At 52.0% G+C, this 136,999-nt stretch overlaps 7 protein-coding genes across 15 annotated transcripts; 5 read left to right on the plus strand and 2 right to left on the minus strand.

Moving 5' to 3' along the window:
• Positions 1-585: 585 nt before the first annotated feature.
• ARPC2 (actin related protein 2/3 complex subunit 2) lies at positions 586-30,134 on the plus strand. 2 transcript variants are annotated; one of them, XM_064587042.1, is made up of 11 exons: positions 586-731; positions 949-1,030; positions 8,642-8,676; positions 10,653-10,765; positions 15,307-15,352; positions 18,468-18,654; positions 19,306-19,399; positions 24,758-24,884; positions 26,363-26,508; positions 26,962-27,062; positions 29,684-30,134. In XM_064587042.1, exons 2-11 carry the CDS (start codon positions 957-959, stop codon positions 29,706-29,708), a joined length of 948 nt encoding a protein of 315 aa, XP_064443112.1. In that variant the 5' UTR covers positions 586-731; positions 949-956; the 3' UTR covers positions 29,709-30,134. The 2 variants fall into 2 exon arrangements, with proteins under 2 accessions (XP_064443112.1, XP_045723971.1); XM_045868015.2 differs by having other exon boundaries at positions 587-731; positions 26,408-26,508.
• Positions 30,135-30,274: 140 nt separating this feature from the next.
• Positions 30,275-37,185, plus strand: GPBAR1 (G protein-coupled bile acid receptor 1). Its single transcript, XM_045868014.3, is given in 3 exon segments — positions 30,275-34,392; positions 36,013-36,995; positions 36,997-37,185. Coding segments are annotated over 3 exon segments (1,428 nt in total). The 5' UTR covers positions 30,275-34,098; the 3' UTR covers positions 37,148-37,185.
• A 245-nt stretch (positions 37,186-37,430) lies between these two features.
• On the minus strand, positions 37,431-42,403 carry AAMP (angio associated migratory cell protein). Of its 2 annotated transcripts, none has more exons than XM_045868012.2 (11): positions 42,192-42,403; positions 41,573-41,731; positions 40,757-40,876; positions 40,132-40,271; positions 39,737-39,881; positions 39,359-39,442; positions 39,139-39,254; positions 38,886-38,989; positions 38,644-38,734; positions 38,330-38,484; positions 37,431-37,906 (listed from the first exon to the last, which is right to left on the minus strand). In XM_045868012.2, the coding sequence occupies exons 1-11, from the start codon at positions 42,310-42,312 to the stop codon at positions 37,831-37,833; spliced, it is 1,311 nt and encodes a 436-aa protein (XP_045723968.1). In that variant the 5' UTR covers positions 42,313-42,403; the 3' UTR covers positions 37,431-37,830. The 2 variants fall into 2 exon arrangements, with proteins under 2 accessions (XP_045723968.1, XP_045723969.1); XM_045868013.3 differs by having other exon boundaries at positions 41,573-41,728; positions 42,192-42,402.
• On the plus strand, positions 40,249-102,437 carry PNKD (PNKD metallo-beta-lactamase domain containing). Of its 4 annotated transcripts, none has more exons than XM_064587041.1 (10): positions 40,249-40,386; positions 43,567-43,735; positions 95,943-96,058; positions 96,198-96,310; positions 96,982-97,040; positions 97,764-97,856; positions 98,279-98,442; positions 99,151-99,237; positions 100,161-100,276; positions 100,506-102,437. In XM_064587041.1, exons 2-10 carry the CDS (start codon positions 43,713-43,715, stop codon positions 100,677-100,679), a joined length of 945 nt encoding a protein of 314 aa, XP_064443111.1. In that variant the 5' UTR covers positions 40,249-40,386; positions 43,567-43,712; the 3' UTR covers positions 100,680-102,437. The 4 variants fall into 4 exon arrangements, with proteins under 4 accessions (XP_064443111.1, XP_064443110.1, XP_045723967.1 ...); XM_064587040.1 differs by lacking the exon at positions 40,249-40,386 and adding an exon at positions 42,673-42,827; XM_045868009.3 differs by lacking the exons at positions 40,249-40,386; positions 43,567-43,735 and adding an exon at positions 81,749-81,953.
• TMBIM1 (transmembrane BAX inhibitor motif containing 1) lies at positions 46,130-63,017 on the minus strand. The gene is made up of 12 exons (XM_045868010.3): positions 62,862-63,017; positions 53,742-53,974; positions 52,138-52,238; positions 51,297-51,361; positions 51,073-51,126; positions 50,532-50,582; positions 49,972-50,011; positions 49,698-49,735; positions 49,415-49,502; positions 48,989-49,084; positions 47,968-48,021; positions 46,130-47,543 (listed from the first exon to the last, which is right to left on the minus strand). The coding sequence occupies exons 2-12, from the start codon at positions 53,932-53,934 to the stop codon at positions 47,397-47,399; spliced, it is 927 nt and encodes a 308-aa protein (XP_045723966.1). The 5' UTR covers positions 53,935-53,974; positions 62,862-63,017; the 3' UTR covers positions 46,130-47,396.
• Positions 102,438-110,797: 8,360 nt separating the features above from the next.
• CATIP (ciliogenesis associated TTC17 interacting protein) lies at positions 110,798-117,227 on the plus strand. Its single transcript, XM_045867459.1, has 10 exons — positions 110,798-110,822; positions 110,986-111,078; positions 112,407-112,607; positions 112,927-112,982; positions 113,644-113,730; positions 113,923-114,090; positions 115,197-115,321; positions 116,335-116,411; positions 116,696-116,784; positions 116,997-117,227. The coding sequence occupies exons 1-10, from the start codon at positions 110,798-110,800 to the stop codon at positions 117,225-117,227; spliced, it is 1,152 nt and encodes a 383-aa protein (XP_045723415.1).
• Positions 117,228-126,645: 9,418 nt separating this feature from the next.
• Positions 126,646-135,432, plus strand: SLC11A1 (solute carrier family 11 member 1). Of its 4 annotated transcripts, XM_045868006.3 has the most exons (15): positions 126,665-126,863; positions 127,657-127,790; positions 128,645-128,767; positions 129,065-129,184; positions 129,963-130,069; positions 130,516-130,586; positions 130,919-130,986; positions 131,157-131,312; positions 131,968-132,126; positions 133,149-133,238; positions 133,369-133,488; positions 133,927-134,076; positions 134,510-134,583; positions 134,986-135,139; positions 135,283-135,432. In XM_045868006.3, the coding sequence occupies exons 1-15, from the start codon at positions 126,857-126,859 to the stop codon at positions 135,391-135,393; spliced, it is 1,644 nt and encodes a 547-aa protein (XP_045723962.1). In that variant the 5' UTR covers positions 126,665-126,856; the 3' UTR covers positions 135,394-135,432. The 4 variants fall into 4 exon arrangements, with proteins under 4 accessions (XP_045723963.1, XP_064443113.1, XP_045723964.1 ...); XM_045868007.3 differs by lacking the exon at positions 134,510-134,583 and having other exon boundaries at positions 126,646-126,863; XM_064587043.1 differs by lacking the exon at positions 128,645-128,767 and having other exon boundaries at positions 126,659-126,863.
• Positions 135,433-136,999: the final 1,567 nt, after the last annotated feature.

The raw sequence follows: 136,999 nt of genomic DNA on the forward strand, positions 1-136,999 counted from the left end.
CACAAAAACGGAGGCATGACAAACCCAGGGAGGCCTATTCACCTAGGTGACTTCTCATTGCTTTCCTTCATTGCTCGTTTAATTATTTGTAGTTATATAATTGAGACTTGGTTTCCTTTACCAGACTGTAAGCTCCATGAGGGCAAGATGTCGTATCATTCACCACTGTACCCCCAGCACAGAGCCATGAGCCCGCTAAATATTGGAGAAATGAATTCGTGATGGTGCTGCTAGAAGCCATTAGTGTGGCATAAGTAAGGGGCACGCCGACAAGCTGAGAGCAAAGGAGCTGGCTAGGAGAGGACAAGGGTGAGCTCCTCGCGGCGTCTCTGAAATGACACGACCGGAAGGGTAGAGCTGGACCTCTGGGACGAGCGGGAGGGAGGGGCTGGACAGTGAGGCAGGCATTGGAGAATGACAGCTGACGAGGAGACAAACTTGCAGGAGCTGGACGTGAAGGTGAGGCTGTGGGAAAGCGGAAGGAACCGGGGGATGGGGTGAGGGTCGCGCATGCGCCAGCCCAGCCTCCGCGGCGCCCCTGCGTGCGCGTGCACGAGGGGTCAAAGCGGAAATGGCGCCGCGGGGCCGCGCGTCCGGGCAGCGAGCGGAAGTGGGTGTGAGAGCGGAAGTGGCCGGCTGGAGCCGGGGGCTGGGCGGGGACCGGGCTCGTCGGTGAGGCGGCAGCGGTGGCGGCGGCGGCTCGGCAGGCGGGTTCAGGCTTCGGGGGCCAGGTCGGTCGGGTGGGTGGGCGTCTCCACAGTCAGTGCGTGCGAGGGCGAGCGCGCGCGTCTTCCCCTTCCCTCCCACCCCGGTCCCTCTTCTCCTTTCCCCTGACCTCCTACCCCACCCAACCCCCCTCCTCAGGGGGCAGCAGGGCCGCTCCCTCCGTCCTTTCCTCCCTTACCCACCCTCACCTTCCCTTGTTTTTCCTTCCCCTGCCCGGGGCAGCCGCCGCCATGATCCTGCTGGAGGTGAACAACCGCATCATCGAGGAGACGCTCGCGCTCAAGTTCGAGAACGCGGCCGCCGGGTGAGCGCGCGCCCGGGGCCGGTGGGTGGCGGGGGAGGCAGAGTTGACCCCTGCTAGTCCGCAGTGTCGTTCAGTTCCCCCAGACTTGGAGGGACGAGGTGGGAGACCTGGCCGGGTGTGGGGACGGCCCAGGCGGGGTAAACGTGGGAGGCGACTGGGCGCGGTGGGGTGAGGGGCAGAGATGCGTGGGGAGAGGCTTGGAGGAAGGATGCGGAAGCGGCGAGTGGACCGGAGCGCGCGTGCCAAAGGGCAGGAGACCTGTGGGACATGAGGGCAGCTGGGGCCGGAACTCTGGCCGGAGGATCCCATTGCCTTCTGGAGCGAGCAGGGGACCCCTTATCTCTGTATTCCCCGTCATTGTTCTGAACCCCAAGAAAGCCCGTTTGAGATTGGGTTGGAAGGAGTTTCCAGGAATCCCCAGGACTGGAGGAGGGAAGACGATGCAGGCCCACGTCCCCACCGGCCTTCTCGCTCCCCAGCCCCACCCCCACCCCCACCCCAACGTCTAAAGGAGCTGGAGGCAAGACTGAAAGACCCAGTCGTGCAGCCGGAAAAACGCGACTTGTGTAGTTTCCCTTCCCGAACCCTACTGTTAAGACACACTGGCCATTTTGTTACATATTTCTCAAGCAAAGCTGATAGTCTCCCCATTCACACCCCTCCCTTATCTCTCTTCTGAGGTTCTAATTCTCTCCCCACCCATTTATCTTTTAAACTCTTAATATAAAACCCCTGGTCTGTGATTTTTAATGTGGTAATCCTGGCCCAGGTACACACTTAGAAGCATCCAAAGTCTATAAAGTTCTCAGATAACCTTTATTTATCATTGGCCTTTTTAAAGGTAGGTTAGTACATATTTCTAAGGCAGCCTTCTCTGTGAAACACAAGAATCAGTAGAAAACAGCCTCCTTCCCCGAAGCTGCTTTGCTTTTCTAATATTTAAAACGTGAGCCAAGGATCTGGTTTTAGCTTCTAATTTTCGGTGGCCTGTAGCCAGCCCCTTTGCCTCGTTTCCCTGGGCTTCGCCTCTTGGTTACAGAGTTGAGGAAATAAGTGCAAACCTTCTGGTGAACTGGGAACTAGTCATAAGAAAGAAGTACTTGGAGATCTGCAGATGGGAAAGGGTTGGTGCAGGGGAAATTCTAAAGTGCTCATAATGAACTTGTGGCTTGGAGGCATTAAAAAAAATACTTCTAACCCACTGCTTAAATTGAACAGACTGTGTCTCTTGTCTCTTTTATAGGGTCACAGATTTTATCTGTAAAGTAAAGCATGGCTTTAGTTGAAGTAAGGCTTACAGTAAGCAGTAGCTGCTGTTTCCTGCCAGGGGCTGCAGTTACTTATATTTGAAGCTAACTTGCTTCTTGTCTTCAGTCTCACCAGTTCCTCTGCATTTTAAATGTTTGAGTGAATCAGCTCAGAGTCTTATTTTGGGTGATGGCTGGGTACTTCTTTTGAGCAGTGTAGCACATCGGAGGAAGTTAAATTAACTTCTGCATTTTCACAGCTGAATCTGTTAAGTGCATTCTCGAGTTCAGACTAGCAAAGAATGAGACCTGGGTGGTTATAAGCTGATCTACAAGATAAATGTCTGTTCATTTTCAAGTAGAAGCATGCCTTGTAGTGTAGAAGTACATTCACATCTATTTGTGTATTTGTGATTCCAAAATGAAGCCCATTATCCAGAACATCAGCTCTTTTCCTTTTAAAAAATTAACTCTTAACAAAGTACCGTTTCAGAGGAATTAAAATAGGCACTCAAGTCTGGAAGCATAAGTTAGAACTTCTAAGACATTTCTTAACGAAGTATATGTTATAGCAATGTTGGATATTGGGGCAGGGCAGCAAATTTTGGCTTTTACTGTGGCCTGTCTTCCCTTTGAGATGTGACTTTAAGTGGGCTCAAAACATACTCTGCAGAAAAGAGCTCTGAAGATCTTTGAAGAGACCCTGATAGCAGGCCTAGGAGGTAGGAGGTAGGTGGGATTGCAGATGTAACCGTGGCTTCCTCACACCAGCCACGGTTCTAGTGCTCAGTTGCCCCCACATGTGGCTAGTAGCGGCCATATTTGGACAGAACACATGTAGAACATTTCCACTATTTGCAGAAAGTTCTATTGAACAGCAGTAGCACTGTTGAAGCTACTGAACATGCGAGCATGAGATAGTCTGTGGTATATGCTTCAAAATACAGTTGCAGGAAAATTACTGAGGTTGATTTTTTTTTTTTTAAATGATGCCTCAGACCATCCTGCTGAATGTTGCCTATAACATCCTACTAAGAGTCTAAACTAACTTTGGGTAAAGCAATTGTTAATCTAAACTGTTGAACATTTAGGCATGATCACCTTTTAATTTGGAGGCAGTTCTGAAAAAGCCTAAGATTCATTCCTAACAAATTGCTTTTTATTTTTTCCTACCACACTCCTGGGGAAAATGGCTTATTGGAATGGTTCGTATATCGTCACAAAATGGTAATTATTGGTAAATTGTCTACTCGACATCATACACACTATGAGAATATGCTGATTAAGAAGCCATGCTCAACACTGCAAATAAGCTTGTGCAGGTCTTGTCAACAGCATTGCCTTTTCATTTAGGAATTCTTACCCAGATGCCCAGTTAAAACAGAAATAATCTGGCAAATTAATTTAATTTTTTGTTACTGTATACATACAAGAACCTTTCAGCCTCAGAAGCTAGGCCTGTCAACTTCAAGTCTGGAGTCCAGAATTGAGGAAATGCTGTCAGATGCGAATTGCTGTTGATTTTAAGTGCATGCTGGCTCCTTGCCACAGCTGTGCATATTGTGAGGCTCTGTGGTTGTGTGAGGGGGAGTGAAGCAAGCCGTGCCAGTTGGGGTGGGCAAGGACTGTGGGAGGAGAAATTTGAGAAAGGAATAAATTAAATCTTGCTGATACCTTGTTCTGATTCCTAAATACGCTGCATGTGTCCTCAGAGAGACAGACTGATTTGAAGTGATTTGGAATTGGGACATTGTTTAAACATCTAGAAGAAATGGAATGGTCTGGTTGGTCTTTGTTTTTTTTTTTTTAAGATTTTATTTATTTGAGAGAGAGTGAGAGAGACAAAGAGCACAGGAGGGGGGAGCGGGAGAGGGAGAAGCAGACTCCCTGCTGAGCAGGTAGCCCGATGCGGGACTCGATCCCAGGACTCCAGGATCATGACCTGAGCCGAAGGCAGCCGCTTAACCAACTGAGCCACCCAGGCGCCCGGTCTGGTTGGTCTTTTTACAGGTCATTATAGTTGCACATTGCTGCCTGGCTTCTGACCTCCTCCGCACCGCTTTGTGCATGAAGCTCCAGAGCTATACTCCAAGAAACTGATGACTCCTTAAGGGCAGGATCACTTTGGTCCTCTTTCTTTCCCAGCATCCTCACTGTATGTATAGTTAGCTCAGTAACTATTCTCTTGAAGGAATGGATGAGGCCAGGTGGAATGGATCTTAATTTCTTTAGGTGCTTAATTTATCACTATTCTGATACTGTGTGAATCAGCTTTTAGATCATCTTTGTTCTGCATATTTTGAGATCTGGCTTAGCAGAGAGTAAGGACCACATTTTTTAGTCTTGGCTCAAATAGGTTGATGGGAGCCTTATAGGGGAATTAACTGGAGAGTGATCGAAAACTTTACGGTGAGATAGCCGAATTCAATAATTTCTCTCATTCGGCTCATAGAAGGGGTAAGTAGAAGAGGCACATAAGTGCCCGGATGGGGAATTGGATGCATTCAGGAGTAGAAACTCCAAAATCCTTAATGAGAAAAGAGGAATGGAAAATACAGTTGTCAGGAGTTCTTTAAGGATTTTAAGAATAGCTTTTGAAACCCATCTGAATGAATTGAATGTATTTTAGTGTCTTGTGCTATCCAGTCAGTAACCCTGAGGACTTATCTAGCCGGTTTGCTCTAGGATTCTGGATATCACAACACTGTTCTGTTTCTCCTTACAGTGCTGACCAATTCCTGATTCTGGGAGTTAGCACAATCCCACAACTTCTCCCAACCATGGATGGCTTCAAAGTCTGGTCTCTTCTGACTTCACGTAGAAGAAAAACTAATTCATCGATCACCGTCTATGAATTAGACACTTTGCTCTAAGCTTTGAAATCATAACTTCATTTGATTTCAAAATGTGCCTGTGTGACAGCAGTTCCCATTTACAGCTGAGAAAACTGGGCCTCTTGGGAGTTGTGGAAGGAGTAGACTAATTCATTAAGCACTGTGCAGATACCCTTCACTGGGGACTTCTAACCTTATTTATGATCTGTCACACACACAACATGATATTTGTATGGCACGTTTGAGTAAATGGTCTAGCCTAGAGCTCCTGCTACTGGGTGGCCCTGAGGGCTGTGAGGATCATTATCTCAGCATGTCTGTAACTTAGTCACAAGACACTGGTTGGGAAACTTTCCTGTACGCATGTCATCTCAATTAGTCTTCACAACAACCTTTTAATTTTCATTTTCTAGAAAAGGAACCTGAGGCTCAGCAATATCTGAACAACATTGAGTGTGGTTTGTACAAAGCCAGTAAGTGACAGGACTTGAATTGAACTGTCAGCTCTTAAGGACTTGCTTTTATTGTGATTAAACTCATTCCCAGCATCTGAAACTTTAGCAGATGGTAAAACAAAAAAATAACTTAATCTATTTATCTTTTGGGCTTGTTAAAGTGGTGCCCTTTCCCCCCAGACCAGTCTTATTCCCCTCTAGCTCCATGGTTTTAAACCACAGAAGTAAATAACAAACACCTGGTCTTGGAATTGACACACCATCCTGTTTGGTATATTTCACTCTTGCTATGTTCTGTTTGTTGGGGCACATGACCCACATGACCTCTCAGGAAGACTCCTTTGGACAAATGCTCTCCTTTACAGCCTATCTTCTCTATAACCTATTGTGCAGCCACAAATAGTAAACTAAAATATTAATGGCGGTGATTTGACAAATATTCCCGAGTCAGGCAGCAAACCACTTGGTATAGCTCTTCCTAAGCAACTTCTCCCAGTGGGGATATGTGCTTAGGGAACTTTACAGCCTAGAGAAATTCAGAATTTCAGTTAAAATGTTTATAGGTTGGGGGGGCGCCTGAGTGGCTCAGTCAGTTAAGCTTCCAACCCTTGATCTCGGCTCAGTCGTGATCTCAGGGTCATGAGTTCAAGCCCTGCATTGGACTCCAAAAATTTTTAATGTTTATAGCTTGGAACCCTAAGGTTTTTTATTTATACCTAATTTTTCTCCATCTGTTGAAGTAGGAGAGTGAGGAACTCAGCCCTTCGTTGGCTGAGTTAAAACCTAAGGATTAAAAAAAAAAAAAAAAAAAAGAAAAACCCAGCCACCTACTAAGTGATGCAATATGGACTTTTACAAGCCTCCACCCTGACTTTTTGGCATAGCCACCCTTCCCCAGGAAAATATACTTTGGTGCTCCCTCCCATTGTGCAGCCTCTTCATAATTCATTCAGGTGAGCCCTAGATTAATGTTTGTGCTGCTTCTTCCTTTGCTCTTGGCTTTTTAGAGGTGAGGAATGGTGGTTGGCCATTCATTGTCTTTGTCTCCTGGCTGTAGTTTCAAATGAAAGATCAGAAGCAGTTTAAGTTTTCATCTCACTCTTTTCATCATATTCTGAACTCACTGCTTCTCTGTAAACCCACTCGGTGCTTTCATTCTTAGAGTCTCCCAGAGTGATTCTCCTAAACCACACATGGATGGCTATGATGAAAGAGTAGAGTAGAACTCTGTATGTGACTTATATTGGTTGATTTTTCAGCAGGGCTAACGTACACTTCATAGAAGCCAGTTTCCTGGAACGGTATTGTATAACATCTGCAGCAGCTTTTTAACACTCATAAACCCCCCTGTGTATTCCATTATTTCCCAGCAACCTAGAGGGCAGCTCAGTCATGGTGCCCTTTACAGGTAGGGGAGCGGAAGTAGTAAAAAGATGTACTTGATGTAAAAAGAAGTAAAAAAGATGTACTTCATGGTGAGGTCTTGAGCAAATTAGGCAAGGATAAATGTGGAAATGTGTGTGTCTTGTCTGCTGGTCCATAAAACAAAGTGGAATCATTAGAGTCCTAGGTAGTTAGAGATAAAACCGTGGAGCCTTGGGGCGCCTGGGTGGCTCAGTCATTAAGCATCTGCCTTGGCTCAGGTCATGATCCCAGGGTCCTGGAATCGAGTCCCACATAGGGCTCCCTGCTCAGCAGGAAGCCTGCTTCTCCCTCTCCCACTCCCCCTGCTTGTGTTCCCTCTCTCACTGTCTCTCTCTGTCAAATAAATAAAAAATCTCTAAAACAAAAAACGTGGAGTCTTCCTTTGTTTCCTACCATTGGGCTTTGAGAAGTGGGGAAATCACATAAGGTTGCTTTTCATGGGAGGTTAATTGACCATGATTGTTTATAGCTAGGATGTATGTCATGCCTTCTAGGTAATAACTCCGTAGCATTTATCAAGTAGAAGTTTCTCTTCGAGGCTGAGCAGGGTCTGCACAGAAAGTATCAGGCTGTTGTCATTGCCTTCCAGGATAAGTTTCATATCTGTTCTCTTGCTTTATCTTTAGCAGTTCTATGAGGTCGGTAGGATCACTTGTATTCTCCCATTTTATAGATGAATAAGAGAAAATAAAGGTGTGCAGGTGTTAATTTGTCTGAAAACATGGTCCTGATGAAAAACTAAAGCTGGAAAATTGGTGTCTTGACTGTTGCCAGTGATTTCACAGTGTTACTTTGTGCTATGCTTTCTATGCAGGTGCAGCACAGGAATTTCAAAACAAAACTAGGGTAGAACCAGGCAGAGGGCTTCGTGAAGTAGAGTGTTAAATACTTGGGTGACATTAAGGGAGAGGGAAAGACGTGTAGGAAGACTTAGAGATTGTCTTTGAAATGGTATAGAACTTCCTGTTTTGTTTTATGGCCTGGAATTATCCTTTCATCTTTAGTGAGTTAAAACCATTCTACGTTCTGGGGTGCCTGGGTGGCTCAGTCGTTAAGCGTCTGCCTTCAGCTCAGGTCATGATCCCAGGGTCCTGGGATCGAGTCCCACATCGGGCTCCCTGCTCTGCGGGAAGCCTGCTTCTCCCTCTCCCACCCCCCCTGCTTGTGTTCCTGCTCTCGCTATGTCTCTCTCTGTCAAATAAATAAATAAAATCTTAAAAAAAAAAAAAAAATTCTGCGTTCTGTTTAGCAGCTTTCCTCCTGCATGTACTACCTCCACGTCCATCACTACTGTCCTGTGGGGGAGACATTGATCAGAAGATAGCATTTTGTAGTTCACGTATGCAAATGTGCATATCATAGTCTTAAGGAATTCTGAACTGAAGCTAAGCACCAACCATGACAAAGATTCGACAGCAGCTGGAAAACAAAAACTATCTGTCCTGCTACAAAAAAGTATCCTCCACCTTAAGTGAGCCCAAAGGTTCAGGTACATGAGAAAATGAGTTGTGTTCTCACGTCAGCAGTAAGCATAAGATTGGTCCAGAATGCTTCTATCTGAAATAAAGCTCAGAAGTCTTTGCAAGTCCCCTTGAAGCCAAGCAGCAATACAACTATCTTAACTAAGGGACTTTTCTTTTTGTTTTGCAGTAACAAACCAGAAGCAGTAGAAGTAACATTTGCGGGTAAGTGTCCTTCCTTCAGCCCTGTTAAGAGAAGGCACAATATAAAAATAGAAAACAAAATCATTCCTAAAATAAGTTTTGAGATTTGGGGTACTATCCCTTGATTGTCAAGTCTTTTCGAGGTCTTTGTTTTAGATAATTATTTCATGGATTTATTGAACTGTGTAAAGTTACCTGCTGATATTTTAGAAGTTTGGGCTTACTGTTGTGGTATAAACTCAAGTTTTTTTAATTTGGAAATGCTAAATTACTGTTTTCAGGCAGTCTTCATCTCAGTTTGCCTAGCACTAGAGTAGCGAGAAAACATGGAAAATACTAGAGACCTGTTCAACAAGGCAGAGAGAGGTTACTGCTTTCTATTCCCTGTTAAGAATTAGATATCGAGGCGCCTGGGTGGCTCAGTTGGTTAAGCGACTGCCTTCGGCTCAGGTCATGATCCTGGAGTCCCTGGATCGAGTCCCGCATCGGGCTCCCTGCTTGGCGGGGAGCCTGCTTCTCCCTCTGATCCTCCCCCCTCTCATGTGCTCTCTCTCTCTCATTCTCTCTGTCTCAAATAAATAAAATCTTTAAAAAAAAAAAAAAAAGAATTAGATATCGAGGGGCGCCTGGGTGGCTCATTCGTTAAGCGTCTGCCTTTGGCTCAGGTCATGGTCCCAGGATCCTGGGATCAAGCCCCACATCGGGCTCCCTGCTCCACGGGAAGCCTGCTTCTCCCTCTCCCACTCCCTCTGCTTGTGTTCCCTCTCTCGCTGTGTCTCTCTCTGTCAAATAAATAAATAAAATCTTAAAAAAAAAAAAAAAGAATTAGATATTGATACTACTCACTTGCTGTGTGGACTTTGAGGAGTTAAACAATCACCCTCTATAAGGTGAGGATACTTGACTAGATCTTGGAAGACTTTTTGCAGCTCTGAAGTGCTGTGACTGGAGGCCAGGCACCATCCCTGTCCCCTCCCACTAACTAGCAATGCCATGTCTCCCTAAAGTGATGGCATTCAGCACCTGGCTTCAGGGACTACACAGGGTAAATCCTCTCCGTACTGTAGAAAGACAGAAGCCAAAGAGAGGGGAGGCCTGGATATAGATTAGAAGAAATTTAAGAAATAACCAAATGCAGTGTGGGGCCTTATTTGGATCTTAACTCAAATAAGACAACAGTATTTTAAAACCTTTTTTGGGGGGGGGTAGAATATTTGAACACTTGACTGGATATTTGATAGTAAGAGGTTGTTTTTAAAAATTTAGGCATAGCAATGGTATTGTAGCTGTGTTTTTTAAAAAATCCTTCTTTATCATTGGAGATACATTCTGAAATACTTATGGATGAAATGATGTGATGTCTCAGATTTGCTTTAGAATAAATCGTTGGGAGGGGACGTCTAAATGAAAGAAGGTTGGCCATGTGTTGATAATTGTTGAGGTCACATGGAGGAAACTAGGGGTCCGTTATACGTTATATTGTAGGTTTGTTTAAAATAACATCACAGCAGGGCGCCTGGGTGGCTCAGTTGGTTAAGCGACTGCCTTCGGCTCAGGTCATGATCTTGGAGTCCCGGGACTCTTGGAGTCCCTCATCAGGCTCCTGCTCAGCAGGGAGTCTGCTTCTCCCTCTGACCCTCCCCCCTCTCATGTGCTCTCTCTCTCATTCTCTCTCTTTCAAATAAATAAATAAAAAATCTTTAAAAAAAATAAAATACATCCCAGCAAAAGCTTTTTAAAAAAAATACTTTCAATACCAAGCTGTGATGAAGGTAAGAATAGTTTTGTAATTTTAGAAGAGAGCAAAGAGATAAGTACTTGATAGTTCTATCCCAGTGTTTTTGCTGACTTTCTGCATGGATTTAAAATAAATACCATTCTACTCATATGCCTGCTTCCAAGGAGGACCTCCTTGTGGCCTGTAACAAGGTAGGCAGGTGCTTTGAGATCTTATTTCCCATTCCCAAGTTAAGCAGTTTTATTTACTTTCCTCACAGATTTCGATGGAGTCCTCTATCATATTTCAAATCCTAATGGAGACAAAACAAAAGTGATGGTCAGTATTTCTTTGAAATTCTACAAGGAACTTCAGGCACATGGTGCTGATGAGGTATGTTCCACATCATTTTCCTTGGGACTCTTTATTTCCTCTTCACCTTATTGGCAGCTTGCCACTCCTAGAAGGTCTGTGGCACTGGTCACGCCTACTGGCACTGGCCACTCCGGACAGCTTGCTCACCTAACCAGGGGCTCTTGACCCATAATGATATAAAGAAGCGTGTTTTTCAGAAAAAGCTTTGGAGCTTTGCTTGTTGTTCATTACTCTAGAAAAATAAAGGTGTTCCCTAACCAATGAAAACAAAAACAACTTTAGTTCCCCAAAAATACACCAAAGAATACATTCTTTGACCACTATAAAAATAGCTATCACAGGGCACCTGAGTGGCTCAGTCAGTTAACATCCACCTCTTGATCTCAGCTCAGGTATTGATCTCAGGGTCGTGAGTTCAAGCCCTGCGTTGGGCTCCACATTGTGGAGCCTACTTAAGAAATAGCTATCTCAAGATAGATGGGTTTCATTCTATTTCTATAATATTGTGAAGCAGGTATACAGCTCTGGCCTTTAAAGTTTATGGTCTTAATTTCTCATTCTGGAAATTTAAGCGCAAATCTGCCCTTTAAATTTTTTGATTTAAACTTCTTTAGAGCTGGCCGCTTTAAGTTTCTCTTCGTCCCTATGACTACCTTTGGGGAAGTGAGAAAGGCTGTCCATGTATTTTGAAATTCTTGATGGCCATGCCTCATTCACGGGCTTCTTTCTAGAGCTAAAGTAGCAGGTTTGGTTCCTGTTGAACTGTATTTGCTCTGGGGAGAGCCATTTATGGAAGAAAGAAAATGCTGTTACACTAGTGTGCACACGTTGTGGTTGGGTCTCAAAGCAGGAAGTATGACTCAGTTCCTGAATCAGTTTTCAGCTATCTTTTAGTTTTAACAAGCTAGGTTCTCCTTAATGCGGTGAATGAAGATACGGCTATTTCTATTTTCTTTCTGATAAAGAGCAGTAGCTTTTGAAATATTTAAAATTTATGCAATGAAAAGGCTGTTTGCAATAAAAAAAAGATCAAAATCCATCTCAATGATATTTTGGTATTAAAACCAAAACTGATATTAAATACAGTCCCAAGAGCCATAGGCAGTCGTTTTTCTTAGTTATTCGTAAGCAGTTGATCTGTCCCAGCAATTCAAGGGAAGAGCCAAAACTTTTTCTCATTTGCCTCATAAGTTCAATGGAAGAAGAGATGTGTAGAGAATTTGTATTCGGGGTGATTTTATCTGAAAGAAAAGCTTCAGGAGGAAGACCTCGTCTCATAAAACATATGAAGGATCATTCTATAAAAGTTAGTGGCCGACTCCCTTTACCAGATTAACAAAAGGGAACAAGTGACCGTTAAAGTGGCCCCGCTTTTGATTAACCATAAAATGACTACCTGAAAAGAATTGTTAAAGCTTTGAACAGACAACTCAAAATTGTGTAATCATTCTCCCCAGACAGTCCTCTCTCTTTAAGATGCAGGCACAATGATAATAATAATCTTTGGAAGTGAAAGAAAGCGTTAAAGCTAGATTTCTTAAATCTTTCCAGTCTGTGCCTTCTGCACACTGGAACTCCACAACACAGTGCTATTCTTGTAGCTCCCACAGGGTCAACCACCCAACCCCACCCGCCCAAGTGGGTGGAGCAAGTAACACTCACAGTTTTGGAGCAGAGTACACAGTAAATGGCTCTCTGGGTTGGTTAAACAGTGACCAGCCTGTGATAACCAGAGGAAGCTTGCTACTTTGCCCAGGCCCTTTTTCAAGGCAGAAAGCCCCTGCTGCTAGGGTGGGAAAGTCTAATGGTGAGGACTGATGGGGTGCCTCCACCTATCTCCTGGTGTCAGGTTGGAAGAGGGGGGCACTCAGTAGAAAAGTGAATCGTGGTTAAACGTGCAAGTGATATCAACAGGGAAGCGTTGGCTGGTTTTGCCAAGTGGAAGGAGCAGAGGAGTTAAACAGGGTATGTTTGGCTCTAAGAACCTTTCAGATCTCAGAATATTAAGCTTGGAATTAAACTAAATCTTAGGAGCTATGTTTTTTTCTTCCACATCGAATTTCCCCTTCCTCCAAGTACCCACAGGACACACGGTGCAGTACTGCAGCTCAGAGATTCCATGCTAGTTAAAATTCTTCTGGGATATGCCTGTTACTCCCCCCACCGCAAGAGTCTTTAGGAGAAGTAGTATATGATGCACCTAAAGGTGAGCGCTCTCTGTGCCACCAACAAACTCTGTGACCTTAACCGCTCCCTTCAGTTCCTCTTCTGTAAACGAGATAACCTTACAGTGGCTGTATGGTCACCAGGTCGGAACTGCATGTGGCATTACTTGTCATTTGCCTATATACAGACGAGTGTGCTCACAGTCGGGCGTTGAGGTCTGTTCTGTTTTCATAGTTTGCAGATAGAGAATTTCTTCCAGCTATCGGAAAGTGGTAAAATAAATATGTGGAATATTAAAGAGTATTTAAGAACAGAAAGGAAAGAACCTCACCATGTGGTAATTTTTTCAAACAGGACGTAAAATACATGGTTTGCTGCTGCGCTTTTTTTTTTTTTTTTAATATCTAGAGGGTACATGGAAAGTAAGATTAGGAAAAAAACCTCAATATTCACTCAGCTCTATTTATTGCCAGCCCCCATATGCAGGCATGAGTGGGTGCAGAGACCAGAGCCTGCTCACATGGGAGCTCCCTTCTAGGACTACCTGCCTTTAGCACTGCTTTTCTCTGGCTGATGGAATCCTGTAAAACCTGCATGTGTAACTCTTACAATTAAAACAAAAGTTAATGCTTTTGTTCACTTTTAATTTGGTAACTTGTCATAGATTAAGTGTCCTTTTTTTTTTGATATCCTAGAAAATTCCAGAGGATCATTAGTGTGTTTGTGGTGAGATAGTGTTGAGAAATTGACTAAATGTCTAGAGACAAAACCCTGCAGCCTGTTGTACTAATCTTAAATATACTGTTACATACATGGACCTCCGTTTTCCCTTGTGGAATAGTGACGACACCTTCCCTCCCTAAGTATGTTTTTAATGAGGTTTGAGAATAAGCCATGTCTGGGACACCTGAGTGGCTCAGTTGTTGAGCGTCTGCCTTCAGCTCAGGTCATGATCCCAGCGTCCTGGGATCCAGCCCACATCAGGCTCTCCCCTCCGCAGGAGGCCTGCTTCTCCGTCTCCCACTCCCCCTGCTTGTGTTACCTTCTCTCCCTGTCTCTCTGTCAAATAAATAAAATCTTAAAAAAAAAAAAAAGAAGCCATGTCTGTTTTGCCTCTTAAACAAGACTACTAAATACCAAAAAGTTATTAAGTTCTGATGGCTCTAATGTTTATTTTTTTCTATCATCCGATAGCTGCTTTTTTCTACTGCTTAATGTAGCCTATATAACATGTAAGTCTGAACTAGTCCTTCCAAAAGGTTTGTTTCTTACAACTGTCAGCCTAGGAACAGTTTCCACCGGGTAAAGCAGTCGCTCTGACAGAGAAATAGGAAGGTGTATAAAGGGTTCTTGTTTTATCATTTACTCCCCAAAGCTGGAGAGTAGCCAGCAGTAAGTATTGGTTTGAGGGGAGGGACATTTAGAGAGTACAGCTTTCTGTGGACCCACCAGTATAAATAAATGGCTGTGGTTCAGTGATCTCTTGTCTTTTGTCATAAAACTGATGATGAGCTAAATAATTCTAAGGCTTGCAAGATAAGCAGGCTAACTAGAATCTGTTCCCAGCAATTCTGGCTTTATCTCTTCACTCACCTGGGTTACTGGTTCGGCCTGTACTTAGTTGGTAACTAACATAATCTACTCTCACTTGGGTTTAACATCCTTTTGCACTCTTGAAAACAAAAATGATTGTGTGCAAATATGCGATATACAGGAGGAGAACAGAGAACATACAAAGGGTGTGACCAGGTCCTAAAAGATGAGCTTGATTGAAAAACACATCCTAGATTAACCTTTTGGATTTTTTTTTTTAAGCAAGGTTTTGTGGGGTTTTTTAAAGATTTTATTTATTTATTTGAAAGCGAGAGACAGCATGAGTAGGAGGCAGAGGGAGAAACAGACCCCCTGCTGAACAGGGCTCGATCCTAGGACCCTGAGATCATGTACTGAGCCGAAGGTAGATGCTTAACTGAGCCACCGAGGTGCCCCTAACCTTTTGGATTTAATCTCAATTCCATGAGTGACTTGCTTGGGAACTCAGATATATCTGCTTCCCCTTGTGTATTCAGTGTCCCATCCACCAAATGAAAAATTCTGTCTTAGAAGAAGCGTGGCAAATACAGTGCTTTAAAAATAATGACATTATCGGCCGCGTGGGTGGCTCAGTTGGTTAAGCGACTGCCTTCGGCTCAGGTCATGATCCCAGGGCCCTGGGATCGAGTCCCATCCCCTGCTCAGCGGGGAGCCTGCTTCTCTCTCTGCCTCTGCCTGCCACTCCCCCTGCTTGTGCTCTTTCTCTCTGTCAAATAAATAAAATCTTTTAAAAAATAAAAATAAAAAAATAATGACATTATCATGACCTTTGGATTAACATTTGTTTTTGTATTTTCTAGTTATTAAAGAGGGTGTACGGGAGTTTCTTGGTAAATCCCGAATCAGGTATGTAGTAATATGAGCAACTGTGGAGTGACATGGAAAGAGACCTGTCATGTTTGTACTCTGCTATTTTTTAACCAAAGCATTTCGTTTAAATATTGTTCATTTTACAAATATTTCTGCCTGAGCCCAGTTCGCACTTCAACCCTCTCCATAAAAATAGTTTTTAAGGGGCTTTACTTTGTCCAGTAGTGGTACACGGTGTGGTTTGCAGAACTGATGTGTGTCATTTTTAACACTTACGTGGTGGAGCCAAGTAACTTGCAACCAGTGAGCCACTTTTGTTTGCTCGTGGTGATTAAAATGCCTTTTGAGACTGAGCAAACACTGGTTTTCACCCTAGCCCCTAGTAGTACCATTTTCTGTACTCTGCACTTTTGGAGAAGGAAACACAACTATTCTCACATATTCAAGGAACAAAAATTTCAGCCCCCCTTTTAACCCATTCTTGTAATAAAGAATAAATAGCCTCTTTGCAGCCAGAGGAATTGAAAAACACCATGGCCTTCCTTGATTACAACAGCTACGTTCCTACTGCTTTACAGGAAATTTAAAGCAGAAAAACTGAACACTGTTTTCATCTCTGTGAATAAGTGGTAGCCTCAAATTCTGAAGCATTTAGCTGGGCCCCCTGATGAGGACCAAGGGGTTAAGTTCCTTTGAACATAATATTACTAGCATTTGGTCCTGTGGTACTTTGATTAGCAAATTGTTCTAAGAAGGAAGTACATCTGTCTTTTCACAGCTGTTACTTTTGCTAGCTTATTTCCTCCCCCAACCCTTGTGTGGTTTTTGTGTGCTTATTTGTTTTCATTTTTATAAAGTGACATGCCTCACCAGTCCCAATAGAAGACCTTCCCCTGTCTTCTGTATGCTGTGGAAACAAAATACCAAATACAGAAAGAGGTCTTTGGGATGTAACTTGTTACTAGGAGTACTGTAGGTGGGAGCATTGACTGCAGTCCATAAAGAATACTAGAATGTGTTCATCCCCAAATTGATGGTAAAAGTATATCGAGAAATAAAAACCAAAAAATAAATAACACTAGGCTTTAAGGGGAATCAGGAATTTCAGAGAGAGAAGAAGGAAGAAAGAAACAGAACTAGAACAGAAAAAATTGTGTTGGAACTCTTGGGCATGCTTGACCCAGCTCATATCCTACAATCTATCAGAACCACTGGAGTGCTTATGTTTCTGTCCCTGGGCCTTTTCTTCCACTTCCTGCTAAAAGCACAGGCCATTGCCAGATTGCAGACCTTGTGTTCATACAAGTGCAAAGTATAAAAACATGTGAAAGTAGTGTGTCTCCTCCTGTTTTTCTGTGGCTTTGTCTGGGCAAGTTGTCCAGGCCATACTAGATTTTTACTTTTAATCTGTCCTCAGTATGTTTCTCTTTATCATATCAAAGCCTTACTTAGAGTCTGACTTTAGCTATAGTTTTACTTAGTTTTATTGGCTTCTTAAAACTAACAAACCTCAACTATATATTTTCGTTTTCTGTCTAATCTTTAATCCTGTAGTCTGTTTGCCTATCTGGTTTTCAGGTACCCAAAATGGAATGATGATTGGTATTACATAATATTGGAGTGCCAAAATTATGTTAGCACAATCTAGAACAGAGATTTAGATAGCCCATGTTCTCCGTGAAGATCAATCCAACAAAAAACAGACCTCAGGAATGCTCTTGGGGAAAAATTAAACAGTGACAAAGTATAAATGTTTAAGATATTCCATACAGGGGTGCCTGGGTGGCTCAGTCATTAGGCGTCTGCCTTCGGCTCAGGTCATGATTCCAGGTCCTGAGATCGAGCCCCACATCGGGCTCCCTGCTCGGCGGGAAGCCTGCTTCTCCCTCTCCCACTCCCCCTGCTTGTATTCCCTCTCTTGCTGTGTCTCTCTCTGTCAAATAAATAAATAAAATCTTTAAAAAATAATAATAAATAAATTTTTTAAAAAAAGATATTCCATACAATTCTGGTAAAATTATTCCCAGCAGTTACCTAGACTATGAAATGATCCTCAGTGATGTACAGATACTCTTGCAAAGCCACCTCTAGGCTTTTTGGCATGTATTAATTGTTTGATTAACTAATCAGTTGTCCTAACCGTGTTTGCTGGAACTCGTACTCGACATGCAGTGGTCAGCAGACTTGGCTTCGGGTCCCATTTATTGATGACCTACTGTGTTCCAGGCACTTTAAAATACTTAAACGCTCTCTAAATTTTCCCAAGGGCCTCCCCCATTTCACCACCCTTTTTAAATAAGATGCAGGAATTATAGAGGTTAGATAGTTTGTCCAAGGTCACAAAGTGGCAATGCCAGGATTTGGACCCAGTTCTATTCAACTCAGAATAGAGTTGCTTACACCTCTATATCATGCTGCATTTAGCATGGCACTCTGCTCCTTTGAACTTGTTTTCCCTCTAAAATGGGAATAACCATATCTGACTTGCCTACTTCAAAGAATTCTTACAGAGATCAAATGAAGTAAAATATTTTAAAACACTGTGAAATTTTTATAGCATTTACACGTAAAAGCTACTGGGGAAGTATACACACTATACACACACACGCGCGCACACATTTTTTAGATTTGTCCATACCTTGCCTCCTACCACAAAGGGTTTGTGATGGTATGTAAGGGGTTTTTGGGGGGTTTTTTTAATCAAAAAGCTACCCAGCTGCTGACTTATGTTAGCACTTGGCAGTTAAACCATCAGAGGAAAATCTGTAACTCCTATTATTATAGCTTGATAGCATACACAAGTGCCCCCTTCACTACTGTGTCTAGAACACTAAATTTCTACTTAAAGTTCCTGGATTATGGCTTCTTCCTATTCCTTATTTGTAATCAGTCATCTTTGATATTGATTCAAATTTTTGCATAGCATTTGTTAATTAGCTACATATATATTTACAGTGGTTTTATAAGAATTAAAGTTTTATCTTACCTCATTTGCCATTTGAGGCAGATGAGAATGGATAGCAATCTACCTCGGTTAAAAGTATGGACACTGACACAAAATAAAATGTCATTAGAACCTGCAAAGTTTTTTGGTTTTGTTGCTAATATAACCATTGTTTTTTTTGTTTTTTGATTTTTTTCCCCTCTCCAGGGTACAATGTCTCTTTGCTATATGACCTTGAAAATCTGCCGGCATCCAAGGATTCCATTGTGCATCAGGCTGGCATGTTGAAACGAAATTGTTTTGCCTCTGTCTTTGAGAAATATTTCCAATTCCAAGAAGAGGGCAAGGAAGGCGAGAACAGGGCAGTTATCCATTATAGGGATGATGAGACCATGTGAGTATAGAACTTGGTCCTAAAGCCTGGGTGTGGCTGTTAACATGCCCTTACTGAAAGATACACAGTTAAGTCAGACCTTAAGCTCTATTGTGTGAATCTCCCTAACATGTCTTTCTCATAAAATTCTTTAAGCCAGGATGTAGATGACAGAGGAGAAAAGGGGGCCCTTTCTGCTGGTCTCCAGATACCAGAAGTTGGCAAAAGATGAAAGGGGAATCCAGTGCTTTCCTTTAAGGCACCACTATTGAAGGTCCCCTTCAGTCATACAGCCTGGGTAACGAGGAGGGAGAGGGGACTGTGCATTCTGTGTGTTTGCAACTCTTGAATCCTCTACATAGTAGGACTCTCCTAGTATATAAAGAAATTTTTTAAAGTGAAGTTCTGAGAGTTAGTGACCCCAGATTCCATGTCCTACCACACAGACAAGTCAGTACCAGCTACTCAGGGTGATTTTCCTCTCCTGCCTCAGGGCATGCATGTGTTATACTGACTTTGTTGGTCATACATACTGAGTCTCCCTTGGCTGCCTTGTTTTATGAACTAAGAGATTTAGGACTTTACCCACCTACTTCACTTTGGAGATCGAGTTCTTGACAAAGTCTCATGCTGATTCTGTACTTCTTACCTCATGGGTTTTGTTCCCCTCAGGTACGTTGAATCTAAAAAGGACAGAGTCACAGTAGTCTTCAGCACAGTGTTCAAGGATGATGACGATGTGGTCATTGGAAAAGTGTTCATGCAGGTACGGATAGGACATCTTGTGGGGGGACACGATGGTGGTGGTTTATACCTTGGCACTGAAGCGCACCATGAGCGTAGAAGAGAGAACTGGCCACTCTGAGGGTGCCGGCACTTGTTGAAGATCTCATTAAACAGCTCCCGCCAGACTCACTGCGTGTAGTTTTTCCTTAGTGCCTTTAGCCTTTTGCAGGACTGGATTGGACTGGAGAGTGAATTGAGGATTAAACATACTAATGGTATGACTGAGTTTTAAGCACCCTTGCTGCCATAGGGTCTTCGATTTAAAGCTTAGTCATGTTTCCTACCCTTCCTGCAGTTTCTGGCAAGGTCCATTCTTGGCTTGATTTAGTACTGAAGTCTTCTCAGAACAGAATCTCTAGAAAATTCCTAAGTAGTAGATAATATATCAGTTAGGGTAGAGTCGTTGAGCGGACAGTGAGGCAGATTGGCCGGAGTTTGCCTGAGGTCATCATAGAGCGCCTCCTTCAGAAGCAGCTCACCTACCAAGAAGAGGAACGGGGCTTAGTGGGACATTTTGTCATTGGATTTTGGTACAGTTGGACTCCAGGTTGATACAATACCCCGTTGTGGTAGTGTCATGCTGTCTGCTAACCAGTTGCTGGCGCTAAGATGAGAGCTTGTCGTTGAAGTGATAACCAGGCTGATTTCTTCCCAGATGGCTCAGCATTCAATATCTAGTACAGTGGGTAAATTTTCCAACACCTTTTGTACGTTCATTGTGTTGCTTGGCAGGATGAAGAGATTTAAGAATTCCGGGACAGAATCTTTTTTGCTACATGGAGTTGAAAAATGGTTGTGCTTAATGTAGTGAGGATATTTTATGGGTATCCTCTCTCAGCGGCTAGGAAAATACTCAAAAGTGAGAGCCTCCATTTCATCCATCTCTAGTGGCTTTTTGTGTTTAGTCTAATTAATCAGAAACTCTAATTTTGGAGTCACAATGCAGAAAAATTAGGATATTGACACTTTGAGCATTTGAGAGTACTAAACTTTGAGAGAGAGAGAGTGTGTGTGTATACACACAGATCTATAGACCTATATCTTGGGTCCTAAATGTAAGCTTCCAGACAGGAATTTCATCTGTTTTTAGGCAGAAATGACAGGGGAATTAAATGCAGTAGCTTAGAAATTGGGCTGAATCCAGACTGACAAACTAATTTTAAAAGCTATGAAGTATATATTTAGATTTGGCTCGTTTTTTACCAGTCTTGTTCCATTTTATGCTTTAAACAGACCGTATCTTGGAAAGCTTACAGGAGATTTGTTCCTTAGGAGAGTATTGTGTATTTTTTTGCATATGAATTTAAACTCCTCCCTCAAAATACATGCAGTAGGGCACTGGTCTAAAAGGGAAAAGCAAGTCTCTGCATTTTTGCACTGACAGTGTCTCTAGTTAGTGACTGGACTGGCACCATGCAGCCCCAGCTGGTGTCCCGGGCTGTGAAAAGGCTGTGCTCGGGAAGCCATCTGCCTTGCCTCCTTCTCCACGGAGTCGAAGGCTGGGGCAATTTATTTGAAATGCCCTTAGAAACCTGGGCTTATTTTGTTAGATTTTACTCCAAAATAAATCATCTGACACTTTTCCTGGACTTCGTTATTTTAAATTCCTAGAACAGTGGATGCCTAGCACAGAATGCTGGGACCCAGGGACAGTTTGAAGTTCCTCCACGTCACGGACTTGCTTGCTGTGGGCCTTTATGGGTTTTCCCCTCCCGGCGTGGACCTCCAGTTTGGTCAGAACACGATTCCTGCTTTGGCAGTCAGCAGGCCAACTCTGAGGGATGCTTCCTGCCTTTGGGAAAAAGACGGAGTTTCCATTCCCCACTCACATGGATATTTTAGTGTTTGCCTTTGGTGCATTATCTTTGTCAGCATGCAAGCTGAGCACTAGAGAAAGTCTGGTAGATACCATGTCACTGCTCATTCTGTGAAAAGCCTTAGGAACAATACAATTTTGGAGATTATAGAGTATGGTGAACTAGAATATTTTTCATATTTTTAGATCTTAACGTCCGCCCCATAACCAAGAAAAGTTAAACAGAGACCACTGGTTTCTGTATGTTCAGGGACAAGACACAAGCAATCTGCCTTTCAGTCAGGTGTGAAGATAGGATGTTGAGAACCCTGTCTACCTGGTTGCCTGTGTGATTATAGCTGTAGGATGTTTTCCTGAAGTGGGAGCACTGAGTGAAAGTCAGGAGCTTTAGTAGATACTGCCAGACCCTCCTCCACGGAGGTTGTACCCTTTTGCCTCCCACCTACAATGCATGAAAGTGCCCGATTTCCCAGAGTATGTTGTCAGACTTTCGGATTTCTGCCAATCTGATAGATGAAAAATGGTATCTACATTCTCTTGGGAACAAGGTCCAACATCTTTTCTTAGGTTGAAGGCTATTTATTTTTCTTCCCTGTGGGAGGTCTCTATCCTTACCCATTTTTCTATTGGGTTGCTAATCTTCTCTATTTCTTATATACTAGAGAGATTAGCTTTTTATCTATGGTAGGAGTAGCAAATATTTTTTCCAGTTTGTCATTAGAGTTTGTGGAGTTTTTTTTTCCCTCAACTCAGAAGTTTATTTTCACATAGTTAAGTCAGTCTCTTCTGTGGCTCCTAGATTTTGAGTCATAGTTAGAAACTCCTTTCCTACTCTAAGATTGTAAAGAAATGTACCTGTATTATTTTTTAGTATTTTTAGTTTCATATTTTACACATAATCTTTGATTACCTGTTCAGAGTTTTCTCCTGGTATATGGTAGAAAGATGCATCCATCATTTTTTCTAAATGGCTACCCACTGGTCTCAGTAGCCATTGTTTCAAGGCCCATGTTTATACTACCAGTTTACGATGCTACCTTTATCATATACTCAGTTTCTGTGTATACTTGGATTTATTCTGAACTTGCTATCATAAATTGTGCTTTGATGGAAGAGAGAAATAGTATTGTGATACTCAAAAGACATCCTAGTTGGAGGAAGAAAAAAGAGGCATCATTGTTGACACGCACGACAAAGACCTTAATGAAAAAGGAGAACTGTTCGGGTGGGTTGGTTGATTTGTTTCTTAAGTATTATTTAAGAGAGTGTACCAAGAAGAAACAAAGACGTGACAGCGCCGAAAGGATAGACCCAAATCAGACGTGCATGTTTAACCAGATCCACGTGTCATTTTCCGTACACAGAACTGATGGAAGCCACGCTAATAGGTCACCATGGGTTTACATTCACACCATCTGGGTATGAATGCCAACAGGTACCAGTGATTTGGAGCCTTCGAGAAACTTACTAAACACAAGAAAAATCTGGCAGTTATTATCTGTTCTATTTTCTCTGCTCCCCCCCCCCGGGGGGGGTGCTAAAGAGTAAAAATAAAAAGTGAGAAAACCTCCCAACCCCTTTGCAGAATGAAAGGTAACGTTTTCTAGAGAAGGGTAATCTCAGAAGCTTTGCTTTAGGAATTTCCATTTTGAATGATCTTGACTCCTTCCATACCTCTGCGAATATTTTTCATTTGAGAAACAAAGGATAGGGAGCTAACCTAACCTGGCTATGTTAGTTTATCTTCCACCAAGCTTTAGAAGCCAAGCAGTGCCAGCTCAGGAGGCAGGGTGGTGGAACAGGTGAGATTCCAGACTGGGCGTTAGAATTCCTCAGATGTTATCCTTTTGCCACTAATTTGCTGAGGGCTTGCTGCCCTGTGCGCATTCTTCCTACCTACAAACGGAAGCATTGTTCCTGTCCCTTCCTTTACAGTGCCACAGCTGTAACTCAGCTAGGGTAGAAAGTGCTTACTTTCATTCAGCAAGCCATGTGCTAGCCAGCCTCTTTGAAGGAAGAGGAATGGATACAGAGTAATAAAGGAGGATCCTTGGCTTGCAGAGCTTACAACCTGGTAGAGAAGCCAGATGCTTTAGTGCATAGTAAATTGCCATAGTAGAGACTTAGAAGACATGGGAACTCCCGACGAGATGGCAGCCAGCTACCCAAGTCTTTTGGAGATGGCAGGATAGAGGAGGTCATAGCTGAGCAGCAGCAGAAGAGCAGTGCAGACAAAACAGCCCTGTTAGCATGCTTTCGGTACTCCTAGAACTACCTAGCCCTTGGTTCCGTCCTTCGGCTATCACTCAGTGAATTTGGATCACCCTGTTTTACTGGCATTGCTGGAAAATCTAGTTCTGTTCTTGCAGATCTGGGTTGAGACAGGGATGCCTTGTATCACTTTGGTATGTACAAAGGAATGTATGCATTAGAAAAGCTTGAGGTTTGAAGATTAAAACATAGGGCGGAATGGCCTGGTTTTTACATCCTCATTTTCCTGTCGTTTGATGAGGGTGGGGACGTTTTGTTATGGATGATGAGCTCTTAGGCAGAGTGGTGGTGATTGAGTCTATAGCCATTCAAGACCAGAATTAACAGTCAGGCTTTCACTTCTCATGTCACAGAGCCTCCTCCTCTCAGCGAACCCTAAAACAACTCAGCTTCTTTAACTCCGTTGTCTTCTGACCCTGAGAAGGGCTTACATTTAGTCTAAAGTTCTGATTGGTGGATTCTAAACAGTAACGGTCTAAGATACCTCCATGAAACAGGACTTGTGCAAAGGTCCAGAGCCCTGAGAAAGCCTGGTTTTCAAGAAAGGGGAAGAAGCAGAGATGGGGGTGGGAGGGGTGAGAAATGGGCCAGCTCATAAGGGGCTTTCAGGCAAAGATGAAAGGAGTTAAGATTTTATCTTGAGTCTTAAGCATGCTAGAGCCTAGGTTCCATGAACCCTGAGATTGTCAAGATTTCCTGATAAATACAGGCTCTTCACATGAAATCAAAAGAAACAATCAGCAGTAGTCCTTAATCCTAAATGTAACCTGGTTCTAATGCTTTACAGTTCGTTGTCTGTTTAGTGTCAGATGAACTTTAATTGCCTCTGTCATTCCCAAACAAGAGAAAGGGAACAGGATTAAGAATGCTCTCATCAGGGGCGCCTGGGTGGCTCAGTGGGTTAAGCGTCTGCCTTTGGCTTAGGTCATGATCCCAGGGTCCTGGGATGGAGCCCCCGCATTGCATCGGGCTTCCTGCTCACCGGGGAGTCTGCTTCTCCCTCTGCCACTCCTCTCTCTCTCTCTCTCTTTCTCATGCATGAGCTCTTAAGTAAATAAATCTTTCGGGGAAATCTTTTTGCATCCGGATCGCATCGGTAGCAGCCGGCACTTGTCCTGCTTCATGTCAGGTGTTTCTTCTTAGCCCTCTGCCAGTCTGGGGTGCTATAGAAGTCACACCCCGTAGGGCCAGCCTTGTAGTGGAAGTTGCCATTCATCTCACGTCACGCTCTCTTCTGGTTGCTTTGTGCAGGAGTTCAAAGAAGGCCGCAGAGCCAGCCACACAGCCCCACAGGTCCTCTTTAGCCACAGGGAACCTCCTCTGGAGCTGAAAGACACCGATGCTGCCGTGGGCGACAACATTGGCTACATTACCTTCGGTGAGCAGGCTGGGGGGATATGCCAGGTTGTGCACCTCTGGTGGCTTCCCCTGCAGGGTGCCTGAAACGGCACAGACCTTTGTTAAAATGGGAAAGGGGCAAAAGCAGGCGTACCAGATCGTTCTCATATGCCCGTGCTCTGACTGTAGGAGGGTGTGCCATAATCATTTTCTTTTTTCCCTGTTTTTCTTAAATCCTGGGGGAAAAAATAGAGCCCCTGATGTCAAGTGTTAAGAGTCGGGACCACATGAACATCACTAAGCAGCTGGGTGGGAGGCAGTTCTCTTGCATTTGACATTTCTTGGTTTTTTGCTTACTAAGCCAGAGCTCTGGCCATGATTCACTTACTCCACTGAAGAAGTTCAAGTCTTCCCTTCTTATGGTTACTCCAGACGAGTGAGCTTGGCTTCTGATTATAGCTAACAGTTGGGAATAACAGCTCATTCACACATTGCACCCAATGCCACTAAAATGTTGCCTTTTCTGAAATTTAAGTCACCTCAGTACTGAAGGTGTACCTGTTTATTGGTGATGAGCCCACCGACTTACCATGTTCCGTGACCTCTAAGCTACACGTTTTCTTTCACTTGACTGTCCTTGAGGCTGGGGCGCAGCTTACAGTGCATGCCATGCAGTTTAATTGGCAGCCTTTCTCGTTATGCTGCAGAAACGGTATAGTCGCTATGCCACATAGTTAGCTCTTGTCCTGCTGTTCGTTTCTTCTCGGCAAATTGACACAGAGGTCCCACCCTTTCTTTTGAGGTATTCCTTTTCATGTTAGCAAACGTCCCGCTTGGAGGATTTTACTGCTGCCGAGACCACTGAGTAGAGTAGGTACAGGAGATGGAGAGGGTTCCAGAAAGCTGAAGGGAGGGGTGAAGACGGCGGAGTGGCTACAGGGGGCTTCAGTGCATGGCACCATGGGAGGGGCTTTTCTCATCCCCCGGCCAAAGCAGCTCCTGCTACCTGTCCTCATGAGAAGAGTTGAGGTCCTGGGAGCTTAGAGTCTCTCGTTTTCACCCCAAGACCACAGAACCAAGTGCCTCTGAAGGCTCAAGCACCATGGATAGAAGATAGGCAGCTTTTGTTTCCTAATGCTGATGTCTAATAAGGTGTTTTCTCCAAAGGCCCCCCGCGCCCCCAGCCAGCGGTACCACCTTCTCAGGAGACTGCTGTGCCATAGAGGCAGAGGCTGGTAGGCGTGGGACAGGCGGGGCATAGATGGCAGAACGCACAGCCACAGGCTAGAGCCCAGACCTGGTGTGATGCCCAGCACTAAGCCCTTTCCTGGGGAGCCCTGGTGTTCTGCCATGATCTCCTCCATTTGCACTCCCTGGTACCTGCCCTGTTACAGTACTTATCCCTGCCTCATGAAGGAGAACACTTTGACAAAGCCTAGGCATGATGAAACAAGGGCATTGTCCTCAGGCAGGGAGAGCTCAGGGCTGACTGCAGGCTCTGATCTTCCCGCCCTTCAGCCTTGATGTTACACCCTGATGTCTTGTTTGTGTCCCTGCCGGCAGTGCTGTTCCCTCGCCACACCAATGCCAGCGCTCGAGACAACACCATCAACCTGATCCACACTTTCCGGGACTATCTGCACTACCACATCAAGTGCTCTAAGGTGAGAAGGGCCCACGGCAGCTCAGCTCCTATGCTCCGGGTCATTCTCTCCACCAGAGTTAATAACATAAAAAGTCATTTCTGTGTGGGCTGCACCTGGCTGGCTGAGTCGGTAGAGCATGCGACTCTCGATCCCGAGGTCGTGAGTTTGAGCACCACCACTGGGGGTAGAATTTACTTTAAAAAAAAAAAAAAGTCATTCCTGTAGTCCAGGCTGTTGATATGAACTGTAATGGTTCTAGAGACTTTTAAGATATCATGGCCTTTCTTCCATCTCTCCCCATAGTAGAGAGATGCAGATGTATCTCCAGAAAGTTGCCCTCCTGCTTGCCTGCATATGGCCCTGTGTCAGTCCCAGGGCATATGTTCCCAGACCTTCCTGATAACGTCTACTGAAAGCAGAGCTGTTTTTCTAGAACATGACTGCTTCAGTACCCATTGTGTTTGCTCCCAGGCCTATATTCATACACGTATGCGGGCAAAAACATCTGACTTCCTCAAGGTGCTGAACCGTGCACGTCCAGATGCCGAGAAAAAAGAAATGAAAACAATCACGTGAGTAGGGCGGTCTCAGAAGCAGGACCACCTTCCTTTCCTGATTTCACCAAGAGGGAAATAGTGGATGTTGATGACCTGGCCCTCCAGGTGTCTGGGCAGCAGCTACATGTGAGAGGCAGGCAGGGCCGGCCTGTAGCCACCTGACTGACTAAAGGCGAGATGGACAGGTTTTCACTCCTGAGTGGGCCGGGCTGGATTCACTTGTTTCCACATCTTTGTGAGCTAGGGGAATGTCAGCTAGGGAAAACACAACGGGACCTTTTTACTGAGATACACTGTGTTCTCTTTGGGCCTGAGTTAGGTCAGTCCTCAAGATCTTCCTGGAGAGAGATTTGCTTATGGACATTTAGTTGAGTGAACAGGCCTGGAGCCACCCCTTAAGTGTTTTTATCCCCTGGTCTGCTTCTCGGCAGTTTTGCATGGAGATGACGTTGTCTTTCTCAGGGATGGAATTGTCGAACTGGGGGGCTCCAGTGTGTGGCTCCATGCAGGAGAGGCCAGCATGGTCTAGAGCCTAGATAGGGATTTAGGTCGTTAGGCAAAATGTCAGGGTTTTTTGGTTCCCCCTCTGTGAAGTTGAGGTGATCCTGTTCTCAAGATAAGGAATAAGTGCTTATCTGCCAGTTTTTGTGCCCATTGAACTCAAGTCTTGAGGTGAACTAAGCTTCTGCACATCCCTCACAGCCAGGGTATTTGCCAACGCCTGCTGCTCTCGGGGGGGGACCTTCGGCAGGTATGGTGTGCACAGGGCTCCGGGTTCCCTCCCCTGGCATGGGAGGCGCCTCCTGCCAAGCTAGGTTCTGCTGCCACCTGACAGGATGAGAGTGGTGCCTGACTCCTGGTACCGGAGCCGAGGGTTTTCAAGCTCAGAAACCTCTGATGGTTATAAAAGCACTTTAAGTCACTTCTGACTTCTTAGGCGAAAGCTTTAGAGGCTGCCCATCTCATGAAATTGGTACCAAAGGCTTCTCTCAGTAGTAACTCTGTACCTCCTGCCCAGAGCCTGAGGAGTGGGGTTCAGTCTATAGTTGGATCCTCTGCTTCCAGAGGGATGTCAGGGTGCCATGGTGACAAAATGGCAGCATCACACCTTCTGCTCTACAGCTTTGTGGCAAGGCCTAAAGTGGGCAAAACTGACACAGGGTGGGGAGGGCGTATGTCCTGGGACACACATGCTCTTTGCGCCTCTTCTAAAACCTGGCCTCCCTCCTGGGGTTTACAAGTTCCCCTGCCCCTCTTGCTTTCCACAGGACTGCCCTTCTCACAGGGCACCGCTGTGGTGACTTAGAGCGGGAGGTGACCAATGCTGTGCCATTTTCAGGGCCAGTGGAGAGACTGGCTCGGAGGTGAACAGGCAGCCAGGCATAGCAGAAGGAAGCCTGACCTGGCCAGCCCGTCCTACACCAAATGGGAAGGCTGTCTTCGTAAATACTCTGTCATGGGGCTGCCTGTGTCCACTGCAGCCCTGGAACTTCTCGTCTGTCCAGAAGAGCCCACCGAGGCAGCCACTGCCCAGTGTCTCCCCACAGGGCCTCTGCCCTGCCCTGTTAGCCTGCCGGCAGGTGGTCCCGGGATGCTGCGACATGGGTGCGGTCGTAACTGGGGAAGGACAGATCCTTGAAACCAACAAATTGTCCGTAAACCTCCTTCCTGGGAGCTAAAAAGAGCAGCTTTGCCTTTTTCTGTCCTGTGACCTCTCTTTAGCAGAGATGGGCCCCAGAAAGGAGGAGGGGGAGGCAAACAACCACATCCAAGCTGAAAACCAGATCATGTTACTAAGGATGAGTAGAGAAGCCAGGACACACACACAGCCCAGACAGCGGAAATGGAGGGGCTGCATGGAATAGGATGGCAGGCCTGGCTTGGTGCTCTCGAACGCTCGCCAGTTTTGCATGGAGAGGTGGGGTTGAAAAAATACGGTTTCAGTTTGGGGTGGCTGAGACATTCAGGACAGGAAGATTTAGCCCCCCTTTCTTTGCCCCAATTTCTCATAGTTCCCAGCCCTGGCTTCCAGGCTGCTTTACCAAAGGAGCTCTGTCTTTGGGAACCAGCCTGTTCCCAAAGCTGGCCCTTGCGGAGAAATCCTGGGTGGGACAGAAGGCCAGGACTCAGGAGCCTAAAGTCAGGCGAGTGTTCTGTAACCCGGAGTGTGGTCACCGCATGGCAACACAAAGTTCTTGTACTTGGAAGTTTTGAGCATCCTGCTCCCATGGTGAAAAATAGAAGGAACTGCTGTGTGCGAGGCTGAAAAGGTACAAGCTGTGTAAGGGGAGCCTGAGCTCTCAACCCAGAAGAGGGTCGGGCCCAGTTTGAAATTCAAGTAGGTCTAGGCCATCCAGACATTGTGGGCAAGGGATTGTCCTGTCTAACTTGGTACATCGACCGTCCTTGTGGGTGTGGCACAGGTGCTCCCTGGTCTCCCCGAAGTAAGTATTCAGCAGGAAGAAAGAGCTGATCAACTCTCTGTGGGAGCTGGGCCTTATTCCGGGCCTAGAGTTCCCGCATCTTCTGAGGAATGTTCGCACCTGTGTCTGGTGTCTCTGAGATCCCATCCCGGGGGCGGGGGGCAGGACAGGGGAGCCAGAAACCGGCCTTCACACTTCTCTCTGCTCTTGAAGGGGGAAGACGTTCTCATCCCGCTAACTCTCGGGAACAGGAAGAGGAGGCGGCTGGCAGCTGAAGGCTGGAACGCTTGCTACTGGATAATCGTAGCTTTTCATGTTGCACCTCTTCAGGTTCTTAAGGGATTCTCCGTTTTGGTTCCATTTTGTACACGTTTGGAAAATAATCTGCAGAAACGAGCTGTGCTTGCAAGGACTTCATAGTTCTCAAGAATTAAAAAAAAAAAATTCCACTTGATCAACTTAATTCCTTTTCTTTACCTTCCCTCCCTCACTCCCTTGCCTTCCTCCCTCTTTTCCAAGCTGTTGCGCTTTGCAATATGTTACTGGTAATGAGTTGCAGGATAATGCAATCTTAACTTGTTTTCTCCTAAGTATTTGAGTTCAGAACTCCTGTATCTAAAGAAATACGGTTGGGGTCATTAATAAAGAAAATCTTTCTATCTTACACGAGAATTTGCTGGGTTTCTAGACTGAGTCCAAAAGGGGGGAAGGGGGAGGAAGGGTACACATGGTGCTGCCCTTGAACCTACAGACCCAAATCTGGGAAGCCTTAGATCAGGAGTCCCTCAACAACCCCCCCATACACACACCCCTTTGAGGAGAGAGAGGATGGCTGGCTAGTGAGTTCTTAGTTGGCAGTTCTGAATAAACGTGAACGTGCTTCCTGTAAAGCTTGCTTACTACTATGTCTGTCTGTCTGTGGCCAAGAAGCTTCCAGGACTGTGACAGTCACATGATGTGTTTTCTGGCTTATTCTTTCATCATGAATAATGCACAGCACTTCCCAAAATGCATTTCGTGGCCTGTGTTCTGCAGGACGGTGGTGGGTGTTAGGGTGTGGACCTAATGCAGACGTTAGAGTAACTGGCCACCCTTTCTCTTCTCATACTTCATACACCCTTCTCTTCTCAGTCCCAAAAGACTGGCCTTCCACAGAATTCCCTTTGGGGAGATGCTCCCCTAACAGTACCGAGCCTAGCAATGTATGCTGTCCCCCAGCTAGCAGGACACTGATCCCCAAAATAAAACTGTTCAGAAAATATGGTAAAGAATTACAGGAGAGTTTTATGAGCACCTGAAATGGTCTGAGGACCATCCTGACCGTTTTTAGCTTCTTGCTTTCCCTTTTAATTTGTCTCCATCTAGTGCAGTGGGTTTCAGACTGGTTTGAGACCCATTCATGAATCGTGAACTGTCCTGACATTTTTGTTTCCTAAACTTGTGAGATCACTGTAGGTTCATATGCTGTCGTAAGAAATACTACAGAAATTCTGTGTGCCCTTCACCCAGCTCCCCCCAGTGGTAGCATCTTGAATGACGGTAGTGCAGTATCTCGGCCAGGACTGTGTCGTGGGCACAGTCCGGCCTGACTCGTGCGTGCGTGCGTGTCTGCGTGGGGGGCAGGCGGGGCAGGTGTGTATTTCTGTGTGTCTGTCACGTGTGTAACTTCATTACTGGCCTTTTTTTTTTTTTTAAGATTTTATTTGAGAGAACGAGTGAGCACAAGTGGGGGAGGGGGAGAAGCAGACTCCCCTCTGAGCAGGGACCCCGATGTGGACTCGATCCCAGGACCATGCGATCATGACCTGAGCTAAAGGCAAACGCTTAACCGACTGAGCCACCCAGGCGCCCCAGCTTTTTTTTTTTTTTCTCTTTTCAATGGGATAGTATAGATCAGAGTACATCACATTTCTCAAGGGTAAGTATTGATTTTGGAGTGTGTTTGTTCATGTATACACATCTTGATTAGATTATAAAACACCCTTTTTTACTGTGGGTCACCATCAAGAAATCTGAAAGCTATATAGGTCATTCAGTCACCTGGACTCCATGGAAATGGGCTCTTAGTTTGGGGCTCAGTGCCCATCCCAACAAACCTGTGCACTGGGGGGGAGTGGCCCCTTGTTACCCGCTTCTGGTGGGTGGCAGACCTGGAAAAGGAAGTACCCGCTGCTGCGTCAGCCCTGTCCTGGGCAGCCCATACTTGGCAGTTGCCATTTCCATTCCCTTTGGTCCCATTGGAAGTAAAAACCCTCGTCCCAACAGTTCCTGAGGCCAAAGACCCAAACCTGGGTCTGCTCTGGGGGCTCTTTTGAGTTCAAGCAATGCTGCCCCCTTCAGGGATTGCTGAAACACTGCAGTGGCCCGGAGGGGGCCGTGGAGAGTCTGGCTTAACCCTAACAGGAAGGACAAGGGTTTCTTCTGCCCAGACACCTGGCTCAGGGCTTCCTGAGGCCAAGGTCCTGGCCAGGATTGTGCCCAGGGCCCTCCAGAGGCTCCCAAGGGCTTGTCTGCTCTTGCCTGTGGGGAGTGACGAGTGTTGACAGCGGCTCCTGGAGGCCAGCCAGGGTCCAGAAAGCCCCGGGGCCTCCTTGCCTCCACTCATCCAGTTAGCGAGTGCCCCAGCCCCTGCATACCACACCCACCCTGCCCTGGGCCCCCACGGTCAGCAAAGAGCTGCCAGTATCCAAGAGAATGGAGTGGACGAAGGAGGCCCAGGAGGATTCCCTGGCAGGGTTGGGCCCCGCCATAGCAGAGAGGCTGTGCCTGAGGAGAGAACGGGGACCACGGCGACTGGCCTGCAGCTGGAATGGAGGGTCTGGAAACTGCACCAAAGCCCTCCTGTGGGCCAAGGGTCTAGAAGGCCGGGGATGAGCCAGTGCCAGAGATGGATGGGGGAGCAGAGAAGGCCCACATGGTCCAGTGAGGAGGAGACAGGACCCAGGCTTCCCAGCCCCTGCCGCCTAAGCCGCCCCCTTCGGACGTCATCCCACAGACATTGTTTAGACAAAGCAGCGAAGAAGAAACACAGACATCCTGGATCCCGAGGAGGCCAGGGCTGGGAACAGAAGGAGGTCTGTTTATTCCTGCCAGCCCAACTTCTGAAGGGCCCCACACCCACTTGTGTCCAGGCCCCAGTCTGAACTCTCCCAGAGCCTCTGACTTCTGCCCGACCAGATAGCGTGGGCCTGAGGGCCGGCTGCTGGAAGCCCGCGTCCTCTGGCCGCCAGCTCACTTGAGGAGGGTTTTGAGGCTGGATGCTTTCCTCTTCCCACTTTTTGTCCCAACAGAAGTCCCGCCTCCCCGGGCCCCCTGACCACTGTGCAGGATGGGCAGAGCTAGACCCCTCGGGTCGCCAGCCTTCAGCCCGGCTCTCTCTCCCTGCCCTTCCCCGCTGAGGGCGCAGAGGTCCCCTCACTCCGTCTACCTGTGCTCTTGAGCAGGGAGGTCTTCCGTCCTGTCTCATCTCCGACTTTCTTGCTGCAATTTCAACCTGCTCCCTCCCACTTCAGCCTTCTTTCCAGCACCCCAAGGCCTCACTTGATACCAGTGAAAATGGGAGCATCGCACCTCTTGGCTCCCTAGCCTTGCACTTGCCCTTCCTCTCCTGTACCTGCTCTCCTTGCTGTCTGTGGGGCAAAGGGCCATCCCCTCTTGCTTTTCATGAGCTCTTTGTCTGCCTTTCTCTACGGAGTTTTCTTAGCGGGGACAGGTGGCTGGAGGGAAGCAACATGCAGAGGGCAGAAATCCTAAAAATGTTAACAGCTGCCTTTCATTGAGTGCCTGTGTGCCTAGTGCTCATTTAAGTCTTCATCACGTATTAGCTCAGTTAGTCTCGCCCTAGGTGAGCGCAATGTAAGCCCCATTCTACAGATGAGGAAACGAAGGCAAAAGAACTTCAGTAATTTGCCCAAGTTCACACAGCTAAAAAAAAAAAAAGGATCCCAGCCAAGATTCTAAGATTCAAGCCCAGGCTTTCTGGGCTCACGCCTCTTATTCACCATGGAGGCCTCCCATTAAGTGTCAGACACTGGGATATACGCAGTCACAGATGTTACTCCATGATATTCCTGCAACAGCCCAGAGTGGTAGTTTTACTTGTTCCCCTTTTACAGGTGGGAAAACAGGCCCAGAAGTTAGCTTGCCCAGTGCCACACCCCCAGAGCCATTTTTACCTCATTGCCCAGAACTTGACTCAAGGCAGTTGAGAAAAGTGTAGAATGACCCCAAGTTCTAGAAGGTAAGGTTGGCTTTGTAAGCCGAAAGGCCCATCAGGTAATAGGATGGGAAGATCCTCAAGCTGCAAACACCCCCAGCCCTGGCACCATCAGACACTGCTCTTCAGAATTAGGGAGCTGGGTGTGCTGTCAGCCGGCTGGCCACTCCAGGGGTTTAAGACCCATCAAATGTAAATGTATTCGCTGGGACAGGAAGTGGAGAGGGGGAGCCGAAACCCTGATTATTCATTGAGTGGACTGCATTCTCCCATTAGCTAGGCAAGCAGCAGGTGACAGGGCTCCAAGTTGGGTGACCTGAGGTAGGGGATCTGCCACCTTGGTGGCAAGCTATAGCTGGTGGCTGGAGAGGGGGCATGCGGGTACAGCACAGGGCGAGGGCACTGCACCAAGATGGGAAGGCCTCCCAGCCCCTGCAGCCCAGTGTGTGCCAGGCCCCACCCCCAGGGGCGGGGCCAGGCTGAGCCCCACCCGCCCCAGCTCCATCCCTCCAGAACCCAGGGCAGGGGCAGAGCCTGGGCAGCCGAGAGCCCGGGGCCCTGCGGTCCCCGCGGAGTGGAGGCACCATGTCCTCACCGGCCGGGACACCAGACAGCGCCAGAAGCCCTGCAGGCCTGCCTATGGCAGCACCCTGACACTGAGGGGAAAGCCCAGGCTGGGCCAGCAACACCTGCCCCCAACAGCCATGTGAGTAGCTACGCCCTCCTCCCCCTTCACCCGTCCCCATCCACCCCGCACCCAGCCTCACCGGGAGACCTCAGCCCCGGGTCCTGAAGAGGCCAGCGCAGCCCGCCCAAGCCACCTGAGCCTCCAGGGCGTGCAGGTCGCGGGCCAGCCCAGCTCTGGGAAGGTGGCCCTGGGGCCAGCCCTGCCTTTCATGCTGCCCCCGGGGGAGGAGGGGTGGGGACTCACTCCAGGGCAGTGCTGGGAGCTCCAGCTCCGGACTCCAGAGTCCAGGTTTGAAGTCACGGCCCCTGAGGTCTCATGGGGTTTAATAAAGGTGGCACAGGGACGAAGGGAACAGAAACTGAAGGGCCTGATAGAGAGGGAAGGATGTCTGGGTAGAGGGCTTGGGGTGAGGGGTGAGGGAGGATGAGGAAGAGGAAATGGGCTGAGGGGAGGGGAGGGGGCAGTAGCTTGGTGTGGCTTGGCCGGCCTTGGGGGGGTGGGCAGCTGGGAAGAGGAGGGTCCTGAGCTCGGGGTGGCGGTGGTGCCCTCGGATCCGGTGAGCTGGGGGTGGGGGCAGGTGGGAATCCTTTCCTTCTTGACTTTAACCCTAGCAGCAGCAGGAGTTTCCCCAGGGCCGAGACTCTCCTCTTCCCCACCGTGTGGCCCTGGGGCCAGGGCGCCGGAGGGGGCTGAGGACACGGAACCAAGAAAGGGAAGGGCGGGGCCAGATCAGCCACAGAACGGCCAGGCCCTGCCCTCAGGCTCCCCCCGCCGCTTGTGGGCTCAGCTTCTGGTGTGGGGCCCGTCCTTGCTGCCGGCATCCTCCTCCCCAGTGACTCCTCTCTTCCTCCAGTTCCCAGGAAGGGCCCTGTTGCTAGTGTGGTGCGGATGAGTCAAGTTTATGGGCTGGAAGTCCTACCCGGAGGCTGCTCACTGAGCTGTAACCGGCTGTGCGGGGGAGGGAGGTGCTCAGGGGACGGGGCACCCTGCTTGCTGCTGCCACGCGTGGCCCGGGCCTGTCGCTAACTCAGGTGTTCGGCCAGCCCTGCCTTCGCCTCTGCCTGTCGCCCCCACCCGCCCCCCCAATCCTTAGCAGCCTCCCCTCTCCTAATGCTCTGGTGCCAAGCAGGCTGGGAGCACCTGAGGACAGAGACCCCTCCTTCATCGTAGCACCCCCACCCTGCACTGGGCCCAGCCCGACCTGAAGGAGGCTCTCAACTGATGGCTGGCCAGAAACCACTCACACCAGCCAGACCCTGTCCTCCCTTCTGGCCAGTTTTAGAGGCCTTGCCTTGTGGAGGCAGGGGTGGACAAAATGCTCTGGGGCTTTGGGGCTGGGTGGGTCCGCCCTTCCGTCCAAACGCAGGCATCAAACGCGGCGGCCCGGAGGGGCTCGGACAGGGAATGGCAATGGCCCGCCGGCAGGGTAGGGCCTGGGGAGTTGGGTGAACACAGGCACCCCGCAGCTCCAGCCGCGGACAGACTTGCTGCGGGAGGTGCGAAGCCCAAAATATGGACTTTTATGTAAATCGTAACTGGCACTTAATTGAAAAAAAAAGCGTGCCCGCTAAACATGTAAGGCCCGCGGCCCGCCAGCGGGCACCGTCTGCCTCACTGGGCCGCCCGTCTCTCACGCAGGCCCGCCGACCGCTGCTCCAGGCGCCCCCCGGCCCCGGGCCCAAGATGACACCCAATGGCACCACGGAGGCGCCCAGCCCCGTCCCCGCGGGGGCCTTGGGGCTCTCCCTGACCCTGGCCAGCCTCATCGTCGCCGCCAACCTGCTCCTGGCCTTGGGCATCGCCCGGGACCGGCAGCTGCGCCACACGCCCGCCGGCTGCTTCTTCCTGAGCCTGCTGCTGGCCGGGCTGCTCACGGGGCTGGCGCTGCCCGCGCTGCCCGGCCTCTGGAGCCAGAGCCGCCGGGGCTACTGGCCCTGCCTCTTCCTCTACTTGGCGCCCAACTTCTCCTTCCTCTCCCTGCTCGCCAACCTCCTGCTGGTGCACGGCGAGCGCTACGCGACCGTGCTGTGGCCCCTCCGGCCCCGCAGGCGCCCACGGCTGGCCCTCCTCCTCACCTGGGCCGGCCCGCTGCTCTTTGCCAGCCTGCCGGCGCTGGGGTGGAACCGCTGGGACCCCGGCACCGGCTGCAGCTCCCAGACCGTCTTCCCAGTGCCCTACCTCTACCTTGAAGTCTACGGGCTCCTGCTGCCCGCCGTGGGGGCCGCCGCCCTTCTGTCCGCCCGCGTGCTGGCCACCGCCCGCCGCCAGCTGAGCGACATCCGCCGGCTGGAGCGGGCGGTGAGCCGCGGCGCGCCCTCGGCCCTGGCGCGGGCGCTCACCTGGAGGCAGGCGAGGGCGCAGGCCGGGGCCACGCTGCTCTTCGGGCTGTGCTGGGGTCCCTACGTGGTCACCCTGCTCCTGTCGGTCCTGGCCTTCGAGCAGCGCCTGCCGCTGGGGCCCGGAACTCTGTTGTCCCTCATGTCGCTGGGCAGTGCCAGCGCGGCAGCCGTGCCCGTGGCCATGGGGCTGGGCGAGCAGCGCTACACGGGCCCCTGGAGGGCGGCCGCCCGGAGGTGCCTGCGCGTGCTGCGGAGGAGAGCCCCCCGGCCCGGGCCCGGCCCTCCACACCAGCAGCGCAAGCAGCGTGGACCTTGACCCGAACCGGGGCAAGGGCCTCTGCTGGCCCCTACTCGAAGCATCTGTCCACCTCGGCCACCGAGCCAGTCTCCTCTCGTCCCCGAGCCCCTGGACCAGAGGCCCTGCCCTTACGTGACCCCACCCTGACCAAATAAACTCCTCCGGCCCTGTTCACAGTTATCTCCGCAGCTCTGAGAGAGCGGTGGGGGCGGGGGACAGCAGCGCAAAGAAACCAAAGCCGGACACGCAGCCACAGATCCGACTCCCTCAGAATCAACGGTCGGGGAGCACGAGCCGCCGCCCCGGACGGTGGGCTGAGGAATCTCAAAGCCTAGCAGACTTTGCAGGGAGCCTCACCCCGACGTGTCCCTCACTGGTTCCTCATGTCCAGACGCCACAAAATTCACACGCACACCGTGTCTGGGAAGTGTATTTTATTTACATTTTTAAAATCTGTAACTAATATCTCTTCCTCCTTTCCACCCCCCAGAGACTTGGGAAGGGAAAGAACGGGAACCTCAAAGACCTACTCCCCACATACAAACACACACCCCCGGGGCTCACACCAGCAAATGAAGGTGAAAGAGAAAGAGGCCTGACCACCCCCCCAACCCCCCCCCCGAGGGACCCGCACGTCTGGGTGAGGGTGGGGGGAGCCCAAGGGGTGGGTCTCTTAAGAGAAAGGACAAGAGGGGGCAAGTCAGTTTGAAGGGGTTGAAAAGTAGTCCGAGGCCCCCCCTCCTCTTCCCCCATACCCTACCGCCTCTGCTGGTGGGGTTCTCCCTTCACCCCTCAACACCAAAGCAGAGACTGCAGCCGTTAGCGGTCAGGTCTCTGGACACAAAATACTTTTGCTTTGTGGTCTCCTGACGTTGTCACCACCAGGGAGGCATCTCTGTGGACAGAAAGCGCAGGTCGATGGGACTGAGGGACCTGGGGCCCGGCCCCAAGCCCATTACCCAGGGACCCTCGGGTGGCCTCCTCCAGGGCATCCTCAATCCTAGATCCCTGGTGCCTGGCACCAGGCTGACGTGTCCACGTCGAGTGAACACACTGGATGCCAGCAACCAGTAAGGGGATCAGAGAAGAGCCCACAGCATGGGGGAGACGGTCCCAGCCCCTTAGCCCCGGAACGGAGATGTGAGAGCCCACGCAGGTTACCCTCAGGCCTCCCCGCCCTTCGGGCTCACATACCAGGCCTTAGACCCCAGCTTCCCTTAGGAAGCCCCTCCCACACCCCAAGGACCCTGCGGCCCCCCAGGTGCCATTCCCACCCTCCAAATACACAGAGACTCCAGCCCTTGCCCAACTCACGTACTTGCTGAGGGCAAAGTCCAGGATCTCGGCCGTGTGGCCCCGGTAGTCCGTGAGCAAGCGGCCGGTGCGAGCATCCCAGAGGCGCACGATGCCGTCCAGGCTGCAAGTGTAAACCACAGCGGTGCCCGCCTCCCACAGCAGCTGCACGATGCCTGACTGCACCGGGGGGCCACGGGACAGAGCGGGCAGAGCGGACGTCAGGGCTGGGAGAGCAGGAGGCGCCTGCCCTGACTTGGGCAGGGGGGAGCAGCGGGGAGGCGGGGAGGGCCGGGGAGGGCCACAGAGGGCCACGCCGGAGCTCCAGGCTGCCCGTACCTGGTGCTGACACTGGTGCCTGAGGGTCTGCGTAGACAGGTCATAGATGGCCAAGGTCCCATCCAAGTAGCCAACAGCTGCCAGAGGCATCCTGGGCAGAGGAGAGCACCACTAAGGCTCGTGGAGGGACCTGGACTCACGCACCCTGCACTCCTCCCTGGCTCCCCGGCCCAGGCACCCCTTGCCAAACCCCGTCCTCCCCAGCTTTCTCCTTTCCAGGCCGAGGCCCTTCTCACACTCACACGCTGCAGAAGCCCAAAGACTCCACGGAGTTGGACTCGCTCTCCTCCCCTTCTCCCACGTTGGGCTGGGAGGCCACGGTCTCGGGTCTGAAAACCCCCACCACCTAGAAGCCACGGGAGAGAATCCGAGGATGGGAGGAGGGCTGATGAGAAGGAGGGAAGGCGACGGGAGAGGGGCCAGGAGAGGGGCCGAGAGAGCCCTCGGTGGAGGGGGACACATGACACGGCAGCAGAGGCTCCAGGTCGCCCTCACCTTGCCAGCGGTGGCGCTGACCAGCTTGGCCTGGCAGTCCACGGAGCCGGTGAGGATCAGGCTGCCGTCCTGGTTGGCGGCGACACAGGTCAGAGGGCCCTGGTGACCCTCGGTCCCTAGGACGGAGCACACAGCTAAGTCAGGCTTCCTCGCGGCCCCCGACGCCTGCCCCAGGCCTTCTGCACAGACACCCGGAGAACCCTGGCCCTGCCCTGGAGACCTTTTAGTACGTGGATCGGGCTTCCCTGCTTCAGGTCCCAGATCCGGATGGTGCCATCTTCATAGCCGACCACAGCTCTCTTCCCTGAAGGGCCGCAGGCACGGACGAAGAGAAAGACAGCACTCACAGGCACACCCGGCAAGGGAATGGGGGGGAAGGGGGAGACCAGGAAGTAAGGGAACGGACGCCGCCCCAGGGACTAGCGGCCAGTCAGGGCAGGAAAGGGGAAGCGGTCGGCTCTGGGGCCTGGGTCCGTGTTCCAGACAGCAGAGCTCGGAGCCGGCCGGCTAAGGCCCGGGAGGGAGCCCAGGAAGGCGCGTGAACCTGGAGCCAAGCTCTCTGTGACCCGGGAAAGACAGACAGGGCAGCGGCCCTCACCGTCAGGGAGGACTCGGCCACAGGTAGCTGGGCAGCTGGGGCCTTGGAAGGTCTTGCAGTCACCATTTGGGACCTTCCACATCCAGGTGTTGCCGTCAGCCGTGCCCGCCAGGAGGACAGGTGCCCGAGGGTGCCACTCCATCCACTGGGCAGAGGGCAAGGGTCAGCAGGGAGGCCTGTCCCCCCTAGGAGCCCGTCCCATAAGCGCCACCCAAGCTGTCCTTGCTTCCGAGGGTGGCAGGGACGGGACAGGAAACAGCCCCACACTCTCGCTGCACGTGGAGAGCACGCTGCCTTAGAGCGGGCTCGGTCTAGTAAAGGCGAGACTGGCCCCCCCCAGCTCCCAGCTCCTCCCCAAGGCCCCGCGCAGCTGAACACCACTCTGATGCTCTCACCTCCAGATCTCCCGCTTCAAAGGACCAGACCTCCTCCTTGGTGTCCACCTGCCACACTTTCAACAGGCCGCTCATGTCCCCTGTGGCCACGAGGGTAGAGTCGTGGCTGAAACCAGCACAAGTAACAGAGTCTTTATGGCCTGCAAAGGGAAGGAGACAGAAAGAGAGGAGAACATCAGGAGAACAGGACCCAGGTGGCTGACGCCCAGAAAGGACCAGCTGGGAAGAGAAGAAGGCTGGGTCCCACCGTAACAGGTGACTCCTGCTCACTGCCGCTCCAGGAGGTCTCCCTAGGGATGGTAATGCTCGCCTCCCACTCCACCATGCCTAGCCCAGGCCTATGTCCTCCCCATTCTGTCCACTCCACACCTCTGCCCAAAATACCGGCTCCTCCCTTCTAAATATCCTATGCTGCTGTTACCTCCTCCCAGACCTTCCCCAGACTCCTTTGGCCAATACTGGCTCCCTCCCCATGCCCAAGACAGACTAGGTTATTCTGAGGTCCTTGGGTCCAGCATAGAACTGGCCCCAAATGGGCACCAGTAAATGGCTGCTGTCTGCACAACCATTGCAGGCTAGCCCCCTATGACCTCCAAAGGAACATGACCTCACCGTACTCCCTCACCTGCACACTCAAAGAGCAGCTCCCCATCGCTGAGCCGCCACACGAAAGCTTTGTCATCCTCACCCCCTGTCACTGCCAAGGTGTTGGTCTTGGGGTCCAGGCTCACACAAAACACAGATGCTGTCCAAAGAGATATTCCATGAGTAAGCGGACAGGGCTCCCACCCCAGGTTCTGTCCTTCGGGACCTTCAGGAAACCCACCCCCTTCCACCCAAAGCAACATGTCTTTCCTCCTGGAAAAGAAGAGTGCATCCAAGTTCTTCTAAGTTTCAAGCATCAAGTTGTTGGAGCAATTCCTCCCCGTGCTTGCCAAGCTCCATCCAAGTCCTTCCCCAGGGCTGCTGCGTTCACCACCCCAGACAGACGCACAGACAAGAGGAGGGTACACGTGCAGGCTTACAGGTCTCAGCACGGGCTGCCACCAGGCTGAGCACAGAGTGAGGAAAGCACCCTGTCACTGACCTTATTAAGGGCCACCATTTGAGAGAATTATATAAAACATGCTCAAAAAGGTACTACTACCTCTAATTTACAACAAGACGACTTTTTGAAAAGAAACTAACACCCAGAGAGATTAACAGAGATGACAAATCCGTAAGGAGCAAAGGGAGGATTTGAAGCCAGGGGGCTCAGCTGGCTCCGGGAGCCAAGCTCTCCCCCAGGCCTTCACACTGCGAGCTCCTCCAGGGCAAGGCCAGCCTCTGTTTTCCCACCTCCGTGTCCCTCGGAAGGCTCCCTACACAGCAGGTGTCTGATGTTCAAATGCCCACGTGCACTGAGTTGATGACCTGATGACGGGTTTCCTCAGAGACCCACCTGAGTGCAATGCAAAGGTGACTTCGCTATCGTCTGGGCCCTCCATGCTGCCCACCACCCCTTCCTGGGGTTCCAGAACCCAGCCCTCCTCGTTGCCCTCCTCCTCTTCTTCCTCTTCTTCAAAGTCCACATCTTCCATCTCCTGGGCCAGATCATCTGCTTTGGGGAGAGGGTTAAGAGATGGGGCTCGGCAGACAGTAAGAAAAAGGGCAGGGGAGAAGTGGTGGGGAGGCCTGAGGCGCTGGGGTGTAGCAAGAGGGTCGGCTGAGGTCAGACAGAGAGGGTGAAGCGCGGGGAGAAGCGGCAGGGAGGAGGGGGCACTGGGGACGGAGGACAGGAGAGGTCTGAGGACCCGGGGTTGGCCAGAGACGGTGTAGGAAGGGAGGACCGAGGGGATGATGGGAAGGGGGTGTGTGAGGGGAAGGGCCAGAGGAGGCGTCAGGGGAACCCCCACCCCTGCCAGGCCTGAGAACTAAGTGTGGGGGCAGGGAAGGGGGGAAGGGCGAAAGAGGTCGGTAGGAATGACCGGTGGGGAGGGGACGGGAGGGGGGAGAAGCAAGGGTCAGAGGCCAGGGGTGAGCGCCTCCTGTCCCACGGCCCGAGGAGCGGCAGTTCTCACCCGGGTCCGGCGGGCCAGGATCCAGTTCTACCACCTCGATAATCTCCTCATCACCATGGAAGCTCAGGGTCTCCAGTGGGGGGGTGTCAGCGGCGGCCCCGCTCTCGGATTCGGACTCCATGCGGCGCAAGCAGCCGATCCACTTCTCTGGGCCCAAACGCCTCCCAGAGTCAGCTCTGCGCGACGACGCGGAACTCGAGCCCCTCCTCCCGGGAGGAAGTAGGCGTAGGCGACTCCCCGGCAGGAAGAGCGATTGCCGCTAGGCCAATGGCGAAGGGGGCTAACTGGCCGACCCACCAGTCACAGGGCAGAGTTGGGAGAAGGGGCCGGGGCGTGGCGGGGAGAACCCAAACTCCGCCCGGCCTGACTCCGCCTCCAACAGGAGGGAAACAAGCGAGCGTGCGCGCCTCCGGGGTCTCCTGGGAAGGGTAGTTCTCCAGGGTCCCCTCCGAGGCTTCTGGGAGATGTAGTTTCTGGTCTGTAGGCAGGACGGAAGGAGCGGGGGAGGCCCCTTACGCAAACTACAATTCCCGGCGCGGAGCGCGGGGAAGGGGGGGTGGGATCTGAACATGGCGGCGGTGGTAGCTGCTACGGCGCTGAAGGGCCGGGGGGCGAGAAATGCCCGCGTCCTCCGGGGTAAGGAGAGGGACCCCGGGGAGGGCAGGACGGCAGGGGATCCCCTTTTTTTATACATCCCAACCAGCGATAGCAGGAGGTCATGGCTGTCGATTCCTGCCTGCACCCCTCTGCAGGATCATAAAGAGTCAAGGGGCTCAAAGATACTCTCTAGAGGTCACCCAGCCCATCCCCCTGCCCTCAAGTTACGCGACACCTGTGGGGTCATGCTGCGAGAGGGAGCTCCGAGGAAGCCTTTTAGACTCCCGCGCTCCAGGTGTTTTACACTCACCGCAGTGCAGAGGAAAGAGCCCTGGGCTTCTGGAGGCTTGGGTTCTAGCCCCGGATAATTAGCAGTTTGACCTTGGGCGAAGCAGTTCGGCTCTCGGGGCTTCAGTTTCCTCTTCTATAAAATAAGGGGATGGAGTAGACTACCTTTAAGCTCCCAGTGCTAACATCCTGCAGTTTGAAAACCTTTCCTCGGATTTCCTTGATACGACTTATGTGAGCCCCACTGCAGTCCTTCACATTCTGTCGTCTGAGCAGATGAAGAACAACGAAGCTCGCTCTCCTGGCACCAGGGTGATGAGCCCGCAGTGACGTGGAAGTGGCTTCCAGACGTGCCACCTCGATGGCAATTTTCCCATTTTCCCTTTGGATTCTCCCTGACACTTGTTACTCCAAACTGCTGTCTCTCCCCTTTTTCCCCTGGGCTTTCTTCTCATCCTCTCTTACTGACCTTCCTTCCTTCCATCCGCAGGGATTCTCTCAGGAGCCACAGCTAACAAGGCCTCACAGAACAGGACCCGGGCACTGCAAAGCCACAGTTCCCCAGAGTGCAAGGAGGAACCGGAGCCCCTATCCCCTGAGCTGGAATACATTCCCAGAAAGAGGGGCAAGAACCCCATGAAAGCTGTGGGACTCGCCTGGTGAGTTTTAACTAAAACTCTTTGCCCACCAATGGGGAGTGGCACAGTGGAGGGCGGGACCCAGAAAGTTTCTTCAAGTTTTAGGTGGTGAGTTGAATCTGAGGTTGTGGGGACAGAACTGCTTGACGTGAGGACTGGAATCTCAGAGGAATGGCGCAAGGGAGGTGGGAAAGTATGTGGAATTGGAGACACAGTGGGTTTTCGGTGTAGTAAGCTGGGCTAATCTGATTGGGCTAATCTGAGCTCTTTCATTGAGATCATTGAGATCATGAGAGATTATGTTAGTTGTATAAGTAGCATCTAGAAGGTGTCCAATACTTCGTTATTTGGATCTGACTCTGACCTTAATATGTATTGTTGATCAACATTAAAAGGAAAGGAGAGGAAAATTAACAGTTTTTTCCACACCTGAGGTGTGCCAGTACTTTACAGTGTAATGTTTTAGTTTTTCTGAGATAAATGTTACATCCCCTAAACCCAAAATACAAAAAAAAAATTTCTTTTTTAATTACATCCCATTTCACAGAGGAAGGAACTCTAAGTAAGGTTCAGAGGTGGGATTCTCACCAGGTCTTATGACTCCATGCCCTCTCCCCCCACACTAAAGTGCCTCCCAGGTAGCGGTTACTCAGATGAAGGGGAGTCGAGGAGGGGATGTGGGGCGGTTAAGGCAGAGGGAACCTTTGCCAACACTTGGAGAGGGAAGGAGGATGGGCCATCTGGAGAATCTTGCATAGTCCGTATGGCAGGATCACAGGGCTCTCAGGTCAAGGAGCCTCAAGCTATACGGGAAAGGAATGAAAAGATGGGCAGGGGACCAACCACACTGGGCCTTTTGTGCTGTGCCTAGGAGTTTGGATTTGGCCAGGAAGTGACGGGGAGCTTTAGAGAGTTTTAAGCAGTGCGGCAGCAGGATCTGATTGGCTTTTGGCCCTCCAGCAGCCAGTGCGGAGGCTGCAGAGACACGAGAGGTATTGCGGTGTTCGTGCAACCGATGAAGCTGGAATGAGATTGCCCCAGCTCCTCTGGCTCAGGCTTGGCCCCTCCCCAAATCCCGTGCACATCTCCCCACCCCTAGGGCCATCGGCTTCCCCTGTGGTATCCTCCTCTTCATCCTCACCAAGCGGGAAGTGGACAAGGACCGTTTGAAGCAGATGAAGGCTCGGCAGAACATGCGGGCATCCAACACGGGCGAGTATGAGAGCCAGAGGTTCAGGGCCTCCTCCCAACATGCCCCGTCTCCTGAAGCAGGGTCGGGGGTGCAAGCCTGAGGAACACTGCCACCCTCCCCTAGACTGTATTGACTGTGGCCTCCAAGACTGAAGTCCTCTGGGTTTGGCCAAGATTCCGGTCCTTGCCTATGAGGTCCGCCAGAGGGCGCTGCCAGCCCCCTGCCCTGCCCCCCCTCAGAAGCCAGCCAAAGGCAAATAAAGTCCTGGAATGTTTTGAGCCCAAAGGAACCAGGAGTGGGCTTGTGAAATCCTTGGGACGGGAGGGGCCGAGGGAGGGGTTGGTTACTCACATGTGCTCCTCTCACAGGAGCGCTCAGTGTTCCTGGCTGGCTGGTTGGGGAGACTACGGAGACTTAAGTACAACAAGCTTAGGCTCAGGCCCTGGGGACCAAGCCTTCAGAGCTGCTGGCCAGGAGGGTGGGGTCTCACTGAGCCTCTAACGAAAAATAAAAAGAATCAAAAAGGGATTCAGAGTGAGGGGGGGGAAGCACTCCTCTTGGTCCGGTCCAAGTGACTGGGCACTCTGGACCTCAGTTTCCTTGTTTGTAACAGGGATTGGACTAGTGATTTCTTTTTTTTTTTTTTTTTAAGATTTTATTTATTTATTTGACAGAGACATAGAGCAGGAACACAAGCAGGGGGAGTGGGAGAGGGAGAAGCAGGCTTCCCGCGGAGCAGGGAGCCCGATGTGGGACTCAATCCCAGGACCCTGGGATCATGACCTGAGCTGAAGGCAGACGCTTAATGACTGAGCCACCCAGGCACCCTGGACTACTGATTTCTAAGGCATGGGTTCTAAACTTGAACCTGTGGTTCATCTCCCTCCACCCCCACATGTGAAGTCGTGTGAACACATACAGCTTTGTGGGGAGGGGAGTTCATAGCTCTCATGTGCATTTGTAAAGGGTCTAGGATGCAGAAAAGGTCACGTGCCACTGCTCTGACCGGTCCCTGCCAGACCCAATATTGCAGGGTTGAACCTTTACCAGTCTGTTGCATCCATCACCAGGAAGCACTGGGGCAAAATATATTTGATTATCTTAGAAAAGGCAGAAGACGCCAAGCCGGAAGGCAGAGGTAGGAAGCGGATGCTTAGGGCAGAGCCAAACCAGCACTCCCAGAGCTCCCACCTTAAAGCAAAGAAACCAGAGCCAAATAGGGGTTTAACTCCTAAACATAAAACTTTATTACATTTCTAGTTATGTCCTTTTGCGTGATATATTTAGGACCAAGTAGTTAAGAGAAGTCCTAATTATATCCTTGGGCTAATTTGGTTTCCACCCCCACCAACAGACTGACTCTTGTCCCCCTCCCCCCGTTCCAGCTTGAGGCACTAGGTGTTGCGAAAAAGTGGCAGCTGGCTGGAGAGAGAAGGCTCAAGTCTGAAATCCCCCAGTACAAACTGAGAGCGGAAGTCTCCTTTCGCTCAGGGTCCTCCCCAGGTTAGCATAAGAACACGGAAGTTTCCATGGATACCACAGGAGGCTTTCATATCCCTCAGACCAGGCGGAAGACCCCAGAGCCTTTCCCCTGCCCCCACCCTGGCCTCTCTTCACCATCGTTACTTCCTGGCCACACTTACAGTCCTACAAACCACCCCATCTCCTGACCTTTGCTCCTCACTTTCTGCTCTGAGCAGCTTGGGCACTGGAAGCAAGAGGTCTCTCTGACCAGAGATCTCAGAAGCAGCCAGGGAGGCCCCAGGCAGCTCTGGAGAATGGGGACCAGCCTGTCCTCTCCACCACCAGAAGCCATGAGGAAGCCCAGGGTAGATGCCACTCTGTATTGGCCCCTGTGCTTGACTTTGCTTACTCCCCTCTTCCTCCCCTGCTCCAAATAAACAGTATATGTATTAGCCATCAAAAATAGGGGGATTGAAGCAGGGGAGACCCATGGGCACAGATCTCTTCTACCTTCAGGAGCTTGAAGGGTTGTCAAAGGAGTACAGGACAATGGCCTAGGAGTCCAGGAGGCTGGGGACAAAGCTCTCTGACTTGGGGGTTGAGGGAGGAAAGAGCTCTAGCTACAGAGCCCAGAAGCCTATGGCAGAGGTGGGAGGGGACACCTCATCATCTCAAAGTCACTTCTACCTCTCATACTCCTTTTTGGCTACAGAGTAGGCTCTTCTTGTCCTTCCCTGCAACCCCAGCTATTGAGAAGAGTTTGGTGCCATGTAGTGGGTGGAGGAAGAAGGCACATCTGCCTAGTCCCCTCTGGGTCTGTCAAAGGCAAGAGTTAGTCCCCAGTTCCTCCAGCCCGCCAGCTAACCTGTGCATCCATCACCAGAGAGGCCACCCATTACAGGACAGAACAGAAACTGGGCATGTTACTGGAGGGAGAAGTAAAGAGATCTGAGGTCCAGACTCTGGTCACAGGGCCCAGCCCTCTAGGGAAGGGGGAGCCCACGGTGGGGCGGAATGCGGTGCTCCTTAATTGCGATCCCCGACCAGCTGCAGCACAAAGGTGAAAATGTAGATGATATCGGTGTAGATCTGCAGAGCGCCAGTGATATAGTCCTCGGGGCTGATGGTGTGCTTCCGGTTCCCCAGGACCAGCTGCGTGTCATAAGCCAGGAACTGTAGGAATAGGGAAGGCACGCGTGAGGACCCAGGGGCTCTGTGGCCGGAGCTCCTTCCTGGTTCTCATTTCATCAGCAGATCCGTCCTGGGAGCCTCCGTGCCATGCAGTATGCTTAGGGACACGTTAACGAACAGCACAGCACGTGGTCTCTACCCTCAATTGGTTCAGAGTCTAGAAAGGGAGAGAGACACACCCCCATCCGTAATAGGGCCTGCTGGGTATGCTCCATAGCTGGCAGGTGAACAAAAAAGAGGTGGCAGGATCGCCCAGAACATCAGTCATCTCGACAGCGGAGAGAGAGAAAGGTAACTGTGGCCCACTCCCTGCCTCCCAAGCAGCCCGAATTCATGCTCTGTCTGTCTAGTTGCTCCCCTCCAGCCCCTCAGCTCCCCTGCCAAGAGGGAGCAGGGCCTTACTCACCAACGTGAAGCAAATGGCCCCCAGAGCAGCATAGACCATGTGGAGCCAATAAATCTGGGGAGAGGGGACAGGGATGGTGTTAGAAATCTTAGCAAAGCACGGACCCAGGCAGTCCCTCAGAACCAGCTTCCCCCTATTCTGGGAAGAATAGGGAAGAGCAGGGAGACCCAGGAAGCTAGCTACATGAAAGGACCACTTCTGCCTTCTAGATCGGGGAAGAAATTAGTAGTAGTAACATATTTGGGATGCCTGGCTGGCTCACTCAGTGGAGCATGCAACTCTTGATCTTGGGGTTGTGAGTTCGAGCCCCACACTGGGTGTAGAGATTACTTAAAAAAAAAAAAAAGAACAGTAACAAATTTGGACAGAGAAAACAGGCCATCCTCCAGTGGTCATATGAAACCAATCTCCAAAGTTAGGGTACAGAAGTGTCCACTGTACTTCTGGAAAAAAGCAGGTGGTTGCGTTGTAGCTCTGGAAGAGACAGAGCCAGGCAAGCACTGGTCGAAGAGCCCTGTCCCCTTTCCCCCAGTCCTAGTCCGTGCTCAGTCATGGTTCCTGCAGCCAGCCTGGGAAGGAAGCCCCCAGCCACCCTAAGGACTGCCAGAATTCTGGAGCCCTCCAGGTGCCTGTTCATAGAAGGGCAGGGCCAGCCATGGTCCAGTAGGCAGGTGCCCTCAGCACGGTGCTCCCCTCCTCGCAGGTCCCTTCCATGCAAGCCCATCTTCTCAGTCCTGGGCGCCTCTCCCATCTCTCTTCTAGAACCTAACCTAAGCTGCCAGGCAGATCTCCCCACTACTTCCCATGGGAATTCTGCAATGCCATCCAGGGCCTTAGGTTCTACGGCTCCCAGGGCCTTCACATCTCCACATAGAGATTACCCTAACCCAAATGATGGTGCTCCCGTGTCGGAGCCTTTGCTAGCCAGTTGTGAGCTTCCAGAAGGCCTGGCCAACACTTGATACAGAAAGTCTCCTCCGAGTGCTAGGTTCGCTGACCCCAGCTCTCCCAGGACACTCACATATTTGAAGGACAGCACAATGGCAGTGACAATCCCAGTCACCATCATCACAATTCCCAGGACACAGAAGAGGCCTGTGCACGAGGTAAAGTCCACCTGCCAGAAAGGGAGGAGGAGGCACCTGTCAGACGAGTGTCACAACCAGCAGCCCAGCCAGACTGCCCCGCCTCCCCAACCAGGGAATCCCAGTGCCGCCTCCTAGAAGGCACGGGAGTAACCATGACATTCTAAAGACAGACACAGGGAACAGTTTTATAGGTGCAGATAGGAAGGGAAGGGGATTAGGGTCTCTTAAGGGAAATCCCCGGTGTAGACGGGTCTGGGCCCTGGCAGGCCTGCTGCAGTGCCAAGCCTGGAGGGCCAGGTTTATATAAAGAAAGGGGGGGTGGCCAGGGAAGTGCCCCCCACCCCTCCCCATACCCTCACCTTGGTCTGAAAGCAGAAGATGGTGACCGAAATGGACACCACAGCAGTGATGATCATTGCAATGATGACGGCTTTGGTTTCATACACACTGAGGGGAAGGAGTTCGGAGAGGCCAGAGGCATAAGTCATATAGGAATGACTTCAAAACTATCACTTCTAGAAGGATCCTGCCCGGCATCCCCCCCCCCCCCCCAATGCAGAGGACTGCCAGCCCAGGGATGCCCCACTCCCTCCCCCATAATACACATTTCACAAGAGTGTGATGGTTTGTCCCTGAGTGTACCTGGAAATGGTGCCCGTCATGAAGCCCATGGCAAGAGTCTGAGGGGAGGACAGAGATAAGAGTGGAACACGTAAGAAAGGCGGGCCCCCTGCAGGCACGGCCCTGATGGACTGCCAGAGCTGGGGGCACATGTGACTGAGCAGGAAAGAGGCAGCCACGAGGAGACCAAGAGCGTGGGTCAGGTTAGGGTTGGGGAGAGTGCCAGGGACATCACCACGGTTGTGTCCCCAGCCCTTCCCTCGGACCCACCCTCCCTCACCCCTTCTTGACTTACAAAAATGGTCAGCAGGATGATGTTCCATGGGAACCGGCGTCTGAAGGGAAAAAGACCGTGATTAAGTGACTTGGGGCCAGCCAGGTATCAGAGGCTCTTTCAGCAGCAGGTAGTTCTGGCTCAGGTGCTTGGAGAATGTGGCCTTGACTTGGGGGGGCGGGGAGGCTGGGATGGCCTTTGGGACCTGCTCAGGTGTTCTGTGCAGGGACAGCGTGGGCCAATGGGACAGACCTGGGCTGTGGAACCACAAAGACCCGGATCCATTTGCAGCTCTTACCCGGCCTGCCTGTGTTAACTGTGGGAAAAGTTACTCAGCGTCCCTGAGCCTTGGGTGCTTCCTATTTGTTAAATGGTTAAAATGCTACATACCTTGCAGAGGTACCATAAAAATAACAGCCACACAACTGAATCGATCACACACAGGCAAGGGACTTTGAACACACCTGAACCTCAGCTGCGCCCATCACCACACAGCTGCTATAGGGATCCCCTTTCTTCCCCAAACACTTGGTCCCCCCTCTCCTGCCCCCCACCATCCCTTCTCATTGTCTGGGACTCACCTGGGTCCCTGGCAGCAGGCGAGGGTCAGATAGGTGGCCAGGAAGACAGCACTGGGAAGAAAGAGATGAGGAAGTAGCCCACAAGCCCGATCCACCCCTCGGCCCTCTCCAGGACCCGCCTGGCAGCACTCCCCAGGCCGGCAGGCTGGGGGCCCACAGAACCCTTTGGAAGTCTGAGGGGAAGCCACCCAGGACAAGAGTACCCCAGCCAAGGGCACTGAGAACCTCTGAGACGGAGGGTTTAGCCAGGAAGGAGGCTGAAGGAGACCGAGGCAGATAAGCTAAGAGAACTTGGGGACCCGCTGGCAGTCTGCGTGTTGCCACCGGTCCCCTACCCCTGCTTCCAGGCGCTCTGTGGTGCTGTCACTCCTCACTTGGCCCCTCCCACACACCCACACTCCCCAGCACAGCTGGCAACTTGAAGGGCCCCTCTCAAAACGTATTTGGATCCCTGCCCTGAGAGAAGCTGGTCAGTGGTCCCCCCTCATCTCCTTGCCCCCCTCTCCCAACACACATACAGCAGAGGGGAGCGGAGACTCACTAGGACACATAGTAGACATACAGGTTTCTCCTCACGAAGTCGCCAACTGGCTTCCTGTGGAGCAGGGGAGGATGGAAGGGGAGAGGAGTCATACAAGACTTGGCTACCTCCCTGCCCAGGCCCCCCCACACTTCCCTTCAGGGTCCATCTGAGCACAGGGCCCACCCCACCCCGCACGCCCCGCAGGGGACCCAGTAAGACCGGGGCAGCGTCCTCAGACTCACACGAACGTGAAGATAGCGATGATGGCCACCGTGATGAGCAGCTGGATAGAGATGATGGTGTAAACCTGGAACACAAGCCAGGGTGGGGGCGGCATGTGTCATTGTCCCACCCATCCCCCCAGGAAGCAGCCAGCCCCCCACCCAGGAGGCCAAAGACCCTCTCTGACTGGCGGGGAGCGGCCTCTTTCTTAATTTTGGAGGATCTCTTCTTATTTCATTTCCACTCAGGGGCCCTTCCCTGCTGCCGCCTGTCCTGAAGGCCACCCCGGAGTGAGGAGTCTGGCTCAGAGACTACCCACACCCTCAGGGCTGACCCCCACCTCCAGCTGCTCCTTGCCATCTCTCCCCACCTGCCATGTCCCACGGCCAGCCTCGCTTCCCTGCTTCCTCCCCCTGCCTCACTACCAGGTAGTCCTCCACGCTCACACAGCAGTTTCTGTGCCTACTCAGCAGGGTGCTGTGCACACGGGAGCCCGGGGAGAGGAGGAGTATAAACAAGTATGATCATTCTGCCTTCGAGTTGCTTCCAGTCCCAGAGGAGAAAGAAGTTTGGGGAGGGCAGGACACTCTGGCAGAGCCAGCCTAGATTTTCCTAGATTGAATCTGTCCCCTGCCACAAGGTCAAGGAAGAGAGGATTGAGAGGCGGGGAACATGGGTCAGGAGGAGCTGGCGCCCCTCCCGAGGGCAGGGCAGAGCTAGAAAAAAGTTGGAAGGCGGCAGCATATCTCCATGGGAATGAGTGCCCGGGGCTGACAGTGCCTGGCCCTCCGCACCCCGTCCCCACCCCATTCCCACCTCCCAAGGGGCCCGGGGACAGTGGCCTCCCAGCCCGCGTCTCACCTTTCGGATGAAGGTGTGCCGGACTTTCCTGTCATCCCACTCTCCAGGCCCGAAGCTTTCACTCACTGCTCTCTCCTCCCCATCATAGCCCTGGCCTGGGCCTGGAGGAACAGATCACATGTGACCAACTGGGGACTGGGACACGTGGCCTCAATCCCAAAGCCTGCATGACATTATGTCAGAGTCTCCAGTATCTCCAGCCAAAAGACAGGTGCCATAACTCAGGAGCTCCTCACCCAAGCCAGGGCCTCTAGACGCCCTCAGAGTGACCCAGGGCTGGCCTGGGCACCACATGGAGCCGTGTGTCCCTGTCATGAGGGGCCTTAGGTGTGAGCCCATCCATCAGTGCGCATTCATTGAGGGCTCCTGCGTGAGGGTGTCCGGCCCACACCTGGGTGCTCCGGGTTACGTGTAAACACACATGGTCCCTGCCATCTAGGGGTCACGACCTAGTGAGGAGGCCAGGCATGGGCAGGGCTTGGGGCATCAGCGGCAGGATGCCAGGGCCGTCAGGAATGAAAGGAGGAAAGGCAGGGAGAAACAGAGCACGTGTGTGGAGGGTGGAGAACAGAGTGAGGGCCATGTCCTCCATCCGGCAAGCTTGAGCACTCCGGGATGCCAGGGGTCCCCGTGCCCAGGACAAGGCGTGACTGTGAACGTGACCGGTGCGCTAACATCCCCACCAGACACGTATGAACACGTATGGGCAGCTGAGGGCTGGCCATGCCCCAGCATTCCAGAGGCTGCGGGGCTCAAAACATTCCCTCAGTGCCTCCTTAGGAACCGCTTTCAGAATCCACACATGAGCCATTCACAAAAAGGCGCTGCATCTCATGTCTCATTTCTGACCCAACAGGGCATTTACCTGCCATGACATTTATCAAACATCCAAATAACTTCTGGATGTTTGCAAAACTCAGACATTACCTTAACAGATGAGGACCCGTTAGCACCGAGAATATTAACAAAACAAGACCAAAAAAAAAGTGTTTCAGGTTCTAAAGGCAATTCCTAAGGGAGGACTCTGGGGGCAGAGATGGCACCTGTAAAGTTAGGACACGGAAATGGCTTCCTCCTAAGGTAGCCGCTCTGAAGTAACTAGTTACTTCATCCTGCCACTTTCTCATCTGATGTGTAAGTTCTGGTGTGTGACTATGGACTCGGTCTCCTTGCTGAATAAAGTGGCTAGCAGGCGTCTGGGGTGGGGGAGCGAGGTGCTGAGGGGGCAGGTGGGGAGGTGGCTGGGGGGGCGAGGCGCTGAGGGGGCAGGTGGGGGGTAGCAGGTGGCTGGGGGGTGCTGAGGGGGCAGGTGGGGAGGTGGCAGGTGGCTGGGGGGGCGAGGCGCTGAGGGGGCAGGTGGGGAGGTAGCAGGTGGCTGGGGGGGGAGAAGCACTGAGGGAGCAGGTGGGGAGGTAGCAGGTGGCTGGGGGGGCGAGGTGCTGAGGGGGCAAGTGGGGAGGTAACAACGATGTGGAAACAGAAAGAACTAAAGAGGAGATGAAAAAAGGGATGAAACAGGAAGCTGAGGGAAGGAAAAGAGGTGGCTCGTGTGGGACAAGTGCTGCCCCATCGCCCCCACCCCGGGGCTCCCTTCAGGGACTCACCGTAGTGCATGGGCATCGGGTGGATGGGGGGCATAGGCTGCGGGTAGCCAGCAGGGTGACCGTAGCCAGGCTGGGGGTAGGCAGGGTAGCCCCCAGGCAGGACGGACGGCTGCGCATAGCCCCCCTGGGGCGGAGAGCCAGGGTACAGGGGGTTGCGGTCCTCATACGGAGGGGGGGCGCTGGGGTTGGACATGGCCGCTCAGGGGCTGAGGGGAGACCCCAGCTGCTGGCACCTGAAATGGAGATGAGAAAAGCAGTCAGGAGTGCCCAGACCCAGCTCACCAGGCCCCAGTCCAGGCTGTCCCTGTGGAGAGGGGACCCTCCTATTTTCTCTCTTAATCACGACCCCCGTGTGTCATCCTGTGCCCACAGGCCATCCTCTCGGTCCCCACAGTGCTGCCTGCGCCACCAGCTCAGCCCCCGCCCCCTGGCATTCATGCCAGCTCTCTGTCCCCGGCCCTCCTTCCTGTGCAGTTTCAAGCCCCCGGAAAGCAGAAGGGGGCGGCTGTGCAGGAGCCCAGAGCAGTCACTGGGCACCGCTGGTGTGAGGGGCAGGGGGCGGGCCCGGGAACCCCTACCCCGTGCTTGTCTAAGCCAAGCTTCCAGTGACCAGGGAAGAAGGCTGCTGGCCCAGCCAAGCCTCGGGGTGAGTCACACGGCCAGCTGGGACCCATTGCAGGGGTCAGCCCAGCCCCCAGGGCAGGTGGCAGGGGCATGGGGCCTGAAAGGCAGAGTTGGGGAGGAGCCAAGGCTCAAAGGGGGGGGCAGGGGGGGCACGCGGAGGACAACAAGCTAGCCCCAGGGCCGAGCCACCAGGCCCGGAGCCGGAGGGCAGCGGGCCCATGGCCAGTGGCTGAGTCAGGGGACGCCGGAGAGGCCTGGGCGAGTGGGTGCGCTAGGCTGGCCACTCAGGGCTGGGAAGCTGCACAAAAGGGCAGGCCAGAGACAGGACTTTCTGGTTCCTTCAGATAACAGCCGAGGCACATCCGCCGGGTGTGCTGGGAGCAGGACAGTGTGTGCGGGCCCCGAACCCCCACTGGAGGGACAGAAACATGTTTTGAACACCGGGGCCTCTGGTATCCCCGCGTTCCCCAGCAGGGGCTGTGGCTAGTGGGGAGGAGAGAGTGCTGAGGAGTCTGCCCGTACCTTCTCTGCAGCAGGAAGAGTCCCACATCCGGGACAGGGCTGAGGAACGAGGAGGAGGGAACCCCCAAAACAGCTCAAAGGGACCTCCAGGTTGTATGGCCCCAAACGCTCAATTCGGATAAGGGAATTAGGCACAGAACAGTGAAGGGACTCGTGCCTCCCCAGGGTCACAGAAATAGCACGTGAAGGCACAACCAGAATTGAGGCCTTCAGGGTCCTGGGTATGCACACTCTGTGTTAGGCTACATTCTCGAGGCCTCTTAGGCCAGATAAATGTCCCCCAGGCCTGGTGTCCCCTCTGAGGTTGCAAAGATCGGGGCTGGAGAAGAGCTAAGGAGGAGGTCCCAGAAAGGCCCTAGGTCCTTGGTTAGGATGAGCCTTGACAGTGCCATGACCTCCTCCTACAGCATCTCCAAGGGGCAGACCTTCAGGACCCCCCAGGGAGGAAGCACCCCCCCAGATCCAGGCAGGCAGACATCCTCAGAACCTCTGCTGAAAGGAAGAGAGAACCGGCTTCTCTTTTTAGGGTACTCCACAGAGTCCAGGGATCAGATAAAGGACTGTCTTATCTCTTCTCTCTTAGGAGAAGTGGGATAGTGCAGAGAGGAAGGTTGTAGGGAGGGGCAGGGCGGAGGGGTGGCGTAACAGGCCAGCTCAAATGGGTTACTTTGAGGAAAGCTGTTCATCCTCCCAGAGCCGAGAGACCAGCACAACAAGAATGTGTCAGGTCAGGGGCGCCTGGGTGGCTCAGTCGTTAAGCGTCTGCCTTCGGCTCAGGTCATGATCCCAGGGTCCTGGGATCGAGCCCCGCATCGGGCTCCCGGCTCAGCGGGAAGCCTGCTTCTCCCTCTCCCACTTCCCCTGCTTGTGTTCCCTCTCTTGCTGTGTCTCTCTCTGTCAAATAAGTAAATAAAATCTTAAAAAAAAGAATGTGTCAGGTCAGAAATAAGGAAGACCTTTCTAGCAGTGAGGGTGTGACACAGCGACCCAACTTGTCCACAGCAGGCTTGTGCTGAAGGTCTGCACAGTAGAGGAGAGTGGCCTGAGGAGATAAGGAGCGAAAGAGAACAGGAGAAGACCAAACACTGAGTGCTGTTTCAGAAACAGAGATACTAACTGCTGTGGGAAAGTTCTGGTCCCATGTAAGGGTAGGGAAATTAGCATAGATAGTTGTAACATGGAAATTTCTGTAGATTTTTAAAAAGGAAGAAACACAAACTGGCTCTCCTCCCCTGAGGCCAAAGGCTCCTTCTCCCTACACCCCCCTGCCCGCCCCTCTCCAGGAGCCCCCTTCTAACTCCACCAAGAGAATGGCGTCCTGTTTGTAGGAAGAGGTCCGAACAGGTCACCTTTGGAGTAGGGCTATCTGTCATTATTATGGCCATCTCAGCCCCGGGTCCATCTGGGTGGTGGCACGCAGATGAACAGGCCGAACATGACCCAAGAGACACTGGCAGGGAAGGCCCGGTGGTCAGAAGCCCCAACTGGGCCACCACAGTGATGCCACCATGACCCGGCCCTGTCAGCTGCTCAGGGTGCACCTCTGTAAAATGAGGTGTCATGGGCCTGATGATCTGTGAGCTCCTTTCCAGCTCTAGCCGACCGTGAATTATCTGAGGCACCCAGCTACATGGGGCTTGCCTGGGTGGCTCAGTTGGTTAAGCGACTGCCTTCGGCTCAGGTCATGATCCTGGAGTCCCGGGATCGCTTGCCCTTTGCCCAGCCAGCAGCTGGCCCTCCCTCCTTCTTCTAGGCCAAGCCAGGCCAACAGGTCCCTTCCCAGACACAGGGGCTGTGGCCCCAGAGTGCAGGGTGAATCACCGAGAGAAAGGTCGGCCTTGGAGGGGCCACCAGGACTCCGGGGGCCCGCTCCAGCTCAGAAGGGTACAGACGCACACAGACTCCCTCGCCCCGCCCTTGCCCCCCTCTCTGACTCTTCTGGTTTCAGAGGAATTCACCAGTAACCTGCCTGCTGGGGACATCAGCAGGTCACAGTCCAGTTCTCTGAGGGCTCAGCCACCAGCCCAGGCTTACCAGAGACTGGCACTGGACCACTTCACCTCACTATGCCTCGGTTTCTCCACCTGGAAAATGTGTTTAACACTATAATTGTACCCTCCACAGAATTGTAAAAATATGCATAAAGCACTTAGAAGGGTACCTGACCCCTGATAAAAACAGTAAATGGTGGCTGTTTTTAGTTACTATTTTATTAATCCTTTCAGTAGTCCAACAGGGTGGATAATGTTACCCTAGTTACAAATGAAGAAAGGATTAAGTCACTGGGCCAAGGTTTCTTAGCTAGGGTGTGATGAAGTCCACACCCGAGCTCCAAGGTTTCTTAGCTAGGGTGTGATGAAGTCCACACCCGAGCTCCAAGACGGACTCCAGAGCCCATGCTCCAATCCCACATTTGGACAGCCTGTCTATCTAAGCCTCTCGTCACGTCTCATGGCTACCCATCTAAGACTCTAACAACAACAGAAGGCTTACATAGCAAGTGGACACTGAGCTATTCAGCCCCCTTTATAATCCCCGCCCCCCAACCCCAGTTCCCAAACAACCGCCAGGAGGTGAAGAGGGTGGTCAGAGAGAGTCTTAACTGCCTGAGCTGAAAGCAAGCCCACTCATCTAAGGCGAGCCAAACCCCTCGCTTTACCAATGGGACAGGAAGGTAGAGTGACCTATCCACGGTCATGGAGCTGGGCCCGGGGCTGGGATTACATCCCGGCTCTCCAGAGGTAGAGTCCTGGGCACAGGAGAGGGAGACAGTGTTCAGGCGGGTCAGGGGAGTGGCTAAGCTCAGCCTCACTCACCTCCGAGCAGGGCCAGGTGGGGCCCAACTGACTGTGGCCCAGCTACATGAGGGGCCTGGCCCCTTCCCTGTCATCGAGGCCTCAGCTAAGGATGAGGTTTGGGGCTGGCCTCTGCCTAGGTAGTAGGGAAAGGGGGAAGTGGTCAGTGTTAACTTTCGTAGCTATGACTAAGGGTGGGAGCTGGAGAACATGGAGTCGAAAAGGAATGAGGGGAAAGAGGAGGGAGACAATCCAGAGACCAGAAACCAGGAATCGGGTCATTTGGGTTCTGTCAGGAGCTAGTGCAGGAGCTCACAGTCTCCAGGGGCTAAAAGGGACCTTTAAGGCTCCCCACTGGAAGCCTGAATTTTCCTAAAACACAGTAGGCATTCAGCTTCTCCTGAACACACTCCAGTAACAGGGAGCAAGGCTGATCACTTGCAGGCAGCCTCAATCATTAGAACATTCTTCCTCACCATGCCTGTTATCAAGACATTCTAACTCTGCCCCATCCCTGCCATGTTACAGATCTAAGTTTGCTCCTCCATCCTCATGACCCCAATCCCCCCATCAGGAAGGTGCCAGAAGCTCTCCTTTCTCTTCCAGACCCAGCCATCCTGGCAGCAGAAGTGGGTGGGCTCAGTCACAGGACTTGTTGGCTGTCAAGGTTTTCAGATACAGCCTTGAGGGGGAAGCATCTCCTTCCCCTGGAGCCATCTCAGTGCGGTCCAGGCTCGGGCTCCCCTGGGGGCACCTGAGGGTTAAGGCTCTGGAATCCACGCAGAAAGGTTGCAGCAAGAGGGTGAGGGTGTGTGTGCGTGTGTGTGTGTGTGCGCGCGCGCGTGTGCGTGTGTGTCTCAGAGGGAGGGGTGGAAAGGAGCAGCTGACTGGTCAGGCAGCCTCCCTTCCTCTCTCTGCCAGGAACGGATGCCCAGAGCCAGGATGGAAAGAATAGCTCAGAGTGTGCATCTCAGGAAACCGCCCCAGCAGGCGCGGGAGCACAGCCCCCGGTCTCCTGCCAGTCTCCTTCCCTCCCTTTTCCTTCAACCTACGCCCACCTCTCCTAGCCCTCCCCCACCCCCAGGAACCGGCCCCCCACTCCCCTCCCGCCCCGGCCCCAGCACAGAGCCACCAGGGCAGAGAAGTAAAAAGATACACCCAGGAGTGTCTGGGCAAGTCACCAGGCCTGCTGCACACGGGCCAAGAGGCCCAGAATCAACTTATCCTTCTGTCTGCCTCGCTTCTGGGAATAACAGGATGCCTCTGAGGGGATCTAAAACCTGAGTCGTAAGAGCTGGAGTGGCCTTTAGAAATCACCTGGTTGCCTGACAGAAAAGGAAACCCCAATACCAAGAAAGTTCCGGCCCAGCCCACAAAAGGCCCTCTAGGTCATGGGTTTGGAACTTCCATTCCCAGCCCTGCCCATTGCCTGAGAACCCAGTAACAGACACAAGCACACACACAGCTGAGGCGGAGCCACAACAAGTCCTTTTCCCCCCCACCCCCCATCCTCCGTGCCCCCCTGCTCAGAAATAGATAAGACTGCCAATCCACGACTTCCCTCCCAGCCCCATCTAGAGCCCAGGGCAGCCTCTCTCCCATCGGAGGCTGAGAGGGGTGGGGAGGGAGAGAAGGCCTGGAGAGCAGGGGAGGACCCAGGCCCCACAGCTCTATCACCCTTCACTGGGGGGGGGGGGTAGAAGTGTGTCACCAGTGCCAGTAAGCTCAGTGACCCCAGCCACGTCACTGGTCCCAACGGCCTGGAAATGCAGATAAGGAAGGAGGAATCAGAAACAGAGCCCCTAGCCACCTCCCCCTTTGCCTTTCAACTCCTGCCTTTCCAGAGGACTTCCAGATTAGGAGGGAGGAGAGGCAGACGTAGTTAGCAAGCCACCGTGGAGAACGGGAACTGCAGAACTGCGTAACCCTTCCCTGCGGTGGGCAGGGCAGGCAGGAAGGAAGAGAGATGCTTATACAGCAGTGAGTACCGGGTACCCGGCACTGGCTACTAAGGCAGGTCTGAGCCTGACAACAGCCCTCTGGGGTGCATATTCTTATCCCCACTCTCCAGAGGAGAAAGCTGAAATTCAGAGGAAAAACCCATCTAGGGGCCCAGAGCAGGTAAACAGCAGAGATGTGTTTGAACCCAGATTGGACGTCTGATTTTAGAGTTCCAGCCCTTTGCTTTTACACCTGCTTGGAACACAAGCTCCTGAGACACCCCCATCAGCCACCTGCGTGCACAGGCCAGCACCTGGGGCGGGGTGACCTAGTGAAGACCTTTCCCTTGGAGAGAGTCAGTCCACGACAAAGCTCTGGGTTAGAAGGCAGGGAGTGGAGTTCTTGTCCGGGTCCTAACTCTGCTGTGAGTCAGGGTGGGCCACTCCACATCCCCGGACTCTCTTTTCCCCACCATAAAACAGGTACACTGAACCAAAAGATCAAGCCTATTCCAACTCCCAACAGCCTCTGCTTCCGAAGGAGCAGCCTAACAGAGCACAGCAGGTTTCAGGGCAGAATGACCTGCTTCCTAAAGAATCTACACCTAGGCTTACTCCCCATCTACAGAGGCAGACACACATGGCATGTTCAAGGGATGGGACTGACCCTAGCACCCTCTCCTCCCAAACTGCCCCCATACTGCCCTCTGGAACCTATGGCCAGCATCTCCTACGTGCTCACTTACCCCAGAGCCTGCAGGGAAACAGTGTTAGCAGTGTAGACAAGAAAGAGTACCAGCAGGAGGGAGGTCAGGAGACCTGGGCTCCAGTTCTAACCCTGCCACCAGGCAGTTGACCTCCCTTGGCCTCCTTTTCCCCCACAGCAGCCCCCATGGGAGAGTGGAGGGAGGGAGTAATTACCCAGAACCATGGAGTTGAGAGCTAAACTCATCCAGCAGGCATTTCCTGGACTGCTCTAAAGAACACCACCCCAGGAGATGTTAATGGACAAGTTCTGAAACAGAGAAGTCTGAAAAACAATCCATACCCCTTTCAGAGATTCCCAAGGCACAATGGCATATTCAGCCTCTGAGCAGTCCTGCAGTGAGCAAAAACTGTTCAACTTTGTTTAACCGAGTTTCCCTCCAAACTTTCTTAAGCCTGAAACATTTTTATCAGGGCACACCTAATTAATATCCTGTGGGATCCTGACCAGTCCACCTTTGTTTTACAGATAGACCCAGCCCTGAGAATGATTCATGTCCTAACTCCTCATATCTTAAAACCCCTGTCCTTACAGCCCTCAGAGCAGTCGCGTGAAGTACAAGTATGTCCCCTCATTCTGAGTCAGCTTGATCCCCGGCGAGGGTCCGGTCCTCTCCTCTCCGCCGCCCACCCCCCAAGACAGCTGCTATTATCTCCACAGTGAGATCTACTGTCAAGGGCTGGGGGACATCCTCAACTAGCACAGAACTAGGAGACTGGCATCCCCTAACATCACCTATATGTAATGGGGAAAAATACAAATCATTAAATACAAAGACTCATTCTTATCTTCCTCCCTGACTAGTGCATTGAGTACTCTCAGTAGTCGGCACTGTGGCCTGTGGACTTCTGAATATCTCTACTTCCAAACAAGACCCAGGTTTTGGTCTAGAATCCCAGATTCTTAGGGTTGGAGGATCCGGTCAAGGCCATCCCCTCCATGGCATTCCCAACAGAATACTCAAGAAAGCTCACATCAGTGTTAACCATACTGTTAGCAGAGGACTTCTTCCCCGAGCGCTATCGGAGCATCCACGCTCTGGCCCGCCCACTTCAGCGCTCCGAAGACACGAGTGTGTGTTCCTTCTTTAGGGCTTCTGCTCTTTCTGAAGGACCCAGGGTGAGAAGTTTGGCGGGGTGGAAGTGCTCTGAGGTGGACAGCTTCCAGCTGAGGCCCCCGTCCCCATGGGAGGAGTGTGAGCTGAGGTGTCTATTACCCCAGCCCATGACACGAAGCACTGCCCACACTTACGGCGTAACCCATCATTACCTCTCTGACGTACTCATTTTTACAAGTGAGGCCCTGAGGTCATGGCACCAGAAGACAGGAAGTCAGTGCCCTTGACACTGTGTGGGCCCACCACTTCTTTCTAAGTTACAAACTGGCCCTCTGTTTGGGTCCCCTGCCTAGAGAGACAGGGATGGCAGGCAGGTGAAGAAAAAGTACGGCTGCCCCTTTGGCCCAGGCAAAGCAGCCCCAAGGCAGCACGCGGCTCCCCGGGCCACCACTGGCCTTTGAAACCAAAGCTCACCAGTGAGATGAATATTTCAGAGCCCCGGAGAACTGGACACCCGAGGGAACTGCCATGACATCTGGCTCTGACCCTAGTTCCCAGGTCTTCCCCCACTTATCCCATGGCCGACGTTGGCGTTAGGTAGAAGGCCACCCCCTGGATCCCACACCCAGGCCACAGGGGGGTGAGAGGATGGAGACCCCCAGAGGACAAGAGCTGGTGCGGGACCCCGGGATCAGGGCCAAGCCTCCCAGCAGCCTTCCCCTGCTTGCCCTCCCGCTGTCTTCTGGCTCCTTCCCGGGGCTCCACTTGTTTTCCCCTTTCCCAGGTTCCTGTCGGGTGTTTATGCTGACCCAGAGAGGGCGCGAGGACAGTACTTCCTTGTTGCTTTCCCAACCCCGCCTGGGGACAGTGGTTGGAAGCAGGCGGGCTGAGGCAAAGTCATGGTGACAGGGGTGGCCATTCCCCACGCCAAGCACGGTGGGCCGCTGGCTGCTTCCACCCCAAAAGCCAGGCCCCCTCCCCCCCTCGCATACTCATTCACCTGTCTACGCCTAGACTGGCACCAGCCTCCCGGCCGCTCCCCTCCCCCTCGCACCGGCCCAGGGCCCTGACAGCCCTCCTCCCGCGCACAGCCCGCCACGCCGGGGGCTCGTACGGTGGACACGCCCTGCGACACACGCGCCAGAGGGAGGGGGACGTGACACCCTCAGACCCCGGCCCGCTCGCCGGTGCCCACAACCCACTGCTCCGCTCCCAACGCCCAACAGGCGCCACTCGGCCGCCCGGACGCCGGCGGGAAAGCGAAACTCCCAGGGCGAGGGCCACAGATTCTCATCCGGCGCCGCCTCCCCGGGCCGAGCCCTCGGAGGAAGTTCGGGGCGCCGCCCCAGCCCTGGCCCCGTCCCCGCCGGCCCGCGCCGTACCCCCACTCCCGCCGGCCCCGGCCCCTTGGCTTGCCTGGCCGCTCCGACGGTGCGCTGCCGGCCTCGCTCCCGACCTCGCTCCAGGCGCAGCGAGTCCCGCACTGAGCGCGCGGCCCGGGCCTGAGCTGGGCGGGCCTGGGCTGGGCTGGGGCTCCGCGCCCCGCCCCGTCGCGCCGGCCCCCCGTGGGGCGGGGCCTCGGGACGCCGCCAGGGGGCGCTGGGGGCCGCCCGGGGTCCCGCCCGCGTCCGCCCGCCCTGCGCGCGCCTCCCGAGGCCCCGACGACCGTCTAGGGTTCTCTCGGATATAAAGGCAATACGCGATCACTGATGGAAACTTAGAAGACACACAGGGGAAAATCTGTTCTCTCCACGCCTCCCGACTTCCAGCGGAAAGCGCTTGCGTTTGTGCTTCTTTGCCTTCCATGTCCATGTATTTTACTTATCTTTCCAGAGTGGGGCGTATTGTATGATGTTTTATCTATTGCTTTTATTTTACTTAACATTTTATCATGAACATTTTTCTTGTCACTAGCTAATTCTTCAGAAGCATGATTTTAATGCCGCAAAGTATTCTATCACATAGCTGTGCTCATTTATTCAACCAATTTCTTACTGGAAGACAGTTCAGTTGTTTCTCGTTTCTCATTATTAGACATAAATCCGTGGTGAACATCCTTGACAGTTCTCTTCTTTTAAACCAAACGCACTTCACAGGGTTAAAACTTCAAACGTCCAGACGTAAAGACGGGACTTGGAATCTCTCTGTCCCTGGGAACTAGGACATTTCCTGCTTGAAGTTAGTTCAACCAGGAAAGCAGGTGTTTTAGACTCAGAAATCCTGACCTGGGAGGTAGGTTACTAGTACTCCTGGGCCTTCATCTCAGCCCTCCCAGCCACTAAGGCAAGGATGCCCTCCTAGTGCCATTTTACAGACCAGGAAACGGGTTCTGGGAATTTTTGAAACATTGCCCGAGTTTGTATAGTTGCAAAGTCCATGTTTTTCCCATTACGCCAAAGCTGCCAGTCGATGAACAGCTTAATTGCAGGTGCTTATCTAGTGCTAATAGCTACAAATCAACATTACCACTGGATGTCTTTCACAGCTTCTAGGGCTCTAACTTCTTGAATGGCAGGGATGGGACCCGTAGACTTGACAAAACACAGCTGGATGCCCTCCTGATTTCAGACCCATCACTAAGCACTTTCCTTTACATGATTCTCTCTGGTGGCCCAGTCTAGCTTAGGAAGGAGGGGCCCATGGACTTACCTGGAAGCCCATAAGTGAAAGCATTGTGCCTACCAGTAAGCATAGTAAGCAAAATTACCACTCAGATTATATATTTCAAACCAATTAAAATAGAGATTTTTTTTAATTGCCTCCCCCACACACAGTTCGTATGTTTATTCATATAGATATAATTTAAGGAGAAGTTACTTAGGGGGACTTGTGGACATTTTGGCAGGCTAGCCCCCACCTCCCCCAGCCACCCCAGCTCTCAATGTGAATTCAGATCTTAGGAGTCACGAACCTCATTTTAGGAAGTCCCCTCCCAACTCGTGAGCTTACCAGCAAGAGCTCACAGGAGCAAGTTCTCTAATAGCAGAATAGAGCCTCGGGTGAAATGTAAAGCTCCGCAGAATCTGGCCAGATCTCGGGGCACCTCTTCATGTCCTCTACACTTGGGCCTGTTCTCCAGAAAGCACCCTCCACTTTCTGGAACTGCCAGAACAGTCTCCAGGGAGATTTGTTTTCCCAGCCAGCAATCACATCCGCTTCATGGGAAAGGGGAATGTAGAGACAAGCCTCGCTGCCTGCTTTCTCCTGAGCCCATTTTCTGATCATGGAATCAAGATTATAATCCTACAAGAATCTGAAACGAAGCACCTGGCCCAGGGCATACCATGGGCATTCAGTGAATGATGTCTCCTTCTCTTGACCCCCTTTTATCCCTGGATAAAAGGGATAAAGGCCTTATTTATAAGACTCTCAGCAGATTACTAACTAAGCCCCTGCTGTGTGTCAAGCAGACAGGAATTTCTGGTTCTGGAGATGACAAAACTGAAGGACTGCAGCCCAGCCCCTGTCCTCAAGAAACTCACAGTCTAGGGGAGATGGTAAAAGACCACATCATTTTCATTTTGACAGCACTTGCCAAAGTGCTGGGATGAAGAAGTGTTCACTTAGGGACAACATCTTAAGCAAGGGGTTTAGGGTCCCTACCTCCCAGCAATCTAGGATTGAGCAGGTGGAGTGGGGTGGGAGTGCTAAGAAATTGGGCCGGAGCAGGGGTGCGCCTGGGTGACTCAGTCGGTTAAGCATCGGACTCTTGATCTCAGCTAAGGTCTTGATCTCAGGGTCATGAGTTAAGCCCCGTGTTGGGCTCCATGCTGGGTATGGAGTCTACTTTAAAAAAAAACAGGACTGAGCAAGGAGACAGGGGGTCAGAACTGAGATTTCACCTCCGGGGCAATGGGAGGCATGTGGCTGTCAACAGCCATCTAGAGGAAAATCAGGAAGGGCGTGGGAGGCTTGATGGTGCCCCCGGAGTAGGGGGACCAGCTTTAGCAAATAGAGGCAGAATGACCAGGTATATTTGAACTTCAGACAAACAACAAATAATTTTTTGTATAAGTATGTGTCATTGTCCCATATAGTATTTGGGAACATTTTAGACTAAAAAGTGTTCATTGCTTATCTGAAGTGCACATTTACCTGGGCTTCTTGTGTTCTGGCAACCCTGCCCCAGGAGGAAAGTCAAATCAAGTTCAGTCAAATCAGGCAGCAGGAGGCAGAGTAGAAGGAAGGAAAGGAATCAGGCTGATGTTTGTTTTAGGGACGGGGCAGCCAGAGCTTAGTGATTGGAGAGGGGAGGTTGGCAGGAGTGGGGGGGGTGGGGGGGGGCCTGGAGTGGTTTTCCTGGAGCCCAGGTGGAACCAGAAGGGAGTGGCCCTGGAACGCTCAGCTTTTCTCTGCAGCCAGCCCCGGGGCTTCAGTAATCTGTCTTATACATTCCTCCTGCCCTGTGCCTGATCACTTAGAGCTTATGCGTTACTCCACCCAAGAAAGGAGGTCTTTTTGTTTATCACTCACTTTCTCCAAAGAGCTCCCTTTTGTTTTTCAGAAGTAAATATGGGGGTAAATATGCCTCTTTCTCGCCACTGGAGGACAAGGACAAAGTCTCATTCATCCCTAGCCTCAGACAGCCCTGCCCCATATCTGTTGAATTAAAGGGACTCTAATTTTTTTTAAAAGATTTTATTTATTTATTTGAGAGAGAGAATGAGAGACAGAGAGCACGAGAGGGAAGAGGGTCAGAGGGAGAAGCAGACTGCCCGCTGAGCAGGGAGCCAGATGTGGTACTCGATCCCGGGACTCCAGCATCATGATCTGAGCCGAAGGCAGTCGCTTAACCAACTGAGTCACCCAGGCGCCCACATTAAAGGGACTCTAATGCACCAAGCTGGGGTGGGGGAGGGCATTAGAGCTCTTTCCCCTGAAAATTAGGCTTATTATCTATAAACAGTGGTCAGCACTTTCATAAAGAAATCGGGAGAAGAAAGAATAGTGGATTTGAATGTGCCAGGAACAAGAATTTTGTCCTAGCTTTGCCCCTCAATGGCTGTGAGGCCTGAGGCCCATGTCTTTACTTATAAATGAGTCTAATCATACTGTTCTTTCCTTCCTCCTACACTTTTGAAGCCTCAGATGAAGTCAGCTACGTGATAAGCACTGAAAAAGGCATGCATGTGGGGCTGTTGTTAGTGATCTTGCCAGCGAGGTAGAACTGGAAACAGGTTAGGTGAGAGAGCTCCCCCTTCCCTAGATGTGTCACCTTGTGACAGAGGCCGGGCCACGGAGCCCACGTGGCATCCACCGCGCCACGGCCAGGGTGCACGGCAATGCCTTCCAGTCATTCCTGACCATCAGAATCGCCCCAAGGGCTTGGGAAACCATGGCCATTCCTTGGGAGATACCTCTTTCTAGAATCAGAAATGTGAATCAATCTTCAGGGGCGGCTGAAAGAAACGCCCCCTGGTGAATCCGATTCTCAGCCAACTTTGGCGCTAGACAGACCTGGGCTCTGTTCAAATTGCGTTAGTGACGCCGGGCCTATTACTGAACTTCTGGGAGCCTTGTATCTTTCTCTGTAAAAAGGGAGGAAATAATACAGAGTGTAATGTTTCAAAATAGCAGCTTCCAAGGGCTTGGGGCCTAGCAAAAATCGTCAACTGTAATGGTTGGCGGTGAGAGAGAAACGCAGTGACTCAGTGATGAGCACACCCCTCAGTTTATTTTTATTTTTTTATTTTTTTAAAGATTTTATTTATTTATTTGAGACAGAGAGAATGAGAGACAGAGAACACGAGAGGGGGGAGGGTCAGAGGGAGAAGCAGACTCCCCGCCGAGCAGGGAGCCCGATGCGGGACTCGATCCCGGGACTCCAGGATCATGACCTGAGCCGAAGGCAGTCGCTTAACCAACTGAGCCACCCAGGCGCCCCCACCCCTCAGTTTAGGCAGCAGTGTGATTGCCTTTGGAAGACTAAACAGGACCAGAATAGATGAATTTGCGGCAGCTAAGGTGTGCCCTCTCGCCCTGCCCACTGCTGCTGGTAGACCTTGGCCTCCTCGGTCACCCTGACCTGCCAGGGGATTCCCAGCTTCTGCAGACCTCTCCTGTGCAAGAAGGCCTTCCTCATATCTTACCTGCATTTGTCTAAACAACACCACACTCCGCAAAGCCAACAGCCATTTCCTCTTCCCTCACTCCCAGCCCAAGATAATAGCTGCCCTAAGGTCTCTCCTTGCCAGTAACTGTGCCCCCTCCGTAATCGCAGGGTCAAGCGCCCACACTCTGATCACCATCTATCTCCCCAGCTCAACAACCCCAACAGCAACAACTCTGTGACCACACCAGGATTGACAGCTTCTGCGTCTTATCTCCTTTTCCCTGTCCCTCCCCTTTTCACTTCCCTCCTTAACCGGCTTCGATCCCAATCCCCTGTGGGAATCCCTGCACTCCTTTGCCCCCCTGCCTGGTGGAGCTCAGAACGCTGCCCGCACACAGCTGAAAGGCAGAAGGAAAACATGCAAGGTGCTGACAGATCTCCCTGAGTTCATCAAGACTTGGGTTTTTCTCGGCATTCATCTTGACCTTCCTGCCCTAGATAATTACTCCACACTTACGTCAATCTCTTCAAAGCTCCAGCTCCTTCTCCACAGCCTTACTCTCAGGCTTGGCCTTCCTTCCCGTGTCACTGAGCGAACAAAAGCTGTCAGAGAACCGCAGCCTGGATCGCCACTGAGCTCTCTCGAACTTCTGTGTGCATAACAGATAACATGGGGATCTTGTCTAAATGCAGATTCTGCTTCCCGGGGTGGGACCTGAGAATCTGCATTTCTAATGAGCTCCAGGTGATGTTGCTGCCTGGTGGCCCATTCTCTTCCAGGTGAGGTCATAAGCTTTTCAAGCTTAATTTGACCAACGCTTAAGTAATTTAAAATTTTCCAGCAAGCCCATTTAAAAAGTAAAAATAAGGGCATCTGGGTGGCTCAGTTGGTTAAGCATCTGCCTTCAGCTCGGGTCATGATACTGGAGTCCCGGGATCAAGCCCTGCCTTGGGGGTGGGGGGGGGGTACCTGCTCAGCGGGGAGTCTGCTTCTCCCTCTGCCCCTCACCCCGCTCGTGTTCTTTCTCTCACTCTCTCTCTCAAATAAATAAAATCTTTTAAAAAATAAAATAAATTTTAAAAATGTAAAAATAAGCAGGTACAATGAATTTTAATGATTTATTTATTTAACCCAACATTTGTCTAAAAGCATCATTTCAACATTTAACCAAGTATAAAAAATTCTTGATAGGATTTTTTTTCATGCTAGGACTTTGAAATCTGGCGCATAGTTTACACTTACAGCACATCTCAATTTGGATGTTAAATTTTCATCAGAAATACTGACTATCTAGATTTTATAAAAAATGTACAGCTGAAAAGGTAGATTCACATACCCAGGTTGTTCCAAACATATTTGAGTAACTGAAATCAGTGTTGATTTTTACATTTAACTTTAAATGAACTGAAATAAGATAAAATTAAAATTCAGCTTCTCAGTTCCACTAGCCACAGTTCAAGTATTCGCTGGCCGCATGTGGCTGGTGGCTACCATATTGGACAGCACGGATGTATGGCAGTTATGCTGGTCATCAACTGCGGGAAGAATCTGGGGGTCAAGGTCTATGCTGTATTCATCTCAGACCCCCCACCCGCCCACTTCTCCCCAGATGCCTGGCCTAGGACCTGAACTCAGCACTTTTTATCGAAATAAGTTTATTCCCAAGTCAAAAATTGACCTCTAGGAACACACGCTTAGTTCCCAAACATGACCACTAGGGGGCAGGATCTGGCTAGCATCTCTTGGCAAAAAAAAGGAGAACCCTAACAATTTGTCTATATAGGTGGAAGATCATCCAGTGCCGTGTTTTTTATTGCTCATCGTGACCCATTAGCGAATTCAATTAAGTGAGTCATACCGACATTAAAAAAAAAATAGGCCAGAAAAATATATGAACATAAGCCCTATTATCGTTACGTGTAACTTGTTTTAGTTTTATGTATACATCTATTGTGTATGAGTCTTTTTTTTAGCTTTATTTATTTTAGAGAGAGAGAGCACACACACGCACGAGCAGGGGGAGGGGCAAAAGGAGAGGGAGAGAATCCCAAGCAGACTCCCTGATGAGTGTGGAGCCCCACACAGGGCTCCATCCCACAACCATGAGATCATGACCTGAGCCAAAATCAAGGGTCGGACACTTAACCAACTGAGCCACCCTGGCACCCCTGTGTATGAGTCTTGATGTAAAATGTCCTTATTGTGAGTCATGGTCAAAAGTCACCTTAATTTCCCATACCTACACATAAAGAAACCAAACCCACAAGTTGACCAGTGTGGAAGCTAGGAAATGGGACTAGGAGAGCTCCTTATACTGTTTTCTCTTCTGTTTAGCTGTTCTAAGTTCTCCATAATAAGAGGTTAATTTGAAAAGGAACTGAGCTCAGAGAAGTAGAATGGCATGCCCAGGCTCGGGGCTAGGCACTCTGGAGCCAGGCCTCGCACCCAGTGCTTTTGTACTGACTCAGCAAGTGCTGCTTTGGGGCTGTGGGGCAAACTGTGCTAAGCCCTGCCCCGAGGCGCAGGCAGACAGGGGGGAAAACCATACCTACAGCTCCCGCCCTCTTGGAGCTTGCAGTCCAGTGGGGAAGACGGACATTAGCCACTAGTCTCACAGGCAAATACATCATTACAAACAGTAATACCTGGGGCGCCTGGGTGGCTCAGTTGGTTAAGCGACTGCCTTCGGCTCAGGTCATGATCCTGCAGTCCCGGGATCGAGTCCCGCTCGAGTCTGCTTCTCCCCCTGACCCTCCCCCCCTCATGCTCTCTCGCTCTCATTCTCTCAAATAAATAAATAAAATCTTAAAAACAAACAAACAAACAGTAATACCTGCTCTGAAGAAAAATGGACTCGGGGTCGTAAGAGAGCAGTACCTGAGATTGGAGAGACCAAAGCAGATGCCCTGTGAGGGTGCAACGGAAGAGTAGCCCGAGTCAGCCAAGCTGTGTGTGCGCGCGCGCGTGCACGCGTGTGTATGTGCAGATATGCGTGCGGTGGGTGTGGATGTGTGTGGTGTTTGTGTGTGTGCGTGTGTGTGTGGTATGTGGTGTGGGTGTGTGTGTGGACGGTGGGTGGTATGTGTGTCTGTGTGTCATATGTGATGTATGGGGGGCGGTATGTGTGGCAATGCGGACACGCTGTGATCATTCTCCACCGAAGGAACAAGCTGTGTGGAGGCGGCAGAGGTTACCCCGAAGCCGAAAGTGCCTGGGGTGCTCGGGGAACTCTGAGGTGAGGTGAGCACTGGGGTGCAGCCTAAGAGGAGACTGGGGAGCTGGGCAGGGGCCAGACCTGCAGGACCTCTTGGGCCTCGTTAAAGATTTTGAATTTTACTTCAAAGGGAAGCCATTGAATGATTTCGAGCCAAGGAGAGACATGATTCGGTTTTCATTTTAAGAAGATGCCCTGGCTCTGAGCAGAGGATGGGCTGGGGTGTGAGCGGGAGAGCAGGGCGGCCGTTAGGAGCTGTCTCGGGCGTCGGATGGAAGGTGGTGGCGGAACCTTCACCTCTGGAGAATCGATGCATCTCCCCCCACAGCCACCCCAAACCCACATAACTTCTTTGGCCTCATTTGGCTGGCTACCTTTCCTTTGTCCCCCACGACTATCTCTGCCCTGCTCCACTGCTCAGAGCTGGCCTGGGTGGATGCATCCGTGGGCCCTTTGTCCTCCAGCTTCGGTTGGGTTTGGCCAATGGAGAGAGGGGAGTCGAGGAGCACGTGAAGTCAGGGTATTTGTTCTTCTCCTTCATGAAGGGTCTCCATGGACCGGCTCATCCCTCAACCAAAGGTGAGGTGGCCCTGTCCACACATCTCCGTCCCTCCGAGTTCTACACCTGCTCCATGCCCTCACCTGTCAGGCCTACAGGTGGTGCCAGGACCCCCCTGTCAGAGTCCTGGGGAACAGCACTATCCCTTGGGCTTCCTGTACCCTGCGCGTCGCCTTGTAATCCGTTCACAGCGCTCTCCTCCAGTCCTCGGTTTGAGTGGCTTCTCCATTTCCTGGCCAAGTCCAGCAACACAGCATCAGTGGGATGAGCCTGGACTTCGGGGTCAGATAAAACTAGGACCGAATTTGGGCTCTGTCACTTACTAGCTCTATGAGGGGGTGCATCATTTAGCCCGGCCGAGCCTCAGTCTGTTCATCTCTAACACGAGGACACCATCGCCTGCCTCACACAGTGGCTAGAACAGTGGAGGGACATGCGCAAAGGTGCCGCTCCCACCTGGTGCACAGTAGACGAGCATCCACGCTGGGTTTGTTCTTCCTTCCCTGGCGACTGAGCAAAGCACTTGGTACTCTGCCCTGGGTCCAGGGCGGTACTGGGCGCTGGGATGAGAGGCAGACTGGGGAGGCCGCAGTCCTGGAAACAAGGTACAGTGGCTCCCCCAGTTGGACTCCACCACAGTTCAAGGGAGAAAATCGTGAGGGTTACTTTTCAAACCATTCATTTCATTGTTTACAACTATGTGGCAGGTGTTTGTCCAGAGCGTGGAGATAGAGTAGTGACCGGGCATAAGCTGTGGTGATCAGAAGGGGCTTCAGAGGGGAGATTGAATTCACTTTTAGCTTTCAAGGAGCTCTGCTCCAAGATAGGACATAGCTGTCTCCCTGGGGACTGACCTCACGCTCCCCCCTTTCTGCCCCTGGGAGAGCCTGCAGAACTCCCCAGACTGAGAATCAGCCTCAAAGAGTTCCAGGGGCTTCGGGAGTGTATTAGATCACCTTGCCTGTGTGGGGGCACAAGGTACCCAGAGAAGAGTGCCTGGGGGATTTCTCCAGGCCTGATGGGGCAGGTGTAGGGGACAAACAATCCAGGACAGTGACCAGGGCAGACCTACTGAAGGGGGGGGGGGGCACGTGGAAGGGAGCAGCACGAGCATAAGATGCTGGAAAACTGGGTTGAAGCCATATTGCTAAGTCAAGCAATGTGAATTTAATGGTGTAGATGCTGGCTTTGAGCAGGGAGGGTGCAGACCTGATTGAGAGTTGGGCTTCCAAAGGCTTTGTCTAATAGCCTTTGTACGCTGGATGGGGGACGGAGGTGTCTGCGGTGGGTGGGCCGAGTGTTAGGACCCTGGCCCAAATTTGGGTGATGGCAGTGGGAAATGGAGGGCAAGGATCACACCCTCTGCACCCATTCCTAAAATGTGTATTGGCACGCCCACAAGCACCAGGCGTCGATGTTGCAAGAAACATACAAGATTCAATAACATCACTGAATGAATATCTGCAAATGAACCCTGCACTGTGTGCTTTACTTGGGTAATCAAGGTTAGTCGTCAGAATAGCTCCGTGCGGACCCTCAGTCCCTTCTGCCAAAAAAGAGACTGAGGATCCCCTACACCTGCCCTGCCACACCTGGAAATGACCAGAAAGAGGATGGGCATTTCGATTTGGAACTCGAGAGGGAAACCAGGGTGGACGTTCCTTTCTGGAAGCGATGCGTTCTATGTCAAGTGGAGGCAGGGGGAGCAGTGAATGTGACTCAGGAAGTAAAAGGCCCACGTCATGGGCTCTGGGGAACAGGAGCAAGGGCAGCAGAAGGGGATGCTTGTGGGAGGACAGTCAGAAGAGACTGTGACAGGGAAGGCGGAGCAAAAAGAAGGCTCTGCCCAGAGGTTAGGTGACCAGGACTGAACAGTGACAAAGGGTTTTGTTTGTTTGTTAATGTTTTTTTAAGATTTTTTTTTATTTTTAAGTAATCTCTATGCCCAGTGTGGGCTCAAATATACAACCCCGAGATCAAGAGCCGCACGCTCTACAGACTGAGCTGGCCAGATGCCCCAAGGGGTTTGACGTTCTAGGAGTCAGAGCCAAATTAGGATGGAATGGGTGAGGCAGAAGCTCAGTTGAGTGGTCTAAGAATCAGTGCGAAGTGAAGAGACAGGAAGGAGGACTGCTTTCTTTGTTTTAATAAAATTATATATATATGTATTTTTTAATTAATTAATTTATTTATTTTAAGTAAACTCTATTCCCAACATGGGCCTCGAACTCACGACCCTGAGATCAAGAGTCACATGCTCGGGGCGCCTGGGTGGCTCAGTTGGTTGGGCGACTGCCTTCGGCTCAGGTCATGATCCTGGAGTCCCTGGATCGAGTCCCGCATCGGGCTCCCTGCTCGGCGGGGAGCCTGCTTCTCCCTCTGACCCTCCCCCCTCTCATGTGCTCTCTCTCTCTCATTCTCTCTGTCTCAAATAAATAAATAAAATCTTAAAAAAAAAAAAAAGAGTCACATGCTCTACCGACTGAACCAGCCAGGCATCCCCTAAAATAATTTTTTATTAAAATAGTAAAACATTCTCATTAGAGTAGGGCAGAAAATATTTTTAAAATATAAGAAAAAGACAACAAGCGATACCCCAGAAGTCCATCAATCAACAATCATCACTGGTAGCATCTTAGATTTCCTTCTATGCATTTTTGTTTACAGCAACTTTATCAATGATACAAAATTTATACATGTCTGTATCCTGTTTTTCCCCCACTTTATATTAAAATGGACAATTTACCCACAGTATTAGTTTGAATGTCTTTGGCTGCAAGTATCAAAACAAAACAACTGAATGTGGCTTAAACAATAAGGACTATTTTTATTTCACATAATGAGAAGTCCAGGGGCAAGGTAATCCAGACTGGTTAATTCAGGGACTTGGTTATGTCTTCAAGGATCCTCACTTTTGCTCTGCCATCTCCAACGTGTTGCAATATCCTCTTTGGCGGCTTCCTCCTAGTCCTAAAATGGCTGCTGCGGTTCCGGGCACACAGGCAGATGACAGCATCCTGGAGCAAGAAAAGAGCACAGTCCTATTGTATTCCTCTTCAACCACCAGGAAAACCTTCCTAGAAGGCCTGCAGCCTATTTCCCACCCCATCTCACAGCTATGCAATGTGAAGCAATTGACTTGATCTCTCAGTGCCTCAATGTTCTTATCTGTACAATGGGAAGGATAACTATTTGACTTACAGGGCTGTTGTGGGAGCTGAGAGTTTTTCTGCCTAAAGCACTTAGAACAGTACCTGGCATATGATTTGTGCTATATAAATATTTGCTATTATTATCTAATGGCAGGAATTGCATCACATTCCTGGGTCTAACCAATTACATGGCAGGGCAAAAAATGCACCAATTTGCTTGGACCAGTCAAGATCCACCCACCAGGGCTGGGGAGGGGCTCACTTGGAAGCTATGGCCACTCATAGGAGAGCTGGCAAACTAGGGGTAAACAAGGGAAAAAGGGGGAGTGGAGAATGGGCATTAATCACCGTGCAGGATCTGCTACACCTTTGTTAATTGGGGGCTTTTTGTTTTCTTATTTATTAAGGTCTTTATATTATAAAGGTCTTTATTATTTACTAAGTAGATTAACTCTGTGACAAATTTGAGGCAAATATTTTCCACGTTTTTTGTTGTTGGCTTTTTCTTCTGTTTGCCCATGCATGGTTTTTCTTTCTTTTTTTTTAAGATTTTATTTATTTGTCAGAGAGAGAGCACAAGCGTGAGCACAAGCAGGGGGAGCACCAGAGCGAGAGGGAGAAGCAGGCCCCCCCGCTGAGCAGGGAGCCCAATACCCAGGACCCTGGGATCATGACCTGAGCCGAAGGCAGATATTTAACCAACTGAGCCACCCAGGCATCCCATGGTTTTTCTTTTAATTGAAAGGTTTAAATTTTTTTAAGTAGCTAAAAGAGTAATTGTTTCCCTTGTTAGATCTTCAGTTGCTTTTTGTCTAAGAGTAATAGATGCCTACTAAAAAAATTAGAAAAACACTTCTATTGCTTTTAGCCCTAGAAAGTCTTCCACTGTCCAGAGGTTGAATGTATTTAAATTTCCTCTAATTTTGTATGGTTTAATTTTATGTCCTTAACACTTTCATTCACTTGGAATTTATTTTGCTGCACTCTGTTAGGCACAGATCTAAATTGCTCTTTTCCAAATAGCTGGTCAGTTATACAAGCATCAGGTTTCAGGCACCTGGACACTAATAACTAATAACTAATCTTTTTGCGTCCCACTGTCTCCATCAGCTAGTGTTGCAATCATGTTGCATAACAAGCAAATCCAAAACTGAGATGCATACAATAAGTATTATTCTCTCATGCATCCGCAGGCAGGCTGAGTTTCAGCTGATCTAGGCTGGGATCTGCTGGGCTGGGCTGGAGGGTCTGTCTAGGTGTGAGTGGGGTCAAATTGGCTCCATGTGTTTTTCATCCTCCTTAGACCAGCAACTGCCCGAGGGATGGTCTCATAGCAAAAGGCATAGATATAGAGACCAGATTCAACCACAATCGCATATTTAAGACCTCTGCTTATATCATTGTCTGCTAACATTCCACTGGCGGAAACAAATCACAAGACCAAGCCCAATGTCAATGGTGTGGGGAAATATATTTCACCTTCATTGAAATGTGCATAGTCACAATGACAAGGGATGTGTTTACAGGGAGAGATGAAGAATTAAGAACTGGGAAAAAAAAAAATTGAGAACTGAAATACAATCTACCAAACCCATGGAGACAAACTTTCAGGAAGCTCAATTGTGTCAAGATAAATGGCAGAACAGAATCTAGAAAGGGACACAAAGTCAAGGAAGTTTTTTTAAGGCAATGAGATACTAACATTTGCTCACAGGTTGAGAAAGAGTAGTGGTCAGCAGGAACACCACTTGAAGGTATGAGCAAGGCTAATAGCATTTCCTCTAAAAATGTGTATGGAAGCAGCACAATTTGTAGGGGGTGGGCAGGCACAGAAATTATTTCCTCTAAGAAGAATATTGGCTGGAAGCAAAGGAATTGGAGGTGGGCCTGAGGTTTCCAGTAGCAACTGGGGTTATGAGCAGGTATCTCAGCAAAGTCAAAGCACTGTCATGCATTGGTTTTGGGGGTCCCAGTAAGGCCGGAATGGTAGAGACCCTCATTCACATGGGATGGCCATTTTCTCCAGCCCTGTCCAACATGAGGGTGGGGCAGAGCAGGTGGGTTGTCAGGTTGGTCCAGGCAGGTCTGGACATTGGTAGGCTAAAGATTGGTAGGCCAAGGGGGTGAGGAAGCTGACAGTTTCCTCAGCTGGTGAGTGGTTCCAGGGACTGAACCCAGGTTCTCACTGGGAAGGAAATGTGGGCAGGAGGAGCTAAGGGGCTGGGAGGAAACATACGGTTTGAGGGGCTAGAGATAAAGGAGTACAGGAAGTGGGGCTGAGGATTCAGAGGGAAGGACACTGGACTAGAGGTTTTCCGAGGTAGAGAAGTTCCAGGGGGATCCAGGATGTGACCACGTGATTAGGCCATTCAGTTGCACTGAAGGCCTTAGAAGTGAGGTCAGGAACTGAGGCCAAGGCAGAGTTCAGAGTAACCTACGATAAATGCAGATTCCTGGGCCCTAGCCAGACCTACCAAGTTGGAATCTTTTGGGGAGAGGCCCAGGATTCTGTATTTTAACAGGCTCCCGGAGTGGTTCTTAGATTCTCTGAAGTTTGAGAACAGCTGAGCTGAAAGTTCCAATGAGCCATGCTTGCTGGAATTCCCTTATGACAGGAAGCAGGCAGGAAGACCAAGAACAGGTGTCTACTCTTCAGAGTCTGGGCTGGGTCAGTGACTGTGCTGCTGAGGAGGCTGGAGAGAGGTTTTCACGCGAGGCAGGAGGAGCAGTGAGCCTGCCCTGGAATGGCACACAACACGTGTCGGAGGCTGAAGGCTCCCCCTCCAGAAGGCAGGGCAGCAGGAGGGAGGAAGGAAATAGATGTCAGGGGGGTGGCGGTGGGGGTGGGACTTGTTCCCACGCAAACCAGGGTTCCAGAGTGTACAGCACAGCGCCTGGGAAGGAGGTTCACAATGGGAAGGTGGGCCCGGCATGGGGGCAGCAGATATGGGGCTGGGCTGAGGGGGGGCCAGATAATCCTAGCCACCGCTGCTGCATCCGGCTGCCTTTTCTACACTGAACTCACTTCTCCACACTGGTCCAACAAGATGTCTCTCTTCTCTAACATTCAAACAGCTCCAACTGTCTCAGATCCTTCCTGACCGCTCATCATCATCGACGTCATCATCACCACCATCAATACCATGATTTCTTGACCGCCAGCCAAGCGCCAGGCATCAAGCCTGAGCTATGATGCAAGATGAAGGCAGGCTCTCGATCCTAATGGAAGGTCCCGGGCCAGTTGGGAAGACAGGATTCAGACACCAGGGACAGGGAAACTGAGATGGCAAAGTGGATAAGGGGCAGATTCGAGAACCCCCTACCCCCACCCCAGGAACCTGCAGGGAGGCTTACTCTTTGTGAGTTAAGCTCTAAAGCCCCCCATCACAGGCCAGAATGACACACTGCCAGTCACCTGACCCAGGTGATTAAGGGGGTCTCTCCTAGGAGAGTCGCAGAGGCAAACCTTAGCCTTGGCAATGCACCCCGGGCTGCTCAGGGGAGGAGGTCATGGGCAAAGAAGGGTTCCTCAGACTTGGCCCTCCTGCAGCCTCCCCTAATGTTAGGAACCAAGGGCCGTCACCAGGCTTGTCCCAACTCCCTGTTCACTAGCCACCCTCCTGAGTGGGGAATGGCTTCTGCATGTCAGTCCTGCAGGGATTCAACCCACTGGTCAGAACGCTAGTCTTCTGACGGTCACAGGGCTCAGTGGCAATAACCAAATTATCATTCATTCATTCTTGGTTTCTATCATTCACTCATTCATTCAACAGATGCTTATCATCTACTTTGAGCCAGGCATTGTGCACCCCACTGAGAATACAGTGGGGCAGAGATAGACAGATCCTTCCCTGACTTCATGGGGCTTTCATTCCAGCAGGGGGGGCAGATGAGAATCACAAAATAACATAGTGTGAAAAGCGTGATGAAGGAAGTGAGCAGAGCAATACAGCCGATGGTGACGGAGTGGTCAACGAAGTCCTCTCAGAGAGGGTCGCAATTTTCTTTAATTTGATGTATAGCTTACATATGGTAAGTGCGCGCATTTTTAAGGCACAAGCTGGTGAATTTTCACACTTGCCTATGCAAGCGTTTCTCCACCTCTGTACTGTTGACATTTGAGACTGGATAATTCTTTGTCGTGGGGCTGTCCTGTTCAGCGTGGGATGTTTAGCAGCATCCCTGGTCTCTACTTACCAGATGCCACTAGCACACCTCCCCCTCCCTTTTGTGACAATCAGAAATGTCTCCAGACTTGGCCACATGTCTTCTGTGAGGCAAAAACCCCGCTGTGGGGGGCTCCTGGGATAAGCCATGTAATCATCAGTCAGCTCAGGATACAGGCTATTCCCATCAAGGGGGGGGGGGCTGGCATTTGAGCTCCAACCCAATGGATGAGAAGCTGCTACCTGTTCAAGAACTGAGGGAAGAGCGTTCCAAGAGGGAGCATGAGCAAAGGCCCTGAGGTGGGAATGAGCTTGGCCCATCTGAGGAACAGTGTGCCTGGTCCATGGTGACAAGGGCAAGAATGGCATCTGAGAAAGTGGAAGAGATAGGCTTGGTGTCATTAAGCAGGGGCCTTGGCATTGGGACATTTCAAAGAACATTTGTGAGTATTTAGTATGCATCTGGTACCACGCCAGACACTGGAGATTCAAAGATGAATCAATTAAATCATACTCCCTACTCTTCAGGAAGACAGTAAAGTCTTCTAGACTCTAGACTCTTGAGATAGACATGTAAACAAATATATATATCTATATATATATAGCATGAGGCATTGCATTGAAAGATAGGATTATGGACGAAACCTAGAGCTGCACAAGGGGCCCATGCGTAAGCCCATGCTGGGGTCAGAGGGTTCAAGAAGAGCTTTCTTGAAGAGAGCACATCTGATCTGAGTCTTTGGGGGAACAGAGGATGAATGACACTCCGGGCGGAAGGTACAGCATGCGCAAAGTCTCAAGGATGTGGAGCAATATGATGGATTCAGGGAAAGACAAATAGTTAGGTAATATAAGGTACAAGTTCAGGAGGAGGTGAATACTGAGGCATCAGTCTGGCTGGGACAGAAGGTTTTCATGGGAGAGGAGATGACACTAAAGCAGATTTTGGGGCACCTGGCTGGCTCATTGAGTGGAGCCTGAGACTCTTGATCTTGGGGTTGTAAATTTGAGCCCCCCGTTGGGTGTAAAGATTACTTAAAAAATAAAATCTTCAAAGCAGATTCAGAGCAGATGTTGTAAGTCTTCCAGAACAGTCCAGGGGAGGAGAGGAGGGCTTCCTGAGCCCACATGAGGCCCCTAAAACACCCACCCGCACTCCTTATCCCCAGCCCTGTCCTGGCACCATGTATTTCATAAAATGCATCTTGGATGATTATCTATAATCTTGTCAGTGTGTGTGTGTCTGGAGAGTAAGAATTCGATCATTCTGTATTCTCAGCAGGCTCATAGCTGAGCCTGCATTTCCTGTTTCAGATGACAGAGACTGTGTTTTAATTTCCCAATATAATGCCTGGCACAGCCTTACCTGCAGAAAGGTGTGTTCACAATGACTTTTGATAAGGCTTCATAATTCTTCACTTTGCATGTACAGACACAGACTTAGAGACATACAAAGTCCCTTGGCCTGGAAGGGCCTTCTGCAAAGTAGCCTGTTGATATTCTCTCCTCTCCGCCTCCTGCGCAGCACTCACAGGTGGGAAGCTAATCACAGGTGGCAGCCTAATTCCATTCTATCTGATACGTGTTTATTCAGACCTTTGGTGTGCCAAGCTCCGAGAAAAAGCTGGATCGTGGGCAAGGAGACAGGGAGGGAGAAGGCCATAGGTTCTGGCCCTCAAGATGTATCCATATAAGAGAAAGTCCATGCATGTCTGGGGTTTCTGGATTAGGTGTTGGGATTACAGTTCTGTTTAGGGATTCCTCAACCCATCTCTTGGCTTTTTTGAGGGTGAAGACGAGGCCTCCAATTTATTGTGCGTAACGATGCTATATGTCTCTGCTCTCCACGCTGGGGACCCAGCCTTTAGATCCAGCTGTCTATCAGAGGGAGAGAGTGTGTGATTCGGGGGTCAGCTTATCCAGCCTCTTAGGCCCGAGCCCAGGCTGCAGGGAAGAAAACAAGAGCACTGCCTCACCTGCTTCCCTCCCCAACCAACTCCCAGCAGGAGAGAGCTAACTTGACTGTTGGCAGTATTTCCTTCCCTTCTTGTGCTGGGCCAGGGCTAGGGCTGGAGCCAGAAGGTTTGCCCAAATTTGTCGATGTCACCACGCCTGCCCTTGCATCTGCTTCCCTCCCACTGACCTCAACAACTTCTGGAACCCATCAGGAAGGCAGCAGTGCAGGGGGCGGGAGCAGGGGGTGGGTGGGGGGAATGATGTGGTAATTCCACTGGGCTTAGGAGGCAGGATACCAAGGTCCTACTCCTGTCTCTGCCACCCATTGTTGCATAATCCTGGTTCAATCACACCCTCTGACCTTTGTGTTCTCCTCTCATCCTTAAGGGTATATGGTTTACAGGTGACCTGCTTAGGGAGGCCCACGCCCATCTAAATTGGTCCTCTGTCCTTATCATTGGCCCCTCTGCTCGTTCCCTTTATCACAGCACACTTTGTAATCACACACAAATATGTACATATGTGTGTGTGTATATATATGTGTGTATATAAATATAAATAAATACGTATATAATTATGTTTGTTGGCTTATTTGGTTTGTTTCCCTGCCAGAATCTAGATTGCAGGCTCCAGGAATGTAGAGGCTGTGTGTCTTTGACCCTTGCATCCACAGAGCCTAGAACAGTGCTTGGCGCAAAGGAGGGCACAGAATAGTAATTTAGTGAATGAATACGTGAATGAATGGCCATTGACCCACATGATCTTCCAGGTTCCTTCCAGCCGAAAAAGTTTCAGGCTAAGATTTCCCGCCAAGAGGACCATTCCAGGGCCTCTCGCAGAGTCCCCCTGTTGGGGGAAGGTGGGAGGATGTCGAGAGTGGGGGGGTGTGTAGGGGGGCATCCGTCGAGCCTCGACCGCCTCCCCGCCCTCTGGGGATCTTGGATCGGGATCGGCGCAGGTCCGGAGACCGCTCCCGGGCCGGCCAGCGGGGGCGGGGCCAGGCCGCGTCCTGCGGGTGGCATTCGGGGCTTACGCCCGGCCGAGGGTGGCGAGGGGGCGGGTTCGAACGCGAGTCGCGGAGCGGGGCGGGGCCAGGATGCCCCCCACGCCCCCCCAGGCTGGCAGTTCAGGGGGCGGGGCCCCAACCCCGCCGATTCCCTGCCAAGGGGCCTGGGCCGAGCCGTCGCCTAGCAACGCCCCGCCCCGCCCCGCCCGCCCGCGGTCGGCCGCGGGCGCCTGCCCCCAGCATGGCCTGGCCCAGCTGGTCCGCGCCGTGGCTGTGGGTCTCCGGCTGCGGGCTGCTGCTCCTTGTCCTCGTCCTGCTCGTGAGCCCCCGCAGCTGCCGAGCGCGGCGGACCCTCCGCGGCCTGTTCATGGCGCGCAGCAAGCGGCTGCTCTTCCGAATCGGGTTAGTGCCGGGCTCCCGCGGCGGGCGCGCTGCGGAAAGGGGGCTGAGAGGCGGGGGCCGGGGGTAGGGCTTGGGGGTTCGGACGGGGGCTGGGACAACCAGAGCCAGATAAGAGCGATCGAAGGGGCGGGCTGGAGAAGCCACTGATTTGGGGGAACTGAGAAGAGCAGGAGTTGGGGGAGGGCTGGAAAATTGGGATGGGCGGGGGAAGGATTGGAGGGGCAGGCCAGGGAAAGGGGGCATGAGAGGACATCTGGGGAAGAGCCAGATGAGGGGCTGCAGACGGAGCTGGAAAAGGAGGGCAGGTGCAGAAGAGAAGGAATGCCTCAGACCATCGAAGTGTCACTTGAAATCGCCAGCTCCCTCCATGTGTCCCTGTCCTTCTCCCCAACACCCAGCTCCCCACCACACAATGTAAGCTCTTCTGTCCCAAGCGAGAGTCCCAACTCTGTAGGTCCGTCCCTTTCCTTCTATTCCCCCACCCTGGCCCGTGTCTGGAGCCCCAGGCTGTGAAATCCGACCCTTCTCACTCAGCCAGACTTGTGGAGGTTCGCTGACCTCCAATGTCTTTTTCCTGTCAGACCCCCTTCCCCCGGTCCTCCCTCTTTCCTTCCCCCTACTTTTCCCCTTTCCTGGGCCAGACAAGGGGGGTAACCAGCTCTGATCTGCCTGGAGACACTAAAGGGGTGGGGGGGTACCACAAGAAGGCTTCCTAGGGCCCCTAATCCCTTCCCGCAGCCAGCCAGGGCTAGGGGGCAGGACCGCAAGCTTGAGGACAGCTATGATGGGGACGGGAACTGTGGGAGCCCTGGCCACTGGCCAGGTTTCGAGGAGGGCCTAAGCCAGGGAATTTCCTGAGCTTCAGAGAGGACATTGTACAATTTATCCCTCCTGCCCAGACCACCCCAGATCTTCCAAGAAGCTTCAGCGCTGGGATTCTACTCAAACTCAGTCTAAGGAGTAGATACAAGGGCTAGTGGGGGAAAAGTGGAAAAGCATGGGGGGGAGAGAGAATCTTGCATGGGTGCCTTTGGGGCATTCACATCTCTAATGGCTCAAACATTGGTTACATTCTTTTTTTTCTTTTAAGATTTTTTTTATTTTTAAGTAATCTCTACACCCAGCGTAGGGCTCGGCACTCAAACTCATGACCCCAAGATCAAGAGTCACATGCTATACCCACTGAGCCAGCCAGCACCCCAACATTGGTCACATTCTTGATAATGCTCCAACCAAGTCACCATTGCTCTGCAAATAGCGTTAAATAATGAGATTTACAGATATTTAAATAATTTCATATTTGGGACCTAAAAAAAAAATTTCCCCATAAAATTTCTGGGAATTTCACAGCTCTATGTGGAGAAGGATTTTTAAATTTACTTCTGGCTTTCAAAGTCAGTCACATTGAAGTCATACAAATGGCCTGAGGAAGTGGAAAAGAAAGGTTTCCACAAAGAACTGGAATCAGAAGTCCTGAAATAAGAATTTCCAAGATCGCCTTCTCCGAATCCTGAGGGTCTGGGTATTCCTAGAACTTAGGATCTGGGAGTTTCCAAATTCCCCAAACTTGGAATTCTCAGAGAACTTCTTTGGAATTTGGTTTTTCTGTTGGGCTTTCCTGTGTCTGGATCTCCCTATTGCCTTGGAATCAGCTCCCCAAATTTGCAGAGCAGAAGGGCGTGCCTGGAATCAGAATTCCAGATCCTGCCCCTCCACGGTCTGGGAAACAATCAGTTCAGTCCCTTGGGGGAGAGGCTGTTGGCTGCTGGGAGGGACAGGGGGTGTGAGCAGGAAATGGTCTGGGGGAAATGGGCAGGTGTTGCTGCTGGGGGGTTGCCTCCAGGAAGGATGGGGAGGAGGGGGAGGGGAGGATAGGATGGGACAGGCTGTGATGGGAAGGGGCAGAGTGCGGGGCACACTCCACCCTAAACATGGGGCTGGGAGGACCACAAATAGAGGGTTCCATTGGGGGCTGGAAAGCAGGTGATGGAAATACTAAGAGAAGAGCAGTTACCATTAATAACAAGTAATTAATGATTACCACAAGTAATCAGTGGTATTTGAAAATTTTATAAAGGGCTTTCCTCAGACATAACCACAGTTGTCTTGGGATGGGGATGCCTGGGCATCAGGGAGGGTACACCCAGGCTAACCTGAGATAGACACACACATGGGAGCATGGGAGACAGTGAAGCACATTGCATGTGGGGTTGGATGAATCTGCTTTTGAATCCTAAGGTTTGTTGCTTAGTAGCCACGGGACCTTGGATAGATAACTCAGCCTCTCTGTGCCTCGGTTATCTGCATCTGTAAAATGGGCATGGTGATTGTACCTCCCTCATGGGGATCCCGTGAGGACCAAATGAAATTGTGCATACAAATGCAAAGGTCTGGCTCATAGTAAGTGCTTGGGAAATGTTAGCAATGGCTCATTCTGGAGCATGGGGAGTGGGTGGTAGGGTGGCATTGGCCAGGCTCCTTCTGGAGCTTCCTTCCTTACTTCTCCTGTTTTCCAAGCCTATCCTGTCCACCCACCGCTCAGGAAATCCCACATCCCTTTATTCATCCAGTGAACTCCTAACTCTTCTGGGTTGGGATTGTGGGATCACAGATATGAACAGAGTCTGGTTGTTGCTCTCAAAGTATAGGGGAAAGGAGCATGAACAGGGACCCAAACTGGGGCAGGAGGCAGGGCACAAGTTCCCCAGGGAGTGGCAGGGGTGACTGAGGAGGCTGGCATCAGGAGCATGGGGCTCTCCCGTGTGTGCCACCAGCTTTGTGCCTCAGTTTCCCTTTTGCCCCTTTGCCCCTTTGCCTCCAGTGGTAGTTGAGAAGGTGTTGCAGAATGGGGCCCTGTGCCTGGGTGGCTCAGTCAGTTAAGTCTGCCTTCGGCTCAGGTCATGATCCCAGGGTCCTGGGATTTAGCCCCGCATTGGGCTCCCTGCTCAGCGGGAGGCCTGCTTCTCTCTCTCTCCCACTCCCCCTGCTTGTGTTCCCTCTCTCACTGTGTCTCTCTCTGTCAAAAAAATAAATAAAATCTTTAAAGAAAAAAAGAATGGGGCCCTGAGCAGAGCCTCTGTCTCCCGGGGGGGCGGGGGTGAATGGGGAACAAAGCTGAGCTCGTCTGGGGCTCGGAACGTCTTGCACAACTGAGAAAGGAGATGACAGCCAGCCTTTGGGGTGGGCAGTCCTAGCTGCCAAAGCCCTTCTATCCTCCCTGACCAAACCCCCTCTTCATTCCTAGGCAGAGAGGGTCTTTCTTGACTCTCCTGACCCAGGTAAAACCAACTGTCCCTGGGACAGACCTTGCTTGCTCTATTTCTGCAAGAGGAACCCCTTCTCTGGGGCCTGTGAGGCCCACTGGCTTGATTTCAAGGAGCAGCAAGAATCCTGGGCTGAGGGCCCTGAAGTAAATGACCCACCTGCTTGTGACCTGAATGAAGGCTGCGCAGAGGCAGTGGGCTGGGCCATCCCCAGCGCAGCCTGCATGAGGGGAGCAGGGTCCTTTTCCTTTCACAGGCCTTTGGGACCCTGGGGAGCTACAGCCCCAGCATCCACAGCGGCCCCTTGGCTCCAAAGCGTGGCTCTGAGTGGGTGCCTCCTTCCCCGAGCCACATTGCCTACACCCCTGCCCAGGCCTTTGGGACCCTCCTTCACCCCCTGCAGACCTGCCCAATGCCATCTTCCACAGGCCTGGAACTCTTTCTACACTTCCGTCTGGGGCCCATCAGACCTTCCTTCCTCCGTATGTCTCTACCTGTCAAATGTTGTTGCATTCTCAAAGCTCACCTTCAAAATACATCCAAGCACCCCTGGCTGGCTCAGTTGGTAGAGCATGCAACTCTTGATCTTGGGGTCTTGAGCTCAAGCCCCATGTTAGGTGTAGAGTTTACTTTAAAAAAATAAATAAATAAAAATAAAATATATCCCCAATCCGAACACACCTATCCGTACTTCTGCTATTGTCACCCTGGGCCAACCCATGGTCCTCTCCTGCCTGGCCTCCGAAACTGACCACTTCCTTTGGCGTTTGTACCCCCAAAGTATTCTCAGCGCAGCAGTTAGAACGAAACCATTAAGACTTAAGTCAGAAATGCGCCATTCTCTGCTCAGATCCCTCCCGAATGGCCTCAAGGTCCTGGGTGACCAGCCCATCCCCCACCCCACCTTGTATGCTCTTCACCTTGCTCCTTCTGCAAGGTGCCTACTCCGGCCACTTGGCTCTTCCCTAAACACTCTAAGACAGTCTTACCTCTGAGCTGTTCTCTCTCACTAGATTGCTGTTCTCTCTCACTAGAACCTTCTTCCCCCCAGATGGCCACATGGTCTGCTGCCCCACTCCCTTCAGGTCTCTGCTCAAATCTCACCCTACTGGGGAGTCTTGCTCTGACCACCCCATATAAAAATAGCAACACTCACACCCCTGCACTCTCTCCCCTCTCCCCTGCTTTATTGTTCTCCATAGTACATATCACCATAGGGCATCCTATACATTGATTTGTCTATTGGTTTATTGGTTTCCTCCCCCAACCAGCATCTGAGCCGCAGGAGGGAAGAAATATCTTTCAGTGATGTATCCCAGTGTCCAGAACAGTGCCAGGCACACAGCTGGCCCTTGTTAAAACGTTTTTTGAATGAATGACGCAGGTGCCGTCTCCTCCATGAAGCCTGCCCAGCCTCCCCAGCCCAAATTCATCTCGGCCTCCAGCATGACCTTGGCCCTGGCCTCCCCCTTAGAACTTTCACTGCACATTCTGGCTTGTTCTTACATTAGGTGTCCATAGGTCTGATTCCCCCACTGGACTCCTAGCCCAGGGAACAGGACTGAATCAAGAGGGCCTGGCACTGGGGTGAGGGAGAGCAGGGGAAAGCTGAAGGAACAGACCCAAACCCAAATCAAACAAAACCCAGGGGCCTTGGCTGGGCAGGTGGCCAGGGTCGCAGGCAGGACTGAGACCTGGCCAAGAGGCCTCCAGCCATGGCGATGCCTCTGATTCCCCTTGAGAGTCCTCAGCCGGCCTCCTCCTCGCTCTGGGGAAGATGGATGGAGTCCAGAGAGGGCTGTGAGGGCTGCGGGCCGGCATGGAGCCTGGAGCTCGGCTGCGTGGTCCCCCGGGCAGGCCTGTTCCGACCCCGCGCAGGTATTGCCCCTCTCCTGGGAATGGGGAAGTGCCCCCCCCAACTCCAGGCTTGCCGGCAGCTTCAGGAAACTCCCTCCCTAGGGCCTTTTTAGCTGTCTCATTATCTTCTTTGGTTTCCTCAGTTTTCAGAAAGTGTAAAACATTGAGTCTCTTTCTGTTCCTAAGGGTCCTGAGAGCAGGCCCCGTTCCAGTAGCGCTCCAGGCCCCTCGGCCCTCAGACAGGCATTTCTGGGTTTGGTTTCATAAAGAGGTGCAAAGCCTGGGGCAGTCTGTGTCCTGGGGGGCATGAGAGGAGATGCCAAAAGTGCCCCCTTGACCAGAGGCCGCAGCAACCTGGGCCTGCGTGTTGGGGCCTAGTGGAGTTCAGGGCCCAGGACGAGGTGGGACTGACACTTGAGAGCCCTCAGGCCTCTCTGGCCCAGATGGGGAGACTGCCCGCGGGAGGAGGGGAAGAAGAGCTCCATTGTGTGTTCTGCACTGGGTGTCTGAGGGAGCAGGGGGAGGGGAGGGGCTGTGTCTCAGTCCCCAGCTGGCCCACAGGCCTCCCATGGGGCTAGAAGTTCAGACTCAGAAGCCAGAGAAGCCATGCTTCTGTTCAGTGAGGCTGGGAGTGAAAGGTGTGCCCGTGACCCCTCACTGGGGTGACTGGTGCTGTGTCCCAGCCCTAACCCCTCAGGGAAGGCCCCTCAGGGCAACTGCAGGGGATCACCCCAGGCAATCTGCCCCCACCCCCACCCAAACCTGCACAGCGGTTTTTCTGAGTCCCAGGAGACCAATTAGGAAACTTTTCTTTTGTTTTTGGTGAAGGGACAGTGGGTAGTTCTGGGCCCCAGAACTGCTGAATCAGAATCCAGGCAAGGGGCCAGGGCATCGGGGGTGGGGGTGGGGCTGAGGGTGGGGGCGGGGAGAGCAGGGAGAAGAGGAAAAGGTCCAAATCTTCCTGTTTAACCAGCACCCCAAATCATTCTGATGAGTGGCCTCAGGCCCAGATCCCACCTTTCTGACAATGCCTGGGAACCCCATGGCAGAGAGTTTGAATCCCACATCAGGCCCTGGGGTGTCAGCAGCATCTTGTAAATCATGTGACCTTTCCAGGCTGAGCTGCTCCTTCAGGGAGGAGGAGGAGCACCCGGTTTCACAGAGAGGGAAACCTAGGCGGGGAGTGCGTTCCTGGTTCTTGCCTCTGGCAAAATTAGAAAGGAAGCTGTAGGGGCCCGTTAGATGGGGCAGTGACTCCCAGCGAGGTGGGGGGGGCTAGCAGATGGGACAGGTTCTTCCCAGTGACTCCTTCACCTTCACATTTTCCTGGCTGGGGTCTGTTCTGTTTTCCTACTCTTCTGCCCATGGAACCATCAACCCAGTCATAAATCCGGGATTAGGAATCAGAACCTTGATTTGAAAGGGACCTTCAGGATTCTCCAGTTCAGGGTGTCTTACCCTGAGGTCCATGGGGTCTCGGACCCTCTGCATTCATCAGCAAAATGCAGCACATGTAATGAGTTCGGCCCAAGTATGGGTCTCGAAAAGGCTAAAACCAGTGATCCAAGAGGTCCCAGGGGCCAGATACTAGGCCGCGTGTCTGCATCACTGAAATCACCCTGACATATCCTTTTTCTCAACAGAGACCCTCAGAGGAGGTGGGTGTCTACCCGAAAATACTTCAGGCCCACTCATGTCATCCTCCGTCCTCATTCGGGGTTCAGGGAGGATGTTAGTAGTTAAGAGTGTGAACTCTAGGATCAGGCTGCTGGGGATGATTCTCTGCCCCACCACTCGCTTTGGTGTGATCCTGAGTGGACCCCTTCCCACCTTTCCGGGCTTCTGTGTCCTCGTCTATAACATGGAGGAACGAATAGTAGCTGCCTCCAGGTTGTTTGGGGGTGGACAGGAGATGACTGGTGGGGAGACACTTAGCTCAGGGCTACACTGAGGTGAGGTTGGGAGGAGATGAGCCCGTGCGCTCCATGCGTGTGCAGACCCCTGTCCAGTGCTCCCTCCATCTCCTCCATTCAGGGGCCCCGGGCCCAGACCCCAGAACCTGGGAGGTTGGGATTTGGTGCCCTGTGACGCAGCCCCACCCATGCCCTTGGGTCTAGGTGACCTGGTTATCAGAGCACCCTGCTGGGCCAGGTGTGTGGGTGCAGCAGGGAGAGGGAGGGACGTGGGAAGCCGATGGGCAAGCAGGGGAGGGGAGAGCAGGGGCAGAGGCGGTTGCAGCTTGGGCTCATAAGCCCCCACCAGGCGTCACAAGGTCCACAGCCAGGCATGGGGCCCGCAGAGCTGATGGAGCACTCTCTGCACCAGGTCGCTGCTTTAACACCGGCATGCTAGCCACCCACCCCCCCCAGCCTTTCCTGGGCACCAAGTCAGCATTTTCTGAGAGCCAGTTTGTGCTGTGCTGGGGCTGGGGGTACCCCGGGGGGTGGTGCGGAGGAGCCTGGAGGAGCAGGCTGGGTTACCAGCCGAGTCCGCCTACACCATGCATGGCACTGATTAGACACCAGGGAGAAGTGGATAAGGCCCTGCCACTGAGGGACCAGGGAGGTGGCTTTGAGCCGAGTGCCCAAGGATACTTAGGATTCGAGTAAATCCAGAAGGCCTGGAGGGTATTCAAGGCCACAGGGCAGGAGCTGAGGCAGGATGGTAGTCTGAGATTTGCAGGAGGTATTGGAGGCATTCACAAGAAGATAGATAATATAACAATTCCCCCGACCTCCCAGCTTAAGCAACAAAATATTACTGACATGGTGAAGTCCCTGTGCCCACCTCGCAGCCCACCTCCTTCCTGCCCCTGCGGGAACCCAGCTGAGCTGCACCTCGACCGTGCCCTCAGCTGCCTTGATTCTTTCCCTGCATCCGCCTGTATCCCCAAGCAATATAGATAGTGCTTTTGCATGCTTTGGCATTTTTAGTTATTTTGGGGTTTTTTTTAAGATTTTATTTATTTATTTGAGAGAGAGCGAGCGCATGTACACACAAGTGGGGGGAGGGGCAGAGGGGCTGATCCCAGGACCCTGGGGATCATGACTTGAGCCCAAGGCAGACACTTAACCGGCTGAGCCCCTCAGGCGCCTTGCTTTGGCGTTTTTAATAACTGTTGCAGATTGTCTGTTTTCCCTGTAGTATGTCTGTTAGCTTAATGTTGTGTATTTGAGTTTTGTGCACGTTGAGACCTGGTGCTCTAGATCATTCTGGTTGTCAGACACACCCCTGTCACCAGTGGGGAGCCACAGAGGGCTCTTGAGCAGGAGCAGGACTCGTTCAGGTGGCGCTTTAAGAACTTACATTTTTCCATTGGTTTGCGGTTTGGGCAGAGAGCTGAGGAAAGGCGGCTTTCGCAAGGGCCTCATGAAGAGCTTCGGGGGCCTGTTCCCTGGCGCAGCCCATGTTGCGTTGTGGGGAGGCGAGACTGAGAGGATTCAGTTGGGGTAGCATATGTCAGGGAGAGAGTTCAATGTGGAGCTCAAGCTGTGTCACTGGGAGGGTGACACGGCCTTTCCCAGAGAGCGAGGCCGTAGGGGGATACGGGAAGGAGCTCACAAGCACGGTTTTGGACGCTGGTGACTGTGACGCCCAGCCAGCACAGCAGGCAGATGAAGAAGGAGCCACAGTTCTGAGGCTGGAGAGAGTCACACAGCAGTCACTGCCGGAAGGAGCAGGCCTGGGGACAGGATCCCAGAGTCACTGGGTCCTCGCCCCCGCCTCCCAGCCCAGGCCAGCCTTCCGGTGCTCTGTACAGTGACCCAGACCTCAGGCCCACAAAGCCACCTCGTCCCTCCCCCCATAGCCAAGCAGGGCACCCATCTTAGGTCTGGCATCCATTCCCCCCTACCTCTGCCTCACCCCTCCAGTCCTGTCACCCTGACAGTCCCTTGTCATGTCCCCCACTGACGACTCAGTTCCTCCGGCCACCTGCCATCCTGCGCCCTTTCACCGCTCCCTCCAGCACTGCAGGCCCCCAAGCTCTTAAACAGGGAAGTCAAAGCATGTGCCTCCCCGCTTTAAAACCCGCCAGCAATGCCCCCCCACCCCCAGGCTGGCCTGCCCACCCCCTGACCCCTTCCCTGGCACTCTCCATCCCTCCGCCCTGCCTGGCAACTCCTAGAACATGCCTGCCTGCCTCGGGGCCTTGGTGCCATTGCGCCCCGGACAGCCTGCCCTCCGTCTCTCCTTTCCGTTCCGGCTCAGGTGTGACCGTCAGGGGTGTGACCGTCAGGGAAGAGCCAGGCCTTTTCCCTGAGCACCTTGTCTGCAGTCAGACTGCGTCCCCTCTGCTGCTCTCTTGCCTCACCAGCTGCACTCAGCCGCTTGCCTCTGACTGACTCCTTCCCTGGTCTGGGGTCTGGCGGCCCCGGCGGCCTTGCTCTCTGCTCTCTGCCCTGCGTCCAGCACGTGCAGCAAGGATTTGCTGAAGAGAGTGAATGAAAGAAAGGGGCCTTGTTGATGGCAGCCTCCCAGTGCACAGCCCCTGCCCTCGTGGCTCTTGACCTTCGCTGGGGGAGAAAGCACATATAAGAAGCATCCAGTAAGGGAAGACAGGCAACATTTATCAGTCCCTCCTGAATGTGGACAGCCATGTTCCAACAGCTGTGAGGGGGCCCCGGCCGAATTTGGGAAGGAAGCGACAGTTGCTAAACCTTCCACCCACCAGGCCCTCGGCGGACTATTCACATTTGTTATCTTGTTTTATGTCACTGAACGTTCACACAGTCCTGCAGGACTAAGTCATGGTGTCGCCACTCTGTAGATGAAGCTGATCTAAGAGACCAATAACTCGCCCAAGGACACGGGGCTGGGGGCGCCAAGCCATCACTGGAACCCAGAGCTTCCTGTGGCCAGGGCCCAGGCACTTTCTATAAGCCTAAGTAGGAAGGAGTGAGGTCAGGAACAGGACTCCAGGCATGGATGCAAGGTGGTGTCAGGGCACAGACGAAAGTGATTTTATTGACTTATTTATGATCTTTTAAGTTTTCATTTTGAAATAATTTCAGACTTGCAAAAACAGTACACAGGATCCACCTATACCTCTCACCGGGCTCCCCTGAATGCTACGTCTTCCCTAACCACAGACAGTCAGCAAAACCGAGACGTTAGGGCACCTGGGTGGCTCAGTTGGTTAGGCGACTGCCTTCGGCTCAGGTCATGATCCTGGAGTCCCGGGATCGAGTCCCGCATCGGGCTCCCTGCTCAGCAGGGAGTCTGCTTCTCCCTCTGACCCTCCCCCCTCTCATGCTCTATCTCATTCTCTCTCTCAAATAAATAAATAAAATCTTTAAAAAAAAAATAAAAAAAAAAACCCGAGATGTTAACGTCCATATAAACTCTTACCGACTCTCCAGACCTTACTGAAATTTTTCCAGTTGTCCCATTAACATTCCTCTTCTGGTCTAGAATCCGATCCAGGACATTTATGTTGTTCCAGCCGATCCCTTCCTGCTGGGCCTATCTGGTGCGCCGGCTCTGTAATTACCAGAGCACAGCGCAGAGAACGGGCAGCCCCTGCCGGCTGGGTGCTTTCCTCCCCGCAGGGACTTTTACACTTCCCGTCTGTCCCGTTCTTGGTGAGCCTTCCCCAGATTCTGGCCCAGCGGGCCCCCTCGCTTCTTAGAAATGTCACCTCCAGAGTGGCCTTCCTTGATGTCACCATTCTCTGTTCTGTTGCCCAGTTTGGTGTTGTCATCTTGACTTGACAATGTGTTTGTTATCCTGCCTGTCCCATTAGCTTATGTATAAGCTGCCAGAGGGCAGTGACTCTGCCTTACTCACTCTGCCCAAAGCCGAGCCAGGCCTCACTAAATACTGTTGCATGGGTGAAAGTGGGAAGATCTGCAACCAATTTGAAAATGAAACAGAAAGAGGGCCAGGGTGCCTGAGTGGCTCAGTCAGTTGGACGTCTGCCTTCAGCTTGGGTCGTGATCCCAGGGTTGGTTCTGGGATCGAGCCCCACGTCGGGCTCCCTGCACAGTGGGGAGCCTGCTTCTCCCATTCCCACTGCTGCTCCCCCTGGCTGTACTCTCTATCTCTGTCAAATAAATAAATAAAATCTGAAAGAGAGAGAGAAAGAAAGAAAAGAAAGAAAGACTATGGAAACTGGACATAAAGACACAGAAAGCATGGCAAAACCCTGCCACAGGGCGTCCAATTTCCCGAGGCACACGGGTGCACGCGCACCCAGAACAGAGATGGCAGTGATTAATCTCTAATGCAATCATGGAGACCTGCTCATGTTTGACCAACTTGTTTGTAGACAAATCAGCCAGCTCTTCCCAAAGGGGCCTCAAGAGCGGCTGCCCCTGCCCCCTCCACCCCAAGATAGACACAGCAAATCTCCATAGATATTTAGGGTCCATCATCTACCCCCAACCCTGCACCTTGACTCCTCTCAGGCTTTTTTTTTTTTTAAGATTTTATTTATTTATTTGAGAGAGAAAGAGCAGGAGAGAGAGCGAGCAGGGGGGAGGGGCAGAGGGAGAAGGAGAAGCAGACTCCACATTGAGCAGGGAGTCCGACACGGGGCTCAGTCCCAGGACTCTGGGATCACGACCTGAGCTGAAGGCAGACACTTAACCAACTGAACCACCAAGGTGCCCCTTCTCTGTCTCAGTCTTAATCAGCCAGAATCCCTGCCCCTTTTCTGACTGACTTGCTGGATGACCCTAAACACTGACACAGGAGGCTTTTGACACCAGCAGCCCAGCACCCCACCCTGGTCTCATTTTTCCTTGTGAGAGACCAAGGTGTGAGACAGTTTGAAGTGGCTTGTCCTGAGCTGGCTGGGCTGCTCACAATATTTGCAGGGCCCGGTGTAAAATGGAATCTGGAGCCTATTGCTCAAAGAGCAGGAAAAAGGTGCCATGAAAGATACTAAAATATAAGCTTTTCCTTTCTTCTACGATTTCGCTTTTGATTTTGTCTTGATGTTTTTATTTATTTATTTTTTTTTTAAGATTTTATTTGTTTGACAGAGACACAGTGAGAGAGGGAACACAAGCAGGGGGAGTGGGAGAGGGAGAAGCAGGCTTCCCATGGAGCAGGGAGCCCGATGTGGGGCTCCATCCCAGGACCCTGGGATCATGACCTGAGCCGAAGGCAGACGCTTAACGACTGAGCCACCCAGGCACCCCTGTCCTGATGTTTTTAATTTGCTACTTAACATCAGCATAAGTAAAAAAAAATTAAAAATCTAAATTATCAGCATGAATTTTGCCTTTTGCTTTATTATATATAATCCCAGTTTTTTGTTTTTGATTTGCGGGGGGGGGGGGGGGGGGGTTACAGGTAGGAGAGGGAGAGAATCCCAAGCAGGCTCCACACCAGCACAGAGCGCTATCCCCAAACCCTGAGATCAGGACCTGAGCTGAAACCGAGTGGGAGAGGTTCAACCGAGCCACCCAGGCACCCCTGTACAATCCCAGTTTCAAATGCAAATATAAGGACATTTAAGTCACATATGAAATCACTGAAACTGTAATTCACGTTTCCTAGCTTGTACACAGTATTTTGTTCTTACCCAAGCAGTGGAAATGCCGCACAAAACGGAATCACCTGTTTCTATTTTCACTTTTGGTACACCCACATTCTGCCAGCCCCGTCTGCCTCCGGCTTACTAACGAGCCAGGGAGGACGGAAGGGACAGGACAGATGGGCTACCCTCTTTCCCTTGCCTCCTGTAGCGTTGTTTGCAGCGAAAACGGATCATACAGGGAAGTAACACGAGTAAGAAAGGATGGGGCAGGGTTTCTCGGTCATTTGTGTTTCTTAGAACACCTTCTTTATGCATCTGAAGCACGTTCTGGTTTGGACCAAGCCGTGGCCTCTGTATACATAGATGTATACTCACCTTGTAGCCCCTTTGAGTCTTGAATCCCCACCACGGTGGGGCCACCAGAATCCTGTGCTCGTGGGCACCGTGAACGTGGGGCGGGGGGGAAACATTAGGGACCGAGCATGCGCATACTGTGTGGGCTTCGACCCCCGCATTCCCTCGTCCTCTCAGACTTCACTTCCGGGACACAAATCCAAAGGTAAAATCATGAAGAATTTCAAGATGGCGGCAGTGGAGCATTGAACCCAGCGTGGGGCCGTGTGTGCCTGCGCCGGTCACATGCTCGCCCTGCATGCCGCCATCCTGTGTTTGGAGGACTCTTAGTCACAAGACCCCTCTGTGCCTTGTGCCACTTTCTCGCCTGTCGCATTTGTAGCCTGAGATGGCCTGATGTGGTGGTGGGAAGAGGGAGTGTGGTCAGGCCATCCCGCCTCGCCTCTGCCTGCTTCCTCCACCAACCCACCAACCCACCAACCCACCGGACAGAACTTTCTATAGTTTCCCCAAACAAGGCCCTGCTGTCTGCTGCCTCTGGGCCTTGCCTGGTGTTTCCTCTGCCCCGGAGGCTCTCCGAGTTTGGTCCCCGGGCCAGCGGCAACCAGCAGCACCTGGAGCTTGTTAGAAATGCAAATTCCCAGGCCCCACCCCGGACCGGCTGAGCCGGCACAGACAGGGGGACGGGGCAGGGAATCTGGTTCAGCAGCTCCCCGGCGTGATGTGATTGCCCACTGCTCTTTGGAACTACGTTTCCCACCTCATTTCGCTTCCTAACTCCCCCACCCCTTTTGGGGAATAAACCCCTCACCCTCAGAGTCCCTTCTGTGAATCCCTCAGCTCCCATCTCCCCCGATGGGCCTGGGGCTTGGGGGTGTCTGTCCCCTTCTCCCCCTCGGCCTGAGGACCGAGAGACCGAGCAGGGCACACAGGAGGCACACACTAAGTGGCGGCAGAGACGCGCCGACTGCGGGGGTGGCCGAGGGTGGGGACGGGGGCGGGGCTGAGCGCAGACCTCCCCCCCTGCAGGTACAGCCTGTACACGCGCACCTGGCTCGGGTACCTCTTCTACCGCCAGCAGCTGCGCAGGGCTCGGAACCGCTACCCCAAAGGCCACTCCAGAACGCAGCCCCGCCTCTTCAACGGTGAGCTCTGGCTGCCCCGGGCCAGCGTGGCCCCAAGCCGTGCCCACCCCCACCCCCGCCTACGCGCCATCATACTGCCCCCCTCCACCGCTGGGCTCCCTGCCCGGCACCCCGCCCACGGCCCGTCTCTGTCCCCCAGGAGTGAAGGTGCTTCCCATCCCCGTCCTCTCAGACAACTACAGCTACCTCATCATCGACACCCATGCCCGGCTGGCTGTGGCTGTGGACCCCTCAGACCCTCAGGCCGTACAGGTGAGGGGAGGAGGACTGGGGGCGGGGCAGGGGTACTTTGGGTCATCGTGGGGACTGGCAGCTCTCCCTCACTGGAGAGGGGCTGTCCCTGATCCCTCTGCCGGTGGGATGTGCCCCCTCCTTGTGCCCTAACACACAGACCCTGACATGCAAGTACACACAGAGACCCCCCCCCAACCACAGCAGGGGGTGGGGCCAGTGTCCGGGGCATGGCGGGGGCTGGTGGGGGGGGGGGGCGGGGACAGCCGAGGGGGAAGCCGAGCCAGACGGAAAGGGATGCTGACTCAGGACCATGGTCTGAGGTTTCTTCTGTCTTTCACTCTCTGTGGCACCTTTCTGACCCTCCTACTTCTCTCCTCATCTGTGTCTGTCAGTGTCTGGGTCTCTCCATCTTTCCTTCCCATTTCTTATTTCTCTGTGTGCACATGTATCTGTGTGTTCCTCTGCCCCTCGCGCCTCCCTCCACCCACCTCCCCATGGCCTCCCCTATGCCCTGGCTCAGCCTCGGCTGCCCCACTTCTCCCCAGCCTTCTCCTCCCTACCCTCTCATTCTCTAGCTCATCACCTCCCTGTCCCTCATCCTCCCTGCTCTCCCCCCTTTGCCCAGCACCTGCGCCCCTGTCCCTTCCTACACACTGCTCCTCCATCTCAGTACCTCTTCTCTCCCCCAGGCTTCCATTGAAAAGGAGGGCGTTAATTTGGTTGCCATCCTCTGCACCCACAAGCACTGGTAAGGGGCTGGGGTGGGGGTCTGGGTACAGATGATCTTCGCTGGCCGACCCTTGCCCCATTGGGCTTGGCAGGACTAGGCCCAGTGAGGACAGGCTGGGCTGGGGGGCAGGGAGTCAGGATGCGAGGGCACCCACCTTCTTCATAAAGTCATGGGGGCACCAGCAGAGAAGGAGGGAATGGGTGGGTCTCCCACCGCAGCACTTATCAGGCTCCTGAAACCCTAGAGGAGGGCAGGGCAGGCATTTATCTTTCGTTCCTTGGGCATGTATTAGATGCCCAGTGTGCTCAGGACATGGGCAAACCCTGTGAGTTCTTTCCTCAAGGAGATTATAGTCGGTAGGGGAGACAGCCTTGTGTGACAGTGTACAACAATGACAAACATTTAGGTGGCAGTTGGCACAAAGTACACGAGGTGGAGGCCCTTGGTGAAGTGTGACCAGATCCACTTGGAGGAATTAGACGCTGATGACCCTGGAGCTGAGAGAGTCCAGAAAGATCAGTCGGCACTGGCTGGGCGATGGAGGGGAGGGGTGGCAAGTCGTGGGGATGATGCTGAGAGCAGGGGAGCAGCTCGAACAAAGGCCTAGAGGTGTGGACAGCTTGGCTCAGTTCAGAAGCCTAGGGCTCAGGGCTCGAAGGCCTGGAGATCTGGAACGAGGAAGGCAAAGAGGCCTAGTACCATTGCCCCTCAGAGTCCCTGCCTGTCTCTGCCATCCTCCAGGGACCACAGTGGAGGAAACCGTGACCTCAGCCGGCGGCACCAGGACTGTCGGGTGTATGGGAGCCCTCAGGACGGCATCCCCTACCTCACCCAGTAAGTCCCTGACCCGGGGTGGGTGGCCCTTCTGTGCCCCCTTTCCCACACCCCATCCTGCAGTCGACTATTGCAGGACTGCCAGCAGTTGGATCTTTGCTGAAGCCCTTCGTGGCCCTTAGAGGGCATATCACAGCCCACCCCCCAACTCATCCAGCCATGGTCCCCAAGAGAGGGAGAGACGAGGGTTTGGATCTGAAGCCCTGGGCACCGTCAGTGCCTTCCCTGTCTGGTGTGGGGTGTGTCTGTCCCCTTCTCCCTCTTGGACCTGAGGACTGAGCAGGGCAAACAGTAAGGCTCCGTCCAGACACTGCATGTCCCTGCCTCCTTCAAATCACCCAGCCCCTTGGGCCTCGGGTAGGGCAAGGATCAGCACGGCCCAAGCTCTAGCACCTTCGCTCCCCTACTGCCTTGCTTCTCAGTCCCCTGTGTCATCAAGATGTGGTTAGCGTGGGACGGCTTCAGATCCAGGCTCTGGCCACTCCTGGCCACACGCAAGGCCATCTGGTCTACCTGCTGGATGGGGAGCCCTACAAGGGTCCCTCCTGCCTCTTCTCAGGGGACCTGCTCTTCCTCTCTGGCTGTGGTGAGTTCCTCCCAAAAAGGGAAGCAGGAGTGGGGGGTAGGGGTCAGGGCAGAGACCCAAGGACAGCACAGCCGCATGCAGTGCACGAAAACTTTGCTTTCAGTGCAGACACTGCCTTGCTGTTACTCCCATCGTGTTAGCCCATTGTTTTGAACACCCTCACGACTCCCCCACAGGGGATGCACAGAATGAGACAATGCTTGCAACTGAGTACAGACCTGGCAGGGCGTTTGTTTCCACTGAGTAGAGCCTACCTAGTTCTCCAGTACCTGGAGAGACTAGGTTGCAAAAAGTGGAGAAGCGCCGAATGAGAGGGTGACCCGTGGGTAGGAGAGGATCACGGTCCCAGGCTGCGCGGAGTCTCAGAGGGCAGCCCAGGCAAAGAAAGAAGTGCTCTGTGGAAAAGAGCCACCCCACACCAACTGTGCCTGGGGCCCTGGGCACTCAGCCTGAAGATTCCATCCCCCTCTCCATCCACGTGTCAATATGTGCAATGCGGGCCTTCCCACAGGCTTGGTTGGGGAGTGACTGTGGGCTCAGCAACTAGTGGGAAGGAGGACGTAGAGGCCCGGGGGGTGAGTGTGGCAGGGGCCAGGTTGAGGCCTGGTGGCCAGCCCCAGCTATGCACGCTGGTCACCACCCCCCTCCATGTACCTTAGACTGAGCTGTGTTCTTCTACCTTGTAACACACCCACTGCCCCTCACCAGGACGGACCTTTGAGGGCACCGCAGAGACCATGCTGAGCTCCCTGGACACGGTGCTGGGGCTGGGGGATGACACTCTGCTGTGGCCTGGTGAGGTCCCCCTCCCACTCCTCCCTCACTCCCCTGGAGTTCCAGCCGCCCCAGCTGCTGGCCCAGAGGGGACACCACTCCAGCTCTGGAGCCAACTCTAGCCGTGAGGGCAGAGCCCCCTTCATTCTGGAGTTCTGGCTCTGAATGCCTCTGCTTCTCACGCCAACTGCCCCTGACAGCCAGCCCTCGGCCTCTTGGGAGCCCTGCAGGCCCCAGTGCATCCCAGAGAGTTGGCTGATATTTTATAGCCAGAGCCGAGAACAGAAAACAGCCTTTGCTTATCAGAGAAGTCAGTAAATCCGCTCTGCACGTATCCACTGCATGCATCCATAGCCCACATTGCGTGTGCATCCATCCCCATGCATGTATGTGGCACATCTGTCCGTCCAGGCATCCAGACACTGCATGTCCCTACATACATCCACGAACATTGGATAGCCATAGTTCCTCAAACACATCACTGAGATGTCAGCAAATCTTCAGAATGTATATTTATCCATCCACTCATTTGACAAATACTCGATTGAATGCCAAACACATACCAGGCTCTGTCCTAGGCACCGGGAACACATCTGTGTTCTAGGAGCATTATTTTTCCCACTTGCCAGATGACAAAACTGCGGCTCAGAGAGGTGCCATGACTTGGCTGAGGTTGCACAGCTGGGCAGGGGCGGAGTCAGGGCTAGGATGCAGGGCTCCCAGCTCCAGGTCTGGCGGTTTTGCCCCTGAACCGCTTCGGCCCCTTCGCTCGTGGCTGACCTGTGCCCACATTTAGAGAAGCAGCCCCGTGTGGTTGGGGCTTTCCCGGCAGTGCTAGCCCTCCCCCTGGTCGTCAGGTAGCCGGAGGGCTTTTTCTGACCATACCACCCCTCTCTCTGTGTCCTGCATCTTGGCCCCCACCCCCACCCCCCGGTGGTCCTTAGGTCACGAGTATGCAGAAGAGAACCTGGGCTTTGCAGGTGTGGTGGAGCCCGAGAACCTGGCCCGGGAGAGGAAGATGCAGTGGGTCCATAGGCAGCGAATGGAGCGCAAGAGCACGGTGCGGGGCGGGGCCTGGGGTCCAGCCCCGGGGGGGGGGGGGGGGGGGGGATGCCCAGGGCACTCCCAGCAGGAGCCCCTCCATGCTGAGCTGCAGCCTGCAGACCCATCCCTAGAGCCCCGACCTGTTTGGTACACGGGCCTTCAAGGGAGGCCCCCTGGCCCCTGAGATGGGAGGGGACAGGGAGGCTTCCAGACTCTCCGCCAAACCGGTGCCTCTTGTCCCACAGTGCCCGTCCACCCTGGGAGAAGAGCGTTCCTACAACCCCTTCCTGAGGACGCACTGTCTGGTGGTGCAGGAGGCTCTGGGACCAGGCCCGGGCCCCACGGGGGACGACGGCTGCTCCCGGGCCCAGCTCCTGGAGAAGCTCCGCCAGCTGAAGGACCTGCACAAGAGCAAGTGACAGCCCCCAGCCCACCACAGCCCGCCCCCCACGGCGGGGAGGCGCCCCCATCGCCCGCACCACACCATCCCCCTCATTGCTGCCACCACCACCCCATCGGCGCCCACGGTGGGCCTCAGGCCCCAGCACTGTCGGGTTGAGGAGGGACGAGGGGACGGAGGGGACGAGGCCATGAGACCAAGAGGATGGAGGCTGGTCAAAGGCTCGGAGACCCCATGGGGGGGGCAGGGTAGGCTGAGTCATCCAGGGCGAGAGGAAAGGGTCTGGGACATCTCCAGACCCAGCTGGGAGGGTGCCTCCTCCCTGGTCCCGCTCCTGCCCCTGGTGAGGAAGCAGAGAGTGCTGGTCGCCGCTCCCTCAGGAGGCCTCACTCGCTGCAGCCCCTGAACCCAGGCCAGCAGGAGTCGTGAGCGGGTTGAGACCTTTCCCCCCTTCTCCCTTCCAGGCTTGGGAAAGACACTCAGGCCCCCCAGAGTGGCCTGAGGTGTGGTGCCTTGGAAAAGTGGTCACTCAGAGGGGCAGCTGGGCTCCGGTGTCCTGAGACACTGGCCCTCCTCCCCAAGCCTCCCCCCTGTGTCCCCCCCACCACCATGAAGGCATTTTTTAAACAGAGCCATTTCTGGGAAAGATGAAAGGGCTGGACGTCTGCGTGTCTGGACAGTCTCAGCCTCAGTGACTCCCCTGCAGCCTGGAAGAGGGAGGGTCCTGGTTGCCACAGAAACAGCACCCTCAGGCTGAGGAGACACTGGGAGCTGGGACTGCAGCCCCACAGGCGGGGCCCAAAGGACCCCCCTTCCCAGGGGGCAGAGAGCCATCCTCCGCCCCAGCCGCAGCAGTGTTCTCCTGATGGCCCTTGTTCTTAGGAACTTCTGCCTTGTTCTAACTCCTGCTTTACCCTCAGGCCCTCTCCTCTTTTAGTTACAAAGCCATTCCTCTGGCCCTCTGCGGTTTGCCAAGAACATCCCCATGTCATTTCTCATTCGATCCTTGGTCCCATCCTGGCTGGGGAAAGGGGTCTACTCAGCAGAGTGCAGAAATCAGAAGTCTGGGAGCAGAGAGCTGTCAGCTCTTGAGTGAGTGGTGGCCTCCAGGACCCCAGGTCTGAAACCCAGCTCAGCCTCTCCTCTGGTCTCTGGTCCAGGTCCCTTCAGGGCCACAGAGAGGATCCCTAAGGTCCTCGAGCAAGCATACCTCGGGTCAGCTGGGAGCCTTCTCTTCCTGTGTTCAAGCTTTCCCTCGGGCTCTGCTCGCCTCTGGTGAGCCTCCGAGATACCCCCTGCCCTCAGTGTCCCCTCATCATCCCGCCTCTGCCCTTGTCCCCAGCCATAGCCTCTGGTACCAACTCTAGCAATACCTCCAGAATAGAGTTCCCCACCCCCCCGAGACATGCAGTTCCATGCCGCTGTGCCTTTGCTCATGCTGTTCCTTCAGACTGGAATGCCTTTCCCCCGCTCCTCCGGCCTTGTCTGCCTGGCAAACACCCACTCATCTCTCACAACCCCCCTCAAAGGCCCCCTCATCCAGGAAGACAACCCCCATGCCCCTCACCCTCCAGGCTACCTCTGCTCTTTGTAAATGCTTCTCCCTCGTGGCACTTCTCACACTGTATGTTACTTGTTTACATGTTTGTCTCCCTTCCTAGACTGTGAACCCTTCAGGGCATGGACTGTATCTTATGCATCTCTGTAATTCTGCGCCCAGCACGGTGCCTGGCCCACAGGAGGCGCTCAATAAATCTTGAATGAATGAATAATTTAACTGGGGCTCGATCACTCAGTGAGATCATCTTTACTGGTGGTTCCGTTTTCCTGTCTGAGTTACCAGTCTGCTAACTGGGAGCTCCTGCGCTCCAAGAGCCTTGGCCCGGAAACAGTGCTATAAATACACCCTCCCATGGCCCGTGTGCACTTGCTCAGAGTTACAGCGTGCTCACCTCAGGGTTTTCCAGAGCTTGGGAGGCACAGGTGCACCCCTGGCCGCAGGGGAGAGGGATAGCCCTGAGGGCCAAGGCCCTGGCGCTAGCCTCTCTTCAATGCGTCTCTTTAACAGAGCCAGACTCCGGGTCCATACCTTAGTCGGCCAACTATCTTGAGTTAAACTTTAACACTGTGGTTTTGTTTTCATTGTATCTACCTTTGAGGTCAATATTTTTTCTTAATTTATTATTTATTTTAGAGAGAGCACACAGGTACATGCGGAGGGGCAGAGAGGGAGGCAAAGGGACAAGCAGACTCCCCGTTGAGTGAGGAGCCTGACTTGGGGCTTGATCCCACCACCCCCAGATCGTGACCTGAACCAACACTCAACCGCCTGAGTCACCCAGGTGCCCCTGGGGTCAATATTTTTGACAAGTGATGGCAGTTTTCTTTTTTTCTTTTGTTTCCACAAAGTGAAAGCAGTTTTCAATTCATGAAAGTAATTATAGATATTTATTGAAATAGGGATGAAGTAAAGGTGGCCCTGGGCCATGGCAGAACTCCTTTTTTTTTTTTTTTTAAGATTTATTTATTTGAGAGAAAGAAAGCGTGAGTGGTGGGGTGGGGGATGTGTGCAGAGAGAAAGGGAGAGAGAATCTCAAGCAGACTCCCCACTGAGCACAGAGTCCAACCCGGGGCTTGATTCCACAACTCTGAGATCATGACCTGAGCCAAACTCAAGAGCCAGCCACTCAACTGACTGAGCCACCCGGGGAACCCCATAGCAGAACTCTTAAAGGTGGCCTTGATATGGCTGAAGATGGGGCAGCACTGGCCTAATTCCACATTTCCTTGGGGCCAGACCAAGGCCTAGTTTTCCCACCCTGGGCACAATTCAGCCTACCCTCCTAGGCGCCCCTCACCCCAAGCAAGGAACCTTGGCAATGGCCCCCGCTATCCTGGATCAGGGCTGCACTTAGGGTGGGCGTGGAGGAAGGGGCCATGGTCCTCACCTTCCAGAAGAAGGGCAGCTCTCTGTGCTCTGTGGTTGTCTCTGGGTCACTCCTATCTTGAATGGGCAAGCCCCAGGGCCAGGTCTCTTTGGGTATGCCCAACTACAAGGGGCGTTTGGTGATGGTTCTCTAGGGTTGGTGAATCATTTTCCTAGAGCCTCAGGTGATCAGCCCACTGGGACATTGTTGTGAATGATGGCCCATGCTTTCTGTGGTGCTGGCACTGACCAGCAATAACCAGGCTATCTGCCCTTTGCTTACAAGACAGCAGGTGTCACTGGCCTCAGAGACTTCGGTTCCATTCCCAGCTCTGTCACGCAACATCCAAGTGACCTTGGGCAAATTTCACTTCCCTGACCTGTTTCTTCACCTTCCGTGGAGATGACAACCTTGAATGAGTCAGAACACTTTCAGGTGCAAGTGACATACTCAACAGTAAGGAACTTAAACCAAGAGGAAAACTTATCAGCTGGTGAAATTAAGAAGTGGGACATTATGTCCTGGCGACTGCAGGCATCGCTGGATCCACAGATTCAAAGGGCCATTTTATCATTCAACTCAGCTTTCTTCTACATTGGTATCATTCTCTGCCAGGCTTTCCCCCTGCAGTGGAAAGATCATGTCTGTAAGTTCTAGGCTTACAGGCTACTAGTTGGTTCATCAAACCTAGCAGGACCTCCAATAGTTGCAAGGGTTGAGTTTCATTGGTTCAGCTTGGGTCATGTGCCCAATCCTGAGCCAATCAGGAGTTAGGGGAATGGGCCCCTCTCACCAGCCAGGTTAGGTCACATGACCACACTTAGAAGGGCAGTGTCAGACCCAACTGGAAGGTGCGCTGAGGCTGTGGAAAACGTCCCCCAGACTAATAGGGGGTCTGATACCAGAAATAATGCAAGGCCCAAAATCACTGACGTTCACCAACAATTCCACTTATTAGAGGCTATTAGGAGAGTCTGATGCGCAAGGGCATATGAAGTCACTTTGGAAAATGCTACATCAGATTTCTGGTGCTATAACTCATTATATAGAAGAAATGGAGGTAGACAGGTGGCCCCGAAGGTATTTGAATAATACCTAGTTTTAAAAATAACCAGCAAGCAGTTCATTTTTTCCTGAATCACAGACTGTCTCTAGGGGCAGGAAAGGAGAAAGGGGGGACACTAAGTGGGCAGCGTCAGGCGTTCCAGGGAAGAACAAAGACCGGGGAAGCTGCCTTGCGATCGCGAGGAGCCCTGTGCCTACCTGTGTGTGGGGGGGTGGACTTAGGCCTCCAAAGCCCTGGCCACACACAGAGACTTTGAAAGTGGGTCGGAACCTAACCCAGGTGGTCAGTAAACCCTAGGCAATTACACTTAACTGAGTTCCTAACTATAGGCAAAGCCCCACAAAAGATGCAGAGAAAGACATCTGTCTTAGGGTTCTTCGGAGGAACAGAACCAATAGAAAAGGAGATGATAGATGATAGATGATGATGATGGATGGATGGATGGATGGATGGATGGATGGATGGATAGATAATAGTTTGATAATAAGATGGGACAGGGTGGCAGAGAGAGGACTTGGAGAGGGACGGGTCTGGATAGGAATATAGGTTCTGCCTCTGGTTGACCGTGGGTGACGCCAGTCAGGCATCTCATGTCACTGAGCCCCGTTCTAGAGCAACTGGGAGAACTAAGTGAGATGCACAGTGGTGTTCAGTGAACAGCCACCTCTCTCTCCTCTTATTGTTACTAATAAACGAGGGCCAGTCCCTCAGGCACAGTAGGACAAACTGATTAAGAACATGGACTCTGGAGACAGCCCATCTGGGTTGGGGTCCACACTTCCATTTTTTTTTAAGATTTTATTTATTTATTAGAGAGAGAGAGCACGAGCCGGGGGAAGCAGCAGAGGGAGAGGGAGAAGCAGGCTCCCCACTGAGCAGGGAGCCCGACATAGGGGCTTGATCCCAGGACCCCGGGATCATGACCTGAGCTGAAGGCAAACGCTTAACTGAGCCACCCAGGTGCCCCCACGCTTTCCATTTATTAACCAGGTGATCTTGGGCAAGTTACTTAATCTTTCTGTGCCTCCATCTCTCCTGCATCCACTGAGGGCATGGCTTGCCCCACCATGGAAGCTGATTGTGAGGACTGAGTGAGTTCATACCTGCTGAGCTGGGCACATCATGAGCCCTTTCCACGTTAGTGACTGTGGTTCTGTAGGTGCTGATCCCAGGGGCTGGGAGGACACTGGCTGTGCCTGTCACAGGTTCAGAGAGGCCAACCTGCCCAACATGGCCGCACAGCTAGTAGGTCAACCTGCTACAGAGCTTCCCTCCCCTGGCCTAGCAGCCTCTAAGGGGGAATGGTAACAAGGGTCTGTAGCAGATCTCTTACAGAGGTTTAAAAATTGGACTAACAAACTGGATGTCGATCCTTCTGTGAACTACTTTGTCACGTTTCTTTCTCTCCTAGCAGGAAATAGCCAGCACGAACGGGAAGGGGTCTTGGGGGGGACGGGGTGGGGGATGAGAAAGAACCTGGGCTCTCAGGAATGGGAGCCTGTGTGGACACGCAGTTGGGAGTCCTATGCAGCTCCAGGGGCCTCACCAAAGAGAGGGGAGGAGGGAGGGGGGAAACTCTAAAGGGTAAAGAGCTCTGGGAGCAAATCCGCCCTCAGGCCAGGAGGGGGTGCATAGTAGGGAGGGAACCACATGGGCACCCCTTAAAGAGCATCTAGGCCATAATTTGCTTCTTTTTTTTTCCAACTTTGTCTTAATAATCAAAAATATTTTTTCCAACTTTATATAATTTACATATGAAAGCAGTAGGGGTTGCTTTTTGTAGCTCTTATTTAAATCTATCTTTTATTAACAACTTTATTGAGATGTCATTTACATAACACAAAATTCATCCTTTTAAAGTGTACAACTCAGTGGTTTTGAGTATATGCACTATTTTGTGACCATCACAATCTAATTTTATTTTTTTTAAAGATTTATTTATTGGGGCACCTGGGTGGCTCAGTCCTTAAGCATCTGCCTTCAGCTCAGGTCATGATCCCAGGGTTCTGGGATCAAGCCCCCCATCAGGCTCCCTGCTTCGCGGGAAGTCTGCTTCTCCCTCTCCCACTCCCCCTGCTTGTGTTCCCTCTCTTGCTGTGTCTCTCTCTGTCAAATAAATAAATAAAATCTTTAAAATAAATAAATAAAAGATTTATTTATTGATTTGAGAGAGAGAGAGAAAGCACGTGTTTGGGGGTGGGGGGGAGGGACAGAGGGGGAGAGAGAAAGAGAAACCCAGACTCTGTGTTGATTGAGGAGCCCCACATGGGGCTCAATTCCATGATCCTGAGATCACGACCTGAGCCAGGAGTCAATCGCTTAATCTGCACCACCCAGGGGCCCCACAATCTAACTTTAGAACATTTACAATCATCCCAAAAAGAAAGCCAGTGCCCATTTGATGTCACTCTGTGCCTCTGCATACCCATACCAGGCTTTCTGTCCCCACAGGTTTACACAAATCACATTATGTGGCATCAGACAATACGTGGTCTTTTGTGATCAGCTCCTCTCACTAGGCCTGTTCTCAAGTCTCATGTTCTGACACCTGTCAGTACTTTACTCTTCTTACGGTTGAATAATATTGCATTGTGTGTATATACATCACATTTTGTTTAGCCGTGAGTCAGTTGACAGACATATGGGTTCTTTCCACTTTCTGGCTATCATGAATAATGATGCTATGGTTCTATGAACATCTGTGTACAGGGTTTTGTGCAGACAGATGTTTTCAGTTCTCTTGGGTATAGACCTAGGAGTGGAATTGCTGAGTCATATAGTAACTCCACATTTAACTTTTTGAGGAACTAACAAACTACCCTTAAAGTAGTTGTGAGTTTTCTTAATGCCATTGATAGTCTCTCATGTGCAGAGAAAGGCTTCTTCAGAATTCACTTTGGCTTTTAAAAATTAATACTCAAAATAAAATTTAAAAAGTAAATAAAATTAGGGGGCACCTGGCTGGCTTAGTCCATAGGGCATGCGACTCTTGATCTTGAGGTCATGAGTTCAAGCCCCACAGTGGGCATAGAGCTTACTAAAAAAATAGTAATAATAAATAAAATTTTAAAAACTAATACTCGGTTTCTTAAATTGCAAATTTTAAAACATAAACATTTTTAAAACTTTTAAGTTCAATTTACCCGTCATATTTTAATCATAAATCCAGTAAATGTTAATCATAACTTTTAAGGGGGCTTCGATTAATAATTGGTCCTCTTTTCAAAATTGCAACTGCTGGGATGCCTGGGTGGTTCAGTCGGTTAAGCGTCTGCCTTCGGCTCAGGTCATGATCTCAGCGTCCTGGGATCGAGTCCCGCATCGGGCTCCCTGCTCCGCAGGGACCCTGCTTCTCCCTCTGCCTCTGCCTCTCTCTTTCTCTCTGTCTCTCATGAATAAATAAAAAAATCTTTAAAAAAAAAATTGCAACTGCTCTAGGTAGTTTATGTTGTATTTATTCATCCCAGATCTTCTACCTCCTTTTTAAAAGGAATTGATTGTTACATGTCAATTATATCTCATAAAGCTGGAAAAAAGTAAAGCAAAATAAAAATAATTCAGTTATCTTAAAAAAAAAGAAACCGGCCTCCCAAGTACTTTAACTGCAATCTACTAAAAGTAAACATATAAATACAGTAAATTTGGGGGCACCTGGGTGGCCCAGTTGAGGGTCCAACTCTTGATACCCGCTCAGGTCTTAATCGCATTGAGCTCCATGCTGGGTGTGGAGCCTACAAATAAATAAATAAATAAATAAATAAATAAATAAATAAATAAAGCAAATTTCAAGGTTTTTATTTTATTTTTTTTAATTTTAAGATTAAAAAAAAATGTTTTGGTTCTACTTACAATTCCAGTAAGCATTTAACTTCAGAGTTCAGTTTAAATCAATTATTCAACTGCCTAATTTATTAATTTTTAAAGATTTTGTTTTACTTATTTTTTTTTAAGTAATCTCTATACCCAAAATGGGGCTTGAACCCCCAAGCACCAAGATCAAGAGTTCCACCCTCTTACGACTGAGCCAGCCAGGTGCCATTCAACTGCCTGATGTAAATTAGAATCTCAAGACTTTTTTTATTTTTTATTTTTTTTAGATTTTTTATGTATTCATTTGGGAGAGAGAGAGAGCGAGAGTATGAGTGGGGGAGAGGGGTGGTCAGAGGGAGAAGGAGAAGCAGGCTCCCCGCTGAGCAGGGAGCCCAATGGGGGGCTCCATTCCAGGACCCTGGGATCGTTACCTGAGCTGAAGTCAGACGCTTAACTGCCTGAGCCACCCAAGTGTCCCTCAAGACTTATCTTTTAAGCATGCTTCCACACCAAATTAAAGAACTTGAAATACCAAATATGCACAATATGACACACACAAAAATTAATATTTTTAGTTCGATTGTCTCAAGCAATTCTACACATAATTCTAAATCTTCCCAAAGTTGATAGATAATTACCTGATGAGAAGACATTGGAAGATTACCTTCCTGAGGGCTATGGTGGGGGCTGGGGGGCAGCTCCTTCAGTGATTGAGGTTTTTGGACAAGAGTTTTCTTTTTTTGTTACTCTGTTAGGCTGAGCCCCTTTAATAGCCACTATGATGCAGACTTGAAAACTTACAAGGTGGGGACCAGATAGCCCACAGCCTGGGGTTTGAGTCCTATCATAATTCAGTTTTCGTCTTTGGTACTGATTACTACCCATGCTGTGGAGCTGCTTGTTTGGATTCAATGTATTGTCTATTTGCTGCTTCATTTTTCTTTGAATTATCTCTAGGAGCCAGACTGGCTTGGGTTGAGTCCTGGCTCTGCCAATTACAGTTGCCCCTTGAACAACATGTGGGTTAGGCATGCCAACACTCCCCCCTTTCAGACACGGTTGAAAATCTGGGCATAGGGGCACCTGGCTGGTTCAGTGGGAGGAGCATGTGACTCTTGATCTTGGGATCATGAGTTAGAGCCCCACATTGGGTGTAGACATCACTTAAATAAACTTAAAAAATAAAACTGAACATTGTGTTTAAAGAAAAAAAAGAAAAATAATTTTAAAAAAGAAAGAAAAGCCAGGTATAACTTTGACTCCCCCCAAATTTAACTACTAATAGCCTACTATTGACCCAAAGTCTTACAGAACATAAAACAGTTGATTAACGCGTATTTTGTATATTCTATTATTATATACGGTGTTCTACCAATAAAGTAAGAGAGAGAACATGTTATTAAGAAGTCATAAAGAAGAGGGTTGCCTGAGTGGCTCAGTCGGTTAAGCATCGGACTCTTGATTTCGGCTCAGGTCATGATCTCAGGGTCGTCGGATTGAGTCCCCTGTCTGCTTGAGATTCTCTCTCTCCCTCTCCCCCGCCCCTCCCCCTCTCTAAATAAATAAATAAAATCCTTTAAAAAAAATAAAGAAATCATAAGGAAGAGAAAAGACATTTACAGTACTGTACCATATTTACTGAAAAACATCCGCATATAAGTGGACCCAGGCAGCCCAAACCCATGCTGTTCAAGGGTCAACTGTATCAGCTGCGTGACCCTGGGAAGACATTTAACCTCTTGGTGCCTCAGGTTTCTCAGCCATAAAGTGCAGGGAAAAAAAGGACCTGCTCGCAGGGCTGGTCTGAATACTGAATGAGATCACGTGTGTGCAGCCCTCCAGAACAGTGCGGGCCTACGGTAAGCATGGCTGCAGGGTTTGCTGGGATTGTCATTGTTACCAGCATCACTCTCACATGTGGTCCTATACACGTGGCTCCCAATGGGTTCTACACATGTGAGGCCACGTCTGACTCAGGGCCATAACTTTCAAGGTCACTTTTTTTTAAGTTTATTATTATTATTATTACTATTATTTAGTAATCTCTACACCCAACATGGGGATCAAACTCATGATCCCGAGATCAAGAGTCACATGCTCCTCCGACTGAGCCAACCAGGAGCTTCCTAAGGTCATCCTAATGACCCATGTCATCCCCCTGCCATGTCAAATGCTCCCTCTGCAGGCCTAGCTCCAAAGCGCACAGTTCCTACCATTGCCTCCAAGGTCTGGGTGTTTTGTGAGGTGTGTTGATGGCCCTTTAAGAGGCGGTAGCTGGCTGCCGGTTGCCATGGAGACAGCTGGACACAGCCGGGGTAGCAGAAGGCCGGCAGCATGTCCTCTAAACTTCAATCCACAGGTGGGAACAGGGCTGCTGGGACAGGAAATTGAAGAGGAATCTTCCCCTTTTCTCCCTCCCAATCCTCCTTGGGGTGGCCTTGGGGGATTCTGCTTTGGGGACCCCTGTCCCACCCCTGTCCCTCTCCCCAAGGTTGCCATCTCAGCCTCTCCTCCCTCTCTAGGCCCCAAAGCCAAGGACCACCAGCCCTCAGCCCAAGAGAGTCTGCCAGCCCCAAAGGCCAATGCTGAAGCCATCCACTTCCTCAGCAACCTCAGTGAGCCTGGACAGTGGGGGCGTGGGGGGCACAGATGTGAAGGGGAGGGAAGACAGAAGGCCCAGACCTGGCCCCGTCTCTCTCAGCCTTGATTCCCCTGGGACGCCGAAAGGGTTCGAGGCCTATTGATAGATAGATGATAGATAGATAGATAGATAGATGATAGATAGATAGATAGATGATAGATATAGATAGATGATAGATATATTTTTTTAATACAGAAAGGTTTTTTGTTTTTTGTGTATTTTTTTTAAGGTTTTATGTATTTATTTGCGAGAGAGAGAGAGAGAGACAAATAATGAGAGACAGCACGAGCAGGGGGGAGAGGGGGAAGCAGACTCCCCGCTGAGCAGGGAGCCTGACATGGACTGGATCCCAGGACCCTGAGATCATGACCTGAGCTGAAGGCAGATACTTAACCGCCTGAGCCACCCAGGCGCCCTGATAATTGTTTTTACTTTTTATTTATGTATTTATTTATTTTTGATAATTGCTTTTTTTTTTTAAGATTTTATTTATTTATTTGACAGAGAGAGACGGAACACAAGCAGGGGGAGTGGGAGAGGGAGAAGCAGGCTTCCCGTGGAGCAGGGAGCCTGATGCGGGGCTCGATCCCAGGACCCTGCGATCATGACCTGAGCCGAAGGCAGACGCTTAACGACTGAGCCACCCAGGCGCCCCTGATAATTGTTTTTAAAGATTTATTTATTTGGGGCACCTGGGTGGCTCAGTCAGTTAAGCGTCTGACTCTTGGTTTTGGTTCAGGTTATGATCTCAGAGTCCTGAGATTGATCCCCACATAGGGCTCCCTGCTCAGCAGGGAGTCTGCTTGAGATTCTCTCTCCCTCTGCCCCTCCCCTCCCCCTGCTCATGTGCTTGTGCTCTCTCTCTCTCTAAAATAATAAATAAATGAATCTTTAAAAAAATAAATAAAAAATAAAAGATTTATTTATTTATTTGAGAGAGAGCACAGAAGGAGAGGGAGAAGCAGATCCCCACTAAGCAGAGAGCCCCATGCAGGGCTCGATCCCAGGACCCTGAGATCAGGCCCTGAACAGAAGGCAGACACTTAACCGACTGAGCCACCCAGGTTCCCCTATTTGTTGATAATTGTCAAGGGAAGACCCCAAGGACATGGGGACTAGGGGTGGTGGCAGGGTCTTCACCTGCTGGCTGTTGTACAGGCCAAGGGAAGGGAGCCAGGAGCTGCCTGGGACCCGGGGGATGAAGAAGGGGTGGGTGGGACCCTGCTGGGGGGAGGGTCAGAGAGCCGAGGCCCAAGAGCTGGGGCTTTATCTGCGCCCATGGGACCCCCACCCCACCCCTAGAGCAGGAGGAGCTGCAGATGCTGCTCTTCTCCGAGACGCTGGCCATGGTCTCGGACACGGGGGAGCCTCAGGGAGAGCTGATCATTGAGGTGCAAACAGGGAAATACACAGACGAATCTGGTGTGAGGTCGCACTGCCTCCTCGTGCACGCCTTTAGCCGCGGCTTCATGGACAAAATGCTCTGCGGAAACTCCCTCCTGGGTAGAGTTCTTGCTGCCTGATGCTTCACCTCCATCCTTCCTCCCCTCCCTCCCATCCCCATTCCTAGGACTTTCACTCAGGACCAACCCTTGACTTCACCTTGGGACCAGAAGGCAGCCAGGAGGGTGTGTGGGAGGTGGGGGTGACAGGGACGTTAATCACAGCCACAGACTTAACGACAAGAGCACCACTTAGTTTTCCCTGCAGTCACAGTCCCCCTGAGTCCTCCAGCCTGGGCCCCTGCCCTTCCACCCTGCAGTCTCCCGGCCTGTCTCCGGTGACAGGGTGATGGGACAGCAGCATTCTCCTCCTGCCCCAGGCTACCTCTCATGGAACCTGCATATCATGGAGCAACATAGTCAGGAGTTCATCAAGGTACCTCTTGGGGCCCCCAGCCTGGACCCCAAACCAGGGTGAGAGAGTGGAGACCCTGGGAGGGAGGGAGGGAAGAATGGAGGGGCTCAGTGGAATGTCACCCCCGACTCTCTCCAAGTTACCCTGCAGTCCCCACCACACATAACCTGGAAACCAATCCATCCGGGGCAGCAGGTTGCTTCTCGTGACCTTCTTCTAATACACGATCCCTGGGTCCAGTCCACCCGGGGCCTTCTCCAGGCTGAGAGCCCAGCATCTCCCGGAGGGCCATGCAGGCCATCCTTTCCCAGAGCCTAGCCTTTCCCAAGGGCCTGTCACCCCCTCACCTCCAAATTCTCCTGCTCTGTGCCTCCCACACCCAGCCCCAGCCACCTCACTAACTTCTGGAACGTGATCAGTGTTACACATTGGAAAGCACTCATGCCTAAGAACCTTCCCATAGAAACCATTCCCATCTTTTAAAACCTGTATTCTGAGGGCATTTGCTTTTTACCTTTATATTACACCATAATACGCCTTCTGTTCTTGAACTTCACTACAAAGGGAAGATTTCTATCCAAACTTCCCTCAGTTTTCTCATTTCTAAAGGAGAAGGGGCAAGGTGACCTGTGGGGGTTGCTGTTCAAGCTCCTGCTTCTCCCCTCCGTGCTCTGGCCCTTAGTTCAGAGTCCTCCCCATGGAGCGGAAGATGAGTTTGGTCAAGCAGGACGACCAGCTGGCCGTGACCAGAAGGGTCAAGGAGGGTGAGGTAAGGGTGAGAGACAGGTAGGGGCCGTGCCCCACATCCTCTCCGAAGCCAAGAGCAGGGGCCAGATTGTGTCAGGCCGGGAGCCTGGCATGGGGACTCAGCAAGGACCCTATATGTGCCCAATACCTGGCTTCCCAGTCCTCCCCACCCCTTCCCAGATCGATGTCCCTGACCCAGATTTTTCCTGAACAGGAAGTCAAGACCGAAGTGACTTTTGTCCCGGGGAGCTCAACCATGGGCTTCATCTCCGAGGCTGCCAACCTGGTATTGCTGAGGGTGATGGCCTGGCGCCAGACCGTGCCTAGCAGCGCCCGTTTCCTGGCCTTGGACACGGAGGGCAAATTCTGCTACTCTACTTACGTGAGGGCTCTCCCTGGGTGGGGGACTTGGCCTGGGGAAAAACAGAAGGGGCACTACGGAGGCCGCTGAGGTGGGAGAAAAGACAGCTTTGGGGTGGAAGAGCGGGTGAGCTGGGGCCCCGGGGGTGGGACTTCCAAGGGCAGGAGAAGGCAAGACTTCATGTGTTGGAAGATCACGTGGGGGGCAGGTGGTGGGAAAAAGAGGAACCAAAGCGGGGAGCAGTTGAGAAGCAATGTTTTTTGCCCAGAAGTCAGTTCAGGAAAAATAAACATAGCAGAGGGCTGCTTTTAAAGACAGATTTTTTTAACATCAGGAAATGCACCATTTCCAATGGCACTTTTATTATGTTCTTTTATTATGTCTCAGACCTGAAAGGTGTTCCGTTTTTGTTTTTGTTTTTGTTTTTGTTTTTTACTTTTCTTGTGGCTAAAACTTCATAATCAACATACCTAGGACTTCCTGCAATGTGAGATTTTAAAGCCATGCCTCTAAACACACACTTTGGGGGCTGATTTGACCAACTTTGTAAATGACATTCTAGTCTTTTCTATCACAAACACGACAAACGGCAATGTGTTTGACACAAACAGGCCCATGTCACTTCCCCCATCTTCTTTTCAAACACATGTCTGTATTAGCCCTTTTCCACCCGCGGCCACAGCTGCTCTAGGGGTTTACGTTCTAACAACAACAGGGCAGCGTGCCTGCAGCGGCAGGGGCCTGAGGAGGCCACAGGTGGCAATCTAGCCCCCTCCTCAGAGCATCGCTGCCCCCCCCCATGCTCCCTGCCCCCCAGGCTCACACCTTGGTTGATCCTCATCCCTGTAACTGAATCTGCCAACCAGAAGCACTTGGTCATCAAGATGATGAGGGGAGGGTTGGGGCGTAAGCAGCATGGAAGTGGCTTTCTATGAGGGGACCCCCACTTAACTTGGGGGTGCAACTCAAATCCTGTGGCGGCTGAGGGCTTGGACAGCCGAAGGTTGCTTATCACTGATAAAGAATGAAGCGGCAAGATGGAGAAAAGGGCCGGGGTGAGATTTGGGGGAGATCCTGGTGGGCATCCACCTCACCTCCCTCCCTCCCTCCATCTTGGCCGCTGCCAGCAAGATCTGGGCTTCCAGAAGATCCAGGTCGGCCGCCAGCAGGTGGAAGTGTTCGTCGTGGAGCAGACTGTCCACTCAGTTAAAGGCATCCCCAATTCCTGCCAGTTCTACCTGCTCTCAGATGGGTGAGCTACTGACAGTGCGGAACACAAGCCTGGGTGCTGGGTCCTGGGGGCGGGAATGGGGCAAAGGGAGACTACTGTCCCTGGGGACACCACCAGGAAGAGTGCCCCCTTGCTTGATCCACATCATTCACTCTTTCTTCACATATTTACTCCTGATTCATACCGTGCCCAATCCGGGCCCGATGCCTTCACCTGATGCGTACCATAACTCCCAAACCTCACCAAGGAGCCCTGAACGGCTCAGAAAGTCAATGCTGACCCCCCAAGCCTAAGGCACAGTAGCTAAGCAGCTGCCACAGCTGGGTATAATACCAAAAAGCACCGAGGTCCGAACAACTTGACACTTGATAAAATCAATGTGCGTTGGGGGGAGGTGGGGACATCCTGGCACATGGCCAAGCTGTCACCAGCGGGACACAGGCCCCACCCAAATCATGAGAAAATTGGGGAGGGAGGGAGGAAGAATTTGTTTCTTGAAATTTCCAGGGGCACCTGGGTGACTCAGTTGGTTAAGCGACTGCCTTCGGCTCAGGTCATGATCCTGGAGTCCCGGGATCGAGTCCCATATCCGGCTCCCTGCTCAGCAGGGAGTCTGCTTCTCCCTCTGGCCCTTCCCCTCTCATGTGCGCTCTCTCTCTCTCTCTCAAATAAATAAATAAATAAAATCTTAAAAAAAGAAAAGAAATTTCCAAAGAGGTATTGATATAATCATTACACTGGGGAAAAAGTAATTGGAACATTGTTGGCTTTCCTTATTGGTAACTTAGCACGTTGTTTCAATTTTGGGTGTCACATAGCTGGAGGCTCATGATTTTTTTAGTGCACACCAGCACACATCTCCAAGGGCATGGACAAGACCCAGTTTGAAAAGCAGGGGCTGTTATTTGGGGACCCTGGAACTCAGAGATAAGCAGTGTTGGGGAAGCAAGAGCAAAGGGAAGCCCCCAGGACGGCTCTCAGGGGAGTGGGCTGGTCTGGGAAGACTGCCACTCTCACACTGTGTTGTATTCCAGGCACCTGGCCAAGAGAATCCAGGTGGGTTCCCCAGGGTACTGCACGATCACCCAGATGCCTGTCTTGAGGGAGAAGGGTGAGTGAAGCCTCTGGCTGGCGCAGAGTGAAGGAGAGGTGGGAAAACCTGGGACCTTCCAGCGTGCAGAGGCCGGACTGAGTAGAGATGGAGAAGTTTTGCCCTCCAGCCCCTGACCCCAAGGCAATTAGGGGAGGATCATTTTGCAGGGAACCCCTTCCAGCAACTGAGCCGAACCCTGGGGCTCTACCCGTGACGGCAATTTGAGTATTCTTGGGCATCCCTCTGTATCTGGGGAAGGTTTTGGGGTGAGGGTGTGCAGCCTTCCTTCCCTCCGCACCCAGATGAGACTGAGCCTAGCCCCGCATTTGAGAAGAAGCCTCTGGTGTGGGAGGAGGATATGGAACTCTACTCGAGGTTCCTGGACCGGAAGGTGAGGAGAGACTGCAGCCAGCCTGGGGTTCCCATTTCCCCCCTGCCCCGCCCCCGAGCATAAATTCCACCAGCACTGATCCCTCTTTGTGCCTGCTTGAAATGCACACCCCGATGGCTGGGAGGCGCTCCTTAGAGCGAAGGGGGCGGGGGGTGCTCCTGGGGCGCGGGCTCCCGGGTCCCCGGGTCCCGCTCAGGCTCGGTCCCGGCCAGGAGGAGCTCCGTCTCAGCCACACCAGCTATCTGCGGCAGCACCCCGAGGCCCAGGCGCTCATCTCGGACTTCCTGCTCTTCCTGTTGCTGCGCCAGCCGCCAGACGTGGTCACCTTCGCCGCCGAGTACTTCGGCCCCTTCGCGAAGCGCCACCCCCCGACCCCCGCCTTGCGCTCCTCCCACCGGCCCAGCCCCTTCCGCTCGCTGGACCCCCAGCGGCCGCCGCACTAGGGCCGGCGTCGCGCGGCATGCGGGGACCGGGCAGGAAGCCGGGGCGGCGCCGGGGACGCAGCGGGGAACCAGAGGGACTTACCCCCGAGGCGCGCCTTCCGAGCTGCGGGTTCTTTGGGGAATAAATGGGCCCCACCCCCGCGGTTCTGCTGTGGGCGCGGGAACCTTCCCTGGCCAGAGTCTTGTGTCTTGGCTAAAAAGAGGAACTGTTAACAGAGTTTACCCAGCGAATTTCACGCTTCTTCCAAGATGCTGTAATCAACAGTCCTATTTTACGGATAAGCAAATAGAGGCGCGGAAAGGTTAAGTAACTCACAGAGTTAGTACGTAGCAAGCAGGAGTCAAACCTGGACGTTGATGCCGAAACCCACACTCTCGGTCACTAGGTTAGTAGGGATAGAGGGGCAGGGCTTCTGGGTGCCACTAAGCATAAGCCAAATTACCCTGCTTCCACCCACCCCCACCCCCCAACCAAGAAAAAGAGCAGGGGCTGGTGGGGGATCTGGATCCCCACTGGCCTCGCTCATCACCTCCGAAGCCTCCCAAAACACGTGGGCGGCCAGTTCTCACACTCTACCTCCTTTTCCAGTGACACACAGGAACCCCCAAACTGCATGCAGGGTCCCCAGTTACCGGATCCCTGAGAAAAAAAGGATAGGCAGGAGATCCTCGGCTCCTTTAGGCTCCTTGTACAATGTCAATCTGGCCAATGGCTTTGTTTCTGCCCAGGGCAGGCCACGGCTCATCAGCAAATATTAGGCAAGCTTCTCCAGGACAGCTGGTAAAGGGGGTGCAGGCTCCATTCCTCCGTTTTCGCACTCATGGGCCCGCCTCTTCCAGCTGAAGAGACCCTGCCTCCCCCTCCCGTCCCCGCCCAAGCTCCACTTTGTGATGAGGGCGGCCGTGACTCTGGACTCAGGGCAGCAAGGCTTCGTGGAGAACTATCGCTTGAGTTGAGCCTTAAAGAATTTTTAAAAATATATTTTATTGTCCCCATAACCCTATTTCAAAAGAAATGCATCTTCACTAGAGAAAACTGAGAAAAGGGGGCTAAACCAAAAGAAGAACGTGAATTCACCCCAATTTCTCAAACTATAGGCTGCCGCTCTTAACATTTTGGCAAATATGCTCTTTACTCTTTTTTTGATGCATAAAAGTGGCCCATGTTTGTTCAGCATTTACTCTGTCAAGAAGTTTTTTGTTTACTGTCTTAACATTGCCTTTTTTTTTATTTTTGAAGAATAGTTGCAATACAATATTATATTAGCCTCCCGTTAAGCACTTTTTTAAAAATTCTTTTTTTTTAAGAAATCTCTACACCCAATGTGGTGTTCAAACTCATGACCCCAAGATCAAGAGTCACATGCTCCTCTGACCAAGCCAGCCAGGTGCCCCCATGTCAAGCACTTTTATATAGAATGTTTGATCTGTCTTTAAAACTCCAAGGGACTTTTTTTAAACAAAAATGAAATCATATAGTAATAATGCTCATTAACTGATAATTACATACTTAATTATATTCTTCAAAGTTTCAGACATTACAGATAAAGCTGGAAACTTCTAGCCCCAATCTCCTTGTGTTTTGTAACTTTTTTCCTGTATTATAACTGGCTTTTTTTTTTAATTTTTTTTTTAATTTTTTTTTATTCTTATGTTAATCCCCAGGCTTTCTTTCATTTAACAATATATTTTGAAAGAATTCCATGGTATTATACAGTCCTCTATTTTTGATGGCTGTACCATAATTTTTTTAAAGATTTATTTATTTTAGAGAGAGATAGAGAACACAGTGGGGGGGGGCGGTGCAGAGGGAGAGGGAGAGAGAGAATCCTCAAGCTGACTCCCCGAGGAGCACAGAGCCAGTCTTGAGGCTCCATCCCTGGGCCCTGAGATCATGACCTGAGCCAAAATCAACAGTTGGCCAATTAACGGACTGAGACACCCAGGCGCCCCAGATGGCTCTACCATAATTTAACCAATCTCTCCCCACTGCTTGCTTTTTGTCTGTTTTTTTGGGGGGGTTGACTACCATAAACAGTGCTGCATTGAACATCTCTGTAGCTAAATCCTCCCATGTATCAACAATTATTTACCGAAGGATACATTCTCAGAAGTGTAATTGTTGAATTGATCTTAAGGCTTTTGTTTGTTTGTTTTAACATTCCCAAATTCTATACGTGTAGGATTTTTATTAAGGATCAGATAAAGCATTACAGGCAGAGGAAATGACATGAGTGAAGAGTAAAGGTAGGAAAGCGCAATGTGTGTTTCTGGTCTAGAGCAACTGGATGCCACAGATCTTCCCGCAGTGATGGAAATGGTCTGTATCTGCTATGTCCAATATGGTAGCCACTAGTCATATGTGGCCACTGAGTGCTAGAAATCGTGGTTCATATGACTGAGGAATTGGAGTTTTACCTTAATTTTACTTTTAATCTGGCCACATGTGGCCAGTGGCTGCCATATTGGACGGCAGCAGCTCTCTCAGAGGGTAAGGTCTCTCCATTCAACCTGGCACTCAGCTCAACAAATATGGGGATCCCTTCCATGTGCCAGGATCCTTCTGGGCAGTGGGAGATCGGCAGTGACAGGACAAAGTCCCTGTCCTCACAATGCTTGCTGGTTGCACGGGGAGATAGTAAACACAAAAAATCATTTCATACGTGCAATTTTGGAATTTTATGGGGGAAAAAAAGTCAAGTCATGGGTAGACAGTGACTCAGGGTTGAAGGGTTGAGGGTAGAGATTTCAGGGAGGGCCTTCCTGGCCTCTCAGTTGAACTGGGGCCTGAATGAATGCCAAGGAGTCAGACCTGTGGAGAGCTGTAGGAAAAGCATGCTAGGCAGAGGGAACAGCAAGCGCAAGGGCTCTTGAGCATGTTGCACTCAGAAGGCCAGGAAGGCTGGAGTACTAGTGTGCTCAGTCATCGTGAGGTAGGCAGGGCTGGGTCGCAGAGGGCCCCCCGGCCCTGGCAAGTTCACTTCATGTGTGGAGAACTGAAACCAAAGCTGCTCAGCCCAGCGTACCCAGAACACTCCACAGAGATCTGGAGAGTCATCTCCAGTCCCCGATGCTCTGGAAGGGCTGTGACATCTGACCCACTGAGATCCTTCCTCTGCTGAGCTCCCTTGGATCCGGCGACTTGCTGTGGGAGTATCAAGGCCCGGCCCTACCCTCATGGCACACAGCCTAGAAGAGAAGAGACATTAGTCAAGGACCCCATGAATGAATGTGTGAGTGCAGAACATGGAAAGAGCTAAGAAGGAAATGTATACATGCAACAGTAGAGTGTTAAATGTGCACTTGACCTGGCGTGGGAGCCCAGGGAGGCAGAGGGAAATGAACAACAATAATATAAGAGCAAATGCTAGATAGCCCTTATTATTTTAATCCCTCTACATATGGTAATTCATGTGATTCTCACAACACCACCCCTTCTAGGTCAGTTCTATTATTGTACCCATTTCACAAATGAGGGAAAGGTTAAGGCCAAGACATGCAACTGGCTCGGGGCAGAGCCAGGATTTGGACTCAGGGCATCTGGCTCGAATACATGTGTAAATTCACTCTGATAAACAGATCAGGTGTGGCTCTCTGGAGACAGATCCCAGAACAGGGAAGAGGCATCTTCCTGCTTTAGGTACTTCCAAAGTAGGCTTGACTGTACACTGTCTTTCTCCTTCCCCAGGCACCCAGAAGCTGCCCATTCCCTACTGCACTATCCCTGACAGCAGCCTCACAGCTGAGTTGCATGGGAAGGGCATTGTGCTGAGGGAGCACACAGCCTGGGCCTGGAGAAATCAAAGAAGGCTTCCCGGAAGAGGTCACACCAGAGCTGCATCCTGAAGGACAAAATGCTGTTTGCCAGGCAAAGGGTGTGGGGGATGTTTGAGGAGGAAGCAGCAATTGCAGAGTCCTGGAGGTGAGAGGCAGGGAGCTTGGAATGTTTTAGCTACTGCAAGGGTTCAGGATGGGATGGTGGAGGGTCTGGGAACCCAATGGAAGCACTGCCTGCTGTCCAGGAGACTGAAAGACCCTGGAGTGGGTCAGGCAAATGCCCACATGCCTGCCTGTGTGTTTTCTTTGCTCCCACAAGAAGCCGTAGGTGAGCAGATAAACTAAGAGCGATGCTACAGACAGATGGAGCCCCACAAGAAAAGTCTTACATTTAGACATTGGACAACAGACTCAAACCCGAGGGCTTGTAACGTCCTTGGAAGGTGCAGACATGGCCTTCTGACTCTATTGCGAGCCTCCCCGCCTTTGGTTGAATCAGCTGTTCCCCCAACACCAGCATCTGTCACAAAAGCTGTTCTTGTTCAGTTTGATGGTTTCCTCATTTTGTTTTATGAGATATCGCGTGCAACTGTCCCATTATCCCATCCTCACAGATTTCCCGTTTGAGCTGCACTGAATCCAAAGGCTTGTGTGGGCAAGTGTGGGCACCCAACCACCAGGGGCTGCGATGTTAGTAGAAGAAAATGCGTCTGGGGTGGCGAAGGATTGGCGGTGGCCGGCGACATTTTGGAAACCCATTTAAAAAGCAGGTGCATTTCCTGCGCTTCACAAACACTCTTTGGGGTAAGTACTCTTATTATCCCCACTTTCCAGGCAAGGAAACTGAGGGCCTAGGAAACTTGCCTGTGTCACAGAACTAGTAAAAGTCAGATTCAAGCCCAGGCCATTTGATTCCAGAAGCTCTGGTGGGTGGTGGTGGGTGGTGTTTTTTAATCAATGTTATGGAAGTATAATATCCATTCAATAAAACCCACCTTTTCCCTCCACTTTAAATATTGAGATAATTGGGGCGCCTGGGTGGCTCAGTCGTTAAGCGTCTGCCTTCGGCTCAGGTCATGATCCCAGGTTCCTGGGATCGAGCCCCGCATCGGGCTCCCTGCTCAGCAAGAAGCCTGCTTCTCCCTCTCCCATTCCCCCTGCTTGTGTTCCTGCTCTCGCTATTTCTCTCTCTGTCAAATAAATAAATAAAATCTTAAAAAAATAAAAAATAAAAAAATATTGAGATAATTGCAGATTCACACATAGCTGTAGGAAAAAATTGAGAGAGATCTCATGTACACTCTGCCCACTCCCCCCCCCTCCCAGTGCTAACATCTTGCAGACCTATTATACAATATTATAGCCAGGATTTTTTTTCCCACCTTTTTGGGGGGTGGCAAAATATACATAAAATTTACCCTTTTAACCATCTTTGGGTGTATAATTCAGTGACACTAAGGATATTCACACTGTTGTGCAACCATTACCACCATCCATTTCCGGAACATTGTTACCGTCCTCGATTAAACTCTATACCCATTGAACAGTAACTTCCCCTGCTCCCTTCCCCTAGCTCCTGGAACTCATCCTTCTACTTTCTGTTTCTATAAATTTGTCTGTTCTGAGAAACTCATATAAGTGGAATCATACAATATTTGTCCTTTGGTGTCTGGCTTATTTCACTTCTCATAAAGTTTTCAAGACTCATCCATGTTATAGCATGTATAAGACTTTCATTCCCCCTTTTTTTTTTTGAAGATTTATTTTTATTTACTTTAGAGAGAGTGGGGGGAGGGGCAGAGAGAGAGGGAGAGCGAGAATCCCAAGCAGACTCCCTGCTGAGCGCGGAACCCAATGTGGGGCTCAGTCCCACAACCCTGAGGTCATGACCTGAGCTGAAACTAAGAGTCAGACGCTCAACTGACTGAGCCACCTAGGAGCCCCCAGACTCTCATTCCTTTTTGAGGCTGAATAATAATCTATTGTATGGATAGACCACATATTGTTTATTCATCTGTTGTGAACAGTTGGGCTGTTGTTGGCTTTTGGCTTTTGTGGAAAATGTTGCTATGAACATGGGTGTCAAGTATCTGTTTAACCCTGCTTTCAGTACAACCAGGATATTGACATTGACATAATCCATTCATCTTTTTCAGATTTCCTGTTTTATCTGTACTCGTGTGTATGTGTGTGTGTGTGTGTGTGCGCTAAGCTCTATACAATTTTACCACGTGTGTAGGTTTGTGGATCCAGCACCAAGGTCAAAATACTTGAACAGCTCCAACACCAAAAGGATCTTTCAAGTTACCCTTCCATAGTCACACCCACCTCCCTCTCCACCCTCCACCGATACCCGCTGGTGGTCACTACTCTGACATTCACTTCCAAAACTTTGTCATTGCAAAAATGTTCTGTAAATGGAACAATACAGTATGTAACCTCCTGAGATAGACTTTTTTCACTCAGCATAATTTCCCAGGAGATTCATCCAAATCATTGTGTGTATCGATAGTTTGTTTCTTTTACCGAGGAGTTGTAATCCATGGTCTGTACAGCCCAGTTAGTGTAACCATTCTCCTGTTGAAGGACATCTGGGCTAATTCTAGTTTTTGACTATTACAAATAAAGCTGCAACTTGCATACAGATTTTTGTGTGAACATACATTTTAGTTTCTCTGGGATAAATGCCCAGGAGTATATTCTTTGGTGTAGATATACTACAGTTTGCTTAACCATTCATCTAGTAAAGGACAATGTGGGTTGCTTCCAATTTGGGCTATTATGAATAAAGCTGCTATAAAAAATTGGGTGCAGTGTTTGGGTGAATATGAACTATTTCTCTGGGAAAAAATGCCTAGGAGTGCAGTTGCTAGATCATATGGTAGTTGCATCTTTAGTTTAGTTTTTTTTTTTTTTAAGATTTTATTTATTTATTTGACAGAGAGAGACAAAGCAAGAGAGGGAACACAAGCAGGGGGAGTGGGAGAGGGAGAAGCAGGCCTCCCGCGGAGCAGGGAGCCCGATGCGGGGCTCGATCCCAGGACCCTGTGATCATGACCTGAGCCGAAGGCAGACGCTTAACGACTGAGCCACCCAGGCGCCCCTGCATCTTTAGCTTTTTTAAGAAATTCCCAAACTATTTCCAGCGCAGCTGTGCCATTTTACCCTCCAGCCATACAGGCTTGTATGTCCACCTGCACGTACAAGGTGAGCTTTCATGGAGTCCAATTCTCTCAAAATAGATGACAGACTTAAAAGTAAATATAAAACGAGTGATCTAGTTTTATATATATATATATATAATTTATAAAAATATAAAACTAGATCACTGATCAGGCACCCCTGATCAGTCATTAATTAATTACACTTACTGAGTCCAGGTAAAACTCCACAAAAGATGCGAAGAGGAAGACTTCTGTCTTAGGGTTCGCCAGAGAAACAGAACCAATAGAAAATACAGACAGATAGATAGGTAGATACTAAGGAACTGTTCACATGAGTATGGAGGCTGAGGAGTCCCAAGGTCTGCAAGCTGGAGCCCCAGGAGAGTTGATGGTACGTGTAATTCCGGTCTGAGTTTGAAGGCCTAAGAAGCAGGAGAGACAATGATCTAAGTTCCAGTCCCAGCCAAGCCTGAAGGCAAGAGAAGACCAATATCTCAGTTCAAAGATAGGCAGAGAGGGGCACCTGGGTGGCTCAGTCGTTAAGCGTCTGCCTTTAGCTCAGGTCATGATCCCAGGGTCCTGAGATCGAGCCCCACATCGGGCTCCCTGCTCCGCGGGGAGCCTGCTTCTCCCTCTCCCACTCCCCTTGCTTGTGTTCCCTCTCTTGCTGTGTCTCTCTCTGTCAAATAAATAAATAAAATCTTAAAAAAAAAAAAAAAAGATAGGCAGAGAGAGTGAACTCTCCCTTACTCAGCCCTTTGTTCTGTTCAATTGGTTGGATGAGGCCCACCCTCATTAGGGAGAGAAATCTGCTGTACTCAGCGTGTGGATTCCAATGTTAATCTCCAAAAATACCCTCCTTCACCAACACACCCTGAATATTTGACCAAGTATCTGGGCACACTGTGACCCTGCCAAATTGACAATAAAATTAATCATCACAACATCCTACCCCAGCCGACCCCACATGAGCCCAAGGCAGTGATTGGGAAATTTGAGACAGTGTCAGCACGCTGAACAACTGGATTGCACAGTGACAAACCATGATGTTCCTCTCTCCCTTATGACCTATCATTCACTCTTCTTCCCGCACCACCTCCTCTCCAGTCCCTCCAACCTCCCCCATCCATGAGGAGCCAGGTAATTGGTTGCCAGCTCCCCCCATCCAGATCCCAAGCTTTGGCTAATGTGTTTGACTCAACATGGGGATACATCATATCCCTGTTCAGAGCTGGGCCCCAGAGCTTGCACCTGTTTTCCCTGGATCCTGAGGTTTCAGACCTTGGCGTTGGAAACCCCAAAGATTGGTTTTGAATCTTCCTGGCAGAAAAGGAAGGCCACAGGATAGAGGACGGGAGTGGGCACGGGAAGAAGACCCTAAGGGAGGGAAGCAGTGGGGGCACAGGACAGACAAGGAGAAGCAATCAGGAATTGAAAAGAGTCTTACCCCCCATTTATCCAGATACAGACCGATAACCCTCAAGTGGAAGCTAGCCTAAAGAAATATTTTGTTTAAATTATACAATATTTTCAATTTTTTTGAGCCTAAGATTCAAGAGGCATATGTTGCATAAAACTCAATATCTTCCTGGGCACCTGGGTGGCTCAGATGGTTAAGCATCTGCCTTCAGCTCAGGTCATGATCCCAGGGTCCTGGGATCGAGCCCCTCATGGGGCTCCCTGCTCAGCGGGGAGCCTGCTTCTCCTTCTGTCTCTGTCTCTGTCTCTTATGAATAAATAAATAAAATCTTAAAAAAAAACAGAACAAAACTCAACATCTTCCAATATCCTTGACAGATCAGAAGACATGGTGACAGTGGGCACACATTCCCACATGACAACTGGCTAGAACTCTGTAGGCACTGCCCCCTTTGGACAGAGTATGTGTCCTTTGTTTTGCTACAGTCTCCACCACTCCCTGTTACCCACTGATACTGAGGCTTGGCATCATTCATCGTTGAACACTGAGCTGACACTTTTTTTACTCCTCACCTGTCTCCTAGTCTATCTGACCTGCCTGGCCTTCTTGGGCACCTACTGTTTTGACCTCTTAGCTAGTCTGAGCCCTTCATGTAACAGAAGAACCAAGTTCAGAGAAAGGGACGGCCTGGTGACAATCTCAAGTGAATCAGTGGCAGAATCGGGACCAGAGTTCCAGTGCCTCATTCTTCGGAAGCTCTCCTTGGCCTGAGTCATCAGGGCTTGTGCCTGTCGCAGTGCCCAAAGGTCTTCTCCTCTGAGGCACTCAGTAGGAAACTGAGGCCTGCTAGCCATCAGGACTCCCATTGCTGGGGACTCCAGACTGAAGAGAAGGGCCTGACTGCTTGTGTGTGGGCATGTGATCTGGACATGAACACCCAAGCAGCAGGAAATGTCTTGAAATCAGAGCTAACTTGGGAGACACAGAATGTACGGCACCTGGAAGGGGGTCAAAAGCGTTGTGGGCCTCGGGCCAGGAGGAAAGAAAGTTCCTGCATTTTGGTCATCGAGACGTTCCGCCAGAGCTGGCCACTTCTGCCTTTGGAAAGTGTTTCGCAATGTATGTGAGGACAGCTGAGATCAGCTGAGGATGGATAGGAGGGCGTGGCCTTGCACATTGATATGCTCCAGCCCTCAGAGAGGGAGTGTGCCTGCTGAGTGGCTGCTAACATCCCACTCACACGAAGAGTGCTTGAGTCTGCCGTTCTCATGACAGGTGAGTAGCCCCTCCAGGGTCAGAGTCCTAAAGGGGGGTTGGGAGGAGGCAAAGGAGCCCTCTGATCCCCCATGGGTATCTTGGTCTCTACCTAATTCCAGACCCCAGTCTGGGGGTGGGCTCTTTGCATCCCCAAGTGCATAATGTCCCCTTTGTCTGTTCTCTATGCATTTGGAGCTCTTGGAGTTCACCTGGCTGGTGGAGGAGGCAGCAGTGAGGCCACGGGGCTTACACATGGGCATCAGTATGCCCTCTTCAGAGTCCAGTGTCCCCCTCTGCATCCTTTGTGGCAGGAGAGATGTGGATTTGGGAATCTTTGTGCCCACATGGAAGGAGAGTTATTCTAGAAACTGTATTCCCACATGTCTTCTGAAACATTTGGTCGGTCAGGGCGCCTGGGTGGCTCAGTCAGCTAAGCGTCCGACTCTTGATTTCAGCTCAGGTCGTGAGACTGAGCCCTAAGTTGGGCTCCATGCCCAGCGTGGAATCTGCTTGAGATTCTCTCTCCCCCTCCTCCCTCTCTTCCTCCCCCTTGGGCATGCTTGCTCTTTCTCTCAAAAAAAAAAAAATTAATTAATTAATTAACAAATTAATTAATTTAATTAAATCTTGAAACATTTAGTCAAAGGGTGGAGGTGATGGACCCAAGATGGGAGCCAAGGGCTCCTGTTTACTTGGGCCTTAATTTCTCCACTTTGCCAGAAGGCTGTGGGGGAGGAGAACAGAGGGCTTTAGCCTTGGGCCACCAGAAAGAAACCAATCAGTCACCATACCTCCTTGGGGCCCTTTGCAGGTGACAAGAACCCTCAAAGTCTAAGCAGGCCCAACTATGGCTCCATCTCCAGCCCACCGAGCTCAGAGCCACAGCAAGAACCTCTCAGAACAACCTACCTGAGTGAGAAGATCCCCATCCCCGACACAGAACTGGTAGGAATGCTGGAAACTTCCTGGGGTCTTTCAGGACTGACAGCATGCTATCAGATCTCACAGGCTGGGGGAAGGAGGGCTCCGGAAGACCCTGGCAAGTTCCTTCCAGCTCTGAGCAGCAGTGACTGGCGGTGGCGACTGCCCTTCTCCTGCTTCCATCCTTACTTAGCACTTGGCTGGGGGGCTCAGGTTTTGTCTAAAAATGATCAAGCGGCTTTCTGAATGAATCCCAGCTTTCTTACAGACAGAAAGGGGCCTGGGGGGAGCTCAGGCTGGAGCCTCAAGGATTTGTTGTAGTACTAAAGGAAAGGACCGGCTCGAGGGCATCGGGAGAAGTGAAGGGAACTGCAGGCTGTTTTCTAGGATGCTGTCGGCCTGAACTTCCAGAATCTTTAGCAGATCCTCAGGCTGCCAGGCCTAGCCCTGGAATGGGGTGGGGAGACCCGAGGCTCAGTGGACTCCAGAGAGGAGGGACTGTGGTTTGAGAAGGAACTGGGGAAGGAGGAGCAGGACCAGAGAGGCTTGACCCCAGAAAAAAAACCCCCTCTGGGCTCTGAGGATCTGCTGAGTCAGGGCAAGCTTCAGGTGGACTGGTCAGTTGCAGGCCGGTTGCCAAATTGAACAGATCCAGAAGGCAGATCCACTATGACTCAGCAGATCCTGTTGCTTCCTCCCACCCCACACCCTCCACGATCCCCCAGGGGTGGTAGCTCCGGGAATGGTGGGGGGGAGGAAGGGGCAGGGCCAGACAGCCTGGGCTGATAAGCCCAGAGGGGGTTCAGCTGGGGGGCAGGCCAAGGCGCATTGCTACCACCCCTCTACCCAGCATCTCCTCGCTTCACTCCCACCCACAGGGCGCATTCAGCCTGAGGAAGCTGTGGGCCTTCACGGGGCCTGGCTTCCTCATGAGCATCGCTTTCCTGGACCCAGGAAACATTGAGTCAGATCTTCAGGCTGGTGCTGTGGCTGGATTCAAAGTGATTGAGTCGGGGCACCCTGGGGAGGGCAGAGACCCCTCAACTTGCCACATTTCCCCAGAGCGGACGGCATGGCTGGTGTTGGGCGGAGCAAGCATCAAGTTCAAATGGGCCTGAAAAGGGTCCTCAGGGCTGCCCTGCCAGAGTGTGTGTGGGGGGGTGGGAGTGTTGGTCTTCTCCCTCCATCTCCTCTACTCTCTCCCCAAGGGGTGTGCTTGGTTAGAGGGGTACCAGCGGCAGCTTGGGGTTGTCAGACAGCACCCCCCGCACTGAAGGCCTCCCCCTGCTTCCCCGCAGCTGCTCTGGGTGCTGCTGTGGGCCACCGTGCTGGGCCTGCTCTGTCAGCGGCTTGCTGCCCGGCTGGGCACGGTGACAGGCAAGGACTTGGGCGAGGTCTGCCACCTCTACTACCCTAAGGTGAGCTTGGAGGGTCTGGACAGGGAGCACCCACCCACAGACCCCAAACCCCAAACAGTTTTACAGCGTCCATGATCAAATAAATACATCATCTCAAGCGGGGCCTCACAAGTCCATTTGATAAATGGGAAGACTGAGGCTCAAACTAATAGCGCACAGACTGAGAGGGACGTTAGAGATCCCTGCTCGTTTTACAGGAGGGGATGTTGAAACCTGGGAAAGTGACTTGCCCAAGGTGCAAAATAGGCAGGCATTGGCTTGAGATGGTCATTGGCTGGGGTGGACACTGGACTTCCCTGCTGTGAGTGTCCAGGCGGGAAAACAAAAACCACGCCACAAGGGATTTCAAAGGTATTTAATGCAGGGATGCAGTCACAAAGGTATTGGAAGGGCTGGAGGAGCAAGGGAAGGGGGTGTTACCCAGAAATCAGAAAGCTGCTGGGCAGCTGCCCAAGAGCCATCATTTGCTGCCAAGCTTCTGGAAGCCCGGCCACTGCTGTCGAAATGGCCACCAATACCGAAGAGCCCAGGCTGCCTGGTGCCCTGGCCGGCACCACTGCCGGGAACACCACTAGAAGTAGGGGGGGAAAAATGATCTCTCCCTGCCTTTCCATCTCCCTTAATTGTTTCCTACAAAACCTAAATGGAAGCCAGCGGGCGAGGCCGGCAGGGGTCTCGTGCAGGCTGCCCTCCCAACAAGATAGTGCCGGGTATGGAAAGCCATGGGGCATCAAGGACAACTGGCCCAACGTTGGTGAAGTGTCACCTCCTCCCCCAGGTGCCCCGCACCCTCCTCTGGCTGACCATCGAGCTAGCCATAGTGGGCTCGGACATGCAGGAGGTCATCGGCACGGCCATCGCGTTCAGTCTGCTCTCAGCGGGACGGTACTGCCCCCAGTGGGCCCCAGCTCTCCAGTCCAGGGCCTCATATTTCCCTGAGTCCCTTTCACGCCGCAGTCCCCTCTGACTTAGAGCTGTTGTGCTGTGTTGCCGGCTGGGGGGCATCTGAGAGATGCTGAAATTCTGAGACCCAGAAACGTGAAGTGACTCGTCTAAAGTCACACAGACACCGGTCGCCAGGCGGGCTTCGCCAGGCGGCCTGGGGACTGCAGCCCCAGGCTGGTCCCCCACCCAGCTGGGCCCTTCCTTGGGTTTTGTGCCATTTTCCCAGCTCCAACACACTCCCGCTCCCCTCTCCCTTCCCTGCCTGGGGCCACCACGTGGGTCCCTGTTCCCAGGAGGCCATATTCCACAGTCACCTGCCCTGGGAGTGGGAGTTCCAGACCCCTGCACCAGGCTGGGCTGACCCTGGCTGGCCACTCCGGTTTCAGAATCCCACTCTGGGGCGGCGTCCTCATCACCATCGTGGACACCTTCTTCTTCCTCTTCCTTGACAACTACGGTGGGTATGCCCCTCACAGGGGACCGGGTTGGGGGAACAAGTGAGTGTGTATAAACCATACTCTGCTGTACTGAGAGGAGACAGAGACTCCCAGCCCCCTCCCTCTGGCTGTGTGGCCTTGAGCAAGTTACTTGGACGTGGGTTTCTTCATCTATACCATGGGGATAATAACAGCACAGACGTCACAGGGCTGTGGTGAGGATTCACTGAGGTCATATCTGTGAAGCCCTTGACACGGTGCCTAGAACAAAGTGCCCAAGGTATTAGCCATTAATAATCGCTTACGTTCCAATTGTTGTTGTTGTTGTTGTGATCCTTTGCCTTCCCACTAGGGTTGCGGAAGCTGGAAGCCTTTTTTGGATTGCTTATTACAATTATGGCCTTGACCTTCGGCTACGAGGTGGGAAGCCAAAGCCGCATTACCCTCCGCCAAGGCCATTCGTCGGTGCCCCTTGCGGAGCTGAGGGGGCGGGGGCCGCGGCCTCTGGCCACGCCCCCTAGCGGCCAGGGTCCGGGCGGAGGGTGGGAACGACGGCCCAGGGCTCGGCCCGACCAGGCGTCTCCCCGCAGTACGTGGTGGCGCGGCCGGCCCAGCTAGCGCTTCTCCAGGGCCTGCTCCTGCCCTCGTGCCGCGGCTGCGGCCGTCCAGAGCTGCTGCAGGCCGTGGGCATCGTCGGCGCCATCATCATGCCTCACAACATCTACCTGCACTCGGCCCTGGTGAAGGTGAGCCGAGGCGAGGGGACGGAGAGATGCCTGCTCCCTTCCGCCGCCGCTCACACCGCCTCCAAGCCGGGAGCCCCGCCCCTTTGGCTCCTGCCTTCCCGATTTTAGGCGGGAAGTGAATCATTCTCTCCTTATCCAATATGTAGCAATAGAGGGTCTACTGTGTGCTGAGAGCCAGGGGTCAGTGATGCAAAGACAGACAAGTCATCTGCCTTTCTGGGGCTTGTATTCTAGTGGGGCAGACAGACCAAGAGCCAGTAAACAGGTAAAGGAAACAAACATAGATTGTGAAAGATGCTTTGAAGGAAGGAAACAGAGAAATATGATAGAGAATGACTAAGCAGGAGCTACTTTAGAAAAGGTAGTCGGGAAAGACCTTTGTAAGGAGGTAACCTTTGAGACATGAAGGATGCGAAGGAAGATCAGGGAGAAGATATTCCAAGCAGAGGGAATGGCAAGTGCAAAGGCCCTGAGGCAGAATATTACTGGGCATGCAGGAGGGGTGTCAGCTGACCAAGGCCTGTCCCAAACTGCCACGGGGAGGGCTTTAGAAAGAACTGGGGTTTGAAGGGAACATAGGTAGAAGTGTGAGGGTGGAGAATGTTGGGGGAGCCCTGAGGAACTTTGGCTCTTTCCTCCCCTCTGACCTTCTTAGTCTCGAGAGATAGACCGGTCCCGCTGGACGGAAATCCGAGAAGCCAACATGTACTTCCTGATTGAGGCCACCATCGCCCTGTCTGTCTCCTTCTTCATCAATCTCTTTGTTGTAGCCGTGTTTGGGCAGGCCTTCTACCAGCAAACCAACGAGGCTGCGGTGAGATGTACCTCCCCACACAGCCACAGCCGGCCTCCCCAACCCCCAAGCCCTGCAGGCTCTGCTGGGGACACCAGGCAATGCATCTGAGCTCTTTGAGTGTCCGTCCTGCACTTCCGGCACTGGTAGAGGAGGGTGTCTGTGACCGGGCCTCTGGCTGAGACCCCTTACCCACTCTGCTGGGGAGTCACGGCTCCCCCCAGGCAACCCACCCCAGGGGCGGCAAGGCACCGACATCCAAAGGAGGTGACTGGGAGGGAGGAGCTGAGTCTCAGTCCTAGGACCCAGCATTCCAGCTGTACCTTGACGGATGGCCAGGATTTGTCCAGCGAACTGCAGGGAGGGCATTCTGGGAGTAGGTGCCTGCCTGAGCATGAGCACAGAGTTGGGACTGTTCAAGCAGTCCTTTTCTTCTCTGAGTCCTCTCTCCTGATCATCTTCATTGTTAGCAGATAAACCATCATTCATCCAGCAAAGATTTACTGAGTATGTGTTAGGGATCAGGCAGTGCCTTGACCCTGGGGATTTAGCAGCCAATGATACAAAGCTCCTCACTGGCTCTCTGGGATTTGGGACCTGGGCCTCTCTCCTTCCTGAGTGGGTCTCTGTCACGCGGCTCTAACAACTGCTAGCCAGGTGTGGGTGCTTTCTGAATGCCAAGCACTGCAGGGGGAGGACTGGCTCCTCAGGGCTGTGGTAAGTGGGTCCAGTGTAAGGGAGAGGAGACTATTAGGTCACGGCCAACCAATCGCCCCTTTGTGGTAATGCTAGCCCTTACAAACCCAACAGAGCCCTGGAAACCGGGTTCCTGGGTGAATTCTCCTCAATTTTAGATGTTGGCAACAAATTCACATTACAGAGGAAAAACATCCGTTAGTCAAGCAAAATATATCTGGCCGGATTCAGCCCGCGGGTCACCAGTTTTCCACCCCTGGTCAAGGCCTGGCTGTCTGATTTTCTGAAACTGTGCATCCCCTTGTGTGCATCTTCACATCCCCTTCCTACTGTCCCGGTGTCCACAGTTCAACGTCTGTGCCAACAGCAGCCTCCACGACTACGCCAAGATCTTCCCCAAGAACAACCTTACGGTGGAGGTGGACATTTACCAAGGAGTAAGCACCAGGCAGGGGAGGGCGTGGAAGCTAATAGTCCAGCCCCAGCCGGGCTCTTGGCCACGCCCACCTTAGGGCGGAGCCTGCGCGAGGGGCGGTGCCACAGGCCTAACCACACCTCGCCCTGCAGGGCGTGATTCTGGGCTGCGTCTTCGGCCCGGCTGCGCTCTACATCTGGGCCGTGGGTCTCCTAGCGGCCGGGCAGAGCTCCACCATGACCGGCACCTACGCGGGACAGTTTGTGATGGAGGTGGGGTCTGGGGCGGGCCGGGAAGGGCCAGGGATCCCAGGTCAATGGGTACACCACTGGGGGCTCAGATACCAGCCCCATTGCTCCTTAAAGCAGCCCAGAGGGCGCTATTGTAAGCGCCCCCCCGCACCCCACCCCGGTTTAACGATGAGAAAACACGCAGAGAAGTGAGGTTACTGGCTCAAGCCTGCAGACCCACGACTAATAGGAGCCTTTTCCCCAAAAGCTTAGTCTTAAGCAATCAGCTGTGGGGGGAACCCCCCCATTTTTCCTCATCCATCCTTTCTCCGCCAACTAGAGTCAGAGCTGCCCGCATTTTAGAGATGGAAAAATAGGGGGTTTCCCCTGGTGCGAGATGGGCTGAGGGACGATAGAGGATCCCTCCTCTGGAATCCCTAGTCCTGACCCCACCACCAAGGTGCCCACCCCACAACCCAGGGCTTCCTGAAGCTGCGGTGGTCACGCTTTGCCCGCGTGCTCCTCACTCGCTCCTGCGCCATCCTGCCCACCGTGCTCGTGGCCGTCTTCAGGGACCTGAAAGACCTGTCAGGTCTCAACGACCTGCTCAACGTGCTGCAGAGCCTGCTGGTGAGCCCGTGGTGCCTAGCATCTTTGCCCCGGCCGAGCTATACAGGAACCACAGCAATCCTCCATATGGAGCCTGCCCCCCACCCTTAACACTCCTCTAAACACACCTTGGCTTTAGGCAAGTGGTTCCCCAGAGGAACCACTATTGTCCCTATTTCGCAGATTGGAAAACTGATATACACAGTTAAGTGACCAGTGGAGAGCTGGCATTCAAACTCAGGCAGCCTGGGCCCAGAGCCCCTAAATGCTTTCTCCTGCTTAGAAGCCTCACAACTTTGGAAGGCACAGGGTGGAGAACCCAAGGCTCCGAGTGGTTAGGGGACTTGCCCAAGGGCACACAGGCAGAGCAAGACTGGAACCCTGCTCCACTCCTCCCTTCTTGCTGCATTGTGAGGGCAGGGTCCCTCAGCCCCATCCTCCTGCTTCTCCCCAGCTTCCCTTTGCTGTGCTGCCTATCCTTACTTTCACCAGCATGCCAGCCCTCATGCAGGAGTTTGCCAATGGCCGGTGAGTACTCCCCAACCCGAACGCTGGACTTGCAATTCTGCATTTGATCCTCACAACCACCCAGAGGTAGGAATTACCAGTATCCAGAGAAGCTCATAAAGGTTAAGGAACTTGTGCAGGGTCACCCAGCTATCAAGTGTAGGGAACTAGGACTGGAATCTGGGGACGGGAGGCTGTTTCTAGAGCCTGAGCTCCTCACCATCTCACCTCAAACTCTGCTCTTGCCAAATCCTGCCAATGTGGAGCCTGGAGGGCCCAGGAAACAGAAGTGGGCAAGGGGTCTGCTCCAGGTCCCACAGCCCGGAGAAGGTGGCTTTGTGTATCCCCTCACTCTCCTCCAGGCTGGCTTGGGGCAATGGAGAGGAGATGCAGCCCGTCCTGAGCCTCCCTCCTGTCCCCTAGGCTGAGCAAGGCCATCACAACCTCCATTATGGCGCTAGTCTGTGCCATCAACCTCTACTTCGTGGTCATCTACCTGCCCAGCCTCTCCCACCCGGCCTACTTCGTCCTTGTAGCTGTCCTGGCCGTGGTCTACCTGGGTCTCACCACCTATCTGGTACTGTAGGGCCAGAGGGTGCCTTGGGGATGGGGGAGGCAAGGAAAGGAGGCAAAGGATGGAGGGCACTGGGGGAAGGGGGTGCACCGGGGCTTCCTGGGAGGTCTTGTTCTCTCCTGGACTCACAGTCGGCCCTCTCTCAGGTCTGGACCTGTCTCATTGCCCATGGAGCCACCCCTCTGGCCCACAGCTCCCATCAACACTTCTTGTACGGGCTTCCTGAAGAGGAGGAGGGGAGGAAGATCTCTGAATGAACTCCCACCCAGGGCCTGGCTGGGAGATGGAATGACTGGGGCAGACTGGCCTGCTGGAGTGTGTGGGGGCAGCAAGATGGAGTGGGAGTTTTGGAGGCAGGCCAACCTGGGTTCCGTAAGAACCTGCTGTTTCCTAGCTTGGACAAGTGATTAACCTCCAGTCTTAGTGGGCTCATCTGTAGAATGGGGACAACACCAACCTTGAGATGGATATAAAGCACTTTAACACAGTGCCTGACACTTGGGACTTAAAAATAATAGTAACTCCAAAAATATTGAGCACCTATAGGAGTGACCAATGGAGGGACCCAGTTGGGGGCGGGACACAGGTTCCAAACTGGCGCTTAGGATAGTCTGATGGATGCTCAATAAATGCTAGTTCACTTCTCGTCCAAAAGAGCGGGAGAGCAGAAACCGGGAAAGCACGAATCCTCGAACAATTAGAAGCAGCCCTCTACTCGAACGTCAGTTCGCTCCTACTCCGTTAGAGTAGCCTCAAACTTTCTGTTCCACCCGAAACCCACTTTCCAGGCAGTAAAACGGAGGCGCAGTTGTCCCCTCTTCGGGCACCAGGTCGTGGAACCCAAGAGTCCGTGCCTCGGAGGCCCAATTAATTTGCTAGCTCCCCAGGGGACCCGGCGTCCGGGACTCCCACGCCGCGCTCTTAACGCTCCCTCCGCTCTGACTCCCAGCTCCCCCTAGGGGCAGGGACGGTCCCGAGCGCCCTCGCTCCCAGCCGCGGCCTCACTCCTCCCGCCCAGGGAGGAGGAGGCGGGCGCTCGAGCCTCGCGCCCTGGGGCTTCAGAATCCGCCCTGGCGAAGGGGCGGGGGGTGAAGGGGGAGTTGTGTGGGCGGGGGAACCCCTTCGGCCGCTGGGAGCCGCCCGGCACCCCTTCGCCCGGTGCAGGAGTTGCACTTTACAGACGCTCCCTGGGCGGTTTCTAGGCTCCCCCAAGTCCCTCCTCCTCCCTCTTCGGGTCTCCCGGACCCCAGCCTTTGGGCTGCGGAGAGCGGTAGCTAGAAAGGGCCGTCAGGCCTTTCCCGGGGTTGAGCCTGGAGCCGGCCTTGTGCCTGGAAGCACCCCCGTTTGCCCAGGATCTGGAGGGGCAAGCTCCGCGCTCTGGTTGGGGTGCTTGTTTATGAGAAGAATTTCCTCTTTCTTAAAAGGGCAACGATGCGAGTGGGGCCCTTAAGGAGGGACGGGATGGGACAGGTCTGGCCCAACCAGAGAAACGGTTGGGAGAGGGTACAGCACCTGAGCTGAAAGGCCGCTGTAGCCTCTTCTGGGCTTGGCCCTGGAGAGGGTGGGACCCACGCTAGCTGAAGAGGGGAATGGATGGGGGCCGGATACTGGAGAAAGAGGCATCTTCCATACTCCTCTCCAGCTTCCTGGAGGTGTCCCCAGCTGTACCCCGGCACACCCCTCTCCATCAATTCACTATTAATTGGGTGCCATCCCTGTGCTAGAAGTGGGGGAGGAAGGCAAAGTCCCGAATTAAAGACGTCAGCTCTCAAGTTGCTCACACTCCAGTAGGGGGAGCCAGCTACGTTAAGTGACAGCAAATCACTCAACAGTGGGGCGAGGGAACAACCCAAGTGTGTGTCA

This window comes from Mirounga angustirostris, unplaced genomic scaffold (genome assembly GCF_029215605.1).
Source record: "Mirounga angustirostris isolate CCGP_5_RB_7025 unplaced genomic scaffold, mMirAng1.0.hap1 SCAF_3, whole genome shotgun sequence".
NCBI lineage: Eukaryota > Metazoa > Chordata > Mammalia > Carnivora > Phocidae > Mirounga > Mirounga angustirostris.

What these genes read in the sequence shown, in the direction of transcription:
- ARPC2 (XM_064587042.1), top strand. Translation starts at nt 957, where the DNA reads ATGATCCTGCTGGAGGTGAACAACCGCATCATCGAGGAGACGCTCGCG. An exon ending in AGTAGAAGTAACATTTGCGG is followed by an intron (nt 8,677 to 10,652) that starts GTAAGTGTCCTT and finishes CTTTCCTCACAG; the next exon opens with ATTTCGATGGAGTCCTCTAT. An exon ending in ACCACATCAAGTGCTCTAAG is followed by an intron (nt 26,509 to 26,961) that starts GTGAGAAGGGCC and finishes GTTTGCTCCCAG; the next exon opens with GCCTATATTCATACACGTAT.
- AAMP (XM_045868012.2), bottom strand. Translation starts at nt 42,312, where the DNA reads ATGGAGTCCGAATCCGAGAGCGGGGCCGCCGCTGACACCCCCCCACTG. An exon ending in TTGAAGCGGGAGATCTGGAG is followed by an intron (nt 39,882 to 40,131) that starts GTGAGAGCATCA and finishes CCCTCTGCCCAG; the next exon opens with TGGATGGAGTGGCACCCTCG. An exon ending in TCTTTGGGCTTCTGCAGCGT is followed by an intron (nt 38,735 to 38,885) that starts GTGAGTGTGAGA and finishes TCCTCTGCCCAG; the next exon opens with GATGCCTCTGGCAGCTGTTG.
- PNKD (XM_064587040.1), top strand. Translation starts at nt 42,761, where the DNA reads ATGGCGGCGGTGGTAGCTGCTACGGCGCTGAAGGGCCGGGGGGCGAGA. An exon ending in AAAGCTGTGGGACTCGCCTG is followed by an intron (nt 43,736 to 95,942) that starts GTGAGTTTTAAC and finishes CCCCCCCTGCAG; the next exon opens with GTACAGCCTGTACACGCGCA. An exon ending in TGACACTCTGCTGTGGCCTG is followed by an intron (nt 99,238 to 100,160) that starts GTGAGGTCCCCC and finishes GGTGGTCCTTAG; the next exon opens with GTCACGAGTATGCAGAAGAG.
- TMBIM1 (XM_045868010.3), bottom strand. Translation starts at nt 53,934, where the DNA reads ATGTCCAACCCCAGCGCCCCCCCTCCGTATGAGGACCGCAACCCCCTG. An exon ending in GGCACACCTTCATCCGAAAG is followed by an intron (nt 51,362 to 52,137) that starts GTGAGACGCGGG and finishes CTTGTGTTCCAG; the next exon opens with GTTTACACCATCATCTCTAT. An exon ending in TATGTCTACTATGTGTCCTA is followed by an intron (nt 50,583 to 51,072) that starts GTGAGTCTCCGC and finishes CTTTCTTCCCAG; the next exon opens with TGCTGTCTTCCTGGCCACCT.
- CATIP (XM_045867459.1), top strand. Translation starts at nt 110,798, where the DNA reads ATGTCCTCTAAACTTCAATCCACAG. An exon ending in CTCTAAACTTCAATCCACAG is followed by an intron (nt 110,823 to 110,985) that starts GTGGGAACAGGG and finishes CTCCCTCTCTAG; the next exon opens with GCCCCAAAGCCAAGGACCAC. An exon ending in AATTCTGCTACTCTACTTAC is followed by an intron (nt 114,091 to 115,196) that starts GTGAGGGCTCTC and finishes GGCCGCTGCCAG; the next exon opens with CAAGATCTGGGCTTCCAGAA.
- SLC11A1 (XM_045868006.3), top strand. An exon ending in GTGCTGTGGCTGGATTCAAA is followed by an intron (nt 128,768 to 129,064) that starts GTGATTGAGTCG and finishes GCTTCCCCGCAG; the next exon opens with CTGCTCTGGGTGCTGCTGTG. An exon ending in ACGTGCTGCAGAGCCTGCTG is followed by an intron (nt 134,077 to 134,509) that starts GTGAGCCCGTGG and finishes GCTTCTCCCCAG; the next exon opens with CTTCCCTTTGCTGTGCTGCC.